This window comes from Ambystoma mexicanum, chromosome 1q, assembly GCF_040938575.1.
Source record: "Ambystoma mexicanum isolate Mex_15411 chromosome 1q, UKY_AmexF1_1, whole genome shotgun sequence".
NCBI lineage: Eukaryota > Metazoa > Chordata > Amphibia > Caudata > Ambystomatidae > Ambystoma > Ambystoma mexicanum.
Genome location: NC_090922.1, coordinates 1,036,373,526 through 1,036,517,704, shown reverse-complemented (window position 1 = coordinate 1,036,517,704; position 144,179 = coordinate 1,036,373,526). Strand labels below are relative to the sequence as shown.

The 144,179-nt window shown below is 44.4% G+C and overlaps 1 protein-coding gene across 1 annotated transcript; it reads right to left on the bottom strand.

The window, feature by feature from the left end:
* Positions 1 to 24,089: 24,089 nt before the first annotated feature.
* LOC138540915 (vitellogenin-A2-like) lies at positions 24,090 to 99,042 on the bottom strand. Its single transcript, XM_069641717.1, has 35 exons — positions 98,964 to 99,042; positions 98,820 to 98,840; positions 95,267 to 95,418; positions 84,471 to 84,722; positions 84,165 to 84,326; positions 83,931 to 84,079; positions 81,436 to 81,589; positions 81,154 to 81,311; positions 80,900 to 81,065; positions 78,296 to 78,421; positions 75,743 to 75,961; positions 73,970 to 74,193; positions 73,630 to 73,727; positions 64,399 to 64,523; positions 62,682 to 62,783; positions 61,581 to 61,700; positions 61,299 to 61,488; positions 61,110 to 61,203; positions 55,214 to 55,399; positions 52,806 to 52,953; positions 50,682 to 50,907; positions 48,772 to 48,929; positions 44,329 to 45,186; positions 43,381 to 43,428; positions 35,854 to 35,949; positions 33,558 to 33,770; positions 33,272 to 33,414; positions 30,813 to 30,951; positions 29,924 to 30,059; positions 29,628 to 29,814; positions 27,475 to 27,563; positions 26,753 to 26,850; positions 26,506 to 26,665; positions 25,480 to 25,641; positions 24,090 to 24,413 (listed from the first exon to the last, which is right to left on the bottom strand). Exons 1-35 carry the CDS (start codon positions 99,001 to 99,003, stop codon positions 24,298 to 24,300), a joined length of 5,715 nt encoding a protein of 1,904 aa, XP_069497818.1. The 5' UTR covers positions 99,004 to 99,042; the 3' UTR covers positions 24,090 to 24,297.
* Positions 99,043 to 144,179: the final 45,137 nt, after the last annotated feature.

Genomic DNA, 144,179 nt, shown 5'->3' with positions numbered 1-144,179 from the left:
GAGGCCTTTTGGTTAGACTGTTGAGCTGATGGGGAGGCATGTATGATAATGGGTTGCTCCCCGGAGGATTATGAGGCACAAGGAGAGACCTTGTGCAAGGTACATAGGATTTGGATGCCAAATGGAAAAAGCGGAGAGATTTTGGCACCGGAATGTGTAGATTGATAAATTGATTGAAGGGGGGGAATGTTGTAAGGTCCAGGTTCAATGCTGCCTAGGGGACATCATTGAACATGGCACAGAATGTATAGGGTAACCTAGAAGCAAGCAGGGTGTGAGAAGTCACACAGGGTTCACAACAAGGGGTGGGTGGTGTGTTGTGGTAAATGGATGTGACGCCTAGTATGGTCATACTATGGGGGTGCAAGGTACCTTGGGGGGAAATGCCTTAGGGGGGCTTTTGAAAAACATATGAAAAACAGAGAAGCCATTTTCGTGTAGTCTTGTAATCAAAGAGCTGTAGTGATAGTGTTTTTTGGATATTCAGCAGAAACAGTGTGCAGAAATGTTGCAAGCCGGATTTTTCCAGGAGACCGCCGTCTCATCAAAGCCATGCTAAGAGATGCTTCTGAGGCAATTGAGCTAGGCACCCGGGTGCTGGGAAAAACCAAAGGGTGTTTCACTTACTAGTCCCCAGGAATCTCTCTCTCAGGCAGCCAGGGCACAGCCATTGCCTTTGGTTAGCACCATGGGGGTGGTCCAGTGCTGGAAGATCGCCTGGGTTGGGGATCCCCGGGGAGTGGGGCTGAGACAACCGATGGTGAGACACAGTATTCTGCCCTTTCCCGTACTCATACCCAATCCTGTTTCTTAGAATTCTCCAATGTCCCACCTGCCCCCCCTTGCTACACAAATACTGGGCTGAGGAAAAGGGCAACTGATGGTAAAGAGGCTAACACTTACATATCTCATTGGACATGTCCTGCTAATCAGGTCAGGCAAAGTCAGGCACTCGACATACATCTGATACCCATTAGCTCCCCCCACACGGATAAAAGGTGGAACATTGGGAAACACTCTGAGCAAGGTGGAACACGAGAATGAGTAGGTCTTCCCGGGTGAAGGCAAACCCACTGGAGCAGAACAACCGATTGAGGGACAAGAGCAAAGGGTAGGGAAAGTCGTGAATGATATGAGGAGAAGGCCAAATCCCAGAAAAGAAGACTGCATTGTGTTTCAAGTTCCATTGAAAACTAGAAAGAGCAAACCCTGTAAACATGTGAATACCTGGTTCTCTCCTCACCTGAAAGCTATTGGCAAGAGAAACACCAATGTGAAAAAATCTGGAGGCTAGATCCATCAGAGACTAAAAAGAATAACCTGAGTAAATTAGCCTCCCTCTACAAAAAAGAAATCATCCTAGCCAAACAAACTTCCTACAACCTCCGAATTTCTCAAGACAAGTCAAACACCAAAGTTTTTTTTTAGCAATTCTGAAAGAGGTTGAAACCTCCATCCAAATCCCAGACTCCTGCCTCAAGGACAAAAGCTGGTGTACAGCCATACAAAATGCTCTGGCCAATAAAATCACAACCTTGCAGACTAAGATAAATAACAAAAACGACTCTCTCCTCACTACTTCCAAATCTAGCAACACCAATGCGCCAGTGCCGCAAACTATCTTGACTCCACCACATACGCCTATTCCCCACTTTAACTTTCGCAAAGTATCTGCCAAAGAGGTTGAAAAAGTCATCCTCACTCTCAAACCTTCGAACTGCCACAGTGACTTATGCCCAGCACAACTCATAAAAGATGCAGCTTGTGAACTTTCCCCTTTTATCACCAAACTAATAAATGCATCCTTTACCTCAGGCATAATACCCAACAACCTGAAACAATCCTGGGTCCTCCCACTCCTTAAAAAACAAAATCTAGATTTTTCCATCCCAACTAATTACCGCCCCATCACCACAGTGCCATTCCTACTTAAAATCCTGGACAAAATAGCATACTTACAAATTCAACACCACCTTGAATATAACCACCTTCTAGGAGTCCGACAGTCAGGCTTCAGACCCCAACATGGAACTGAGACTGCGCTCATAGACCTTAAGGCACAAATAGATGAGCTGAGAGACGAGGGTAAGATAGCAATACTGTTGCTCCTTGATCTCTCAGCAGCATTCGATCAGGTTGACCATAAGATCCTTTGCAACCACTTAGAGTCTGCAGCCCATTTCTCACAAGAGGCAATTGACTGGATTCAGTCCTTACTGAATAACAGAACATTGTAAGTCTTCTCCCCTCTAGCAGCTGCTGACCCTACACCCATCACTCGTGGTGTGCCCCAGGGCTCCTGTGTTTCTCCCATGCTGTACAACATCTTCACAAAGCCCCTTTTCGATGATCTTGATGGTCTGGGTATCACCTACACAAACTAAGCTGATGATACTCAGATCCTCATCCTGCTGACGGGGGATTATGACAAGGATTTGGCCTTTGTAAATTGAGTGTACCTCATCGTCCAGGCATGGATGGCCTCACACGGTCTACACTTGAATGATGACAAAACGGAACATCTCATTCTAGGCACTACATCTAATCTTAACAAACTAGGCCAGAGCTATTCATCGTTCGTAATCGATAATAACATCATTGCTGTGGCCAAGGAGGTTAAAACTCTTGGTTTTTATCTAGACTCCACAATAACCTTAACAAACAAGTAAATGCTATGGCCTCCGCTACCTCCTACACCTGCAAACTAATCAGAGCAGCCAAACCTTTCCACTCACCCAACAACTGTATTACTTTAGCTAGAGCACTGATCCTGTCCAAGCTGGACTATTGTAATGCTCTCTACGTAGGTAGCAATAAATACATTATGAACAAGATTCAAATCTTGCAAAATAATGCCTTAAGAGCAGCCTTGAGTCTCCCAAAAAAGCCCACATTTCAGATACCAGAAGATCTGTTAACTGGCTCTCTACGAAAGACAAGATCTTCCTCAAAACTGTCTCCCTAACTCACAAATATCTCCACCAATCTGCCCCTCAATACCTCGCAGTGAGATTCACCAGACAAGTATCTTGCTGCCCATCTAGAAAGGCTAACTCCAACCTTCTACTGGTGCCAAGATTTAAACGCACTATGACTGGGGGAGCAGCTTTCCTGTCAAAGCAGCACAACACTGGAACTCCCTACCGCCCTCACTAAGGGAAAACCTTCCCTACCTGCAATTTAGATCTAAACTTAGGCTTTGGATTAAGGAACATGACAACTAATCTATGTACCACCAATCTCACATGCTTCCCTGTATACTTTTGACTTTAGTATGAAACTTGTAAATCCTGAATATTGTATGTAAATATGACTTATTGTATTTTGTGTGATGTTGATGATGTGTCCAGCACTGTAACCACAGCTGTACTTTATCTGCAATGCCTTATGTAACCTAAACTATACAATCCTCTTGTTGCTCTTGCGCCCTGCTACCTCTGGGTTAGGTGTGCATTACAAATAATAAAACAAATAAACAAAACAAACAAACAAACAATGACACCAGGGACCTTCCCGGGTGAACGACAGAGCTGCAGAGGCGAGGTCAAGCCTTTGGTATCGGTCTTGACTCGTAAATGAAAGCCACAAGGAATGCACACAGCCGGTGAGTTAGTGGTAGACATGAAAGGCTGGTGTGTGTCAAGGAAAAATGGAAGCCACAACAGTGTATCTTACAATTGAAGGTTGGGCATAAACTGAGGTGACACGAAAGAATGCAAATCAGTAACAAACTTTAAGTTACTGATAACTTTGAAGCCAATGATACAGAATAGAGGAGTGGTCTGCTGAAAAGAAGTAGCCCACTTGAAAGTCTCTTTAACATGGAAGGCCAGGTGGGCCTCGAGCCACGTTTTGAACTGCCCCTGTGGAAAGAACCTGAGCCAGAGTGTGTCATCCTGCCTACAGGGACCACCTTACTCTGTGCTGTCTAACATGGGGTGGAGAGCTGACTCAGCCACCTTTATTCTTTATATTTGAACACTGATTTTCCTTTGCATACATATTCTCCTTTACACACTTTCTGTACAAGAGATAGGGCAGGCTTTAGGTTTTGTTAGTATAGGACATTTTGATTTGACAGACTCAACTAGGACTGTTTTATTTATTATTTGATGGTAGAGACTACTACCATCCTAGCTATAGGACAAATTAGGAGTTTCTCCAACCCCATTGAAAGGTTTTACAAATTGTACCTTTTGTGTCAGTGTCATACTTGTGATATCACACTTCCTTACACTAGGGTGCAATAAAGGGTGCAATAAAGCCCTTGCAGGATAAGGCTGCAGTGTTGTGCAATGCAGGACTGCAGGAGATGCTACCCATCACTACGTAGCACATTGCGCTACGTCCATGATTCCGAACATTTAAGTGCTGAGGATCGGACACTCTGCTGTAAAGCGCTCCCAGGACACGGCTGCGTGTTGTGCGATGCGGGACCTCAGGAGATGCTGCCCGTTGATATGTAGCACGTTGTGTTACATCCATGCTTGCAAACCTTTAAGAGCTGAGGATTGGACCCTCTGTGGCAAAGCCCTCGCAGGACAAGGCAGCAGTGTTGTGCGATGCAGGTGTTTGGTGACAAAGGGGTCGGTAACACAGATTGTAAGCATGCAGCGCAGTCGTTGACCAGCAGCGACAGCAAGGTAATACAGGTGCGGGCGGGGGGGCCAGCCATTACTGTGCCCTGCTAAACTGCCCTACCTTGTGCTTACTTCCATTTCAATGCGAAGCTCACCCTGCACTGTCCCTAGGTATCCATTAGGCTGCCCCTCTACCGGGTAGCTGTACTTTGTTTTCTGTGTCTCTGCAACTGTTTCTCTGCATTTCTCTTGCAACCTCTGCATTTTTTCCATCAAGGTGATTGTTTCTGGCTTCCATCACTGTTTCTCTGCATTCTCCTGCATTTATCTGAATGCATTCCTGCTATGTGAATGTATTGGCCTCTATCACTCTACTTTACAATTCTCCTGCATTCCCTGCATTCCTCCTCTAGGCAAGTGTTCCTGGGTGTGCTTGTACATGGCTTGCTGTGTCCATTAGGCCTTTCTCCTCTTCTCTAGGCTCCCTCTTAATCAGCGATCACTACTGTTGCCCACCAGGCCTTTTTCCTCTCTAGGTTGAGTTGAGCCTGGTTGACTCCCACCAATGTCTCCACTTACCGCTTGTTGCCCTTGATACTTGTCTCTGCCTGCGCTCTGTTGTTGCCTTTTCCACCTCTTTTTACACCCTCCTTTTCCATATCCCCTCCTTGTGCAACCTGTGTGACGTAGCTCTGTGCAGTGATTCCTTCTCTTCTACTCCTCTCGCCTGCCCTTTCTCTTTCCTCTATCACTCCCACTTTGGTACTCTCAATTTCCTCCATCTTCTCAAGCTACTTTTCTATCTCCTATCCTACTTTTCTCACTAAGACTGGAAGGAAGAAGCTCGAGAAGGACACCTTGGTGTCTAATCCAGGCCTTCACATCGCTGATATGTAGGTCAGTGCTTCCTCCAGACAGACTCTCACTGACATCCTCTTTGTCGTTCCTTATCCTGACCTATGGACCCTTCAGATGGTTGCAAATCTCTCTCTCCTTCCTCCTCTTCTCCCATTAATGGTGGGGCCCATTGGGACACCGTCCAGTCCCCCAGAGTCATCATCAATGTCTATCTAATTGGCACTGTCATGGTCCAGAACCCTCAATCTCCTACTATTTGATAGGTGCCTCCCTTGCCTCATTAACTTCCTTCCTTCTCCTGCGTTTCCTTCAACTACTTCTCGGGCTCCTCTGCCACCTCCTTCTTCTACTGCTCTGGCTCCCATGCCATCTACTACCTCTCTGGCTCCTCGGCCACCTCTGCCCTCCACCTCTATGGCTCCCTTGCCATCCACTACCTCTCTGGTTCCTCTGTTGCCTCCTTCTTCCACGTCTTAGACTACTCGGCCACTTCCGATGGGTACTCGTATGCCCTGTACCCCTCCCCAGAAGTCTTTCAAAAGTTACAACCTGCTCCACGTGGCTACTCTCAACTCTCGCTCTGCTGTCAAACATTCCTCTGACATCTGCCATCTTCATGAACTCCTGGACCTGGATGCTCTCTCTCTAACCAAGATATAGTTTAAGGCCAGATCTGTCACCAGTCTTAACACACTCTTCCCTGAGGGCTACAAGATCATCTCAGAGCCCAGGCCCAGTCTCTCCTTTCCTCTACCTCCCAGCTTCTCCTCCTTGGGCATCTCAACATCCACTGGACCCCGCAGACTCCTCTGGGCTTTTCCTCAACATGTGCGACTCTCTTTCCCTCTCCATTCTACCCTCTGGTCCGACTCGCTCTGCCAGCCACAACTTGGATGCTCTCATCTCTTCAGACATTCCCTCTCTAATCCTCTCACTACTCCTCTCTCCTGCACTGACCACTTCCATCTTTCTTCTCACTTGAAACTTCCTGTCCTCTTGGCAAAGGTCAATCCAGCACTGCTACCTTCCTTCACAGTCATTCGACCTATTAGGCGAGTGACAGTGGCTGCCTTTGCCTCCACATTCTCTCCCCCACCTACTCCTGCAGCTGACTTCCATCCTGACCCAGTCCTTTCCAACCTTCACCTTTCCATCTCTAACACTCTGGATATCCTTACCCCTGTCATGAGGATCTGCCTGAAGCCTGCTACCAAGTGCAACTCTTGGTACGACTCTGATCTGTTATCCATTACTTCGGAATCCTCACTCGAGCAAGCCCTCGTACACTGTATCCTTGCTACTCCACTGGGGGTTTGAACATTACGTTGCCATGCAGCTACCATCAAATATTGGCCCTTCACTTCCAGACTAGAGTCTGCCCTGGGGGCACAAGTGCATTTACTGTTCCTGATCAACAGTTCCATACTTGTTCAAGACTCTGCCACTTGCTACTGACAACTAGATGTACTCTGGCTGCTTTACTCCCAGTTGAGTATACAACACTGCTGGATCGCTTTCAGGACTCTGCTGACCCAACACTTCTCGACTAGACTGATCTGTCACCCTGCCTTTCTCTCCCTCCGGACCCAAGTTCAAGAGAGACACAATCCTGAGGCTCAGAAGAAGGCACCACATCTGGAAGCCGAAACATCCTAGGACCAAGCTTTACCTTTGCTTGTCCTGCATACATTCTTGGGAAGTCCATGTTCCCGACGTAGACCGAGGATTGGTCACCAACAGATCACAGACAACCCTATAATATATGGGGCTTTTTGCACTATAGAAGGGCAAGTGTTTTCTTCATCCCCCCTACTGTATGCTATTGCACCATTAACTAGTGCCTACTACATTTGCTTGAATTATGTTGCAGCTTACCTCTTTGTTCTATTCTTCAAATTGTTGGATATTAAGTTACCTTTTTCTTTTCATTTTCTTTTTTATTTGAAACACATGCTCTATCTTTATTTCCCCATTTGCAAATGTACTGGTATGTTGTACCTTTATTGTTGCATATCCGGTACAATAAAGGTTTATGAAATAAAACAAAATTAAAAAAAACTCCCTTACAAACAAGACTATGAATAAATGTACAATTAATTTACACTTAGTCTTGACACCCAAGGGATCCTAAGATTAGACCATAAGGATGGACCACTGGTGATTTATAGAACACCACCAATATCATGTTTCAAATAGTAGCATACAGAAACGGTAGTATGTTCTAACTCTGTTTGGCGGCTACTCCCCTTGTGATACATTGAATGACTCTGATCTGGCCGCTCTGAAATGCAAGTGCTGAGTAGCTGAACTGAAGTGGGGAGCTTCGGACGCACCCTCTGACAAACTGGCCTGCCGCCTTCTCCAAAGGCAATACAGACTCTCCATTTTCTCTAAGAAGAGGGTCCATTTTCTAAACCGCATCTCTGCGGCCTCTAACAACACGGCCGAACATTTCAAAATCTGCAAGGAGATGGCCAATCCTACTGCAGTATCTACCTCTTCTACATCTACCCAGGCCCTCTGCACAGCTCTGGCTTTTCATTTTACCACTAAAACCCGGGACATCCTGTCTGCACTCTCCTCCTCTTCTCTTTTCTCTCCCTCTACTTCTCTCTGGCCCTCCTTAGCCACTACATCTCCTCTCCTCTTCTTCTCTCTCTCTCCTGTAACACCTGATGATGTTTCCAGAAATGTTCAGTCTAAGAAAGTGTTGTCCAAGCAGGTGGCCTCCTGCTCCTCCAGATCCATTAAGGACAACATTGGTTCTCTCGCTCAAGCCTTAGCCAATTTCTGCAATCACTCCTTTGCCACAGGAACTACTTCCCCCTCTCTTCTCAAGCACTCCCTTGTGCACCTCCTACTAAAAACACCTTCTGCCAACCCCTCCATTCTGGTGAACTATCGCCCAATCTCTATAACTCCGTTCCTGGGCAAACTCCTGGAGAAGTTGGTTATCTCCCAGCTAACCCTCCACACTGAATCTGAGCAGCCAAAGGCACGGAAACTGCACTCCTGAACACCTGTGAAGATCTGCTCTCTAATCTTGACTCTAGCTCTCCCTCTGTTCTCATTCTCCTCAACCTTTCCTCTGCCTTTGACACGGTCAACCACAACATTTTGATTAGTCGTCTCTGCGGGACCATGGGCATCACAGATCTGACTCTGGCGTGGCTGACCTCCTTCCTCCTGAACCGACCATTCCAGGTTCAGCTTGGGTCTTTTCTCTCTACCACCTCTCTCTCCACATGTGGTGTGCCCCAAGACTCTATCCTCGCCACCTAGCTCTGCAATGTCTATCTGGCCATGATGGCTCTCCTGATCTCTACCTTTTCATCTAACCTTCAGTGTTATGCAGATAACATTCAGCTCTCTTTCAGACTACCCTCTGCCCCCTGCGCATCCTCACTCATCCCTGGCTGTCTATCCGCTATTCAGGCATGGTGTGCCTCTAATGATCTCTGCTTAATGCCAATAAGTCTGAGATACTTCTCATTGGGACCCCTCCCCCTGCTTTCCCTCTCCCACACTGGCCGCCCTCCTTGGATCCTCTGCCCTCACCTTTTTGTGAGGCAAAAAACGTTGGGGTCATCTTCAACATCACTCTCTTCTTCTTTCCACACACCACGGACCTTGCCAAGAAGGACCATTTCCAGCTGTTCAAAATCAGAGGTATTCTCCCAGTTCTCACCTTCTACCAGAAGCTCACTGTTGCCAGAGCCCTTGTTCTTTGTCTGCAACAGTCTACTCTTCCCCCTCTTCAACTCATCGACACTTATCCTTGGCCTCAATCCCAGGGGCTGCATCTCTACAGCCATGCAATCCCTCCACTAGCCCCCTGTGGCTGCAAGGATCAAGTTTAAGTCCCTCTGCATCATCCATAAGGCTTTCTGGGGACGTGGCCCTTGATGCCATCAACTCTCTCTTCCTAGGTACCTTCTTCTAGAGCCCTCTGCTCGTCTACTTTTGATTCTCAGCCGGTGAGTAGCTTCTCCAAGCAGAGAAGGGTGGGTAGATCTCTCTACTCTGCAGGTGCCTCCCTCTGGAATGGCCTCCCTGCCTCTCTCTGCCTTGAGCTGGATCACCTTAAGTTCCGGAAGCTCCTCAAGATATTCCTTTTCTCCGCCTCTTTCTTGCTCCCTCTTGCCTGCTAACCCTCCCTTGCTCCTGCTCCATCTGCTGATTGGATGCTCGGTGTCCTCTGAATCTTAGAGGGCACCATGCACCGCACCCCCCCCACCCCATGACCAGTCCCCCTGCACTTGCCACCTGGCCCACCTTGCACTGACACCTGGCTAACCTTCCACTATCGGGCTGGGATTGCCCCCTGTAGTCTCAGCCTTCCTTACACTTGACTCAGGGCCTTGCTGCACTGGGTTCACTTCGCCCTGTACCCTCTCTCCTGCACTTCTTGTTGTGCACTTGCACAATCTAAATGACACTGGGCCTAGTAAGATCGTTTGTATTGTCCTCCTTTTGTTCCCCCTTCCTTGCCTGGTTGCGCCTTCAAAACACTTGTGTATAGGCGCATACTAAATAACGAATCAATCAATCAATACTGTTAAGTGTCCCGGCTGATGTCTCCAGGGCACATCATTGGTCAAACCTAGTGTGAATGTCTTGCTCCGGCAATCTCAAGATGTTGTGTTCAATCACCATGCAGCAGTTTATCCGTTTGCAACTTAGACAATTGTGAGGCGGTGTGGGAAGGTTTGTGACACAGGGTTAATGTGATTTTGACCAAAAAGAAGTTTTAGCCAATTAGGGTCACTTGTGACATACAGTCCCATAGGATATTGATGTTGTTCCACCAATCAGCTTTTTGTGACCTGCCCTAAAAATTTCACTAAAATGTTTTATGGCAATTTTGGAATTTGCATACAAAAGGTGTGGTCACAGTGGGCGACGTTGAGCTCATTTCATTCTGTTCAGTTCCACTGAGCTGTCTCAACTGTACTTCCCAGCTTTGTAGGTCCAATAAATGTGCGTTACTTCTTGCTTGGTGCACGTTGCGTTTCTGGGTTACTTTTACTTTACTGGGATTACTTTTTGTCAGAGGTCCTCTGGTACACATGTCTACACAAGCCATACACATTTTGGAATGGTCACAGAATATCTGTTTTTTACTAACAACCCCAAGACACGAATCAGCATGTTGTCATCCACATCTTTTCCACAGTATAAACCAAAGACTATTGTGATAACCATGTCTGTTGCAACATGCCATGTGATGGCCCATTCTGCAGTGTTGAGCATTCCCCCAGAAGCTCACTGTCTCCAGAGCCCTGGTTCTCTCTAGGCTGGACAATTGTAACAGCCTCTATCTAAATATGCCTGCCTCTACTCTCCGCCCTCTTCAACTTATCCAGAACAGGACTGCGAGACCATGGATCGTATCTCTCCAGGACTGAAATCTCTGCACTGGCTCCCAGTGGCTGTGAGGATTATGTTCAAAACCCTCTACATTGTCCACAAGGCCTTCTGGGGCATGGGGCCGCGATACCTTCAACTCTCTCTTCCCAAATATCTTCCTTCTCGAGCTCTTTGCTCATCCGCCTCCAACTCCCTCAGGGTCAGTCGCTTCTCCAAGCAACAAGTTGGTGGTAGATCTCTCTCTTCGGCAGGGTCCTCCCTCTATAACAGCCTTTCAGCCTCCCTGAGACTTGAGGAGAACCATGTCTGGTTCCGGAAGCACCTCAAAACCTTCCTCTTTGCTTCTGCCTTCTCTCCCCTTTTGAATTCCTGGCTGAAACTGCACTGGTTACCTGGCCACCCTTTCTGATCTCAGGCCCAGCCCCGCCAATTGCACACCTGCACTGCCCCCTGCCCTTTGGCAACCCCTGCACCTGGGGACTGTTATTCTGTATCCCTACAGCCCCCCTACCAGCACTTATGTCTGCTCTTACCTTGCACTTGCCACCATCTGGCCGTTTTACTTATCTTATTATTCTACTATCCCATGTACTACACTTTCCCCCCTCCCTTCCCCCACGCACTTTTCCCTTTCCCCCTTCCCATGCACTTGTGCGATCTGAATGACACCTGGTCTAGTAAGATCGTTGTCTGTCTTCCCCCTGTTCCCCCTCACTTGCCTCGTCGCGCCTCGAAACACGTGTGTATAGGCGTGTTATAAATGCCATATCATATCATATCACTTGCATGTCACTACACCAGCTGCCCCACGCATAGTTTCACATCACACAGTGAGTGAAAGAAGGGGCAAAACCCTTCATTCTACATAGCTCAGTATTTAACACTGGATGTGGGAGAATTGAGGAGTGGGATTTAATAAGTGACTGGTAGTAATCGTGCAGTGTCGATGAGTGCAGGTGTGAAGGGCCACATTTCTGAGTGTCTACATTAGTCTCAGGTAAATGTTCAGTTTAGTGATACATAAGCCAGCATCCCTCGTACATTATGTGTGGGACAGGGCATTGTCTGCGGAATAGGAAGGGGGCATAATGCAGGCACGTGGCTGCAAGGACCATCTTTGTAGAATCAGAATGTCTGTAAACTGAATTTATTGGTGAGGGAGAAAGGTAGAGTACCCATTTGCCGTCATGTGACCAGACTGCAAGGATAAGAACAACTCTCTGCTCCCAGGTCTAACGTAAGAGTAATATCAAAGATCCCACTGTTTTTGTCATAATTTTTCACAACATGTAGCCACTGCCTGTAGATGCAACACATACTAATAATAAATAATAATAATAATACTGATGGTTTCAATGTTGTTGTAAGTGTTGGAAACCAGGGGTGTGTGGCCCAACCCACAATGGAAAACCAGTGCATGCTGACCAGATAATAAACATGTACCACAATTGCACACTTGAAAGGTGTCACAATTCAACAATACCACCAGGAATCAACTCCTGCATTGAAGGGATATAATGCATAGTTTCATTGGTGATCAAATTAGTCACACCGTCAGTGCAGGGTGTGTTGACTGCTGATCATCTAGACGGAAGGTCAACTTCCTTCCTGTGATACCCGACAACCCTGTGAAAGGCACCATGGCATCAAAAAGTCAGCACAGGGAGGCAGCTCACCACCATGCATGGGCTGAATGAACAGCCTATGTGGCTACCTGCAACAATACAGCATGACATTGTTTGGGACACCCACCATCACTTTGCTGTGAAAAGCTCACAGAACTGCTAGGGCCACATCCCAGATAAAGTATATATACATGGACTAACCAATCGGCATGGATTTGCAGGAATACTTCTGCATCACTCTACGAAGGAACTAGCCGGGGTATGCTTGACCCACAGAAGATCCTGATACAGGTTCCGAGGACAAACAGAGAGATGCATCTGTAACTTCAGCATCGCCCTCAGCTGGCTCTGCCTACACCGCAACAGCACTTGTGGTTATGTGGATCACTGATGTATGAGACAGATCACAGTGCAAAAAGGAAAACAACTCTCTTCCAGGCAGGAACACAGCACCAAAAACATTGGCACAGCAATCTCCCACCATTGACCCACCAGCTGCAGCAGCCACTGCTCGCCCCGTGTTGAGTGAGGTTATCAGCCTCCTTAATCTGGGTGAGACCATCCCCGTACAAAGCAAGGAGGAAAATATTTAAGACACTGTTGTATGAGACAAGGATGATCTCCACTTAATCACCATCAGTATGAGCTCACTGATGATGAGGCGTAGGATAATGCAGATCTCCCAGGCACCTGCTGCCCCTGACATATGGTACCCTGAAGGGCGACCATACCAAGGAGAATGGAATGTGGCTTTGACCCTATGGCAAGCCGTGCTCTTGCGCTAGCTTGGATCTGTGAAGTGGAGAGAAGCCAGGGTGAAAAAGGAGACAAGAGCAGAACAATAGGTGGAGTTGGCTATTATGCGGTAGACACACCACAGGATGGGGTATAAGGTCGGATTGCAAAGCTGGCTGTCTTCTGGTGGTCCTTTAAGAAGAGGGGCTACTGATGCCCTTGATCCAAGGTTTTGGCCTGCTCTCAGGAATCCTGGAGAAGTTGGAGCAGCAGGTGGCATTGCACCAGATAAAGCAATAGGGTCATTCTTTGGTTCTATGTACTATTTCCACAGATTGAAGACCGAACACAAAAAGTACTCATTATTTCGGCCGATTTTGTGCTGCCTTAATTGCGTAAATATGAGATATCTTTGGTGGTTTTCAGTCCCATTGCTCCCAATTGAAGATGAGCCCTTACCCCGCCCCAACCAGTGCTTGCGGGATCATTTTGAGCCCCTGAGCCCCCTTCCAATACCCGCTGCCTCCCTTCCTCACCCAAAACATTCTCCTCCACAGACCCACAAACATGCAAACACACACACATTTACCTGAGCCTCCACCTCCTCCCTTCACCACCACAAACATTCTTCCTCCTCCCTCACTCAAACATACATGTACACACAAATACAGACACAAACACACACACACACAGCACTTACTTCGGCACCCACGACTTCCTTCTTCTGCTGTGACATGCCCGTCAGTCCTTGCATGCCCTCATTTGCGTCCAGGGGCCTGACATCTTGACTCAGAAAGAGCACTTGGAGCGTCTCCGAGTGGTCTTTCTAAATCGATTTTATTTTGTTTCGGAAACAATAAGTCAATTTGTTCACTCCACACCCATTCTTCAGCATCTACCACAAACAACACCCTAGATACTTATGTGTCACAGAGCCAATGGTTGAGGTCTGCGTGGGCTACCAAGATAATCCTCCATCTCCCAGGGGCTAGGCCAAGAGGAGACAGAAAGTGAAACAGTCAAAGGCATCACCAGGGGGTGTTGTCTGCAAGAGATGGACTATGGTGGTGATAGGTCCAGGGAGGGGTTATCATCAGCCATTAGAGAAGGGGAGTGTGACATTGAAATGTGAGTTTGGCAGATGTCTGCAACATTTGGATGTGCATATGATTTGCACTGCTCCCATCTGTACCAATCTGCATAGTCAATGGTTAGGGTTCCATGTCATTTCGTCGACAGTAATTACTTCATGGTCATTTACTACGAAGTAATTACTTCGAAATGTTACTTCACATTTTGTGTTTGTTTTATTTTGATGGGCCCTCATGCGCCTCCTTGCCCTTCGTTACTACCCCTTCCCAAAACCCTCCCCACACCCTTTTTACCCATGAACTATTAAATGCCCATATTTGTGGAAGTAATTTTGAAGTAGTTACTTTGTAGTAAATTATCACAAAGTAATTACCATCGATGAATCAACGGGATACCATGGTAAGGGACCATGGAAGTTTTAGCCAAAACAATCTTGGGAGCTTCAGGTCGCAGACCGCTGGGTTAGGAAGTGGGTATGACCAGCCATTAGGGCAGGGGGTGTGACATTGGAAGTTGGATGTGCAGGGATAAGATCAGCCATTAGGGCAGGGGGGTGTGACTTTGGAAGTTGGGTAGGAAGGGATAAGATCAGCCATTAGGGCAGGGGGGGTGACATTGGAAGTTGGGAATGCAGGGATAAGATCAGACATTAGGGCAGGGGGGTGTGACATTGGAAGTTGGGTAGGAAGGGATAAGATCAGCCATTAGGGCAGGGGGGTGTGACATTGGAAGTTGGGTATGCAGGGATAAGATCAGCCATTCGGGCCGGGGGTGAAACGTTGGGAGTTGGGCATTGGAGGCGATAGTGTCAGCCATTAGGGTTGGAGTGCATTACACTGGGAGTTGGGCTCTGGAGGGGTAGGATTTGTCATTTGGTCCAGGGGTTTGTGACTGAGGAGGGGCTAGGATCATCCATTAGGACAAGGACGTGTGATTCTGGGAATTGGTTGGTCTACAGAGACCATTTGGGAAGGAGTGTTTGACATTGGGAGTTGGGCGAGGAAGTGGGTAGGGTTAGCCTTTGGGGCAGACGTGTATGCCTTTGGCGTTGGCCTAGGGAGGGGCACTGATGGTGTTGATGGACTACATCGGTTTGTTACATTTTCACTATGGTCTGTGTTCATTCCTTCATTTCAGTTCAACATTCAGGTGAAACATATGAGTGTGTACTATGTTGAATGCCATGTGTTGTCTATGAGCACCTGGAGTCCCTGAACATGGCAGTGGTGTGCTATACAAGTCTCAATAACATAACATAACATAACATATTACTGTAGTTGACCTGGGAAAATAGGTTGATGTACCTCTTGCAGGTAACGTATCCTAGGCCTCCATCATGCAGGACACACTCTTGAAGAACATCATCCATGCTGTACTGTTGTTTGCTCTCTTCCTGGTATTGCAGTAGAACCATTAGTGCTGTTGTTTAGCATAGAGTGGACCATGATGTCTTGTTCTCAGGACAGCACGTGTACCCTCTCCCTTTTTAAGAGCTTGTGGATCTTGCCTTCAGGAAGTCAATGTCCCTATGGATTAGTCCACACATCGTGGCATGCGCCTAACTATGCTGATGTTCCCGTTGCCTCTTGGTGTCATGGGTGGGGGTGAATCAGAAGGGCATTAGTGGATATTGTGAGTTACCTACATGGGGCATGGGCACATGGGAGAATTCTGCTCAGCATGAGCAAGCACGTGCATTAATTCCCTTGGCACCGTGTAACACTGCGCTTGCACAGTGAGCTGTCCCCCTATTTCAGAATACACTGCCCAAGGGTCACCCACTGCAGGCGCCAGAGGGGTTTTGGTTGTTGTCTGATGATGCCGCCTTGTCACCAGGAACAGCCAAACACAGACCTGCTCCTCGCCTGCAGGTGAGTTTCAGTTTAATTCATTGTATTACTTTGAAGTGATACTACACTAGAACTCCCAACAATCTTGTGAGGGGCAACTCTAAGATCAGTACTTGTGTCCCTTGTGACATGGAGTAGTATGGCCACTTATATGGCGGGTGACATGGATGTTATGTGGCAACCAGGTGACAGGATATGTTTATGTACTCAAGGAACACCATGTGCTGGAGAGTAAGCCTTGTCCTTCTGCCCATATGTGTCTCCATGTCCTTACAAAGCTAGTGGTCACTGAGGGTCCAGCGTTAGCTGGGGGACCTCATGCTACCCTCCCCCTCGGCGCCCTCTCAGTTGGCATGCATCCTCTGGTGCTGTTCCGACTGCTGGATGGCCTCTTTGACCTGCACATGGGTTGGTTCAGCTGTGGTGTACCTCCATGTCCTGTGGCACCTTTGGCGTTAAGTGCAGGGGTTGTGCTGCACCTGGAGCTGTTTAGGCTGCATGCTGCTCAGGTGCCATTAATCTTCCTCCTGCTGTCCTATGGAATCTACTCATTCAAGTAATTACAGTTTCGTGGACATCTGTGCAAGGTTTATTTTGTATTGGTACGATGGGGGCTGCCTTCTTATTTTGTGGTTACTTCTTTCAAGTGTATTGCATGTTTTGAGAGAAGGGGTGAATGCACTGCAAATCCAGCCCGTTTTGTGTTTTTTGTTGGCCATACCTGTCAATAGCAGCTCATTTTGGCTGAAGGTATTTTTTGGGGACTTTCAGCTTGATGCTAGCCAGCTGTTCAGCTTGTACTATGGCAGTATGTTGTAATGGTGGCATTTTAGAAATACTGCTGTCCTGGCAAGAGTGCTTATGGCGTTATCCGACACGTTTGTACAGTGATTACTTTGATGAAATTACTTTGTGGCAATTATTTCGTTTTGTTTTTATAATGTGGGGTCCCCCCATACTTGCCCTATCCCCCACATGCTCACCTCCTCACTCTTCTCCCCTTATAACCATTACCCCAAAACATACCTATATATATGTATATATTACTTTGCCACAAAATGATGTCATCAAAGGTGATTGCCAGGAAGTAATTCAATTGGATGAAACAAAGATACACTTATTTTAGAACTGGTTACACCGATATCCGCTAGTATCTGTGTCGTAGCTTAAGCCTTCAAACTCAGCCACGTAGGTGAGTCAAAGGCTCATTCAAAAAGAGCTGATGTCTTTTTGTCTGCAAACTCGTACAAAGGAGTAACTGGGAGCTTGGCTGGGGTGTGTACACAAGAGGCTCCAAACTGAAGCCCCCTCTCACCAAGGGGGTTTCCTATAGATCTATTGCAGTAGGGCTTGAGTGGGGAGCAGTTGTTGCAGTCTGTGCCGTGGCTAGGCACTTTGCTATTCTATCTGCCCGGTAAAGCCCCTCCACCCACGCCCTCCATTGTCCATTGTCTCTGCAACTCGCTACATTCCTCCGTCTCCGTGTTGAGCTTTGAGGACACTGCGAGTGTCTGCCGTCTTTCAGTCTGTTCTCGCATGGCACAACTGCAAGCAATATTGGATATCTGCATCGTTTTGTTTACTTCGATTCTCCCCCTTGGAGGGGCTTTTTCGGAGCGGCGCAGTGACTGCTGGCTTTGGCCTTTGAGCCGTGCGCTCCGTATTGTTCTTTGGACTCATTCACTTATTTATATTTCTTTTTTCTTGGGGTGTATCGCGGTGACTGTTGGCCTCCGGCCGTTGAACCGCCTTTCCACCTTTTTTTCTTTTGTTTGTTTAAGACTCGTTTTTGTGCACTATGGTTGCCCTGAGGAGTGGCTTCGGGCCAGTAATTGTGAGCTGGATCCCGAACAACTACTAAATCGGGGGGCTATGTCAGTCTCCAATGAGGAATTATCACGGGGCCCTCTGCCTATGCCCTCATCTGAGGCAAGTAACAGCTTACTGTGCAGAGATGCTGCAATGAAGGGGACAGATGACAAGTCATTAAGCATAACAACTGCCTTAATTAACCCTATGCCGCCTGGTCTGGCCTCATGTGTCCTTCCTTTGAATCTTTCACCTTCACATAGAGGGGTTATGGATATTTTGGCAAGTCCGCCATCGGGCGAAGGGCTGTTGGAACTAACTGATGCAGAATGTTTCCAAGAAGCTGAAGTGTTGTCAGTTCCTCCGCCTATGAGGAAAATAGTTAGGTTCCATGCCTCTACTCTGCAGCCTAACGTGATCCTTAGGAAATTTGGCAAAGCAGGCGGTTTTTCAAGCTGCAAAAAGATGCATGAGGTCGGCGGGTTGGGGGGTTCCTTTGCCGATTCGGATGCTTCTAAAGCAAACTCTACATCAGATCTCTCTAATGTCTTTATCTTTGGAAAATCTAATGAGGGAGGGACATCTAGTAATGAGCATCGATGCCTGCCGGAAAGTACCGGTGGTCATTTGAACCAACAGGGCCCTCTCTGAGGGAGCAATTTTTCTGTTGCTCTAGAGACTGATCATCAAGAACGGACTCAGGAAAGCTGTCTGGAGGATTCATTCCACATGGTTGCTAACGCCACTAGGGATTTGTTAATGGACACTATTGATCTGGACCCTGCCCTAACTGCACCTAATCATGGGAATGGTTTGCCAAAAATGTCGACAGCAATCAATCCTCCTACTGTTCCCAGTACTCTCAATCTGGGGGTGGGCTCTGAAATTCGGCCGTGTTTGCGGAATCCTAAGGGGACGTCTGAGATGGGGTTCTGTGAGCTAATTTCCCCCCTTTTGTCCAACCTACACATTAGTTTAAATTTGGCGCTAAAAAACCTTATGCGATACACAGGATAATTTGGGGGGATTCTGGCGGGTCAGCAAAGGGCTTTCAATTATCTCTTTGTACGTATGTCTGGTTTTGAGAATCTACTTGGTAATGCGAACCTTGCCAGCAGAAATGTACCTATGAGAATGTGTACCCAAGATGATTACAATTGTAGACTGACAATATTGGATGAGAAAGTGTCTGCTATATTGGAGGCTCTGTCAGCTAGACCCAACGTGGACCTGGAAGACTGTGGGTGCCACTGTGGGATCCTCGGCCATCCCAAGAAGACTGGTCGGGAAACGTCACTGATAAATCAGGTTGAAAGTGCCCCGGACAGTCCCTCGCCTTTGGTAGAGGCCATGGGTCTCATGTATGACAAAGCTGTTGAACAGGAAGTAATAGTAGTGTCTGACTCAAATCCCTCTACTAACGAAAATGAATTCGATGCAGAGTCAGCAACAAACAATCCAACAAGGGGAAAAAAGCATAGGAAGAAGGCCAAACACACTAAAAAAACAAAAAACATGCCCCCTATGAAAATCAGGGGGAGTAACTCTAATCTCAAAGCCATACGCCAATTACATCAGCATGATACGCGTAGGCACAACAACAGTGGTTGTGATGAGCCGGCTAATGGGGATCCAGAGGAAGGGTGTACGATTCCTCGCCCAGGCTTGGTCAGAGGTACAGGTGCACCTGGTGAGGTGAACACAGCGAGCCTTGGTATCTCAATGGGAGTGAACAGGGAAGCGGAAGGTTAAAGCCTGCTGGAGCATCCTCAAACAAAGCAGACAAAGATGACAGCCTTTGGCAAAGTTATTAGCACAATGCATGCCCGCACCTGCTCTGGTCCACTGCAGCCTATTGCTGCTACCCTCGCTCCAGTGACTAGTTTGCCTGTGGTGACTAGTTTGCCTGTGGTGATTCCGGAGAACAGCTCGGAGGAATTATCCAGGAGCTGTATGTCTACTCCTAATGCAGCTGTGGGGCAGACTAGCTCTTTGATAGTTGGGGCTGGCGGGGCTGCTCAGGTGCAACAGGTCCGCAGTATGGCTAATTGTGAAGTCTTGAGAGGGGTTACATTCCAGAGCTCTGGGGCCAGTTTGGGCCAACAGATACACATGGGGGCAAATGTGCCGGTGGCAGGAGAAGTCGCACGTCCCAGCAGTAAAATCATAGGTTGGGTACCTAATGTGAAATGTGTGAAAGGGACTAAACTTAACAGAACAGGGTTACTGGCTATCTTGAGGTCGGTTCCGCTTCTTAGAACAATAACTACTGATGATATAGATGGTATATCCCTTCCTAGAGTTGATAATGGTTGAATGGTCAGTGCTTTTCACTCGCTCATGGCTGCAACCATGGTATGGGACCAACAGTTCGAGCCCTTGGGATTTGATCTTGTGGAATTATAAAACACTGCCAAAGCCAATACATTTCTTTCTTTTAAGGAACCTGTACCATTTACCTCAGCTGTAGCGGTAAGGTCCCCTCCTCTACCGCCGGGTGACTCTGGCACTGTGCTGTCTCTTATTTCTAACCTCCTGGGCAATGGCCAGGATTGGTCTTGGATTCTTGAGGCAAGGTCCGGGTCATGCATGACAGAATTGATATTGAAGTCATATCTTGAAATACCTGCGGTAGCTCTAATTTGTATAAATTCATGCTTAATCCCGCTGGTATCAGATTTCCAAGAATCTATACTATGTCCTGTCCTGCTGTTAGGGGCAAGGAGGGGCGCCTGAGAGGATGCCTTACTATCACTATAGACTGTAATTTGGGTCTTTCATGGGAAGTCATATGTAGTACTGAGTGGCTTTTGGCCATTGGGTTAAAATTGGGGCTTGGCTTCACACCTATATTGATACTCAATCTCTATTGTAATCCCATCAGAGTTACTTTTGAAACAATTGAGGATGGTTTGGGAGAAATTATGTATGAGTGGATTCAGAGGGGATGTGGTTATCAGGTGATTTTGGGAGGTGATTTTAATTCCTTCTGTGCAACTGGCGCATGGTGGAATTCTGAGGGGGCTCTGCCCTCCTTGCAGCATGCTAATATTAGACGAGTTATTTGGTGGGATCTTTTTCTGGAGTTTACCTCCCAAATTGACTTTTTCTACATCTCTAATGCTATTAGGAACCACTGTAGTCATCTGAGCCACCTTCAGTTTGACTTGGGCGACCATCTGCCCCTATCTTTTTTCCTGTCCATCTCTATGCCTATCCCTTGTATCACACCTGACTTGGTGGGTCTGGAGTCTAACAATAGGGTAACTAAAGTGTTGTGGAACAGGAAAACTGTTTATAAATTTAACCAACTATTGCTTGTGTCTCTGAAGGAGTCTGTTATTGCTACCCCTGGCTGTGAGCTAGGGTTAGGTTGTGGGGCTTCCGCATATAATACCATTCTTGCTTGTACCCGACAAATTAGAGATCAACACAGCTCGCTGAGCCTTAGCAAGAGATTTTATGTGAGGGATGATAAAATCCTACAATCTCAGTCTTGCAAGAGAAAGGAACTTGCGGAGCTGAGAAGATCGGGGCTGCTGGCATGCGAAAACTCCTCCTGAGACTCAAGAACTATGTAAAATCTCTCAGGATGGATGCCTATCTTCTGTGTCATCAACACATGCTGGAGTATTTGTGTAAGGATAAAGATGGGCAGTTTTGGTCCTCTGTTAACAGGTTACTGGGGAATGCTAAAGGGAGCATGGACTGCCCTATAGACTCTGCCAACTGGGTGTCCTTCTATACTAGCAAATATGTCCTGCCCGAGGACTTTAAGGTTTCCGGTGGTTTGGACATGGGCTCTCCTGTGAAGAGCTTCTGTAATTGGAACAGGGAAGACATAGTGTGGGCTATTGGTCGGCTCAAGCCGTCCAGGGTCCCGGGTCCGGACGGTATACCCCGTTTGTTCCTATAGAGGACCCGGGTTTATGGGCCGAGCTTTTAAAACCTATGTTTGACCATATTTTTCTGTCACATACCGTGCCTGCTTCCTGGGTCAAGTCTATCATCGTACCAATTCATAAATGGAGGTACAAACTAGACTTGTCTAATTATCGACCTATAGCACTGATTGATGCCACTAGTAAGGTGTTTTCCATTTTCCTTCTAAGGGATCTCAATAGGGCTATTAGGGAACTCAACCGTCTCAGTCAGTTTCAGGTGGGGTTTCGTGAAGAGCTGGGTACCTCACTCAACGCGTCCATTCTGTCCCACCTGAGACATTATGTCCATTACTCTCAGGTGGGTGAAGTTTATCTAGCTTCACTAGATGCGACTAGCGCCTTTGATGGTGTTATAAGATCCAGGCTTTGGCACAAAATGCTTTCTCTGAACATCCCTTGTAAATTGGTCCAGTTGATTTCCCTATTACATTCTAATACTGTGTTTGCTTGTCTGAGGATGGTGTTCTCTCCTCAGAAATATTCACCTTTATGGAGGTGAAACATGGGTGCACCCTGGCACCTACACACTTCATCATCTACGTGTGCGATGTTGAGGGACTGTGTCAGGATCCCTCCATCGCACCAGCAAGGTTGGGAGTGTTAGGCTAGAGTGGATGGCCTTCGTGGACGATTTCATACTGTTCGACAGAATCCGGTGAGGTCTTAGAGCAAAGATGCAGCTTTTCTTTAAATTCGCCCAGGACAATAATCGTTTGCCCAACGCATCCAAGTCTAAGGTCTTGGTTTTTTCTCATAGAACTAAGGTCAGGCATTATGCCTGGACCAAGGGACCCGATAGTGTTGAGCACGTCAAGACGGTCATCTATGTGGGATATCGTTTGGCAAACAGGGTCACTATTGAATACTGGAAAACCATCTTGAATGATAAAGCTAAAAAACTTGCTGTTCAAATGAATTTTTTAAAGCAGAAACTTTGTACATTTTCCTCGTTGCCCTTGAGGCGCTACTACGTAGCCGAATTCGAAGCTATTATCCTGTACGGTCTTGACCTATTCTCCCACAATATGGGCAATATTCTAAACATTCTTCAGGGAAGGCTCTGGAAGGACATTCTCGGCCTTTCCATGGCTATTCTTAATGCGATCATCAGACACGAGCTGTGTCTTGTGTCCCTGAAGGCCAGGTATGTCTGGAGACAGCTCTCCTTCTTTAGACGAATGATTGATCCTCCCAAGAATTCCCTTTACGAGAACTTAAAGGCAGCTATGCTCGCCAGCCACTGTTCTTTCCATAAGAGAGTTTAGAGATCGGATGATTTCTGTGCTGGCTTGCATTAATGCTTCCCAAGATGATCTGGTTCTAAGACCGGGGCATTTTAAAAAGATTTTGTTTAGGTCAGACTGGGCTGAGACAGTGGATTGTATCTCCTCTTATCCCAGCTTTGAGGAATATTCCCAGTTTGTTCATGCAAGGGAATGTCTACCGCTGTACCTTCAGACATTCCCCTGCCCCAATATACATATGAATTATATGCGTTTCAGGTTAAATCAATTGCCTGTCATTGCGAAAATTAGGCATTGGAGCATCCTGAATATCTCGGTTGATTTGCATGCACCTGAGAGTAAATGCAGGTTTTGTGGCGTAACTGATTGTTCTGAAACCTTGAAACGCTTCGTTGTTGTTTGCACGTATTTTGATAAGGAACATACCAAGCTATTCAAGGACAATATCACTGGTAGTTCAGAGGTGTCCAGGAACCTGTTTTGGTGTTGTTGCATGCGGGGCAGTGCTATTTCTTTGGTCCTAGCTCTGAATCTCTTTCTTACTTTTCTCAGTTCTGAATTGGATAAGAAAAACCTAGAACTGAGTACTTTAAATTGATTCTATTCTGTTGAACAAACTGTATTGAATGGATTGTATTCTAACTATTGTAACATAATATGTGATTTCTGCAATTTGTTACTTTTCATACTTTTATGGAAATATCTTTTCTGTTTTTATGGAAAATAGTATTTTTCCTTTTGTTTCTTTTAAAAATTTCTTTTTTTTCCTTCTTTTTTCTTCTCTGCTTTTCCTTTAATGAATTTATGTTGTGTAAGGTTTCTTGTAAACTACATATGCAACAATTTAAAAAAAAACAAATAGATCTATTTCTTGACAGTTTTCTCGATATATAGGACTAGTATTACAATAAATATGTCCAGGTGCTGCCTGGAGCTGATGTGCTATATTCAATATGCAGTATAAATGATTTTTTTCAACTCATATTTTTTGAATGCAAAGGTTTATTAGTAGTTCATATATGTACACAAGTGCATAGTTCTATTTCCGTAGTTTAGAACATAAACTACGTTTGAAATATGAATCTCCACATTTCGATTATATAAATAGTTGGAGACATTTAAATTAGCATGCCACTTATTAACACTAGTCTTCTGCCAAGAAGAGCAGCCTCTTCCTGTCTGGAGGTGCTTCACGCTGTGCACTGCTGAGCTTCACAGGAGCACGCGGTGTGCGCCTCGATGGTGTCCACGAGGTCCTCAGACTTGTCCATCTTGAGCTGTCCCTCAGCCAAGTCGAGAGTCGAGTCTGCAAAACAGAATCATGGGATTGTCACCAGGGAGGGGGCACAATTCGCATCTTGGATTGAATCATGAAGCTGGCACTACGAGGACTCACATTTCTCATCACATATGTCCCTTTGCTATTTTGCTTAAAAAGAAAGAGAGTGTCATTGGGTTGGTGGCTTTGTATCCTTGGCCACAAGCGCATTTCAGTGGAAGAGGATTGGCCACGGCCTGTGCGAGGTGGGACTTTACTTGTGCCCAATCCCTTACTTGGCAGTGACAAAATTGGGACAGTAAAGTGGAAGTTACATTCCAGAGAGTATGCAGTTATTGGGAATGCTGCTGGGAGTGTATTAACACTGGCCATTTATTGACAATTCTGTGCCTCATCACATTACCATCGGATCTTCTGGAAGATAATTTGCGGGCACAGAGTTTATTTACAAAGGTGCCCTGCTCATTTCTCAGAGGAAGTGTGCATTATTTCTGGATTTGTGCCCCTATACTATTATAGGATCCCGGCACCCTGATGGGTCTTGGGTGCACATTTCTCCTTGATGGTCGCTTCATGGTAAAATAAAACATGTCTGTTCTTTTGTTTGAGGAAAAGGAATGCAACTGGCACAGCAGTGGTTTAGGGCATAGTAATGCAACTGGGGCAGCAGCATGCCCTCATTTATAAAAAATGCACCAAAGGGTCTGAAAGTATCCTTCTTTGCATTGCACATCCCCCTGCCTTTTCCTAACAGGTGAATGCAGATGCCAGCTTTTTCATGCATTCATTCCACAGTGCATCCCACATGTGACTAGGGCCGGGCTTCTGAAACATGTGATAATGCCTGTTCAATCTCTGATTTAAATAACATCACACCAGAGTAAGCATTACAAATGTAGGATGCACACAGTTACAGGCCTTTGGTGAATCAGGCACATCTTTTGTTAGCACAAGTTAAGTTGATGTTCCAGTGCATCCCCTCCCGAAACCTTTCACTCGCCACCAAAAAGAAAAGTACAATTCTCAGGGGGGGGAGGGGAGCACCACACATGAAATCGTCTCAGGCTTCTATGCATACTCGCTGCTATCTTACCAGCTGGCAGGCAGTGGAAGCCAATGGCCACTGGGGTAGTTCTGGTGGCCGAGCATCCTTTCACACAGCGCAAAACTGGAGTGCGTGAGTAGCATTTCGACTCCTCTCCGTCAATGCGAATGGGTTTCTCAAGTTTCACATGAGTGCGTTGAAGTTTACATGCTGCAACAACACAAAGCACAAGTTTGCAAGCATTTCTAAGTCAGGATGGTCTTAAAGGGCAGGCTTCAATGTGCTGTTATATTGCTCAATTCTTCTGCCATTCCAACCAGGGCACACACCATACTATATGCAAGTAATGTAACTGTTTAGGGTAAATGTATATGTAAATTCTCCTTGACGCACAAAGCCCTCAATAACGCTGCTCCCAGTTATCTGATGGACAAAATAAAAATAGAAATCTCTAGCAGGCCTACAAGAACTCCCAATTCCAACTGTTTGGTAATTCCAAGATTTAAACTTGCTAAAATTGGTGGCACAAGCTTCCCTGTGCTAGCCGCTAAATGGTGGAATGCTCTGCCACATAACTTGAGATCAGACCTACCTTTCCCATACTTTAGAACAAATCTTATCAATCACCTCATTGACAACAACTTGTAAGGTATTGAAAGACATTTAATTTGTGTTATGTTATTTATCTGAATGTATATATGTATCATCAAAGATATATCACTACTGTAAATTCTTGCATATAACCGACCGACTCGCTCCTTATCATTTCCTCAACCGTCCTTAGACGCGCGACTAAATCTGTATAATCTGTAACATTGTAATCTTATGTAACATTGTAATTCGTTGTAACACTGTAATTCTATGTAACATTGTAAGCCTCGTATATTCTTTTCACTGCGCCCCGTTACCTTTGGGTCTGACGCGCAATACAAATAAATAAACAAACAAACAGCAAATTAACTTGTAACCATATTCTTAAGCGAAGCACCCAGATGCCCCAGGGCTTGGTGCGCTATACAAGTGTACTCATAAATAAATAAATAAAATAAAATAAATATGAATGCCTAGTATTACCTCCAGAGCAAGACTCTCCTGGAAGAATCCAGGAGTGGCCAAAGCTCTCCTTATCTTTAGCCACAAGTCCATCGGGCATCTGGTATTCCTGCTCTCTCTCATCGTCGTGATGGCCGCAAATTCCACAATTCTTGCCCTTCATCCAAAAGGCTTGTTCAACCTTGTTGAGACAATGTTACAGTCATTTATGCGGCACAGGTGCAATATCATTCATGCAAAACAAGTCTGGCAAGGAGGGAAAGAATACCTGGCAGGTGATTCCATCAAAGTAGAGGTTCGCGATGCCGAAGTCTTGTGCAGTCAGGGACAGCCCGTTTCCTTGCTTTTCAATTGTTACAAATGGTTCTGTGAGGAGGGATTCAAAGTATGTGTCTTTCAATAGTAGAGGTAGACAACAAACAGATTCCTTTCTATCGATTTTACATATAGTGCTTCATGCTGGTTTATTTATGCCCTTAAGCGCTTTAATTAATATATTATTCTCTGATTTTATGGTGCTCAATTCATTCACCTTGGAAGGATCAGATCCTGAATCAGCTCTGCGGGGATTCATTCATGTGACTCCATAATGCACACATATCTCTGAAGTGAGCACATAACTCACCAAGCTATCGTGCCCAGTTAGACTATTTAAGAAAATCCAGTGCTAGACTGGGTCAGCATCCACTACATAAAAGATAAAGCCCCACTACCCAAACCTCAACCACAAAACTATATGTACATTCATGAGGAGGTCCATTAAGAATGAAGTCTTGATATGATATATGATATGATATGGCATTTGTAACACGCCTATACACAAGTGTTTCAAGGCGCGTGATTACCTGATTGCCAAATTGTGAATATTTAGGTGTGCCATCACACCTTCCATATATTAATGTTAGATCCTGATTCCCACATCTTCCCTGCAGTTTTATTTCACTTGATATGGACAGACTTCAAAGTTACAATGCTGTTTAATGTTCTTACCCGAGTGGGACTTATAGGGAAGACTGTCCACTTGAATGCCATTGATGTCCAGTATGGTGAGTCCATTGGAAGGGTGCATGTCAATGTCACTATAAGGAAACAACACAACTGTTCAGGAGTCCATTTTGTCTTGACGTTGAGTTACATATTAGCTAGTCCTGTTGCCAGACTGCTTATAATACGAAGGAAATTAAATGCAATGCAAGACACTGTTTGCTATTACAATGATATGATATGTTATTTATAATGCACTGAATACCCAGAGGTTTCTAGGTGCGGACCCTGGTATCGAACCTGCGTTGCTCTGTGTCGTCTTGCTTACAAGGCGAGCACGTTGCCCCTGAGCTTTCCTCCCGAGACTATGCATTTTCTAATCCAAGAGCTGGTTGATCTCTGTTGCCAATGCCCTGAGATACACACTGCGACTTCACAATAGAGCGAATTCTTGACAAACATGTCTTCCTGTGCATTTCCAAAACAATTAGACTAAGACTGTTGTCGAATGTAAAATAGAACTTGCCATGGTCTGTGGTGTGCCTTGAATAGAGTAGATGCCAGCTTTTGAGAAGGGGCTTTAGGGTCACCAGTGCAGCTAGCTCACAACTCCCCCACTACCTCTACTGGCCACCAAGCCCCGCCCCTTTGGAACATGGAATATGAACAATCTTCAGATAGCATCACACGCGCTCAAGAAGGGGGGGTTGATGTCTTCCCTACTTAATCAGATTCAAGCCAATTCATGATGTCTTTCGTTGTGACTGCCATTCTCTTCTGCCAGTCTAGAGTGGTGATGCGATAAAAAAGGGATGCGTTTGTCCACTCCCTATACATCCAATAGCAGAAACATTGGAATAATAGCTATAAGTGACCCTTACTTTAGATATCTCTTTCATTGAAACCATTGACAGGATTCTGGTCGTGACTCCCCAAAAGATGTATCCAATGAAATATATTTCAAACGGAATTTGAACCCGCATTACAGTGCCACGATGGCTAAGGGCTGATGTGCGCTTTATAAATGCTAATAAATACATAAATACGCATGCCCGTGTTTGACTCCTCAATGCAACTTTAAAAGGTTGATAATGTAATACTGTAACCGTCGTATTTCCTTTTCGCCACTACCAGCATATTTTAAATGAAATATGAATTGCTTGAGTGCTAATGTGGCTCCTTTGCCAGTCAATTTAAATCTTACACACCGGAGTTAGGAGAGAAGCAGGCCCACAACAAAGCATGCTGTTCTCGCTCCTCACAAGACCCCCAGCACTGTAAGGTTTAAGCGGGTATTGAATATGTATGCCTGCATGGCAGAACCACCGGCTGCTACACATTGTACCACTATTGGCGCCATGCAATAAAGAGGTATATTGGCCATCAAATATGTGTTTGCGGGTATTTTGAGTAATGTCGTCATTGTCACTAAGACATTGAATACTTGCAATTGCTGAGGTGTATTTTGGAGGTTTGTTTATTTGTGTAAAGTGTTGAAGGCTATGGGGGTCATTAAGACTGCGGCGCAAAGGGATACCGGGCACCGGTAATGACACCGGTGCCGGTAATCTCTTTGCGCCCTATTCCGAGGTCCCTTTGCGGGTCCTTCCCTTAACACCTGGTTTTAGCAGCTGTTAAGGACGGGACCCGCAAAGGAATGCCGGGGTCAATAACGGTACTGCAATTGGCGGTACTGTTATTGCCGCCTTCCCCCTTCCCATAGAGCCCTATGGGGGCTCAAATGGGAATGGGGAATGGCTTTTAAAATGGGGCTTACCGGTCCCGCAAAGCTCGGAATGGACCGGTAAGTCCCCATACTGCCATGTCGGTGGCGGTACCGGTATTGGTGCTAGTCATGCGCTAATTGCGCCATGACTATCACCAACCTCGGAATGAGGGCCTATGACATAGTATTTATATGATTATATCATTATTGTCAGCTCTCTCTGTTGGGCATGTTTACCATGGTAAATGGTGTTCAACCTATACACCCACATTTTCCTCCAAAGTATCTACCTAAAACCTGACCCAACTGAAACACTACTACTTAGAAGTAAGTGCATTGTTAGAGCATGGGCTTGCAAAGGACTACACAACTCTGCCCTGCTAGGTGTGGATGTGCTGATATAGGAGCCAGTGATGGGATGAGAGCTACTCACTAGCTGCCGAGTTTAATGTTGATGGCTTTATGATCAGGTGACTCTTCCGCTGTCTTCATCATCACCAGAAACTTCAGCTCAGGGCTGCAGTCTTGGGCCAGGACGTGGTAGCAGTTTCCAGGCATCGAGTAGTTAAATTTGACATCATTGAAGGTGGTGATTCTATTATGCGCAGCAGTGCAGCGACCTAACAGAAAATAATATTTAGCACATGAAAAATAACTGCAAAACTGCCTGCTTGTATCAAGTCCCTAAAAGGATTATTTTTCCATTGGGATACATTTTTGATTCTTCACCTTTGAGAGAGTCCATGAGCATTGCTGGTGCTTCAGAAAAGATGTTCCATCCGGGAGCCTGAACGTCTGAGCTCTGCACAGGTCGACCAGCTGGGATCGCAAATGGGAGCTGCGTGGAACTGCAGTATAGCGTGAGCTGCAAAAGACACCGCACAGCCATGTTAGATGGAACGGAAACATCACGCTCTTCTTGATCTAGCTCAATTACATTCCACAGTGACAAGTGCACTCAATGACCCCCTTCTCTTATCCATGTCCCCATATGCATTTCTACCACCAAAGGTCCAGGTCTAGTTATCATGGACATGGGCCCAATGTAGACAAGTCTCAGTGCTGCAAGACCATTGCAGTTGCATTTGGCACAGCACAAATAGCTATTGACGTAGACAAATCTTGGAGTCAGGACACTAGTATGCAGCATCATGTAAAGAGCACATATACGGAATCTCCCACCCCATTCACAGCCCGCAGATACGCCTACATCTAGGTACTTCCAACTCTCATAGTGGCACTTGGAATGGACTCTGTTGGACTAGTTTCGTCTGCTCCACAATTAGGGATGTGAGGAACCCAATTCCAGAGTTTCGAACGCCATTGCACTGGTTATAGCATCCACTACTCCCCTACCAACCTACCTAGGCACAATGTTGCCTCAGTGACAACCGTACAGCAGCAGTCAGAGCACCCCTCCAGCCCCGTCCTTTAGCCTCCTAGCCAAGACGTACAGGCAGTACCCCCCACAAGATCAGTCATCCAGAAATAAGACTCTGATCTGTAGGATACCCCAGCTATAAAGCATCTGCGTCATTTTTGGACAAGCATTTTGGACAGCTGTAAAGTCATTTCACTTTTTGATAAGACATCCAATCCTATGCCTCGTGTAATTTACCTCGGGTATTTGGAGAACTGTGTCAAATGTTCTGGAGGAGCTCAGAGAAAGAATGATCTTGGCCTGCCGGGAAGGATTCTTTTGATGTTTTTCATTAAATCCCATTACGTATGCCGCTCCAGGAATAAACTGAGACACCCTGAAAACAAGAGAAAACATGAAACAATTAAACAATTACTGCAGACATTTACCAAGTCCTAGGTAACAGCAAAAAACAATTAAATGGAGAACAACTACTTCAAACATGAATCAACTGGAAGGGATCAGAACACATGAAGCAAAAGGAAATCAACAGCAAACACAGAGAAGAACTAGAAAACAACAGCAATCATGACCAATGGGAAGACAATGAATTACATGAATTAGCTGGAAAATAATGGACAACATGAAAGAACCCGGAAACAACAGCAGAACTGAAACAAAGAATCAACTAAAAGACACCACCAGTCAAGAGTCAACCAAGGAACAATCTCAAATATAAATCATACAATTCCCTTTCGATGACATGTTGACTGAGATCTATACATGATTTGCTAAGAAATGATATTGTGTCAAACGCTGTGTGTGATTGATTGTGATAAGCTCTTATTCATTCCTTTTGTATGTTCTTTGGATTACCCATATTATAAAATCCCCTGATACACCCAGTTAGTGAAATTCTGTAATGCACTGTTTCCTGTGGTAATCACAATCTTTTTATTTGAGGTTAGCGAGCCATTTATTGATTCAATTTATAATTGCTGCCTGCAGGAACGTATACAAATCAAGAGTGGCCTTAGGAAAACTAGAGCCACCAATGGATATTTCCTGCAAACCAAAACCTCTGGGTGTACATGCTACATGTTTCCTTCGATGCAACATTGGGGTGGGAAGTGATCTAGTCAGTTTATTCACATTGTAATCCATGCTTCCAGGAAATTAGGGTTTAGATGAATCAGTGAGAAATTAATCTGACTGCAACATTGGATTGTGGATCCAAATAAAAGCTGATCACTCCAGCCATCTGAACAAGATGTAGAAAGATGACTTTCTCCACTGTGAAGGACAGTGAAGACACATGGCACCAGATATCACTGTGTAAACTCCAACTACATATCTAAAAGTACAATTTTCCTATATTTACTTACATTTTCTAACTTAACTACTGATATTACATATATACTTATCTTATTCTGTGTTAAGGGTTCATTTGCTGTAGCGACATAGGACACCAGTGACACTGCCAAGGTGATTCTGTCCCGCAATGCATACGAGTGCGCATCATCTGCCCAGAGTAATTATTGCCAGATGGGAGGGTTGAGAGAAGGGCCACCATCCTTAAGACCCATGGATCAGAAATTCCAGACTTAGAATCCGTAAGGAAAACCCAATCTAAGGTAGAGGACAATGTGCTATGTGCTTTCTCCTGTGGGAAGCGAAGTGGTCTTCTATTCCAGCTGTGGAAGGTATCAGGGAACACCACAGGGTTGGCCGTAAAACACATGTCCCCTGCCTCCAGTCTCTACCCTTTTAAAATAAGGTACTTTCTTGAAGTGTGTGAGTGGATCTCAATTTGCCAGCAGGGATATATCGCTTGAATAGCTGCTTAACAGAGAAAGGATTCTTCTCCAACATAGAGTTGTTCATAGCACGAACAGTCTTAAATTCACTAATTGGAAAATCATACAAAGCTGTAGAGATGCGTCCAGTGCACCTTATCCCCATTTTCAGCCCTTCTGTTCTGCTTTGGATCTATTTGAACAAAGCAGTGAGCTTCTGAGGCATCTCGATGTAGCGGTCATTTCAATACTTTAAGCAAAGACATTACACGCTAGTGATCCTGGGGATCCCAATGCAAGCGGTAACCGGCCACTCAGAAGCAGCACCGGTGGTCCCTTTGACAATCACTTGGGCAAAGCTGGATTTTGCGGGTGCAGGAATCAAACTTCCACCTAAGAAGGAGTAATTTCCAGTAAGTCCCAAGACCATCTGTCAACAATGAAGGAATCTTCCGTAAAGTGTGCGATGGAGACACATATACAGGAGGAACACGTCACTACCTATTATTATCAGTAATATGTATTTTTCTATTTGGTGTTACATTGGAAATTAAAGTTTAAAAGTTGGTGGACAAAAAGTAAGAGAAGTTGAGAAATAGTTTGGAAAAGCATTGGCTCCTTGGTCTTGCCTTGGCACCTGGTGTGGAGACTGACTTGTTTGCCGCACTGGCGAGCCTTTTGCCTTTAAAATCCTACAAAGAGGGGTGTTGTGCCAATCAGATGAATTATCATTCTGCTGAAGCTGTAATATTTTGTATCGGCCACAACTAGTCATTAATTTTACCTAACTGAGGAAATTGTTCCATGCCATTTTTTGAGAGGTTTTTCAACTGATCACCCCACGGACATTCCTTTTCATTCTCTATAGCCACAAGGCAATGTGAACAAAGGTCAGTTATAAATACATAAATAATATCTCACCACTTCTCTGCAGCTCTGAGTTTAGACGGGATTCTTGGCCACTCCAACTTTACCCTCAATGCTGGTTGTGTGCCAAAGTGGCCAATTTCAGCCTTTGCTGTTACTTTGTAATCCTGGCAATTGCGCCCCCATTTCAGAGATGCCTGAAACAGATAGAAATGGTTGACACAAAAAGTATTATGGACATTATAATTTAGTTGAAAATGACTGCACTGACACTATGATGTTTCAAATGAAAGGGGAGCTCAATGTGCTCCTCATTTGTTGCGATTTCTTTCTGCCTCACCTGAGCCTCATGAGAGTTGACGACGACAGCATTAGCGCAGGCTCGCCACCTACTGGCACCAGTGACTTCCACCAGGTAGGCCTGGATCTGGGGTTTGGAGGCGTGGTAGTCAGTGTATACGATCACCTGGTACCCTTGCTTCTTATTGTCATTTCTCACAGCTTGGGCAGTAATTGCCAACACTGGGGGCTTGTTGTCTCCCAAAAAGTTTGGCTGGAGTAAGTAAAAAAAAAGAAATATAAAAAAACATGAATTATGTCATCATAAACAGAAAGAAAACAAATCTGGTATAATTTGAAATCAGCGATATATGCCCCATTCGGCTTTGTCAAGGTGGTGGGTTCCATTTACTGCTGGAGCGATATGCTCAGGTGAGAAAGACTAATGAATGTAATCTTCCTCTGCAGGTGGTTTACCACTCTAGTATTCGAGTACCACCAACAAACCTGAGGAGTGCAGGAGGCTAGGCCCCATCTGATGAATGACAACTGCAGGAGGTTGCTTAAGTCACATTCGTTATAGGGTTGAGGCTGCATACATTCATGACCCCTCCTGGCTGGCAATACTCTGACTGTCTGATGGATGGAAGCAGTGCCTCTGTCCCCCTGCCTACGGAAGTGGAGACAGCAGCGTATAACCACATGCAGCTGGTACTCGGAGGACTCATCACTGGCATCAGCAAGCTTTACTAAGAGCATATAGCGGAAGGTAAATCCTTCCCTTTACCACAGCGGAATTAATGCTCACAGTAAAGCCATCACATTTCAATGGACTCCTATGGACCCCAAAAATGAAAATGAACACCGCTTTATCACCGCTGGTAATGTGGCAGTAAATCCACCATACCAAGTGGCAGTAACAGGAGGTTTCCTCACAGGCACTGAAGTATCATTTTTATAAAAGAGTGTTTAGAAGAATACACAAATCTCTGCAGCCATTCTTAAGTTGTTGTATATGTACATACTGGGCGTGTAGACAGCTGAGCTTCATTGAGTTTAAGTGCCACGTGTGAACACCATGAAGGTCTGCATGGATGTATCTTGCGAAGGTATGCCCTTGTTTAAAGATATGCTCTCAGTCAATTGTTCTTACAGAAATACATCTTTTTATACCACCATAAGGACCAAACGTAACAGAACATTGTATAATTTCAAGACATTTTAATATTATAGTTAAACATTTTATGTTAAGAAAAATGTCAATTGATGACTGCAGAGAGACATACAAAAAGGTATACAAAAGGAATGCAACCAAATCACATTAAGTCCAATGTAATTCATATCACATTCACTCTACCTAATCAATTACTTTTTCTGATTTCAACTTGTGTCAATTGTTCACAAATATTTATTAACTTTACATTGTATCAGGTATGTTTTGAGTTATTTGTTATTCTAACAACTGATAGAACTGCACGTTTCGCCCTCTTCAATGCCCAATTTCTTTCTTTAGCATACATGTCTTCCTAAGGACTAGACAAAACAACTCTAAAAATTAATTATGATGTTTCGTCCTTTGATTCATTTTCTATTTCATGCAGTGTTCTCCATGTTTCAATATTCAATGAGCAAATCACAGTCGCTTTTGAAGTTTCATATCAATTCCTCCATTTCTAGATGTTCGATTACATGCTAGCCATAATGATCTACTCCTAATCATACGTTTTATAGCAATACTTAGTGAACATTCCTTCATTGTGTTCTTTAACATGCTTAAATGTAATCAATGAGTAGGCTTTCCACACCGCTTGTAATACTTACAACTCTGATCTCCAATTTTTCTTTTATATCCAAAAGAGACTTTTCTCCTCATATGAATGGAAGATGACTTTTGTTATGGGTGTAATGTGTGCTGATTCTATATCCTGTATATCTCTCTGTGGCCGCCAATTGATATTTTTCTTAACAATGCATTTTGTACTATAATATTAAAATGTCTTAAAACTATGCAATGTTCCATTTAGCTTTTTCCTTGTGGTGCTATATATGCATTTATTTGCGTAAGGACAATTGACTGAGAGCACACGTTTGTATAAAATATAGTTGATTCCCCAGCTATTGTCGATTAGTGAAAACACACTATTGTATAAACATTGTTTAAAGATGTAGTGTAGTGTAGCACAACATTGTTGTCATGTTAGGAACTCAAAAACAGGATTGCCCAAAAAAGGCATATGAGGAGATGTGTGTTGATAAGAAGCAACGAACATGTTATGTCACCATCTGTAAACTCATTAGTTGCTCCACACTTAGTAACACTTGGTCTCTCAATCATGCAGCATAAATGGCATGCCTACCTTTTGTGGTGATCTGCGCACTGCCGAACCACTGCTGCTGCTGGAGGAGCTGGATTTGGAGGAGGAGCTGCTGCTGGAAGCTCTCCTGTCGGGATTCTGTAACATTTAAAGCATGTCAATAAACGTAGACCAGAGGGAAGTACCACATACAGAAATAACAGTAGTACTGAGGCCTGGCCTCCTTTGTGACCCTCCTTATGAGTATTGCAGAAATGGTCAAACACGTGGGATTTCAAATACTTGTTTTTAGAATGCTGACTACAGTAATTATCAGTTGGGATTGCATGCGATATTTACTGCATGGGTTCATTATAGGTTATTCACCCTATACAATCATCATGCCTTATTCGTACAGTGACCTCTGCTTCCAGTAGCAGAGGGCATGGTAAGCTAGCATGGATGTGCTCATCGTAATGTGGCTCACGCCAATGTATTACTTCCAATCCATTTTGGGCAAGTGGAAGATAATTCCTGTTGACTTTTGTTGAACAATGCACTCAATTCACGTGATAGAATATGACGGTCCACATATGAACAGGAATAGCATTTGTATGCAAGAAACCCTAAAAGGCCTGTGGGATAGTAATCAATTGTATTTTAAAACGACTGAGGCTTTCACTTCCTCATTGATACAGTAAACAAATATAATACAGTTACGACAATCAGAACTAGACATGCTGCTTCTTTATTTATTTATTGTTCGCTTGTTAGGTGCTTATGCAGCAAGTCAATTCTGTTTCAAAGCGCCCACAGGGTAACAGGAAGGGGAAATGGAAATGAGACACATTGAAATACATAAAAAATATGAAATACAGTGGAGTGGAAAAAAGGACAAACCTACTATGCCTTGTGGGTATTCAGAACGTGCAAGTGCAGAAAGGAGAGGGGAAGTGTTGGTAGGTGCTGGGGTCCCCATGCTCGTGGGTGAGCAACAGATAAAGTGCAAGGTATGGTAAGTGCGAGCCTCCGCGACGGAGGGTGTGCCAAGGCAAGTGCTGAGGATAGACAGAAGCTGGGGCGGTTCAGTGTGGGAGGTCAGGGCCCTAAGGATGCATAAGGGCCCTGGACAGCAATCAAAGCAACTGTGAAATTAGCAGAGGAGAAAAGGGGTATGAGGCGGTAAAGAGGAAAGTCTTGAGGAGCTTCCGGAATTTAAGAAAATCCTGCTCAAGACACAGAGGGAGGGGGAGGCTGTTCCATAGAAGGGAGCCAGCTGAGGAAAGCAATCGACCTCCTGTCCTCTGTTTAGAGAAACACTTTACACACAAAGAGTTGGTGCCAGAGGAATGTGAGGTCTGGAGGGAGAATATTTAGTAAAAGAGAGCTGCAGATAGTGTGATCCAGCCCCAGGCAGCCTTGTGGACGATACAGAGGGATTTGAATTGAATCCGTGAAGCGACTGAGCACTGCTTATTATTACCCACAGTGTATGGTGCTCATTTATCGACCTCAGAAGGAGGAAAGGCTGAGTTTGGCACTGCCTGGATTCAAACCTGCATTAGCAGACTCTGTACAGATGTCAAAGCGAGCACTCTACTCGATGTGCTATCAGACATTGGAAGTGCACCAGACCTGGATAGCAGATAGGCAGTCAGGGATGATGGAGGGTGCAAGGGGGTCAGCAGGACGTTTTAAAAAGAGTTGTATGCTGTCTGCATAACACTGAAAGTTGGGGGAGAAAGAGGAAATGAGGAGTGCCAGCTAAGTAAGGTAGATGTTAAAGAGCCAAGGTGAGAGTGTAGAACCCTGGGGGACACCACAGCTGGAAAAGGAAGTAGGAGAGGAGAAGGTGCCCAGGTTGAGTTTGGAAGAGCAGTCAGTTATCTTATATATACTGATTTGCTCAATTACAATACAAAATGGCATTTTGGGAGATAGTGTATGTTGCAGTGCACAAGTGACCAGGGCGTTTGAATTACTCATATGGACACTGGATGTGCCTGCAACATTTCTGTTGTAAAATAGATGTTATCTTCTTCTGATGTAACCCAGACCACTGCCAACACTGCGCCAACAGGGCATGCTGGTTTATTGTACACGATTCTCGTAAAGTCTACTCATTTGCAGCCAGTCTCCACCCTCCTGTTACCTTCCTTGACTGACAAGAAGACTGGTCTCACCTCCATGTCACTTCTTGTCTGTTTCCGGGCACAGGAAGTGATCTCCCTTTACAGGGAGACAGACTTCTCTGAATGTCTGTGTATTTGCGGCATGTGCATCTCCCGCCCCACATCAATGTTTCATTTACAATCTTTTAATGGATTTATAAAAAGCAGAACTTGATTCAGACTTTTTAAGTGAATGAATGATCACACGTTGCTTTCTAGAGATTCTAATGAGCCGTGAGACAAAAATAGATTTGTCATCACTAATCCTTGATGGATGGATTATTATTCTTGTAAGGGTATTGATTGAGTGCCAAGCAAGCTTCGGGAAGCAACATAGTGCATTGCAATCATGGGGAAAGGAACACAGTGGAGGAATCAGAGAAAGAGGAAGCAGGGATGGATGAGGTTTCTGGTTTCAAACTGGTACATAGTTTCCTTGTTTTGCGTATTTTCGTTTAAAAACAATGCCAATTTCTAGAAGTACTCAATGACTCTCCACCTTGATAGATGCTGTTTATTCCTATCGTTACTCGAGTGCAACAGACCAAGGGAACCATGATGGAGATGTTTTTGATCACTGGGGCTCACCATATTGTGTCCAGAGCTGGTTGGATAGGCTTCCTTAATGTTATGTTCTGCATTGGACCCTGCGTCTCCACTTGTCCCCCTTGACCTCACTTTGTGGGTGCTTCCTCTTTGGGAGGCACTTGGACACAAAGAAGAATGGACGCTTTCATTTCCTGTGCTATGAGGATTTAGTTGAAGTAATAACCCTTTTCAATGGGCCAAGGCGACTGTAGGCTGCTAACTGCAAAGTATATGTAACTCTACTTCCGGGCAGAAAACATACTTGTCTGTGGGCCCCATGTCATTGCTAGCTAAATCTCGCTTTTCTTCTAGCAACCCTTTGCATTCTGGGGCAGGGAGAATTCTTTTACTAAACGGGTGCATTTGCAACTCCCATTTTACATTATAATTAAAACAGTACTTGGTGAAAGGAGAATCTCAAGTCATTCTGGAAGATTTGCACATACAAATAATGAACCGTAGGAGGAAACACGATAAATCGATTTGAAAATCATGCACTTTTCAGTTCCACAAACAGTTCAATGATAATCGCCGACATTTCCTTCCAATACAAACAATCCATCCTTATGTCCAAAACAGCCATGTACAACGAGAGAATCTCCAAAGCTGCCTCCAGTTCCCATGAACTCTTCTCCCTCCTCAAAGAACTAGAGACCACCATCTCACCCCCTCTCTCTTTCCCCAAAGACAATGCCTGGTGCAGTAGCATCCAAGACACCGTCACAGGCAAAATTGCACAGCTACAAGGTCAAAAAGTTGGCCCTCCCAGCCCCCTCACCGACATCGCCCCCTACCTACAACCATCCCTCCATCACTTCCTTCCACTTCCACTTCCCACCGGTCAGCACCATCTACCTTGCCAACATCATCAAAGGCCTCAAGCCTTCCCGTTGCAAGGGAGACGCCTGCACAGCCCCACTGGTTACGGAATGTGCAGAGCCTCTCCCCCTCATTGCTACCATTATCAACACCTTCTTCACCTCCTGCATGGTCCCAGTCTTGCTCAAAGAATCTTGGATCACCCCTCTACTAAAAAAAACTCACTTGATACAGCAACCCCACCAACTATCGCTCAATCACCACGGCCCTCTTACTCTTAAAAATCATGGGCAGTGTTGCTTACCTACAGATTGAAGCATTCCTGGAACACCACCATGTCCGAGGCATCCGACAATCTGGCTTCCGCCCCAAACACGGAACGGAAACAGCCCTCCTCAACCGCAAGAACCAGCTAGATGCAGCCAATGACCAAGGCTCCCTCTCACTCCACTTACTGATCGATCTCTCAGCCACATTCAACCTCGTGGACCACGAAATCCTATGCCAAGCACTATCCACTTCAGCCCACTTCTCCCTGGACACAACTAAGTGGATCTCCTCCTTCCTAGCCAACAGATCCTCCTAGTCTTTGCTGGGGAGGCTCCCGCCACCCCCACACAATCCTCTTGCAGTGTACCTCAAGGATCCTGCGTTTCACCCATCCTTTAAAACGTGCACGTCAAACCCTTATTCAACCACCTTGATATCCTCTGCATTTCCAACACCAATTACGCCGATGATACACAAATACTTATCCCCCTTACTGGTGATCACCCCACGGACTCCCTCCTTATAAACACCATCTATGAAACCATCCAGTCCTGGATGGCCGCACAAAGCCTCTGCCTAAACAATGACAAAACCAAGCTCCTCATCACTGGCCCCCTGCCTGCTTGGCCAAACTCCACAAGGCATATACAATCTTCACCATTGACAGCCACAAGACACCGGTTGCCTTCTCTGTCAAACCCTTGAGTTATACCTGAACTCCTCACTTACCATGACCCACCAGGTTAACCATATCACCTCCTCCTCCGGGTATGCCACTAAACCTATCAATGCCAGCAAACATTTCCTCTCCTCACAGAAACGCCTTGAAATCGGCTGTGCCCTAATAGGATCCAAACTGGATTATTGGGACTCCCTACTTCGGGGCACTTCTGAAAACACTTTCACAAGCTTGAATCAATCCAAAACAATGCCCTCCGGCCTGCACTGGTCATTGGCAGACATGCTCACATATCAGATGCTAGAAAGTCTGTTCACTGGCTTCCGATCAAGGACAGAATTAAATTCAAACCATTATCAATCATACAAACATGCATTGCCAATGAGGCCCCCCAGTACCTCACCAACACCATCAAAAACTGTCTTTGACTAGATCAGTCAGAACAGCCTACAAACACTGTCTTGTCACACCAAGATTCAACAGGAAAAGAGTGGGAGGGGCAAGCTTCTTAGCTCGTGCACCGGCCCTCGGGGGCAAGCCCACTCCCCGCACCTGCGAGATGAACCTTCTTCCTACCACACTTTCAGGAAACATATTAAAACATTTCTCTTCAACTGACACCTTCTCTTCTCTCCTGTGCCCCTCCCGCTTTCCTTCTTCCTCTCTCATATTTCTGTAACTAGCGCCTAGATGCCCTTGGGTTATGTGCGTTTCTTATGAATATACAAATAAATAAATAAAATGATTTTCGTTTACTGCTTGTATTCATATCTCAGCAATTGTTTCCAGGCAGCTTCAATAGGAATGGGATCAGCAATTTACCAGATGAAATTAGAATTCACAATTTGTTATTACATTTCTTAATTGGAGCCTTTTGTTCGTAGAATTATTCACTTCCTGAAGGATGCCAATTAGAGGGGAAAGGCATGAGTCATTCTGTGAGCCACCGCCCCTGCTAGCCTGTATTTTAGCTCATGGAAAGAAAGTCTTACTTTACAGTGCCCTAAGTTTATATTATCTCTCTTTACGCAGACGACGTACTATTGTACGTCAGAGACCCACAGAACAACGTGCCCACGATGTTAGATGTCTTGGACAACTTTGCAAGGTTTTCTGGTATACAATTTAGTAGGGCGAAGTCCTGCCTGTTCCCTCTGGCAGGCCTCAGGGGGAAAGACATAGCAGAACTTCCTGCGGTAGGAATACACTGGGAGCTGACCTCATTTAAGTATTTAGGTATACACATAAGGCATTCCCCTACATTAATGCATGAGCACAATACGAAGACTGCGATCCCAGCCCTAAGAAAATCTATGCAATTTTGGGCGAAACTCCCCCTATCCATGATGGGAAGAGCTGCCATAATTAAAATGATTGTCCTTCCCAGATTCTTGTACGGGTTCCAGAATATACATTTTTACATTAATGCGCCTTTTTTCCGCCTGCTAGAACGGATAACCCGGGACTTCTTGTGGGGGTCAGGGAGACGCAAAATAGCATTTTCCACCCTGATGCTACCGTACACCCAAGGGGGAATCCAACTCCCGAACTTTGAAAAGTACTACCTGGCAGCACAGCTTAGTTTTGTCACCAAATGGCTAGCAGATGAAGCCACATCCGAGACCCCCCTGCTGCAGACCCTAGTATCCCCGTTGCATATGAAAGAACTCTTCTGGGCCCCCTCCCACCTGATGCGAAATGCCCCTTTCATGGCCATCCTGGGACAAAAAGTATGGCGCAGGACAGTAACCCACTACTCCCCGGACATACCACTACTCTCGGACCTATGTGGCTCTGTCGCAGATTTGCACCACCTCAGACACTGGGAAAGAAATGGGATATACTCATGGGGGTACCTGTTTGTGGATGGGGCTTTTAAAGACTTTGAAACACTTCAGGAAGTAGATGGAATCCATGCGGGCCAGTTCCTGTGGTATCAGAGGATGAGAACCACAGCAAGAACCAAATGGACGTCATGGCCGGAAGAACCGGAATCAAACCCCCTGATTACACTACTTTATGCTCCGGGCGAAGGCTGGAAGCCGGTGTCCCAGATCTATGCCCACCTAAGTGACGTCCCCAACCCACGGGGTGCCGTTTTGAGGGGCAAATGGGAAGCGGACATGGGCCGGGAACTGTCAGATGGAGAATGGGAAAGGGCCTTGACATTCCCCAAGTCTGTCTCCAGGAATCACAGATTCAGACAAATACAACTCAACCTGCTACACCGAACATACTTAACCCCATCCAGGCTGGCAAAAATCAATAATATGTCGCCCTCTAATTGCACATGGTGTGGACAGAGCAATGTGGACTTGATCCACGTGTTCTGGAAGTGCATTAGGACACAATCCCTGTGGACTGCCATACAGCAGACAAGCGATAATCTGGGAGTGACTAGATACAAATGGACCCCGGAGGAATGCCTACTCGGCACATACACTAGACCGGCCAAACTCAAGCACCTCACCAGACTAATGGACATTATGTGTATACTGGCAAAGAGGACTATGGCAATGTCTTGGAAGAAAACGACTGGGCCCCAACAGAAAAGCTGGCACTCTGAGCTGAAACGCTGGGTACGAGCAGAAACAACGGCTTGGGAGGACAGTGTAGCCAGATCCACAGATGACTCTAGTATGACCCTTGAGGCCTGGAAAGAACTCACAGACTCCCTGTTTTACCCCTCAGATGACAAGCCCCCATGAACTGTTATGAATCCACCGAAACAGAACCATGAACTGAGTTGGCAAGACCTGTGACCATTACGCTGCCACCTCACTGGGCTCTCACAGGCATGGGCCCCTCCTTTTTTCCCCCCTCCTCCAGACCATCAGGATCCCCCCCCCCGCTCCACCAAGCAACATCACCTTAACAGGAAAACACTGGGAGATAGTTAAATGTTGTAATGTTAATTTGTTAAATGTTTTATTCTGAAATGCTCATTATCCTCGAAATACGGACACGCTTGGTGTCCTGTAAATGTACTAAATAATAAATGCCAATAAACAAATTTGAAAATAAATAAATACAGTGCCCTAAGGTTTGGAGTGGGAAACTTACTGATCGTCTGTTGGCTGCTTTAAAACGATATTGGAAGATCTCGGGCTTCTGTTTAGAAAAAAAGAGAAGTACACATTAATGAGTTGTAAAAATATAAAAATTGTCAAAGGAGATGGAATCTTAGAAAGCCTGTCAATGTGCATTGGGCCGTGTCCTAAACTGAAATGCTATACACTCTAATTATAATTCATTTTTTTTTATAACACATTTAATACCGAAGAGGTTTCTAAGCATAGACACAGGATTTGAACCTGTGTTGCTCTGCGTCGTCTTGCTTTCAAGACGGAGGCGTTGCCACTGAGCTATACTAACCATGCCCGTATATTACTTGCATACACATAGGTTAATTTAACGTGAAGAGGACGTCAGGTTACTATTTGTAGGTTTGGTGACAGTACATCTTAGACCCAGGCATTCTCAGAACTTACAAATGACACATTGCCTTGCTGAGCTATCCTAGCATATATGACAATGGCCTTTTCGAGAATGTGCTTTGGAGTCAAACATGTCATTGATCAATATTATATTGATTCATTCCGCACTGCCTAGGTAGCACATGTCACAAGGCGACCCGATTCTAGTGTGTGGAAAACTGAGCTCCTGGACACTTTCTAATAACAGCGAAGATTAATCAGAATGATGGACTAATCATGACCGAACCATACAATGAATTCCTACAGGTAGAAGCAGAAACCCACGTTGACTGTAAGAGCTACACATCCATGATGGTAAAGATTCAGTATAGGTCAGCAGTGTTTGAGGACAGGGGCACACTGCATATTATTAAATACCGTATTCAATGACTTTATATTTATGCTATGTGTTTCTGTTAATATTCTGCACAACTATAAACATTATGGCCTTGTAGTAGTGTTGAGGGGTAGAAATAATAATCATGTTGTCAGCAATTTAGCTCTCTATACAAAACTGGATAGATAACATAGTCACCTGCTGTCTGGAATTCTGGCTGCTGCTGCTGCTGCTGCTGCTCTTGTTGTTTCTATGAGTCTCTTTCTGGTGCTGGTTCTGAGCCTTTTCCCGCTGATGTTTATTAGTATGGTGGCCTTTTTGCTGGCTGCTGCTGCTGGAACTGCTGCTGCTGGAGCTGGAGCTGCTTTTGCTGGAGCTGCTGCTGCTGCTCTGCCTCTGTCTATGACCGGAAGGTTGATGCTGGTGCGCCTTCTCATGCTGATGTTTCTTGCCATGCTGGACACTGCTGCTGCTGCTACTGCTGGAGCTGTTTTCGCTGGAGCTGCTGCTGCTACTGTGTCTATGTCCATGTCCGGAAGTTTGATGCTTGTGCTCCTTATCATGCTGATGTTTCTTGGCATGCTGGTTACTGCTGCTGCTGCTGCTGCTGCTACTGCTGGAGCTGCTGCTCTGCTTCTGGTGCCTGTGTTTGTGGGCTGCGTCCTTTTTGTCTTCATCTCGGTTGTGACGTTTGTGGCCGTGCGCATTCTGAGCAGAGGACGAGGACGATGATGAGCTGTCTTTGGGAGGGCGTTTCTTGTGGTCATGTGCCTTCTCGGCAGATGATGAGGAAGAAGAAGAACTACTCTTGGCCTTGTGTTTATGAGCATGCGCCCTCTGAGGAGATTTCAAGCTGTTTTTCTTAGGATTCTTTCCATTCAGAGCTTCGACCACTTTCCCCCGGTCTTGGTTGGAGCTGCTGCTGCTCTTGGAAGAGCTAGAGCTGGAGCTGGACCTAGAGCTGGAGCTTGAATTGGAGCTGGACTTGGAGCGGTGTAGTTGGGAGGAGCTGGAACTGGAGCTGGAGTTGGAGTCCTCATCCCGGCGTGAACGTAACTTCAATGCAAAACAAAACAAAAGGAACCACACTTTTCAATTAGACTTGTTCTTATGCTTAGCAAAATAATGACAGGTCCCCTATTTGAAAAGGACAACATTTGACAAAAGTTGTAATTGTATGTAAAATAAATTAGGGTCTGCACATTTGTATTTGTATTTGTTTGATTCATAAGGCACATTCACCAAAGCGCTATAGATACAAAGTTAAAACGGTACAAACAATAGATGCACCAAAAAATTACAACCAAAAGCAGGGAAAATGAGGACATAGTGGAGAGGAGATGGCTTTGAGGGTAGTGCAAAAGAGAGAGTTAGAAGAAATGGACCGAATATGTAGTGGTAGAGTGTTCCAGAACGTGGGCACAAGAAAACCAAAAGAACGGAAACGAGACTGAGCGCAAGGGGGCTTAGTAGGGGCAGATAGAAGGAACTGGGATTATGAGTGGGGCTTAGTAGGGGCAGATAGAAGGAACTGGGATTATGAGTGGAGAGGTTGGGGGATATACTTAGAGACCAAGGAGCACAGGTAGCCCGGTGCATGTCCATGGACATTTGTAAAAGTGATAAGGAGGAAATGGATTTGAAGATGAGCTTCGAAGGATAACCGACAAAGAGAGAGACACGAAGGGGAGATGGAAGAAAGAGGGGGAATACAGCACAGGATGCAAACAGCAGAGTTCAAGATAGAGCGTCGGAGGGGGGGATAGATGTGAATACTATTGTTCTAGTCTACTTCTTGGTGATCTCGCTTCTCATCTGGAAGACCACAAGAAGACAAGAACAATAGTCCAGGCGGGAGAAAACAAGGGTAGTGATCAACAGCTTAGTAGCATGGAGGGTGAGGAAAGAGCAAGCTTTTCTAATGCTAAGGAGTTAAAAGCGACAGGATCGTGCAGTCTTTGAGATATGGAGAGGAATCCAAAACAACGCCAACGTTGCGGGCGGAAGAAGAGAAAGCAAGAAAAACAGGTGGAAAACTGATAAGATGGCGGAAAAAAGGATGGACAGTAGAAGCAGGAAAAAAGAGAATTTCTGTGTTAGAGTCATTCAGGCGGCGGAGGGAAATAGGATGATAGTTAGAAGGTTCAAAGGTGTCCAGAGAGATTTTTTTTTTCAAGAATGGGAGAATGATGGCTACTTTTAAGTCGGCAGGAAACGTAACAGAGGAGATTGATTAATGAAGTTAGATAAGCTAGTAGAAGCGGAAAAAGCTTACTGATAAGAGTGGATGGACTAGGATCAAGAGGAGAGGCAGTCGGAAGAGCACATGCAAGATAGCGGGCAGTGTCAGATTCAGATGTAAGTGAAAATGAGGAGAAAGAGGATGGTGGACATGAGACAGTTATCAAACATTGGTTATACGTAGATGAGGAAGAGGGGCGCGTGTCCTGCACATGATTTACTTTGGTCAAAATACAGAATTCTACTTTATTTGAAAAACCACTGAACAGCAGGCAACTCTGCTACCAACAAGCACATTGAAACACCAAAGTGAAATGGCGGATATGCATGATCAGGGCAGGTGACTGTGGGGCCTTGATTTTATTCCATTGTTTCATATTCCTTCAGTCCACCATTGGTTTAAGAATTTCACTGTTTTATATTTTCCTTTTCTGTAGGGTCAGCAACTCTTACCTGCAGCATGAACATTTAACAATAACATGTTTTGAGCTCATGAATAATATTATGAGACTACTGCATTAGGGTTGTCATCTCGTTGTGTGCCGCCGACTCTTCCATCCCTCTGCAATGTCAGTTCCCTTCACTTACATGCATGGGAACCGGCGGAGGAGGGTCCCTTTTCTTTGTGTAATGTTTATCCTATCAGGAGCGGTGGACACCCCCGTACACCCCAATTCCATGTAGTGAACAAGGGTTTGGGGCAAACATCTGCTCCCCTTGTTCACTATAATGGCACCGAATATTTTTGTTTGAAATTTTCGGCTGTGTGAAATTTTCGTACAGCCGAAATTTGATCAAATATACCATTGTTTTTTTTCTCCATTAAACCATTTCCACGGATACCCTGATAAACCACGTAGCATTCTGGCTGTGTTGACATGTGCCAGGGTGCACACATACCATCACCCTCAGGTTTGCTTTGCTCATTATGCCAATATTCCAATGGTAAGAAAACATGTCCATGCTGTCAGTACCAACTGGTGCAAGTATTGACATGGTAATGTTTCCCTTTTACCCCATAGCGAGTAATGCCGTTTGAAGTTAATATCTCCATCCTGGCTGTGTCAATAATTGTCAGTATCCCTATGTTAACAATAAATTCATGTTTTCTTTGCCTCTATAGCTAGTAATGTCAATGCAAGTAATTATCTCCATGTTGGATGTGCTAATATGGGCTAGTTTTTCCACATGGCATCCACATGTTTTATTTGCTAAAATACCATTAATCCAATGGTATATTCCAGTGTCCCCAGACAATAAATACAGTTTCAAGGTTGCTTTGCCTGTATGGTCAGTAATGATATTGCAAGTAAACATCTCCATGCTGGCTGTGCCATTATGTGCCAGTATTTTGCCTTCACTGCTGGCATCAGCAGCACTCATCAAGCATTCACCCTCTTGCATTCATTCACTTTTGCATTCACTCCCATTTATTCAATCTCATTGTCACTGGATCTCCTCCCCCAGTCCTCATACACTCTAAGCGAGCACCCACAAACATATACACATAGCAGTTACAAACGCAACACATGCAGTAGCATGTGTACACTTCTACACAACACACCTAACCCTTCACATGCACATACATAAACACACAATCACAAAGTATTTATTTGAATGATTATTTCCTTATCTGTTCATGACTTCAGCTCCGGTCTCCCACCCATGCTGCTGCTGCTCCCAGCAGCAAACCGTGGGCACGCTTCAGGAACCGGGACCCAGAGGAGGTGTGAGTCAAACACTCTCCCTGAGTCCTGGTTTCTAGCAGTCAAGGCAGAGACGCAGGGACTCGCCCTGCCAGTGGGCCAGATAAAATGCCCCCTCTTGCATGGTTCATTGGGTGTGTGCAGCTGGTGTATTCTGGCTAACGGGAGACCTTCTCCCCACATCAGATCTTGCAGTTGTGCGCGTCTTCAACTGCATAACAGAGCTGTAGGAGTGCTTAAGTTGTCACCCGTCTTGCTTTGGCTTGTCCATAGTGGGTGATGGGTCAGTGCTCAGTTGCCCATTATGGACGAGCCGCCACTGGGTAGCGCTCTTTGAAATAGGTTGAAGTGAAATCTAACAAAATGTGAAAACATTTAGGGATGTGGCACTCTGTAATAGAAGTGTGTACGTGTTGTGTAGCATTCATATTGTGTAATCTGAAAGTTTACTTTTGGAATGGGGGAGTTTTCATAGTGTTTGCTGTCATGTTCTAATTTGCCTCTTCACATCAACCATTTAGGAAATGGAATCTCTGAATCATGGCGGAATGGTGTCAGTCCCCAACGACAGATCTCCATCATATTTGTACACCCAACATGGTAAATCCACAAGTCTGCTCTTTCCATTGTTGACAGTGGGTGTATATTCCGACATGCTCAAAGTTCTTCTAGTGAAATTGCTTTCGACCCTTACCCAATCTATTCCCAGGATCTTCTTCAGTTTCGCCTGCACCACAGAATCCTCATGTTCCATGTTTTCCTCCAGAGCGACCAGGGTGATGATCTTTGATGCTGCCTTCGGCCCAGCCTGGATCTCAAGGAGCAGCTTGTCAATGGCAGCATCCGTGTGCGCTGCAGACACAAGGGCAGATATGAGCAGAGGCCAGGAGAATGCTTGACGCATGAATGCTGAGTCACATGATTAGTGTGACGCCCCAAAAACATTATAATGCAGATTGGAGGTCAATGTGCATGTCCTTCTAGCTATGCATGAGTGCAAGAATTATTTTCATATGGTGGCCTGTCAGTCACCCTGAAATCCGAAGGATCTACAGTTTTGGGTACGCAGAGCACCACAATTTAACAAAGGGGTGCAAGATATTTCAGACTGTCTGTGGGATTGGAACTCAGGAGGCCACTATTAAAATCCCAAACCAGAGGGTTCAAAAGGTCTACAGCGGGCCCTGCACATAGTATTTCTTTAACATAATTATAGATTTGGCAGCATTATACGTCCACTGCAGTGAGCACCACGAGTTGTGCGAGGTGCTTCTGAGCATCCCAAACTGTACACATTTATCATGGTACAAAGGTATTGTGGAAATCAGTTGGAGGTATGTGGTACACGTTCCTGATATTTACTCATCCAATGTGCACTGTTGAAAGGCACGTGAGAATCATGTGATTGCTTTCCCTTCATGGCTGTGACTGATCTCTAGGACCTTGGGTTCTAGGACCTTGGGTTAGTCGGCTGTCTGTCCATAATGCAGTCCAGTGACCTGAAGACCTTGGCTCTCCAGAGTTCTTTGGTCTGCAGTTCCCCTCAATCCGAGCCAGCATAGCCAGAGATAAAGGATCATGGATCTCGTAGTCCAAAGCATCTGGAGAGCCACAGGTTGCAGACCCCTGCTAGAGTGTTTCAGAGGCTCAGCACTCTGGTTTACTAAATGTGAGTAAAATCCATTTGGGAAGCACATGCTTTCATTGGCCTGTCCCAGGTGAATCATCTAATAGGGAGAAAAGCTCACAAAATTATAAAAGCTCATGCTTTACCAGAACCCAATCAAATATATGGTCCTCAGTTACCTTTGGGGTGGACACTTGCATACTCACACCAGAATCTTCAGAAATTCATTCAATAAAATGTCCCACAATATAATTCTGAACCCCTAATACTGACCCTGCGCCTATAAATAAAAGTGTAAAATAAAGTATCAATATTGTGAACCTTTGGTGTTGGGGAATGTGCTGGCTCTCGAATGTGGCATGATCCCATGACAGTGCGGATGTCCTGCACAGGTAAACCTATACATGGTTTATAATATTATGATGCAAATGGGGTTGGATGAATCGTTGTTAGGGAAAACGTGGGTGGTGCGTGGCGTGGAAAAGAGAACTCTGCACCCAAACTGTTTTCAGCACAGATTGGGCTTTATGAAGCTGGGCAATAATGCCTGAGCTACTATCCCGGGAGGGTACACTGCACAAAAAGTCAAGGTATTACCAGTCTGGAAACCAAGGACTTAAGGAAAGACAAAAACAGAAAGCAACTCTTCTCCTACGGTGCACCCAAAATTTGGAACAACCTCTCAACTTCCATCTGACACGTCCTCCACGCTTAATGAAGGAATTGAAACTCTACTCATCTAGACACACTCTATCGAATGCTGGTGACCTCCAAGCCCCATGCCCCACTTCAATGGCCCAATGCCATGAAATGACTTAACCATCCCCAATGACCCTACCTCTCCCTCCCGCATGCACTCATCCCCCTCTCCTGTGCAGCACTTCGTTGCTTGTTGGCAAGGTTAGCACTATGTAAACCGAGATGCATAAATGCATACCCTAGTCACTCGCCCACATCGTACATAGCAGTGCACATACCTGGTTTAATCACTACTTTAACTTCATGTTCTCCAATCACTTTGTAAAGCGCTGAGTTTTTCACAAATTCTGCACTTTGTGACTGAGTGTCAAGACACAGTTGGAAACCAAAATTTGTTGATTTGGCACATGCACGATATGCAGACTGGCTTCCTGCCGCAGCACGGTGGTCACGCTGCTCTTCAGAATATGCATATTTCTTGGACACCAGTTCAGATGAAACTTCCTGTGGAAAGAAAAGCAAGAACATCCAAGGTTATTCATTTTCTTTACTACTAGAGCTCTGTTGATTAATGGAAAAATACTGGGATCGTTTTATGGTCTATCAATACAATGAAGGCTAGGTATAACAAATGGCATGCGCGATTGCAACCAAACTCTGTTTGTATCCAAAGATTCTCTCTCAACATGTCAGGAAGATGCTTTCAAAGTTTGATTTCAATACATCTGATACCCACTAAATCCTTGTGTCTGGTTGCTTTCCCTCCTGCTCGCACAAGAGCAGAGTACTTGTACAACACTTGAAACGCCCCTTGCTCTAGGGCAGAGACCTGCTCGCTATGGTTCATGAGATATTTTGTACTATTAGACCAAGGATCCTTTTCCATTGATATGTTGGCTAGGGCTTATGGGAGTTGTAATCCAAGACATTGCTCCATCACAAAGGCTGTAGGAATGGATTGATTATTGCGGACAAGTTTAGGATTTTCTATTATTGTAAAATTAATGTAGGATGCATCCCATCTAGTGCCTCTACCTTTGGGATCTTGAAGTTGGCAAATGTCAGATCCTCTATCTTGAGTAAATGACTGTGTACTAACCTCTATTTTAATCCGCCTCCTTCAGCTGGGTCAGCTGTCACCCTTTAGTGTTAATACAAATGTATTGGTACAACAAATCTGCATTTTGCTCCTGTTTTTTTCATAATTCTCCCCATTCCCCTCATCTCCCAATCCTGAAATTCCTGTTCCCACTCCCGTGCATTAAACATATTTGGTATCCATGCTCCTGTTTATCTTCTGCCTTTTGTGTCTGCTTTCCATGTGTTGATGCACTTTTCTGATTGTATTCTCTGCCCACGTAGTGCTGTGGAACCTTTCTATCTTGGGATGTATGTACCTGATGCATTTCCCTAGAGACCCGAGCTACTCCTCACTAATGATGCCTAAAGAGGCAGAAACATGTCTCGGGATGCTCGTGGTCTCATGAAGAAGGGATGTGACCTAGCAGTTCACGCTGGACTGTGACTTTTTGGGGTGGGACCACGACTGATTTGTCTATGCTGTAATAGCTTGGCAGACTGAAAAGCGATGGTATGGAGTGATGCCCAGAGCTGTGCCAGTGGTTATGATTCATTCAAAACCTTCCAGCCATCACCTTTTGGTTTTGCGTTTACCCATTTAGACACCTCTCTTGGAGTCCAAACTGTCTACTTGTACATGCTTTGTTTTCTTTAATGAAGTACACACATTGGTGGTAAATAAGCAGCATGTTTTCCTTGACATTTATGTATGTTGCAGTGTTACAATTGCCTCATTCTAACTAGGATGTACTGTAACTTTTGCACCAAAAACAGTTGCACTTTGTTTCACATACATACATTTAATAACTGCACATGCCTCCCCTAGTAGGTTTACTATCAAAGCTAAAAAGACTCAACACGTATTTTACCAAAAGTAAAACAGTTGTTGCAATGCACCACTGTTGAAGGTGCCTTGGAATAAGTCCATTGGGTGGTCTCCCTCAGCTGCAGCACTGCTGATCCCAGGAGTGGCCCCATCTATTGAGACCTTTCTAAGTGAAATGTCAAGAGGTAGAAAGTGAACATTGAGATGTAAGTAAGTGTGAATATATTTTGAATGGTTGTCACTCTGGGCATGCATTGATGCTAGCATTTCTTGGTGGTGCTGTTTGTGGTGCGATAAGTGGTATGACTGGAAAACGCAGGACAGAATCATCCAGGCTGGCGTTACTTATGTGATTGCTCTGTCATCAACAATGCATTGTGGGTATAGTTACGGTTTCATGACCACCTTAAATTCCACATTTAAAAAATGATCTGAGATTTAAGTAAGGTACAATGAAATACATCTATGCAAAGCTTAAGCTATGCCATCAGGTTACCATCACGCTAGCAGCTTCTGTTGACGTCTTTCCTGCTGTCTCAAAATGCTTCTTTAGAATATTCGACACGGCACCGCGGGGCAGAACTGGGGTCTTTTTCGCCGCCTCCAGTTCTTCTATATTTCTTGAAACAGCAAACACCTGCGCTCTGATGAACAACACAAAAAGTGATTAGAAAATATGTCCTCCCGCCATGTATGTTATGCTATAGATTTTTGTTAAAGATTAAGCAAATGTTTCTAGAACACAGCATGCATGTCCCAAAAGCCATTTATATGAGCATATCTGTATTACTATAATAATGTCGCCAGCAATATTATTAAGATGTTAACATGATGAAGATCGGTTTAGGAAACAGCCAAAAAAGTCAACTTCCCTACTCACACTCACACTTTGACCAACATGAATTATCGATGACCTACAATTTACTCTCACACCAAATTTAAGACCTTCACTGCCACTCACACATCTCTGATGAATTTAAGTTAAGGCTATGATAAACCAAAAGAGGCTCTCATTGGGCCTCATTGCGAGTATGGAGGTAGCCATGCCGCTTTTAGCAGCATGGCTACCCCCATATTGGGTACCGGGTCCGGGTTCCTGGAATGGGGACATACCGGGTGATTCCGACCTTGGAGTGCCCGGTATTTCCCCATTCCAGGAACCCGGACCCGGTACATCCCCCTTCCCATTTGAGCCCCCATATGGCTCAATGGGAATGGGGAGGATGCTAACAACAGGCCTGTTAGTGACTGGCCCGTTGTTAGAATCCTGGTCTGCTAGCGGGTCCCGCTAAGGACGCCTAGTTTTACCAGACGTCCTTAGCAGGATCCACGAGCAGACCTCGTGATGAGGCGGTAGAGGGATAACGGTGCCGGCAGCTCTACCGGCGCTCTTAACCCTCTACCGCCTGGGTCATAATGAGGCCCATTCTCTTAACATTTCCACAACCACAGGTTAAATGCAGACCAATACTTAAAATCCAGAAGACATACAAGTTAATCGGCATGGCTGTGCATATGACCACCTGTTCCTAAATTTCAAAATATGCTCCAATTGCAGATCTGCCTTAAATCTCACTCGCTAATGCTTTTCACATTTCTTAAAACTCATGGAATACCTAATCTACGTGAATAGCCTTTGATTCAGATGAACAAATGAACCAGTTCTTGGTTGGCCCATTTGAGCTTTAGGGGTGCGCAAGAAATTGATAACCAAAATGTTGTAATAACAATTCACTCCTACATCGAGACTGTGTCATAAGTATGCTGGCCCAACCATAGTGAGAGGATGATGGGCATGGCCGAAGAAGGAATCTGAATAAAGGTTGCCGGCAAAGCCCCACGCAAGGAACTGATCTTAATCCTCAATTCTAACAGAAGCAGTGGCTGGTACTACAATGCCACCAATGTGTCCTACTGCTTAATTGCAAGGGCAGGTGGATTTCCTTCAGCTTTATTTTGAGAACATTTCACCGGAGACAACAGGGAGGAGTGGGTCCATGTAAGCTGGCCCATTCCCTGCCTTCAATCCATCAAGCAGGCCCTTCATATATATAATGGAAACCTACTGTAGGAGGCAGCTGTTAAAAGGATTGCCTGGTTACGGTCCGTACAATCCCTACTGATTCTGGCATGCTGATTGACGCTTGCCCGAATCTCCTTTTTGTAATGTTGGGAGCGGATTGCACATTTTGGCAAAGATTACAGGCAGTTTATTTTTTTTTTCTACTACATATGTCCCAAACTAATCTTACCTATGCAGTTGAAGTGGGGAGGCTGCATGATACACAGAGACCAGTAGACAGGGCAATATTTCATTTTAATGAAATCAATGTAGAGGAGAGGGCAGCAGGATCTCTTCCGCTCAGTGAATCGTGACATACAAGCAATTGACTCTGTCCTCCCCCACTAAGTTGTGTATTTTATGCTGATGAATATGGACCACAATATGAAGAATACCTTGTTATTGTGAACATTGAAAGCATTTGCATATGTGAGCGGTCCCAAGGATTATCCATTATCAGTCAAAATCGCAGAGGACCCCTGATATGTAAATATAGATGAAGATGTACGGTGGAGCATGCCCTACCTTGTGTTATCTTTCACTGCACGGGGTTCTCCAGAATCATGAACAGCAAGAGGCGAGTACATTTGCGCCCTCCTTGCAGAAACTAATGATATCTGCTTACTTCGATGGGAAGTGCCCATTGGACAAAAGAAAGATGCACTGACACAGGGTAAAGCACCATGTTTGTTTGGGCCAAGGCCTAATGGAGTGTCAGCTGTGCCATGGGATCAAACTCCAGTAGTTTAACCTGCAGCCACATGTCAATTGTAGTAGCCCACAGCCCCTATTTGTGCTATGCGAGTATTCCAAATCAATGTCCTAAGCGTAAGGATAGGTACCTGGCAACAATGAGTTCAGTCTCCTGCTGGCATGGAGTTGTTTCAATCTTGATGTTGTTGAGCTTCATATCGATCTTGGCTGTCAACTTTATTGGGGCGTTGACGCGAAGCTTAGCGTGGAACTCGATGCCGGACTGGATGAGGTGGGTGTTTATTCCCATCACTGCCACTGTGTGCATGGTCAGGCTGAAAGAGAAATCACGTGTCAGCAGTTCTTCTTGCAGAGGAGGCAAGTAATAGTTCAATGCGCACAGTTCAGAAAAGACATTCAGAATCACAGGCCGATGCTCTAGGTTACTTGGAAAATGTGCCTTTTTCTAAAGTCCTTCTTTGGTTTTTAAGGCACAGGGAGACTCCCTCTGAAGAAGATGGCTACCATGCTTTCCAAATCTTGACTTGACAGACCATGATACATTTCACATCATGTTTGTGTAGAATGAATTTAGAAATGTACCTGAAGATGTGTACATTTGCCACAAATATCTCCTCACCATATCCCTACCTCACTCTAATCAACATTCCTGTCGGTAACCTGAGATATAAATGGCGCTCAAAGTGCCTCATCCCAAGCGCCCAGGCTGGTGTCGGCAGGGCCCTTCTGGGACACACTCCTTGGTTTGCAGTCTAAGATAGATAGTCAGACACTCAGGATGCATGAGGAGAAGCCACCAGTCTTGGTGACCGCAGCTTGTTGGTTCTAACAGAGCAGCCAATAGAGTCATAAAACAGGTGGTATTAAGGTTCCTTGTAATATTTACATGATTACTTTCCTGGTCTAATATTTATCCACTTGCGGTGCCCACATCATCCATTAAAAGAAAAATGGAAGCAATGGGGGCATATCAGCAGTGGAAAGGAGAGACTAGTGTTTGAAGTTTGCAAACAGGAGGGTGGCTTTAACGATCTAGAATTGGGAGGCTGTTTATTTAATTTATTTATTTTATTTAGTTCATTTGCATAGCGCCCAGAGGTTTTCTACAGACAGTTCCCAAGGGACCATAAATAAGCTCCTTTTCTCCCCCCTTCTTCATCATGCCACTGGGTGCACCACACTGGAGAACACCCATTATTGGTGGAAAGCTCCCTAGCATTATAAGCACTTTTGCTTATCACAGCTCCTTTTCAGTTTAAGGGTTGTGAAGTTTGTGGCCGGCTTCCTGGCACCATGTTTGCCAATGGAATATTAATATTCATGGGTACCTGGTTGATGCCTTGCTCTGCCCAGGCGGGTATTATCATATGAAGAACACAGATGAACAAGTCATGTGAGTCTCACTGCTGACAGAATAATAACAAACTCCTGAATTTGTCACAACTTGGTGTGGTGGACACAGAATCATACACACACATTTTTGAAAGGCAAATTCTGTATACTGCAGTTCAGATTTAATTTGTTTGCAGTGGATGTTTCGGATACACTTGAATTTCTAGAGCATAGGATATTTCAACATTTATACGGCTTACGTTCCAGGAGAGATGGTTGGCGGCGGTTGCGTTGCTTTTTCTAGACGCACCGTGAGCCATTCTAGAAAAGGCAACGCGACCGCCGCCAACCTTTGCACGGCGGTCCTGCTCGCTTTGAACCAGCACGCGAGTGATGACTCCAACGGTCTCTCCTGGAACCTAAGCCATATTGATTACACCGCCTGCTACTAGAACTTCCTCCTATCAGCAGGCTCTCAATAGGAATGGCCGCTCTACGGATAATGAAACCTCCTCGGTGTACATAGAAACTTAGATGCATTGAGCCACTGTGCTCTCCAGATTTGACCTCATAGGATACTTCTCCCACACGAATATCTCATCCTGATGAAGGCCTACACCACCAAAGCTCATTTAGCTTACCCTTTGGCCGAAACACTGTCGTGTTGACTTGTTTCTGTTGTCGTTGTTGTTCAACCCTACATTGTGTTCCACGCAATTACGCTGATGACCATGCTATTACTTCACTAAATTCTCTAGTTTCCTTCCCAAGGAATACATAGAGAATGCAAAAGCAATCGAACATTGTCTTGCTAATGTTCAACATTTGATCCATGTGACTTAGGTACTATACCTTATAAATGTATAGATGTTAAAATATCCTATGCTCTAGAAATTCAAGTGTATCCGAAACAACCACTGCAAACAACTTAAATCCTAACTGCAGTATACAGAATTTGCCTTTCAAAAATGTGTGTGTATGATTCTGTGTCCACCACACCAAATGGTGACAATTCAGGAAGTTGTTCTTCTGTCAGCAGTGAGACTCACATGACCTTGCTCATGTTTGCCAATGGGGCAGAACAAGAAGGTAATGAGTGCCAACAACACTGGCAAAGCCCAATCACCGGGAATTAGCTGAACACCCTTTCGTGGAAGGCAAGTGCAAAGGAGGTTATTGTGATTGATACTTCAGTGGCCATACTACAGAAATAAATAAATAAAGCACATATGGTAAGGCATTGAGTAACAAAAAGGGAAATCGCTTCAAGTCACGCTGTACTGTATACCTTTGAAATGTGCTAAATGAGTAAAGTACCTCTTGCCAGGGTTATACTAAATCTAATCCCGGACACCTCATTCAGTGCTTGTTTTATATGAAGAAACAACACATATGCTGTAGCATTTTGCATATACAGTTGTTATAATTCTTGTACACATCGAGTTACATACAAGGCAAAAACAAAATGATATATTGGCAAAAATTAGACAATGTATTACTAAATGACCCTTCAACCTTATTTTGAAAAGAGGGAAAAAGGGAAGTGCTAGTTAAAAGTGGACATAAACCCAGTGTTAAGGGAGAAACGGTAAGTGTCTCTAGGTGCAGAAAAAAGAGTTGATAATCTTTTTTAAGTAAAGTTGAAGAGAAGTTCTAAACAATATCAGAATGATTCGGCAATTTGTAAAAACAATTATAGTCTTGATCCAATACACTGGAAAGTTGTTATGTACACTCAAAATCCAATATATGTACATAAATACAGCCTTTAGTCTTAACTCAGGGCTAGACCACATTGTACCAGTGTAATATGAGATCAAGACTTTCTTTCAATTGATCAGACATTCATTTCTGTAGCTTCTGCCAGTGTATTTTTGTTAAGGAATCCATATTTCTTATGTTGAGGGATTCTAAACAATATAGTTTGTGACAGAGGCTTTTGTCCCGTCTATTAGTCTGCTGGTAAGCTAGATCCTGATTTTTCAGGGTCCAATTAATGGATTGCATAAAAAGCCCTCATTGGGTCTGCCTACATAAATAAATAAATAAAGCACATATGGTAAGGCATTGGCAACCATACAAAAAAAAAGGCTGTGACTCTGAATCATCGAATTATTTGCGTGTAAAACGGGGATTTGCGTGCCATTCTGCTCGCAAATCCTCATTCGTCAAACGGATTTGCGGGCAGAATGGCATGCAAATCACCGTTTTACACGCAAATAATTCGATGAATTAGGGTATTCATGCAAATAATTCCATGAATCAAACGCCTCAGGTGGATTCAGTGACCCTAGTTTGGCTGAGAGCAGAGTATAATAATTCTTGCAGGTCATAGAAAACTGACGGGATTCCATCAAATCTTAATTCTTTTTACTGGGTAGACACGTCATTCTGTAACCAACAGCACTAGTCCCTCTATTACTTCCGGTTGTTTTCGGCTGCACAAGGGTATCTTAAAACACAAGAAATAAATAAATATTGATGATGGTTACTTGTTTATGCCTCCGTCTCCTGTCTCATCGGTTCTCCCAATAGGGCAGGCGTTGTCATTTTCACTTAAAACAGTAAATCCCTTATTCAAATGCAATTTAGAGCACTGTAATAACACTGAGCTATTATTTATGGTTATTATTGGCCATGAAACTATTGCAAGTTAGACTTAAAAAAAAATGATTATGCCTATTGTAGATCAGTCATTTTCCTACACTGCCCACCGTGTGATGCACATCATTGTATATACATACACCAATACAAATAACGGGGCGATGGAAAGCATATGCTCATTTTAGGGGGCATCATTTAACAAAACAGGAATTTGTAAGAAATGGGCTTATTACCATTGAACGGTACACCTTTTCTTAAAAAGAAAAATGGATGTGATTGAATTGGAAAGACAGAGGAGATGGGGCTGTGACTGAGGATTAAGGGGGGGCGAGCAGTGCAGTTTGAGGGAGAGAAGAGATTGTGACAAAAGTCACCTGGGCATCTTCTACAGAAATGTATACCCTCAACATATGTATCATGTATGCTGCACGCAATCCTTTTGTGATTCCTGTTAATCCAGCTCTCATGGTGCAGAGTACTGGGTGGGATTCAGAAGAGGGTCTCAAGAGAAGGCTCTAGCAACATTTTATGTCATTGGTTAATGTATGCCACCCATATGCTTGTTTACAATGGGAAGAATTAAGGAAGTCATCTTGTGGCTACAACTATGTCTGGCTAATGAGGTCCTGCCTTCACAGCTAGCCACTTGATATCTGCATTATGAAAAACATCACTCTGTTGTGTATTGTCAGGCGGTGACAAACGGTCCTTTCCAGTCAAGCCATCAATTGACATGGACACACTTTGCAACATCAGAGCTTCCATTGATATCATTGAAACTGTAAAAATCAACCTTGAATGACAATTTATTTTCCTTTTGTATTTATACTGCATATTGGTACAACAATCAGCATGTCTGCATTGACTGCCTGTGCGTGTGGATATTTGTCTGTGCTATGAGGAACACAAATGGTTCACTGATTCACTCTGAAACTTAATACTTGCAAAAAAATAAAAATAAAAAGAAAAGATTGTATACATAATATATCCACATGCAGCCACTTTTTCGGGAGCGTGATCGCAACCGATTCTGGTCCCCAAGCCCATAACATTATCCTTATGGGATGTTTGGGCGCTTTACAAAGCATGCTCTCTCAACAGTATTGCTCCGCTGTGGGGTACCATTGCAGGAAGAGGGAGAGTGTGTGTCATAAGTGCAAGTTATAACCCTTAAAATGTTGATACAGAATTCTCATCGGACAATCTCCAGGCTTCATGAGCCAGTCTAGCCTGAGGATTTTTTAGAATGCCACAGTCTGAGCCTAATGGCAGTGGAGAACCCTGAGCCATTTCCGTGCGACTTCCCAGGCAGATGTCTTATATTATCAACAGACCAGTGTATGTATAGCAGCACCCAATTCCCCACGACTGCCTAGGCGGATTTATATACTTATAATTCAATAGTCCCCTTAATCCATCGCCCCGTTATTTGTATTGGTGTATGTATATACAATGATGTGCATCACACGGTGGGCAGTGTATGAAAATGCTTGATATACAATAGGTATAATCATTTTTTTAAAGTCTAACTTTCAATAGTTTCATGGCCAATAATACCCAAAGATGATAATAATATTCCTGAATGGTTCACGTCTTCTCATTAGAAAATGATATCTGAGTGCTATTACAGTGCTCTTAATTGCATTTCAATAAGGGATTCACCATGTTAATGTAAGTACCAAAGGTGGAGTGGGTATCACTCCCAGGAAATATAAGATGCATGTTATATAGGTATATAAAGGCACTACTTGCATCCACCAATTATTCCCTTTTTACTCCCCTCAGAGGGGGTAGTAATAGCTTTACGGGTTCCACTCTCAGGTCGTACTGGGCATTATCAGCCTGTAAACCTTGTTAAACGCCCTCAATATGCTGGGGCATTTAACCCTTTAGGGCCCAGAATGCCTGGTACATCTAAAGGGCAGCGCCTATAAAGCTTAACAATATCATGATTAGGGCCAATATTTGAATAGAAGCATTTTAGAACGATGTCTGTAGGTTGTAGATTCGAAAGAAAGTATATGTTGTTTGCTGTCATGGAAATGTAATTAAATAGAAACTGGAGCAAAAAAAAGAACGCAGCAATACCTTGGTGCTATATCTGCGTGAAGTTGAATATTCGATTCAAGTAACTGTGCAGCACTAAAAGCGGAAGTCGGGGACGGCGTCACTTTCACATCGCCTGTTGACGAAAGAATAACATTAAGATAGAGCGTGAATGTGCTGCACGGGGCGGGTAGGGGGGTTACAACTTGGGGAATACATATGCACACGTACTGTTGATGGCAGCATTTGCCACGCCGGTGGAATAGAGGCTGAATTCGATGGGTAGACCAACACAGGTGGGAAGAATTTGCCGAACTTCCGCCACCAACATTGGTTGGGCAAATTGTCCAGTGATGCCGTTGAGAAGCTTCTGTATCCCGCTCTTCACCCAACTGTGTCTTTCAGCCGGTTCATTTAGAGCCTATGATTTGTGAGAATGAGAGATAAGTTGTGACAGGACACAAAACCCTGGAATAAAATCACTGGATGCGGTTCCTTTTTTCTTTGTATTACCTTGACGGCACTTTGGATGACTTCCTTGTTGATTTCCGCAAAGTTCAGCTCCTGGCCAAACATCTTGATGTTGGCTGAGATCAGAGGGACCTCCGAAGGCAGTGCCTTATAGCCCATCAACTGTGGACACATTTCAGCAGATAAAACAATCAATATTATTTACTAGCATGACTAAAATTGTCTGCTACGTATATTAAGTTTTTAATTCATCAATATTCTTTTGAGATGTAAACCATTCTCCTTTGGGTCAATGTTTTGGGTTTAAAGTGCTCTCTGCATCCTAACTGGATAAAAGCACTGATGGAGTTGGTTGGCCTGCCCTCTCCTCCTGCATATAATGTGGGTCTGATTGGTATTTATTACTGTCACCGCTTTGGTGCAGAAAGAAAAAAAAAAGAATAAGGTTCCCTCTGGCAAGGAATATGCTAACCATGTACCATTTGCTCTTTAAGTGATTCTTCTTTGCAAACTCCCTGCAATAGGGCGATGGGGGGAGGGGTGGAAAATGACTTTAGGGTTTGAACATGTCTTAATCTTTCTCTAAGTCTTATTTCATTGGTGTTGTTTGCGGAAAACTTCATAAAAATAAAGTTTTTAAAAAAATTGGACAAAAGCCAAACTCAGCTTGCACTATTCACAATCATTAGACAGAATCTTGATGTGATTGCTATGCAGACCTAATGTTCTGAACAGATATAGCACTGTAAATGTAACTGTGTAATGGATTTGAGGTACTCCTCCCGTTACAAATGCCTCCAGTTTATTTTCTTATAATGCATCCTTTCTTTGCTGTGGCTCACCAGATTTTTTGGGCTACAACGTCTCTGATCCCTTACAATTGACTATGCATACTGGGACTTACAGGAACCAAAACACTTGGCGGGCCATAGTTGGCATATCCAGGGCTCATTTTTATTTGTCCTCGTACACGCTACTTTCATATATAGGCCAGTGGATTTTCCATAGGAAGTGATTCACTTCTGGGAATAATTGAGTCACCTGCATGCATATTCTTTGCTATGTAAATGAGCCTGAACCTATAAGTGAGCTGTATCTACAAATTATCTTTTTACATCAATGACAATGTTTTAAAAACATTACCGTTTTCGCAATCTGTGTAATCTTTTTGCGCATTGGATACTCAGCAAATGGGATGTTTTGTTTCCTCAGCACCTCCTCCAGACCTTCAGCTCTGACAGTAAACTACAAAAAACATTTAAAGGTTTTGAGCATCTTTCTAGTAAATAATGATATTCCAATTAATATGTTTCATGTATGCAGCACTTTTTATTAATAACTTGTATGCTTATATTCTAGGAAACGTTTTGTAAAGATCATGAAAGAATCAAGTACAAATGTGTTTAATGGCCACAGGTATTATATTTTGTGTCTTGGATGCAAGTGCTGTATAATTAAAAACATACCATTTAAAAAAAAAAACGTTTGAAAAAATACCATGCACCAGGCAGGCATCATAGGTGAGAATGATGTGCGTGTTAGAACAATCTTGCAAACAACAGGCTGTCAGAGGAGTAGCATCATAGACAAATCATGGTCGGATAGGGCAGCAGAGAGTAGAAATAAATAGTTAATGGTCATATGAGATACTACTGAGAAAGATTAGATTAGATGAAAATTGGGAATGGCTAGGACTGGAAAGGCTAGAGTTTGGTAGAGCGAAAATGAGCAGGGGAGTGTCTCATTTTCAGTCACGCATCTGTGCAGGAATGGGTAGTGTGCAATCAGGTAATATAGGAAGGGCAGAATCAAACAAGGAACCTTCAGCTAGGATTGGATCTTGTAAGGTTTGTATCACATGGATAGAATTGTATAGGTCAGTCCAATCTGAAGTTAGCTGGAATTGCTGTAGGAGCAGGTAGTGTGTAATTAAGTACAACAAGATTCCACAGGTAGGTTAGGGTGGTGAAGGATGATTTAGGGTGAGGTAATGTGCAGTGGAAGTATGCGGCGTAGGATCCAATATAATCTAACATTGTGGATGCTGTAACCAGGTATGATATGGATGGTTAGGGTTGAATTGGATCTGTAGGGTACCATTTATTTGGATGCAGTACAGTAGTGTAGATTAGCAAAAAGTAGAGCATGGTTGGCAAATGCTTGTTGGAAGAAATTGGATTGGGTGGAATAAAAGTAGGATCAGATCAAGTAAGGCTATATATATGGGAAATAAATGGGGTGCGAGTGAGTAGAACAGAATTAGCAAGAGGTTAATCTGGTGGAATAGGATCAGCTAGAGAGGGGTTGCGTAGTGTCAGGGCTCATGGGATGACGTCCTTTGAAGTAGGATTTGGTAGACTAGAGTTAGCTTTCAATCAGATCAGATCAATCAGATCGACATAAGTGTGTAAAATGGCATTGGGAAAGGTGGGAAATGGTAGCGTAGGATCAAGAAGGGATCCTATAGGAAGTGCTTGGGAACTGTAGTGCTGACAAAGGTGGAATCTGCTATGAAAAGCCTGGATTGGCAAGAGAAGGGTTTGGTAGATTGCAACATAGGTTCATGATCAGATCGGGTATGATTTGGTATTGTGTTGTTCGGTAGGATGATAGGATAGGAAACATTAATGAGGGAATAGGTAGAACCTAATTTAGCAGGTTAAGAATGGATAAAGTATAAATGAGAGAAAGGGCTAATCTTGTAGGTGATTGGGATGGGTGGCATTGGCAGCGGAGCCTTGGTGATAGTGGTGTTGTAGGAGGGTGATATATTTAGTGTAAATAGGAAAGATCAGGTCGAAAAGTATCACACAGGGGAGGACGTTTGCAGGGCCTTAGTGTATTTTGATATTTGTCATACCTCGAGAATGTCAGCTTCTGCACCAGTAAAGTATCCTCGGACCTTTGAGACCATGAACACCGGGAAGAATGTGTTCGGACTGTTCACAACGAAGGCACTGACACCGGCTCCTGCCATCAGAGGATCTGAAGGAAAAAAGTGCAAAGGCTACTTAAGATTGCCACTCCAATGCTCCCATAGTATAATGGCCTACGTTGCATTCAGAGCACAAGGTGGAACCTTGCCAAGAAGGCCCACTTTCAACTGCACCTCCTCAGAGGCATTCTCCCTTTCCTCACCTTCTCTAGGCTGGACTACTGCAACAGCCTCTTTCTCAATCTGCCTAAATCCTTCCTGCGACCCCCTTCAACTAATCCAGAATAGAACTGCAAAACCTATCCTTGGCCGCATGTCTCTATCCTTAAAATCTCTCCACTGCCTCCTGGCCTCTTGCGAAGACCAAGTTCAAGACCCTCTGCATCACCCACATGGCTTTCTGGGGATTGGGACCCGCTACATCCAACTCCCTCTCCCTAAATACCTCCCTTCTAGAGCCCTTCAGTCTTGTAGCTGCTACTCTCTGAAAATGATACGCTTTTCCAAGCAGAGACTGGGGTTAGATTTTTCTCTTCCGCAGGAGCCACCCTCTGGAATGGCCTCCTTGCCCCTCTCAGGCTTGAGCCGGATCTCCTTAAGTTCCGTAAGCGTCTCAAGACCCTCCTTCTCTTCTTTCTTCTCTCTCCCCTGCCCTTCTAATGTCCTCCCTCTGCCACATTTTGACTGGCTACCTGGTTCCTTCTGATTCATACAGGGCGCCAGGCCCTCCCCGCCCAGTCTAACCCAGCATCTTGGTCTCCCCTGCCCCCCAATCTGCACTTGCCCTACCGGGCTTCCTCCCCTTGTACTAGCCTGGCGGGTCCTGCACCCCTGGTGAGCTCATCAAGCCCCATCCTCAAACTTAGCATGTGGACCTTCATTCCCTGCACTCCCTGCGTTCCCATTGCACTTGTCCATTTGGCCTCCCTGTAGCACTCAAATAGCCCAGGGGCCTCCTACCCCGCTCCCCCCCAGCACTTGCACGCTCTTAACTCCAACGTTCACTTCCTTTCTCTCCTTAGCATCAGTGCATTCCACTATGCCCGGAACTTTACCCCACGTTCCTACCCCCTGCATGTGCACAATCCGAATGTCACAGGGCCTATTACGACCTTTTTCTGTTATTGTTCATCCCTATTCCTCCTCCCCTCTTTTGTCTTGTTGTGCCTTGAAAAACCATTTTCTGCATAGGCCCATTATAAATACCCATTAAATAAATAAATAAATAAATAAGTAAATAAATATAATGAAGAGAGTATGTAGGCTCCCATAGATCTCCAGACAACCTATCCGTTTATCACAATCTTGTACCATCAAAATGTATCACTAGTGGGAACACTTTGGAACAAGTTGAGGCGACCTGGGTTTCCCAATATGGAGAAATGTCTCAGCCTTGTCAAGGGGGTCCTGGTGGCTCTGCTCGCATTCTTCCCTGGGATACACATTGTTATCGCTCTTTAATGTGCAACCCTTCTGGTATAAAGAGACTTGATTATTAAACCACTTGCCCTTTGATGGCTTTAATGTTATTTCTCGATTATTGGCCTTGTCTTGATGGGGACCTCCTAAAGGTGGTCTATGCATTGGCGCTAATTTGCATCTTACTACAAGAGAGTTTTCTTAGGGGGGCATGCACAATAACTTACATTTTATTCTGGTAGACAATTATCCGGTACTCGGCACTAATACCCTGGAAACAACCTTATATGGCCCAACTGAGGTGGATTTTACTGAAGAGTTGCAGGCAGGTGTCGCTGACATTTTGGATGAATTGAGATTGCAATCGCCTTGAGGCTGAATAGTGGTAACATGTGATTTCAATGCACACTGTGAGCAATGGAACAAAGGCGCTAGTATGTATGATTCTTGTGGTGTTACTTCAACTAATAAGGATGCGAGTGGGACTGTGTATGACAAGTTAATTGAATTTGGTCTGATTCTTAATATTAAGGCAGCCTCGACCCAATCTTTGGCTACTTGAAGTAACAGAAAGACTTGTTCTTGCCTGGTGCCTGGACTAGCTTTTTGTTAATATACCCCTACGTTCTCGTATCTTAGAATCTGTAACCACTTTTACATCCCTGCGTGATCTTGCCATGCTCTCTGTGGCGATACTGTCCAACAGACCGTCTGTAAAGGGCACACCTACTGTGAAAGGGTCCATAAATGTGCATGGTAAAAAAATCATCAGGCGTGTAAATCAGTCGTTGGCCACCTGTGGTTACTCGTCTGAAGATTTATTATATTATAATCAATGGGATTTAAAGTTGATGCTGAATGACTTTTTGCCCCATCAACATAGGAACCTGGTAGCTTTTCAATCTACCAAGTCTCATTTTCCCCTATTTGACTTTAACATACACTGGGAGAAAATAATGCTGCATACCGTTGTATGGAAGCTCAACCGGGACAAGCCCACCATGGAGTTGGACAGAAGTAAACGCATCTCTGCTCTACTCACTCATTATAAAAACTGGGTGTGTGGACAAAGGTATAGTTTCAACTGTTCTAACCGGAAAATGATATATGGGCTACTGAAGACGCACAATACCAGGAAATTCTGATATTTATTACGTACATTTATGGCTGATGAGTCTCCCAGAGAGGTTTGTGGTGTCTCAGAGGAGACGTTGGGCTCTCATATCGAGAATACCTACTGGGATGAGCAACTGATACCCATTGAGCCTTGAATGTCTTTCATGCCTAAGGCTAATGAGCATTTCATATGTGATCTGGAAGACATCCTTTATACTATTAGCAAGATCTAAGCGTCCAGAGACCCTGACCCGGATGGCATAGCAAATGCAGTAATTAAAAGTAACCCTGTTTTTTGGGTCCCCCCCTCCTGTATGTACTATTTGTACACATTATTGAAACTGGTGAGATCACGAAGTGTTGGAATGAATCCACACTCATCTCGGTGCACAAAAGGAGGTTGCGTTCTGATCCGAATAACGTTCAACTGCTGCCTATGCTGGACTCCAGTGGAAAGATCTTTGCCACCATATTGTTCAACCAGCTGAACAAATGGGCGGAGTCTGCAAATTTAATTAAACGCCAGCAGACCGGATTCAGAAAAGGTCATAGTACGATCCACAGTATTTGGGTCCTACACCTTTTAATGTTGGACGCCCTTGACCGGGCAGACTGTCATTTGTATCTCTGCTTTGTGGATTACAAGGCAGCGTTTGACAGCGTATCCCGTCCGAGACTCTGGGACAAGCTGGAGCGTTGGGGGATAGATCCCCTCTTATTATATTTCGTCAAACCATTAGGTTGTCTCAAGAAGGCCACACATCCAAATTATTTGCCATTAACATCGGCCTTAAACAAGGATCTATGTTAGCGCCCTCCTATTTCATGTAAATGTTGCTGATATGGATGACGCACTGTAGACTGCCCATATTTTTCTGTCAATGTCAGCAACGAGAGTACCTTATGGCTCTCGTATGTCGATGATACAGTGTTCCTCGATCAAGCACGCATTGGTCTGCAGTGCTCCATATAAACTATTTATCTATATGCGACAGTTAATAAGTTGAGGATAGAACTGAGCAAAACAAAAATTATGTTAAACAGTAAAATCCCATTTTCTTGGCATCAGGGCAGAGAACTTCTTGAGGCGGTTGATACTTACCGCAGTTCTTCTTGCAGAAGAACTGCGGTTCTAAGTGTCTACTGCAAGTTCTTCTTGCAGTAGACACTTATTTGTGTCTACCAGTGAAGAATAGTCCCCCTCTCTCTTTTTACAAGGAGGTGCTACCATCCAAGACAATCAGGAAGTGGCTGTTAAGGGTTTTTATGTATAAGCGAGGGGGGTAGTCCATTGAGGGACTGCTTGAGGTCTACAAAATGTGTGTTATTCCCGGCATCTTACACGGCCTTGAGACCCTGCCTGCTCGTCATATTATTTTGCTCGACAAAGTGGAAGGGAAACTGCTGCGCTACTTGTTGGGACTACCTGTGGCGGTCCCAGTGGAAGCAGTGAGGCTGGCGCTTGAATTATTTTTCTTGCTCTGGAAAATTATGAGATGCAAGTTGCTGGTCAAAATCAACCAGCCTGTCAGTTCAGATCAATCGTTACTGAGCCTTACTGTCGGACATACCCGCCTTAGGCCTGGAAACAAGCTTTCTGGAACTTAATAAGCCCAGTGAAAAGGCATTTTGGGGAAGCACGCTTGGCCCTACCTGATGGGAATGGAGTTTCCATCTTCTTAACTCAACTGAAAGAAAATACTTTTAAATGGGTCTCGCTCTCTGTCCCTGTGAGGAATTTGACCATCCGCACAGGGGGCGTGGACTTTTTGGATTTTTGGGATTTTTTTGTTAAATGAATGATGGGAGATAAAGCTCCAAGAAATGAGTGTGGCCATTCACCCCCATATCATCTGCTTCCGCAACAAACACATAGTCACCTGTACTCTGGGAAGACACAGCCTACAGGCGCTGTCTTCTGTTGTCATATTCACATCGAATGTGACAGCCCTGGATACATCAAAACATTCCAAGAAGGGGGAAGGCACTTGAAGAACAACAATTACCTGAACCGCAGTTCGCTATAAGAAGGAGAAAGAATCTTAGAGACTCACTGGTGCAGACCTATAAAGAAACATCCTTCTCCACCAATACGGATAAACTCTGGAACACACCCAAACCCCAGGGCCATACACCATGTGGAGCCTGCACTGTGTGTAAATACACACAACGCACTACAGCCATAGACATAGGCTGGAAGTACCCTTGGGAACAGAGGAGTCTGACAAATTGCAATACGACAAATGTAGTCTACCTTATACAGTGCCCCTGCAATAAGAAATATATTGGCATGACGACAAGAGCCATAAAGACACGCATAGGGGAGCACCGATCTAACATCAGGACTCAAAAAAGAACTGCCCCTTTGGTAGAACACTTCATTGAGAAACAACATACTGAAAATGACCTAACATGGACCATAATAGAGAAAGTCAGAGTACCTAAAAGAGGTGGTAACATCACAGCCCTCTTATTGAAAAGAGAACAACAGTGGATATACAGGACCCGTAGCTACCTGGTAGGCCTTAATGAGGAGATTTGTTGGCAAACCCTGGCGGTCCTGTAAAGTTTGCTTTCTTAACAGCAATACAGCTTAGAGGTATATCCTGCTATACTTCAATTATGGGCTCCATAATTATAAATGACCGGAAGGGGTTAACCAACTCTGATAGGACAAGCACTATCTAACCCCAAAACCTTGTCTTTGTGGTCCTAGATTTTTATAAAAAGATGTGTACCACATGGCCAAGTTTGCATTTCCCCAGGTGACTTGTAGCTACACTTATATTCTGCACACGATCGTGCATTACATGATCAGCTATACACGATACGGCCATTGATAAAACACACGGCTCCGGGTCGTCAACTACAACTCCCAGGTAACCTTTAAACCAGAGTTGTAGCTCGCACGCGATCACGTGCTCGTGACGCAGCGATAAATGTAAACACTGCACAAGATGGCGCGGTACCGGATCGCACGACTAGAGGTGGCCAGAATCGGGAAATAGAGGTAAGCGTCCGTGATGGCGTTTCGATTTACTAGCATACGATTCCTGTTACTGACGCACTCTGACGGCTTTGCAGAGCTCGAGCCCGCAGCTACATGTAATATTATTTTTCGATCGAACAGGAGGAAATTAACCCTATGCTTGCGAGATTACTACACAGAGGGAAATACTACTAACCTCGGCTGCACTGCCCACTTGCACACTCTATAACTGAGAGACAAATGAAACATAGGAAACATCCTGACTAGCGGATGGATGTCTTTTCATACACATGGGAAGCATAGGCAAATTCTTTTAAACTGTGCTGAATCACATCAAGTGCAAATTTATCGACCAGCTGAATGTAGACATTTAAGAATGTCCATAGGAGTAAGCACACCATGTCCGTTTATTCTTGTCCCCATCACGGTGTATAATTCAGGAGAGAAGAGAGAGCTATACATCTCCCTCGCACAGAATTGAACATTGAAGGCAACACTGTAGATGTAGCTGAGGCTAACAGACCTGCAGCATACAGCGGACTACACAATCTAGGACTTTGCCAAATAGAGGTAAGGAGAACTCTATCTCGACAAGGTAGAACCATTAGAAACACAAGAATTCCCATTCAATATGTTTTAATAGTACTTGAGACTGACAACAGTCCCACCTGTCTTTCTTGTCTTTGTCCATATAGGATCAGGAATTTGTTCCACTATATCCAGTCTGGTCCATGGAAGACACCCTCTAAGACTTCATAACATTGAAGATATTTTGAGAATACCAGAATTGAAAATAGTATTCGTCCTGAAGAAAGCGGCCACTCAAGAATCCCGCTGAAACCGGTTGACTTTTTAAGAGTTCTGGCTGATAACCCAGACTCCAATTCCCTCATAAATAAATAAGAGGGCATGCTAAAAGAAATTGAATTAGTTATCATCACAGATTCTCTCCCCATTATATTATAGTGGTGAAAGAAAAATTGTTTTAGAATAATTCTATTGACCATAGGTCATAGAATCATTTTGTTGTTTTAATGATAAGACACACGCCGTGGGGGCGGAAAGATTAAACACAAAATACCGACCTCCATGCTGTGTGCACTTGTAGATACTAGGAAAGTGTTTTAGAGAGGACAGGGTCAGGATCTCGACATCTTTTGTAGTCGGCCCAGCAGCACCCACTAGGGCCAACAACCAATCGATACGAGATTATTCACAGATAGGGTCATTTAACTTTGCGCTAGGGACTCAGCAATAGGAATAACTTTGTAATTATTTATCCTTCTGTTTTCTAAGTGTTATAATACTGAGGCACAAACGGGAGGCATCTGCCTTTCAACTCCACTTTGTGGTTACTACACCTTCCTCCAGCCATGAGCAGCCTAATTAAAATATCAAAGGCTCCTTGGATCTGCATTCCTTTGTTCTCCGGCTGGTGGCAGTTTATACTAATGAGAGATAATTGAGGCAAGCCTGCCTAGTGGGCTTGGTTGCCGGAGAGATGACAGGAAGGCAGGTCTAACCCTACTTTGGTGTGCAATGTGTCAACTTGAAGCTACTTCCCACTCCTCTGTATGGAAGGCAGTGAAATACATGTCTGGGTCCAAAATTTACCATAGGCAACCCCATGCAGAGCGGACCCCTTTCAGAGGGGAGAAGTATGTGGTTTGGGGGAGACAGGAAGTCAGCTCCCAGAACATACTTCAAGGGAAAACCTGCACTTTAATCAAGAGTCACAGAGGGCTCAGTTAACCAGAGAGACACTCTGATCTACAACAGACAGGAACAAGGGTGGGACTTAGGTATATGTTGTCACCCCCTTGTCTGTCCTGTTGAAGTGCACTCTGGTCCTGATCTCATGCATAGCAGAAGATTTTTGGTGGGGACCCAGGATTGGTTCATCAACGTAGGCTTAGCCTACACGAAACACTGGAGCCATTTGACTTTAAAAGAGTGTTGAACCCCTCACTTAGAAGATCATCTGAAGACTTTGCAAGGAGTAAGAAGAAGGACTCATTTTGACGAACTGAAGGTACAGTCTACTTTACATCTTCTGCCAGTGAAGGAAGGCCAGGAGTTCCAAGAGGGAAGCAAGATCCCTCCCCTAAACATCTCCTAGGGAACAGAGGGAGATACCGGACCCATCAAGCAGCTCCAGAACCGGTATCCAGCCAGCACAAAGCTTGCCCTGCTGGGTTCTGACAGCAAGCTTCCTATGTGGGAAGTGCCGGAGAGTCTGTGGACAAAGGACAAGGCTGTTGCCTGCTAACACCCTCTTGAGTGTTGCGCCATCCACCTTGAAAGTCCACAAGCCCTGTGAAGAAGCTATGAGGAGTGCCACACAAGCATCATCCAGCATCCATCTTTTTAAGGACAATTTCGAGACAGTTGAGTCCTCGAACCGCATCCGGCTACACTGCTGGCTGTTGTCACGCTTCAGTCAGCAGAGCCGTCCGAGACGGATCCTGTTAAAAACCCTGAGAGGTTAAGGAGAACCAGCATCCAGCACTTGCAGGTTTGCTGTCTCAGTGCACCATCCAGTGTGGGAAGCAGACTGATAAGGAGCCAGAAGTAGGGGGTCATTGAAATTGCTGAAATACTCTCGGCAGAGCAATTTGTGAATCCTGGCCAAAATTCACCAGTTTTGTCATTCTCCGTAGTGTGGCAAAATTTGCCATTTTGGGAACGTTTTTGTTATAAAGTTCGGTTTTTGGGTGTGGTTTGCCAGAATTCGTGGCCTATTGGTGCTACAGAAGGGCTGTGAAATATTTCTGCCACCTTATTGCCTGAGATTTTGAGTGAAACCACCCAGAAAATGAAATCTCGGGCGGGAAAATGATATTTGAACAAAAAGTGGCAGATTTGAAAAAAAATCTTCAGCGATTGCGTAGCAAAAAGGGATGCGAATTTCACCAATTTATCTACCCCAGCAGCAATTTCACTCACTCCTAGCTAGAGGTGAACATCCGACACAAACCTGATCAGATGCCTAGTGAGGACGCCTTCGTCTTTCATGTCTATAAAGGCAAGGAGATGATGGGGCGCCAGTGAGACAGACAGATGGGGAACAGAGTTGCTTTCTTGATCAGAGCAGTGATATATTTGAGTTGTTTTGAATTGTGTCCCATGTTCAAGAAGCCATATGTTTGCATGTTCAGACGGATGGTATGTGCTCATTACGCACACACGCACAAATTTGCGTAAAGCTTATACGATTTAGCAAAAATCTATATATCACTGCGGCTTGCAGCACTTACATTCAAAGAAAGTACCTACATGCCCTGTATAACATCTACTACGCGTTCAGCACAAAGAATGCCTACTCGTTAAGCAGAAATACTGACACCCCTGCGTTCACGAAATTGAGGATCAGGAAATTGGGTAATAAAAACCCCTTTCACTACAGTGCTTAGAACCAGACTGAATCTGTCAATATCACAGAATGCAGATTATTATTATTGTTATAGTTACATCCAGTCTCATATGTACAAGCTGTGGCTATCCAATGTACTACAGGTACTATTAACAACTGTGGTACGGGCATTCGTATTGACTAGAGCTCAAACATCTGCACTAATCCCATACATGCTCATCAAGAAATACATACATGAATAGAGATTGTTTTTACTTACATTTGAAAATGTCAGCATACAAAGCTTTGCTGTACCGGTAGCCCATTCTGTCAAGGGCGGGGTTCAGAATCTTAATGGCAACACTGCATGCAGCCCCCCTGAGTCAAAGGAATATCAACACAGTCACTAGACAGGCATATGATGCATCCATTGCTGACAATTAGATCACAAATAGCGAGTTTGTAGCAGAGGATGACCTCCAAACTACTGAGCTGCAGCGGTTTGCTCGCCTGATCTTTTAGACTACAACTCACATTAAGGCTTAGCCAGCATAATCAATGTTGAGGGTTCATGGGAGCTGTAGTCTAAAACATCTGGAGAGATACAGGTGAAAACTTACAGTTGATGGAGCTCAGGCACGCGGCTTTTGGATAAGGCCTTCATGTGGGAATAAGTGAAACTTGCGAGCTGCAGGTTGACTTTGCTCTCCTTCAGGACAATGTTAGCAATGGTTGATACTAAGGCGGGACCAGGCTTCGTTTCAAACAGAACCACGCAGGCCACCATCCGGACTTCAGAACGAACCCTACGGTCCATGAAGAGTTGGAGCAGGATGTCCTGAACCTTCAAAATATCGAAAGAAGGGGGTTAGATTAAGAGAAACGTCCCGGACACTGAAGGCGCAGACACCTCCAAAGTCCCGAATCTATCTATGCAGAATGGAAGCGTTTATCAAGAACAAAACCAAGCATGTATGGCAGGGGGCGCTCTAGCAACCATAGAGTAGCACTCATTGAGAGATTCCCAGTAAAAGTTCTTTTGTGCACTACTCATAACACTACAGTCCTATCCTGTATGGATCCGGACCGTGCTTAGTTCAACCCGCCACACAGCTCGGCCCTGTTTGGGGTGATTGTATCCAGTGCAGCAGTGCAAAGCTCCTGTCTCTAAGCACCCTGCTCACCAAACCCAGAAGAGAGCAACAGAAGAAAAGAGAAGGCCAGACATGATCGGATATCGCGTGGTTAGGATCATTTTAAAATGCTTTACAAGGGCCCAGCTGAGGAGCCTAAAATGAAATCTATGTTGCATACCAGAGACACGTGTGGCACTTGGGATATCAATGGAGGTTTGTTGGCCTGAAAATGGAAGTCAATATAGTCCGCCCCCCCCCAACACCTGCGTGAGGAGAACGTGGTATGGCCTGAACACATTTACAGGGGCAAACACTGGTTTAAAGGCAGCACGTGATTGAACAGGAGGTGGGAGTGACATTGATTGCTGTGCCCCTTTTACCTGGGAGAAGGCCCCGCTCGGCGGAGAAACCCCGTACACATGGAAGAGAGGCTCGCTCTTTCTGATGGAAACCAAGCAATGAGGCTTGGTATAGGCAAGTCCAGGAGGGAAGGTGGCACCTTAGACGCCTCTGCCTCTGCATGCCTCCTGAAGTGATAGTGCCCTCCATATTTGGAAGCTGTGTGGATTTTGCAATACAAACCCAAAGTACTTCTGCAGACTGCAACACCAGACGTGCAAGGGCTATCGAATTCTGAAGCCTGTTATTCCGGAAACTGACACCGTTCGCGATTTGGCTGGAAAGCAGTGGCTGCCGGATGTCCTGCTTGCTGCCAGGGTGCTAAACTGCCACCAAATGGCCCAGGAGTTACATTGCGATGTTCAGTGTTCACAAGCCCTTGCTTGCTGCCCCTATATTACCCTGAGCACCTCTGAGGGTTTAACATCCTTTAGGAGCAGAAACTGTCCACTGGAAAATGTCAATTGCACTGCATAGTCAAATGACTCATTTCTCTGTGACTGAGTTTAGAGCGATGTCAGTAAATGAGCGATGTCAGTGAATGATGTATGCGCAGCGTTGCTCAAATATAGGATTATGGTAATGTATTTGCGCAGTGCTCATGGGTGTTTAAGAGCATGCTCAGAATCGCCCATACGGAGGAGAGGTACTAAAAAAGAAGGGTCTCGATATATTTATAAATTCATATATATAGAGCCTGGGGACCAATTCCATTGGTGACGGTGTGCTATATAAGTACCTTTAACATAACATAACATTATCACCAGCATTGTTTGCTTGCAGTAAAGCGAGAAGCCTTCAGCATGCTCTGCTCCTAGGCAAGCTATGTACAGCATCAAACGCTTGCACTATCCTTACCCTCCTGGGGTCCTCTTGGGCAATGTTCCTCAGGGCCATCACTGCATCCGTCTGAATCCTGACGGGCAGCTGGAAAGCGCTGGCAGAGAATCCGGGCAGGAACTTCTGGATGCGCTTGATGCTGGCGGGCTGACCTGCATTCCCAAGAGCCTTCAGGGCCAGTGCCATGTCCTCCTCGTGGGCTGCGTTGGCCGCCTCGACCGCCAGATTGTGCAAGGGCTGGAACAGGATAGGTCATGCAATCAGTAATTGTTTATGGAAAGTTTGCTAGATCATGATGTTACATGTGTGTATAACTACTGAAGTCTCCAAAGCTAGTTAAACAAAGAGGGAACAGTATAGAAGCACCAAGGCGTGTGTTGCCTGGTTGGCAGACTTTCATAGCCAATGCATTTTCAAACAGGATTTTGAATTAAGTTTGGACGTTCCACTGTAAACTGCTCAGCTAAAAAATTCCATTAAATATAATCTAAACATTGCTATTAGTAATTGCCTTAGTTATGAAAGTAGCGTCTAGACCAAATTTGGAATTCAATTAGGTAAATCTATGCTATGACATGGCTATGTCTTCCAGTCTCAAAACCAAATGTGATGCCAACCCGCTTGTCACATCCGTAATGGTGCAGAAGCACTTCAAGAAACTCCATGGCATTTTTACAAATATGTTTATAAATGAGGCACTACATTGTGCAAATGCTCAACTTGGAAGACTGCATAAATCTTTAATTTGAGCTTAATATTGTTTTGTCGCTAAAGTCGCTACCTAGTGAAGGCATCTGCTTAAGCAGTAAATGATTTTGGTTTTCTGGATGCTGAATAAATATCCAGTACTGGTTAATGATGTGTATTTTTAATTTGCAGCATCATTAATTTAATACGTTTATTCGGATGAAAACATTCATTAAACAGCGCAAAAATACAAATTCATAACAATTTAAAATGTCCACACTGGCCCATAACAAAAGACACCATTATAAAACATTACACGGCACCTCATTCCAGTAAAAATAAGCAGAGCCCTAAAAATACAATTTACAGGGCGGCCGTGGCACCCTTTCTGAGATGCAAAGCTCCCTTTCAAAAAGGATAACAATGCCCAGACAACATATGAATGACCAGCGGATAAAAGGAAGGATCATGCAGATCGATGTTGCCTCAGCAACAGGAAGAATAGTGGCCTGCCTACAGTTCATATAGGCAGAAGGAAACAAAGTAAAATGCTGTGAATCTTCTACAACAGCTCCACACACTGGACAGCTCTCTAAATCTGAAACGCCCTCCCCGCTGGCAGTGTTTCCCCTCAACAACAGGCTGTTGAACCGGGCACGGGTATTCAGCCAACAGTCGGTACCAAGTGATTTTACCAAAAATAAAATAACGAATGAAATGTTACAGGCACAATATCGAAGAAATTAATATATAAGGAGTGAGGGTTAAGGGTTAAAAGGTGTGGGGGTGGTTCAGGTTGGGGTTACAAGCATGGGGAAACAGGGAGTTTCAGGGAGACACCCACCCTCCCCAATAAAAGAAAATCGATAATTGTTTTTTCTGTAACATTTAATTCGTTAAAATTCAACCCTCAACACCCTTTTTCGAGCTCGGAAGAAGGTATGGCTAAATGAAGCCACCCTACTGATGGCTGCTATAGCTCTGTTCCATGGAAAAGCAGAATCAAGAGCAGGTGATGGGTGAGAAGGTGCCTGAGCTGTTTCAGAAAAGGGTGACTGTTGCCCTGGTGACTCTAGCTTTGCTTCTAGGGTAACACACCCAGCACAGAATGGCACCGGGTCAGAATCCCACCCCTCACAAACATCCAGGGGCATTTCACAAGCAGGGTATCCAAACATATCCTGTGTTTGCAATAATAATAATAATAATTCTTTAATGTGGTACAGAATGAAAATAAATTCAAACTTTACACATACAATTTTTTACACATTTCAAATCACAAAACATTATACTCAATTCAAGAATATACACAAATATACACATAAAATCATGAATTAATATCAATATAAAAACTACAACTGAGAAGAACCATTGCATAAACTACATAGCTAACTAATTTCCGTCTCCACTGAGGTACTCTATATATTCCCTTGTACTCCTCAATCTTGGGATAATTCCAACCCACCCTTCAGTCCAAGTTCCACTTGTTGCCAGATGTTATAAAGTGCAAATAAAAGTGCATGTTGCTGGTATTGGTGCAATAGCACCAAAAAGACATATCATGTATTGTTGCACAATCATGTACAAAGTCTCCCAAATGGTGTAAAATTGTGTCTCTCAGTGTCTGGCATTCAGTGAGAAGGTGTCTAGCTGTCTCTAGACAATCTGGGGATTTACAGAGACGACATATGCGCTTATCCACCGGGATTTTCTCCCAAGCAATAATACCGTAGATGGCCAATCTCTCACTGGCACATATTTCATAATACTATTTGGGAGATGCGCGTGTGGCCCTTGGGTTTCCGCGTCATTTCATGCTTTGCAATTTCCTAATAATAGATATGTTTTAATGGACTCTTCCACCTCAGGCCATAACTCACTCACCTCAAGGGCTGTGTCAGAACATGTTGATCGGGTAGCACAGTACTTATTGACCATGGAACCGTATCCCAGGATGGCGGCCTTGTAAAGTGCTGGGGATTTCTTGACTCTTGTATCAGTTATCAAATCCTGCAGAAGAAAAAGGGGTGATGTTTAAGAGAATAGCAGAAGCTGACATGATATGATATGGCATTTATAACGCGCCTATACACAAGTCTCCCAATGGAAGGCACTGTTTGAACATGGAGTACAATGAGTATACAAAAGTATATCACAAATAGCCAGTTTGCAGCAGCTTGAGGTGACACATGGCATAATGGCTCCGGCATATGTGGGGCCATATGTCCAGTCTTCACAACATGGGGGAGGGGCACTACAGGCCCATCAGGGGATCCAGTAGCTATCTGGTGTGGGGGGAATTACTCTACCCCTCACCTGAAGGATGAATCCACATCACAAGTAAATAGAGATACCACGTAGAGGAAGAAAGACTCATACAGGAGGCTTAAAAATGTTGTTAGAGCTAATATGTGTTGGGCAAAGGTATGTAGAAGAATATGGCTTTGATTCCCTGCCAGACGGGCAGACATGGCCTTTAACGTCACACCGGCCTGAGCAAAGGCAGGCCCGAGCTAAGCAAAGGCCTCAGCTTGGGCTGTGAGCCGTTAATGTTTGCCCGACTGGCAGGGCATGAAAGCCATTTGCATCCCGGGGCTTGTCCCAGGTGCGAATGGATTTCACAGTTTTTAATCAGTAGATCCTCGCTGCTATCGCAGTCGATATCCCGATGAAAAACGGATAAAGAAATGGGGAAAAAAGATGGCCGCCGCATGTCTATGATGGCCAGGCGGCATGAGCTCCGGGGCAGCAGCACAATGGTCAGGTCTCGCAGGTAAGGGGAGGGGATCGGGTGGCAACAGAAGAGGCTTTCTGTTGCCTTCCCAATGAAAAAAAGGGGAAAGGCCTTGGGTGGCTGGGACAGCAGACAGGGATTGTGTATTTATTTATTTATTGGCTATTTATAATGCGCCTATATATAATGTGTTTCAAGGCACAACAAGACAAGGTGGGGGGGGGGCACAGGGCTGACAAAACAAAACTGTTCTACTAGGCCTTGTGACATTTGGATCGTGCAAGTGCAGTAAACTGAAGTGCGGGGGGAGTTACCATGGGTTAAGCAAGTGCCAGGGGAGGCCAGGTAGACATAGCTTGGGGAAAGAAGAGAGTGCAGGGGCAGGAAGTCCAAGTGCTAAGTGCGAGGAACAGGGCTAGAAGGGCACCAGTGGTGCAAGCCCAGCCAAGCTAGTGCAGTCGAGGAAGCCCCAAAGGGCAGGTGCAGGTTTTGAGTGGGGTCAGAGGAGACCAAGTTCAGGGGGTAGACTGGTGGAGGAGGGCCTGGTGCCCTGTGAGAATCTGAAGGCACCCAGCAGCCAGTTATGAGGAAGAGGAGATATTACCAGGGCAGGGGGGGAGAGGGAAGGAGGAAGAGAAAAGGAGTGTCTTGAGAAACTTCTGGAACATAAGGAGATGCGGCTCAGGTCTGAGAGGGGCAGCAAGGCCATTCTACAGGGAGGCACCAGCGGAGGAGAAAGACCTACCCCCCACTCTCTGCTTGGAGAAGCATCTGATCTGCAGAGAGTTTGAGCTAGGTCACCTAAGTGCTCTAGCAGGGATGTATTTAGGGAGAGACAGTTGCATGTACTGGGGTATTCTCACCTGCTGTTCTTGCCACCTGATTGGCTGAGCGCCCTTCCCCGGCTGCAAAGGTTGGTATGATATATAGCTAGCAACTGATCTTGTAGGCCAATGGCCATGCCCCATATTCCTCTATTGGATTGTACTTAATTACACAGATTTAACATTTTAAGCATATATTAATTATTTCCATATACGATTTGGATATCTTTGGACTTTACACTCCATTATATAAATGGTGGCGTCTTGCCAGTGGCATCAGGGCGGGCTACTGTTCCCAAAACCCAATTGCTTAATGTGCAAAGGAGGACTGAAAGGTACATGTCTAGACTTCCCTCCACATAGGTGGTCACTGCATATTGCAACATGACCAAAAAAGTAATATCTGCGCATGGGCCCCCACTGGGAATGGGGTACAGCTGGTATAGGCCTTGGTGGGTAGTATTCCTAGTAGCATAACTGAGGGGCATGCTTATGGGGACGGGGAAGCAGGACTCAAGTGCCCATAATACTTCCCCTATCAGCGGTGAGGCATAACTTGTAAATCAGCCCCTCAGGGGCCTAACTGGGCAGCATTAGAACATGCTGTTATTTTCTGTCACGGTCTCCTCGTTGCATATTTGGATATGCACTTTGATTGCAAAGGGACTGCATCTGAGCTGGTTCAGGTTATTGCAGCATGCTGCACATTAGATAGAAGGCAAGGCAGCTCAGTCGCTTTATTATCTACTTCTGAACTCAATGCATGTCGACTTTCGTAATTCAACCACAGTGTCCTCAACAATTAGACAACATACCTAATAGCTTAAAAATAACATTCTCTTAAATAATAAGGCTACCTTCATACACAGCGCAGTGGGCATTGTGCGGAAACAGCAATCCTAGGATGGAGTCGCAAACCAAAGTACTCACAGCAGCAATCTGCAAGGTGTGGCGGTCGGCCTGGGTGAATTGCATCGCCATCACAACAGCTTGCACGCCTTGGGAGTGGCTCATGTCCTCGTTGTGGATGCAATGACTGATGAACTTCAGGGAATCGGCTGTTCCCGCCACCGGGATTGCATTCAGCAGCCATCGCCTGGACAGAAGAGAGGGATTTGCCTAGTTATGGATCGAAATCCTACCAACTGCTAACCAGCTCGAACACCATCAATTCCAATGATTACCTGTACTGAGGCTTTTGTGCAATTTGTTTCCAAAGCGCTTGAATGCTTTCAGTGCTTGCTCTACGCACAATCTGGACCAGCTGCAGAAACCTGGCTGGAGCATCAGCGTGGACCTGTTGTTGGTTATTCTGCACTAATTGCTGCAGCGTCTCCACCATCTGCAATGAATACCAACAGAGTGAACACCGTGCCATTTAGTTGTGAGCATTGACCATGAATACTAGCATTGCTGTAGAACTGTGAGATGTGCTATCGTGAAGGACCCCAAGTGGCTGTTTCTACCTGGGCTTCGGAGCTTCGGCTTTTAGTTAAGTGGACGGGCATCTGGAGTAATTCCGAAGCGAAATTGTATTGAAGACTACCACGACTCTGCAGCTGGGCCTGTGGGCCATTATTCACATTATTGCTTTTGCTCTCAACCAAGGTAAGCACTTGCCTGGGAAGAAAAGGGAAAAAAAGACTGAAATTGAGCACTAATTCAGACATTGTTTGTGCATTTTGTTTACAATGTTTTGTACTGGGAATTCTGCAACTATCTGTAGGTACTAACACAATGAACTAGGGCTTAGGAAAAGGATCCAATTAAGTTTATAAGTGCTTATCTGCATGTGACCCAGACAGGGGAGCCAATTTATGGCATTCCTGGGGGATGCCGGCTGCCCTGATTTTAGGCAGTGACATTGAAAGGGTATTAACATTGTTAGAGATTAATTTTCCCAGGGTGGGGGGTGCTGATCCCTGGTGCACCCATGCAGCCAACTGCCCTGCATCCATAAAGCCCCTGAATTCCGATATCTAAACAAATTGGAAACCTCAGTCTTGAGAAAGCTCTTGAGGGAGAGCGAAACGTGTGTGCTGTGCCCTGTAAATGGGTGTTTGCAGAAGGCATCACAACTTTGTTCATTTTTGTTATCCGCTGCAGGCACACTGGATACAAAATGAAATGCCATTTTACGCGTGCCTATTTCTGTTCCCTAAGGTAGTACAATTTGCATGCAAAGGAAAATGGCCGCCTAAAGTACTTTGTGTCAGCTGAAGCACCCGAGAAAGCACATCCATCATCAGAGGAAACGAGACGAGACCTGGAGTCTCCAGAATTTGTGCACAGCAGAAAACACCATGACTGGCAGCTCAGAGAACTGTCCAGGGGCAACGCTATCCACCACCGTCTCCTGCTTGCACGGGCATCATCCTGGGGTGTGTGCTGGTGTTGCTCTCACTGCTCTGTACACATGCCTCTTCAGGGCTGTGTTTGCCAACGATGTAATAATTTGCCTGCCTCCCGGGATCTCAAGAGTTTCGACAACATATCCTACGAAGGCCTGGTGGATGGAAGGAAGGATTAAGAGCGTCCTTGCCCTTTAGCTATTGAGAGCTCACTGCGCGATTTACCATTGCATTTCCAGATTCTTTGCGCAACGGTATACGTTTCAGCTCGCAAATTGCCCCCCCCCTTCGCTTCCCCCTGTTGTCAGCTCCCTCCTCTCTGCTTCTCTCACTGAATCCTTCACCCTATGATTTGTAAAGTGATCCTTCGCTTTCGCTTCCCGAAGCTTGGTCTGCACTCAATAAATAGCCTAATAATAATAATAATAAAAATAATAAAAGTCACACACAGACATAACCAAATGACGCTTGGGTATCAACCCAAAGAAAGGCAGAAAAAGACTGTGCTGTTCTTATCTTGCCTAAGAAGTCTTTTAGGACTAAAAAAAAGGTAGCCTGTAATTGTAACGAACAATGTTTTAACGAGGTAAGTTATACTGAAACCAAAAAACCGAAAAAAAAGTTTAAATACATGTATATATAGCGGGTCAAAACAGGTGGGGGGGGCGGTATGGGTTAAAAAATGGAGAAACGGTGGTTGGGGGGGGGGCTTGTGGGTGCGAGTCCCCCTAAATAACGAAATTCAGTATTTTTTCAGTATTATGGTTTCGGTAAAAATTACCTCGATAAAACATTTTTCGTTAAAATCACATACAACCTAAAAAAGTCCTGACTATATCATCGTGCAATGGTAGCATACGGGGCACTATGGCAATCGTGACCAATTTGGCCACACATGAGCTGCCCGTGGAGGGCCATTCGTGTCTGCCAATAGATATTGCTTTTCTGTTTTAGTCTGAGTGTGAAAGTGATGTATGTGGCGCCTGTTATATGGGTGATTGGATCAAATATTGATTTGCCCTGTTCTTTTCTGTTTTGGTTACCTAACGATGGGATTTATTTTATATGCATATATATTTATATATATATATATATATATATATATATATATATATATATATATATATATATGTATTTATATTATGGTGCTGATTAAACTTTCGAAATCATTTTATGATTTATTTTATTGCCTTTGACAGAAAGAGTGCATGTGGACTTAGATACTTGTGGAAAGTATATTAAGGCAGGAGCACTGCTTCTTTCTTATCATTGCCAATAAATCTCACCACACTGACACCAGTGCAGGAGCACGCAGTGGACATATCAAGTTAAACCAATACATCTACCGTTAACAAACAAACGGACATGATGAATTGCTTTTCATTCTCAGTTTGGTGGACATGGAAACATCTCCTTCTTGAGCAATTTACCTGAAAACATTGATTAATTTGGTTTAGTTACAGCAATGGTTCTATTTAGATTGTATAACAATCCTCTCCACGTCGAACTGCACCACGCGTCATTGCCCCTTTACGACTGCCCGCCATGGATCATCAGATGAGAAGGATGGCAAAACGAGAATTTGATTCAGCTGATCTGCTGACACCTACCTGGCTTTCATCACTCCGGCGCCATAGAGCTCATAGAACGGGGAGAAGTGATACACCTGCTCAGCTGTAGCTTCAGTGATCAGAGCGCCAACATCTTTATTCTTCATCTTGTACGTGAAGGTGACGGTTCCCCGCAGGTTCTTTCCTCGCTATTGATGAGAGCAAGAAGAAAGTTGTGATCATTCAGAAGAAATGTTCTTAATATCATTAATTAGATGTTGAGCTCAAGGTTACCTGTTGGCAGGTCCTGCAGGTCTCCATGTAGGCCATGCCGATGTTCTTCTCCACTTTTTGCTGGCAGTTGTTGAGGTCCCGGGATTTGATAACAATGATTTGATTGGCCTTTTTGTCTTCCTGGATTACATACCGTGTGTGGCAGACACCGGTTACTCCAGTCTGCAAGAAGCGGCGCAAAACAGTGACACTTCTCGGTTAAAATTAATTTGCACAATTGCACAAAAAATACATGTGAATTCAGCCTACTTGAGAAATATCATCCAAATGAAATGTCAGTATAATTAGAAAACGGTAGAAGCCAACCTCCTGTAAATCATAAACGTTCTGCGTCTTCTTCATGGTGAGTTGAAGCATGTTGATAATCCCTCTGTAGATATTAACAGCAGTTTCAGAAACATCTTCCATGGCGTAGATGGTTCCGACGCGTCCATTGCTGTACTCGAACTTGATCGGTCTGGTGAGCTGAGCGGCAAGCACCTGGGTCAGCTTCGAAGAGCGTGTGAATGGATCCTTGGGCCAGATGCCATTGTACTCCTTGATTTCCGGCGCTATGATCTGAAAATGAAAAAGGCACCACCAATCAGCCACTGTGTAAAGATGAATGACTGTAAACATACATGATGGTCCAGTTTAGACATGTGCAATGCCCCCACAATAAATAAGCTTAGTTAGTTCATGTAACACCTCGCACAATAACCACTTGCCCTGGTGTTGGTGATGTTCTGGCATTTTGATTTTGGACATGGGTGTTATATTTGAGGTAAGATTGTGGTTATCGGTATCACAATGTAACACAAGCTTTCAAATGCACTGTCACCACACCTTTGCTTGCCCCAACACTTGACATTTTTAGATGGCGGTCTTCTGCTAGAAAGGATCTCCATTAACGGTCTTATTCATCAGGCGTCATTGGCCATGAAGTGGGTGCAGGACCAGTGCTGCTCCTCAGCCAGTCGGCGACTGAGAAAGCTACCAGACAGTGATATGAATTTCTGTATTCTATTTGCATAGAACTAGGCTTTGTAGTTCAGAATCAATTCATGTGTTTTGTGACTCAAAGCATGAAGACGCGTGGTCACACTAGTGAGACAATGGTGCAAGGTAGCTCTGGTTTCTGTAGAGCACTGGCCAAATCAAATACCTTCTTATTGAAATGCGGCACAATGGGTCTGATTCACAAAGCGGTTTTCATTGGAAACATTCCATTGAAGGAGGCTTCCTAAATCAGGTCCCAATGCCTCTTAATACAACCAGTTCTGGAAGCAAAGACATGTTTTAACCTGTGTTGCTCTGTCATCCTGCTTCCAAGAAAACGCACTGGTCGGGTCAATAGGTCTTCTAGCGTCTTCCAATCCAGCCCTGGGTAACCAGTCACGGTGCCGTAACGTCTGACTGTGATGACTGAGCTGATCAGAAAAGTATTAGCCCAAATGAAAAAGGAAAGCCGCTCGGGGGTCTGCACCCTACACCACTACAGAAGCTTTGGACTGCGACTCCCAAAATCCATCATCATGGACTATGCTGCTCTGGGCTGGTGGTGGCAAGTATAGTCCAAAACATCTGGCGAGCCAAAGGTTGCAGATGCATACACGAGACTCCTCTCAGCAGTTATGCAAATGACCTATCGTCACCCGCCTTCAAGCTGTAGCTCATCTAAATTAACTCCTCCTCTTCCCACCAGTCAAATTGGATCCTGATCCCTATTCTAACACTGGCTCTGTGGTTAATTTTTTCAACCTAGATCCCTTTTCTTCTACGAGCTTGTGTTTATTCTTCAATCCACACTGGTATTTATTCATGTTGTGTCTTTTTGTACAGAATTGGGTGGAAGTGGCAGAAAGGCAAGACATGTGGCACAATGGGAACACAAATCACACAAATGAATACTTATTTTTCCAATTTCCCTTGCCACTTGCACTAGTAATGGCTGTTACAGTAGCAGGGCACCTTCTCTCATGTTGACATCTTTTTACACTTGATCTCTCCTGTAATTCCTGTTTTCGGCCTCTCTGCAGGTGGCAAGCATGGAGCAATGGTTGATAATTCCTTGTGATGAAATAACCTCTGCTCTGCAGGTGTATAAGAATGAGTAGTAGCTCTACCTCTACAAACCAACTAGCTTCTACAAACCAACAGTGATGCTAATCAGAAAGGTAAAGCAGACACCGTTAAGTTCTTTCCCTGTTGTGGTCACACGGGCCGAGGTACGGCTGTACTCTCATGAGGGGTGTGAAGGCGATTCATTAGCAACCCAAACAGTAAAGTATAATAGTTCAAAATAAACGGACAGTCCAATCAAGGAGCGATCTAAATAGATATGCTTTACTTAAACACACCATCTACAGGAATAACAGGGGGAGTGCACCTATTAAGGCTACAGGGCTGAGTAGGCAAGTTGTTAAATGGGAAGCCCTGGATAAAGAATTGTTTTTCCCAAGCCCCTATGAAGAAATACTGCCACTATTAGACACTATTTTAGATGAACATGCTCCTGATAATGTAAGAATTGTCAAACTTCGTGAAGAAATAATGTCTAGAATGGCACGCTTTTTTTCGTTAACCAAAGTCAATCAGAACTATAAAAAGGACGGGAAGCGAAACAACAGCTTTTTGCATGTCTTAAAGCGGGGGAAGGAAGGCCAGAGATGCCATCCGAATGGATTAAAGATCCTAAAAAGAGATGTTTGGTAAAAAGGAGAGGGAGTACTCTGAGTCACAGTGGCAAAAACTGCCCACAGCCATAAAACAGAAAGCACAGTTTTGGAACCTCATAAGGTCCGGGTGGAAGATCAAACACTTATTCAAGGTAATATACCAGAGCCACTTTAGTATGAGACTTTAGGAGCCTATATGCCGAAATACGATCATGTGATCAGCAGGTGGGGGATGGTGAGCTCTTGGGTGACTTATCCTCCAAGCACTTGGTCTATACGATTAATGAGGTTAAATTGGCCGTAGAGGCTCAGAAAAATAATAAGGCACCGGGTCCAGATAGTATCACGGCTGTCATTTATAAGACAATGCCACGGCTCGCTCCCTTCGCTCCCGTTCCCGCCACTTGGGGGCATGTTTTGGGGTTTCTTCCCTACTGGACATTTCCTCCAAACCTTATGCTACAGTGTCCTGATGAATTGGGAGCGCTAAAACCTTATTTCCCAAATTACTTCCCTTCCGGGTCCATTCCAGGTTTTTGGCAGCCAGCATGCTACTGCTACTTTAATCAAATGACTATGCTTCCCAGAATGCCTGGCTCACTGCCTCACCTCCTCCCTTGCAGGACAAGGCTGGGTGGAGGATAGGCAACACCTGTGGCTGCAGGTGCAGCAGGCGACACGCCTGAGGGGTGTGCTCGTTAAGCAGCTTTAAAAGCCTCAGTTTGCTTCAGTCCAGCGCTGGTCATTGTTGCAGCGTTCCTGTCGTGAATGGTCCCTTGTTCCTGGTTCCTAGTTTTTGTGCCCAGTTTCTAGTTAGTGTTTCCTGTTCCTTGTCCTGGAATTCGTATTTGTATGCCTAATTGATTTCTGCCTTTTGAAAAATCCTTTCTCCCTTTGTCTGCAGGCAGCCTTTCTCTGAGCTTTCCTTTTGCTGTAGCCCAATTGCCTGTGTTCACTGTTTCCTAGAAATTGTCCTTTGCTACTGAAAGACTTGTTGCATTAATCTTTCCTTTACAGGTTTAGTTTCCTGCCTTCTCACCTTGGATGGGTGGGAAAGTTTCCCTTTTGATATCGTTTTCACTGCTCCTGATCCTTGCCTTCTATTGGGATCCATGCCATGTTTTCCTTTACACTTTTACATTTATTTCCTATTTTATTATTAGGTGTGGGAAGCTGTTGTAACTAGCTCCTGTGTGATTATCTTTTGTTTTCCACACTGTACTATTCCTTCTTGCCTCTTGACTTGGGTTTAGGTATTTAGTCATCCTCACTCTTTGCCTTTAGTGCCTTCTGGGTTCTTGTTTGATTTACAGGGTTGTGGGTTAGTACTGACTTTTGAGTGGTCTTTCCGGTCCTCGTGAATACGGACATCCAAGTGGTCTTTCCGGTCTTCGTGAGTACTGGCATTCATGTGGTCATTCCGGTCCTTGTGAGTACTGTTTCCAAATTCTTTATTCAGTACCGTCTAGAGTGTCAGTTTACAGATTCTGTCCCTGCTTGCCCTCTACGTGGGCTTAGCGCTGTCAGTATCTGTAATAGCATAGTGGGTAAGGAGTTTGCCGACTTTCCTTTCAGTCATAAGGATATTCTAAGTGCTTACCCTACATTCCTTTTCATATAGTGGAATACACGAGTCTTGGGTATTGAATGCACGTTGTTATATTCAAGGTTGTTTACTGTGTATTTTGTGCACATTTCCCCTGCCATATCCATCGCCTTCTTCCTTTCCTAACAGAATGACCAGCCGTTGTTCCCGTTTGAACATGGCCAGATTACGAAGGAAAGGCAGCAAGGCCTCTAACAAGCTTATACAGAAAGCTTCCCTTACTATTACCCGTGAAAATCGAATCTCTGCTCCTGACTTAAATGAACTCCTTGACACGAATGGGTATTTACGTGCAAAGTATTTTACCCACTGGGTGGCCCATCCTACATTGCCTGATCCTAGCTCTGTCTTTAATTTTGATCCAGAGTCTATGTCCGCACAAGCCTTAGCAGTGGAAAACAACACACTGCTAGAATTTATACACACAAGTACCTCTGTTATTGAACCCCATGACTCCGGTTGTGCTTTACCTCAGATTGAACAGTTTCATGATTTAAGCATGAAGAATGGAGGGGTTCCTTGCATATCTTCTGTTTTCTGCCCTCAGTCTACAGCTTACTCCTCTGCACAGGTTCTTACTGTGGTCTCTAATGCCAAGGGGTCTGATGCCAATAGTCTGCTTAAAAGAAACACAGACCACGTCGGTAAGAGAGAGTATAGATCACAAGACCTGCATGCAGTAGATGACAATATACAATCAGTGCACTTCCAGATGGCTAGGGCAGGATCCAGCCCTGATGCCACCATGCCTTCCCCTGTGCCTACTGATAGGGATGTACAGTTAATGCGGGACATGCTAAAAGCAGAACTTGAGGAGTTAAAACAAGAATACATTTCCTTAAAAGAGGAGAATAAGATGTTACAGTCTTTTCTGAATACACCTCCAACTTTATCCGTTGATGAAGTGAATACTGTTCAGTCCCTGAGTGCAGAGACTTTTGTAAATCATGATACTTGTCAATATGTAAGATCTATTGGGAGTGAAAGTCTTTTTTCAAGCACAGTGCTTATTCAGGGCACAGGTTCTGACAACTGTCCTACCGTTTGTCAGGAATTGCTGTTAGCTGAAGATTCACAAGCCACTCCTTTACCTGAGGCTTCCTGTGTAGCAGTTTGTCATAACTCTGAGCTTGAACACATACATGCTTCTGATTTCCAAACACAATCCACAATGGTGGCATACACAGAATCAGTCACAACTGTAGGCTTAGGTTCTGCCCTTGATCTAGCTGCTGAGACTGAAGTAGACATTCAAGCTGATGTGGAAAACGATGCTACCTCTGTGTTCGCTCTTCCTTCTGCCAATTTCGGTCACTACGAGCAGTCAAAGACAGTGCAGAATTCATGTTTTGATGGACTCATTCCACAGATTACTGAACCAAAAACCCGGCAGGCGATCCCTGAACTGTTGATTGTTAATCAGCCACTTTCAGAAGCTAAGACAGAGGAATGGTCAATTGACGAAATCCTGATTAACAGAGACTTTACTATGGTGATTCCTCTGGTTGATTTTGACTTCTACAAAGGAAGAGACTCTGTGTCATCCACTAAGGAGAGGGACGGCAGGGGTACAGCTCAGACTTTGGTTACTGGTGCCAAGGGGTCAACTGCCTTAAAGGGGCTTTCCATTCCTGAACCACAAGTGTGTCTGTCGACTTCTGGGACTTCAGACTGTCCTCCTACTACCATTGACTCTTCAATAATCCTGTCCACAGCTCTGCAGTCATCGTTGGCACACGTATCTTCGATCAATAAAAAAGTGCTATGTCTGCCAGTCACCCAAGAGCCTTCACCATGTACGCAGTCAGAGCCAAAGACCTTGACAAGTTTGTCTTCAGCTAACAAGACGGCTCCAGCCTGCATGCCCTCAGCCTCAGAATTTCCTCTGGCATGTCTGTCTTTGGCTACAGTGACTCATCCAGCAGATTATCCTTCAGCCATGGAGCCTCCGGTAGTACATTCTAAGTGCATGTCTTCGGTCCCAGAGCCTACTGCTAGTTTGGCTTCAGTTCATGAGAGACCTGTATCCTGCTCAGCCTCGCTGCCAATATCGGAGGTGTACCTGTCTACACTGTCAGATCCTGCTGCATATTCTTCTGCTCCAGAGATTCCTCCTGAATCCCAACCATTTACTGATGAACGTCCATCTTGCCCTTCTTATGCTTCAGGGGGATCACCAGAATGTCTGCCTTCTACACAAAACAATTCTCCCAACTACTTGACTGTAGCATCAGCGCCTCCCGAATATGCAACATCTGAGCCTGAGACTTCTGCCAGCTCTCTCTTCAAAAACATCAAGCCGGCTCACGACTCGGGAGGGCCTTACATGCGAGGCCGCTGGACTTGCCTGGAGTATTACGAGAGAGAAACGGATGCCATCCGCCACGGCCCAGTCACCGAACGAGTAGCCGACCAGGATAGCGGGCTGGACGGTCCGCGTTTGGAGTCCGGTTTGGATCAACCGCTTGACAACCCTTTTGTTGCCGGATCCCACATGAACCTGAGGGAAGGGACGGGCACGGCCTTCCAGCTGCAGCGCCAGTTGGGTGCTAGTAGCCAAAGGAGGGGAATGTCTGCTGCAGTTCAAGATGTGCCTGTTTTTGCTCCCGCTGCTAGTATGCCTGATGTTCCGAGTACTGTGTCTAACACTCCTATCAGTATGCCAAACGTTCCTGCGGTTGTATCCCACGTGCAACAAGGTGGCTACTTGACTGGCTACATGACTGTCAACGGGAGTGCCAGCCTCGTACAACCCATTGGATCTCCAGACCTCCAAGGCATGGAACTTATGCAGGCGAATCTTTGTCACTTTCAACCACAAACCTTTACCCAGATGGATGACAGAGTATCCGAACCTCTACCTCAGCCGCCACCTTCCTCTTCCGAACATAAACATTTCCTGAAACCTGCTGTTTCCTCACCTCCTGTGTGTCCACTCTCGGCAGTGAGGCTAACAGAACTTCTACCGTTGTCTAAGGCATGTAGCACCAGCCTGCCTCTCTCCTCAAAGATGCATGCATATCCTCTTCCAGTGACTAAGCTTCCTGGACCTTCCAACTCTGCTTCGGGTCCTGCAAGTCCTTCATGCCTTTCTTCGACCCATGAGTCTCTTCCTCACCGAAAACCCGCCTATGGCTCTTATAGACTGCGGCCTGATTCTATTCATTCCAGTCCTTCTGCTTCTGCCCGTGGGTCATCGTTTCCGTCAGTGCCACTTCTGAAGACAAAGCGCTCCTGTCATGGAAAGAAGATGTTTTGTGCGAGTAACGGCCGCCTGGAGTCGGCCGTGGGAGGGGGTATAGTGTCACGGCTCGCTCCCTTCGCTCCCGTTCCCGCCACTTGGGGGCATGTTTTGGGGTTTCTTCCCTACTGGACATTTCCTCCGAACCTTATGCTACAGTGTCCTGATGAATTGGGAGCGCTAAAACCTTATTTCCCAAATTACTTCCCTTCCGGATCCATTCCAGGTTTTTGGCAGCCAGCATGCTACTGCTACTTTAATCAAATGACTATGCTTCCCAGAATGCCTGGCTCACTGCCTCACCTCCTCCCTTGCAGGACAAGGCTGGGTGGAGGATAGGCAACACCTGTGGCTGCAGGTGCAGCAGGCGACACGCCTGAGGGGTGTGCTCGTTAAGCAGCTTTAAAAGCCTCAGTTTGCTTCAGTCCAGCGCTGGTCATTGTTGCAGCGTTCCTGTCGTGACTGGTCCCTTGTTCCTGGTTCCTAGTTTTTGTGCCCAGTTTCTAGTTAGTGTTTCCTGTTCCTTGTCCTGGAATTCGTATTTGTATGCCTAATTGATTTCTGCCTTTTGGAAAACCCTTTCTCCCTTTCTCTGTCTGCAGGCAGCCTTTCTCTGAGCTTTCCTTTTGCTGTAGCCCAATTGCCTGTGTTCACTGTTTCCTAGAAATTGTCCTTTGCTACTGAAAGACTTGTTGCATTAATCTTTCCTTTACAGGTTTAGTTTCCTGCCTTCTCACCTTGGATGGGTGGGAAAGTTTCCCTTTTGATATCGTTTTCACTGCTCCTGATCCTTGCCTTCTATTGGGATCCATGCCATGTTTTCCTTTACACTTTTACATTTATTTCCTATTTTATTATTAGGTGTGGGAAGCTGTTGTAACTAGCTCCTGTGTGATTATCTTTTGTTTTCCACACTGTACTATTCCTTCTTGCCTCTTGACTTGGGTTTAGGTATTTAGTCATCCTCACTCTTTGCCTTTAGTGCCTTCTGGGTTCTTGTTTGATTTACAGGGTTGTGGGTTAGTACTGACTTTTGAGTGGTCTTTCCGGTCCTCGTGAATACGGACATCCAAGTGGTCTTTCCGGTCTTCGTGAGTACTGGCATTCATGTGGTCATTCCGGTCCTTGTGAGTACTGTTTCCAAATTCTTTATTCAGTACCGTCTAGAGTGTCAGCTTACAGATTCTGTCCCTGCTTGCCCTCTACGTGGGCTTAGCGCTGTCAGTATCTGTAATAGCATAGTGGGTAAGGAGTTTGCCGACTTTCCTTTCAGTCATAAGGATATTCTAAGTGCTTACCCTACATTCCTTTTCATATAGTGGTATACACGAGTCTTGGGTATTGAATGCACGTTGTTATATTCAAGGTTGTTTACTGTGTATTTTGTGCACATTTCCCCTGCCATATCCATCGCCTTCTTCCTTTCCTAACAGACAAGACCTTTAATGTGGATGCCTTATTTAAGCTGACTATTTAATGTGCTAAGTGCAAGTAGAACACCACCCGCAACATGGACACATGCAGAAATCATCCCCATTTATAAAAAGGGAGGAAGAGAGGGGCACTCACTTTATCGACCAGTATCTTTAATGGATGCAGGAGGCAGGATTCATGCACAAGCACTGCTGGTCCACCTAGAAGAGTGGGTGCAGGAAACATGGCAGATCAACCACCTACCAGCATGATACCAAACAGTGATGAGCACAGTGGATCAGTCCTTTTGCTTGCAGCTGCTGGTCGACAAATATATATGTCTCAGAAAATTATACCTGTACGTCGTGTCCGTCAACTTGCAGACTGCTTTCGTGATGTCTTGGATACCCAGACCCTCAAAGTTCTGGGTATTCAATCGACATTACTCTCGGCATTGTTAATATTGTATTCAAGTTATGAAGCCTCGGTAAGATGGAATACAAATGGGGAGTTAGCCAGACCCTTTCTGATCCAAAAAGGAGTCCCCCAGAGCTGCGTCCTGGCCCCAAAATTGCTCTGTGCATTAATTAATGGAGTAATAAATCAAATGCTGGCAATGCCAACTGATGCCCATACCATGGGTAAACAAGATATCCAATCCTACTATTTGCGGATGACGTAGTATTAATCTCCCTGTCACCCATGGGCTGAAAGAAGCAATTTGCCCTCTTTGATACATTTTGAGTAGAGAATGGACTGAAGATAAATATAAAAATAACTAAAACAATGGTATTTGGCGGGAACATAAAAAAGATTCTGAGGCTACACAGCGGTCAAACTGTTGAGCTAAATGAGCAAGTAAAATCTTATGATTAGTTGGGACTAACAATGACCGAAAAAGGGAACTGGGGGAGCCAGATTGACATGGCAGGGGGGAGTGCTGTCAAGATCCAGTAACGTGATTGCAGGGTCTGAGTGAAACAACGCTGATGGGGCAGCGAGTTTAAGAACAGACGTTTACAGGTTACAAGCACGTCACGCAGTCCTACATGGGTCTGAATTATGGGGATTCATAAATTCCACTGCGTTATATCCCATGGAGACCAGGTTCCAAAAGAGTATTCCTGGCCTGCCCGCATTGACTTCCACAGCACCCTTACATATGGAAGTGGGGTTGCAGGAGACAGAGTATGTAACACAATAGAACTCACTCCTACATTGGGTTTCATTCTGGAGCTCACCTACAGGGAGGCCTGGAACGACCTTCTATCTCAGGAAGGCGGTCAAACAGGAAGATGGTGCCATTATATTAAAACAGCACTGTGCCGCGTGCTATGTGTGAGGATCTCTGGTATAGATCGAAACCATGAACAACACCTCCAAGGGCTTAGTGAAGAGAATGCCCAAGCTAACCGAGGAAGAGAGTACTAAGGCCAGGCTTATGAATCCGCAAACTCTACATTTCTATTGGACCAGGACATCTACATGTGGTGCTGAATGGTACGTACGCACACTTAGAAACCACTGGAACTGTAGTATGTCTAATGTGAGCCACTGCGATAATGTAACAGCTGAGAATGTTGATACTTTCTTTTACCTTGTGGATCTTATTCAAACTTAAGAACGTTGTGCTTGAAGCAGATATTTCTGAAGTATGGAATTAGATCTTGTATTAGATCTTGCATTCTGCTATCTAACAGACCAAGAATTTACAGTATTTGCTTTGATGAAATGTATTTATAGAGCCTGGCCAATAAGGCAGAGAGTGCTGCCCTTAGCCGCGTGACACACTTAATTAGGACTGCTATAGATAAAGAAATGATTGTCTAGACCTGTAAAGATATGTTTATGTTAACCCATTATTAGTACGTGGTGCATATTCAGCTACAATCAAGTTTTTAAGAAAATATTTTTGTATGTTTCCTTATATATGATGCTGTTTTCTGTCAAGTAAGCACTGTGGTGTTGCGCAGCTATGTCCGCACTATATATAACCCAGCACATACACACAGCACCAACAAGTAAGAATAAGGTATTTAAAACAGTAGAGCATCTAGAAACCTCACACCAGTCTGCCACACAGTTTTACAAGTTTTAAAACATAAAAGTTGTCTTTTTTCGAAGTTTGAACTGCTTGATGCTTTTACAGCCAGTTGATGCAAGCTATAGAATGTGCCTCCCTTACCTTGAGAAGATATGACTTTTGGGCAAACCCACTGATCTCCACCTTGCAGTTCACCTTCACTCCAGATTTGGCCAAACCATTTTCGGGCAGTCCATTCAGAATCACGGCCTCGTAGTTGTATACGTAAGTCTTGCTTTCACTGAAGGCAGGTTCTAGAACAAGAAAGGCTCCATTGGTTGCTTCGAAACAGATGGATGGAGCCGGTGCACGTTTACCCCAGTCACACTTCTTGAAGCAGAACCCCTTTGTTAACCTAGCACACAAAGAATCATGCTTTCTCTGTTGGAACAACTCTTTATGGCAGGGGGCTTCCTTGAGGGTTCATTTAGAACCTTAAAAGGCTTTCTGATTGGGAACAAGGGCAAACTTAATGGTATTTCAACCATTTGGACGTCTACCAAAATGGAAATTGGTGAGTCAATGGGTGGAAAACTCTGACTATTTTCAAAGAGGCTTTACACATTTTTGTAAGTACAATGTGACATTGTCTAACTGGACCTCTAATCTGCCTTTATGTGCAAGTTCATCGGGACGTATTTAGAAAGAGCAAGATCCAGACACTGTCCAGATCAGCAGGACTTAACACTTAGGCTTTGAGATATCATATAAGCTGCAGCAGAACTGAACCCTGAGTAGTTGTCAGATGTTTTGAGCGTCTCAAGGATTTCATCCCTTGCCAAGCCAAACAATCACCGCTCTTTATCTCCTTTGTGTCATCAGCATGCAATAGTACATACTCCCAGGTAACACCAACACTTCTACTTCTTTGCACTGACAATCTTAAAGAATCCATGTCTCTTTCCTTAGAGAGAACCTACTCTAGGATGAATAACTGCGAGCTCAGGGGCGGTACTGAACAAAGTCAGCATGCCATCTTTTGCATCAATGGATGGCCGGTTCAAAAACATGCAAACTGCCAGGACTCTTGGACTTTGATGTTTAGAACCATCAACGCTCCACAAAGCAGGCACCAGCAGTGGTCAAGCATGGGTCTGCATTAGTTACTTCCTGCCGAAGGAGTTTGAAAATGGATTGCCTGAGAGGCCACCCATGTCTACTGCAGTTGAGACACAATAGTTCAACACAACACCAAGTGTGAACTCCAACCACTCCAAGTCGTGTGCGCAAGACTTTATATTTGTGACCAGAAAATGCAAACAGATGTGGTACACCAGCTCACTGTATTTGAGCCCAAATCTAGGATCGATCTGCAGATGACATGTTGAATATGCAGTCAGGCTTGCTCAGCATTTCAATCTTACTGAGTCAGTGAATGACACCAGTTAGTCATTAAATGTCAGCCACATGTTATTTTGTTTAGCTTCATCACTGGAGAATCATACGTGTCTTTTTCATCTATGTAACCCAGGACAACAACTAACAGTTAATATTTGAGCGAAATTCAAGTTAAATGTCTGAACGTGGCCACATTTTCCCTCCTGAAGAGTCAGGATATCACCACCACAGGTGTGCCACATCACCCACTTCCTTGCCGCTTCTCCAGCACAAGGGTTTTACGCCGGGAGCTTATTACTTGAAAGACTAAGGTTTAGACACCACTTCTACAAGTCCTTCATGCACCTTCGGTAATCGTGGCACATTGCGAGGACCTAACCACTCTTTAGTGAATATGTTGGCAGCAATCCTCTGGGAGGGCACTTGTAAGTCAATTTTCTGATCTGTCCACATATTTCATTGTGGTTCCAACTGTGCCCCCTTAGGATATTTGCTACGGAGTGGAAATATGTTTTTTTTCTTAATCACATCCTCTAATAGATTTCCCTGTGAAGAAGGCTTTTCAAAACTTTCTATTAATTATCCACTTTGCCAGCTGGGCATAGTGGAAGTGTTCTTTAGTATTTAGCCAGTAACTCTCTTTTCCTTGTCCCGGCATAATAAACCGTGCTTCTTCTAGAATGTTTCCAACCCTCGTGAATCTTCCTCTAGCTCATTTGGAAATGGCTGTGGGGGAAAAAGGGTGGAGTGAACTACTGGTTCCAGAAAGCCAGGGTCAAAGGAGCCTTGAAGGCTATAATCGCAAATAACCTGTTTGCTCTAACAAGGTTCCTCAACCTGCGGCTGTCCAGGTGTTTTGGACTACGACTCCCACAACCCCTGGCCATTTACTGTACTGGCTAGGGCTGATGGTCGTTGCAGTCCAAAATTACCTGCAGACTCCTGTAACTGCCTAACTTAGTCGGGATGGTTTTAGTTGGTTCTAAGCATTCTCCTTCTGTCTGCCATTTACAGCAAACTGGTTTAAAGCTGAAGGATAGTGGTAGCACGCAATATACAACAAGTTGTCATTTTTACTATTATTAATATCTTATTAATATTACAAACGACTATTCATATTATATATTGCACATCACTTGCTAGATTGGTTCACTCTATAGCACGAAAGGCACAGCTGGGTGAGGCGAGCGTACCAGCTAAGCAGAAAGCAAAGCCGACCATAGCACGCCATATTCATGGACTCTTAGGCCACAATGATGCCTTTGGCTGTGGACAGGAGAGCCTTGTCCTAGGGTGCCCTGTTCCACCACCTGCTACTGAGCTTCATGATCTCCTGCTAGTGCATTGACATTCGCTGAGGACCCCTCTTTTCTCTTTTTCTTCTTTTTCTGGCTCACTTCATTCAACTGTCCTGAAATGACTTTCTGCTATACATCTCTGGAGGTTTTCACACATCCCCCATCTCAACCTCTCAAAAACCCGAGCTCCTCATTTTCCCCCACTGCCACCATTCCACCACCCATTCCATTCCTCCTCCTTTTTCCAAAGTCGTCTGAAACTCACCTTCTTTCTACCCTCTTTAATAACTGAATGCACCATCTACTTCCCTCCTTTTGCTTCTCTGAATTCATTCTCATGGGACCAAGCACAGGATACTGTTTTTAATTAACTTGCTCAGGGCTTTGGTGAAAGCGCTCTAAAGCTCCCAATAAGTACATATAGACTAAACCCAGTCATGCGTTCAGAATTTCCACAAGGAAGGCTAGTGTAAGACAAGTACATCTGACCTAGATACCATTGGTGTTTTCATTAGTGCTGGTCACTAACAAGTATCCTTCTTCCAATGCAAGAGATTTCACCAGCACCCAACATCTCAAGCTATTCTTCCATTAAATCAAAGTACATTCAGTTACTCTTTACCTTCCCCATTGGGGAGAATAGGTTTCGAGCTCAAGATGTTGGAATTTGTAACTGTAATTGGTTATTTATAACGCGCTTAATACTCGGAGGTTCCTAAGTGCCGACCCAGGGATCGAATCTGTGTTGCTCCGGGTCGTCTTGCTTCCAAGGTGAGCACATTGCCCCTGAGCTATCCTCCCAAGACAAGAGTATTCAGAACAGCTGGGCCAGGCAAGCTCTCATGGACCGAAGGCTATACCAAAGGGGTAAGCCCACCTCACCCTCTCCACCCCTCACCCACAGAGTTCTGAATCTCCTCGTTACTCACCAAGCCCTGCCACTTCTCTAATTAGACCTAATAGCCCCACAATTCTTCAGTGCGAATTCCCTGACCAAAGCACAAGGAAAGAAGACTTACCATGGTTAAGCTGCTCACTGCCTGTGGGACATAAACGAAAAGCATGTGTGAGAGACAGCACTGCACCCCAATGCTGAACATTCCCCATTCAGTCATTCCTTGCCGAAGAGGGGGACCCAAGTAAAGAAAGGTGAGCACACTTACCCACGAGGGTGAGCAGAAGCGCTAGGATGATTCCCTTCATGATGGTGGTAACTGGTGATCAGAGGAAAACCGGTGGCTTTTATAGTGGGCGTTCACGCAATAGGTGGTCAGGAGCCAAGCTCCTTTCCCGCAAATGATTAACTTTAGGTTCTATTAGTTAAATATTATATCAACACACGCCTCCCTCTGAGCTCCCCCCTGACCCCTTGCTGCAGCCACATGTTTGTTTTAGTGCACTGACGTGTCGGGATGCAATCCAGAGATTGGAGGCATCGATTGCTTTTCTTTGCTGAGACGGGTCCTGTGATTGCTATATCAATCAGTTCATATATTGATCTATACATATAGTGAAAACACTGCAGTTTGGAGCAATGCTAAGTTTAAAGGATACATGAAAAGTAACTGCTTCACCAGAATGTTTCCTATGGTAACTTTGACTAACTCTTGACTTAATCCTGGAGAGAGGACATTCGATTGGCAAAGGAGATGCAGTGTACAGCCAAAGCCTGCACACTCTGCTGCTCCCCAGCCAGGTTTGCATCTCCAAGACACACATGCACGTAATTACCTGACTTACTCCTGACTTTCTCCTGGGAAGTTACCACCGATACATATTTGTGAATCTAATAGTCTGTTCCCAGATGTAACACAGAGTTGCTCCTGGTAACTTATGCTCAGAGCTCTGCATGTTAGAATCTACATGCTTGAAGCCTGTGGTTCTACTGTTGTCCATATGTGTTTATGTTTATGTTTGACATTTATATAGCGCACCAGGTACCCGAGGGCTTAAGGGCGCTTCAAAAAGAAACACTCACAAAACAAAAGAGACGGACAGTAGAGACAAACCCAGTTAGACACAAAAAAGGTTCATAAGTGGGGCGAGCAATCAGGAAGCGAATCCGACCTATGAGAAAAGCACAGTTTTAAGCCTTTTTTTAAAGATTTCTACGGAGGTGGTATTCCTCAATGTAACAGACAGTAAATTCCAATTAAGGGGAGCTGCTGAGAAGAAGGCTGAATCTCTGGATTTTTTGGTTTTCACCCGTGGGCTGGCCAACATGTTTGTTTCATCAGAACCAAGGGTACGGATGTTGTTTTTTACTGAAACTAGTTCTTTTAGATATAGTGGCATAACTCCATGTATGCATTTCTGGGTGATACGAAGCAATCTAAACATAATTCTGGTCTTGACCGGCAACCAGTGGAGGCTGCGACGGGCCTCCGACACATGGTCTCTTCTTGCTAGGCCTTTCACTACCCTAACTGCTCCATTCTGAATGACTTGCAACTGGTGGATGTCAGATACCGGCAGCCCTATGAGAAGGCTGCAGCAGTAGTCGATCTTAGAGCTGATTATGGCCCTAGCCAATGTTTCTGCGTTGGCTTCCGATATGAAAGGTCTCAAACATCGAAACAATTTGAGAAAATAGGAAGTGGAGGAGACCAAGTTATTCACTTGGGCGTTCATGCTAAGGTTTTTGTCTAAATAAATGCCTAAGGTTTTCACCTTGCTCATGACCTCAATGCGGCAGTCATCAATAATGAGCGATTTATAGCTAGGCCCTAGTTTGTCTAGTTTGGCCTCTGAGCCAATGAGTAGAAGCTCGGTCTTTGCGCTATTCAAAGCTAGGCCATTGAGTACCATCCAGTCCTGAATTTTCTTATAAATATTGTTAATTCTTGCCTCATCTTCAACAAGGGAGCCAGATATGGGGATGACACATTGGGTGTCATCCGCATAATTTGCAAATACAATCCCCTCGTTCTGGAGCATCTGGAAAAAGGGAATCATAAATATATTATAGAAGCAAGGCGACACGCAAGCACCTTGAGGAACCCCATACATAAGTATGTTCGGTTCTGCTTCTGCAATGTCGCTGGTCACTCTATTTAGCCTATTCTTCAAAAAAGATATGACCCAATTAACTGCTTCATCAGAGAAAAGAGCATTCTGTCATTTCCACTGATAAAACATTACGGTCATATGAGATTTCATTGCTGGGAAAAAAGATTGAGGGGTACTCGATATTTTTGTAACCCTCTAAACACCCATCCCAACATATTTTAGGACTGTAGGACTGCTGCATTTATAGAAGCAAACTGGGGGAAGTGCTGGATAGTGGATTAAAAAATAATATATTGAGTGCCCCTCGATGTTTTTTCTAATGAGGAAATAACTGGGCACCAAAATTACTTTTCCATGCAACATAATAACAGTCTCGTGGTGCAGTTAAAAGTATCCTGAAAGCAAAGTTCATTAGATCGGCGGGGGTCGGGAGGGTGTGGGGTGGGGTGGTGTTTTTTGGAGAAGGACGGAAATTGTTCATTGGGCACAGACTTTAACGGAAAACCCTAGTCTATGAAGAGGCCTCCACCGTTTCCAGTGGTCGAAGTGAGCGGGAACGGTCCGGAACAGTGTTCCACTACTTTTATTTTTTACTGCTAACAGCTTCTCTACTTTTTGCAACCATTTTCACAATTCCAGAAGTATTCTTTGTGAAGTTAAAGCACACTTCTCCAATTTATCATCGGCTATCAGTTACAGCTAAAGTTAAATCTGTTTCAACTCAATTGGCTGTCAGTCAGCAAGACTGCAATTCTTGAAAAATGTGGTCCCCGTTGCTCCCTTCCTTCCCACTCTGTCCGCTGCCAGAACCACAGTTCCACTACTTTTTTGGTACACTTCTTCCACTGACCGTTTCCTGGTAGAATATACACACTTATGCTCCATTAGTTTAGCAACTTTGAGAATCGCATGGCAAGGGGCTATCTTGCCACTCAAGAAATCCCCAGTGGCCCAAGGGCATGGCCTGTGGCTATGGCCATTCTGCCTGGAAATAGCCTTTCGACATGCTCAGGGCAACCCCACAGCGCTACAAATGGCTCCTTGGCCTGGACTCTGCCCAGAGACGGACCTTTGGCCATGCACAGAACAGCACCAACCCACCTGCTGTGGACAGTGGTTATTGCATTGGCCAAGGCATGGGCTTCAGTCATATTATATCATGTTATTTAATTTTTGTAGACTGCAGCCCAACCACATGGTGGGGCACGTTGGTGCTGTTCTGCACCGAAAGAGAGGGACACATGACATTGCAAAGAGCAGTGTTTCCAGGGTATACTGAAATAAAGATGTTTGCCTTCCTTCCTAAAGATGGGTGGGAGGGACGGGGCTGCTTGTAAAGAGAAGGAGCAGTTACTCCCTGCTCTCTATTATTTGAATTTGGGACGAAAATGATATTTAAGGGAGTGCAAAATGAATTCTTAGTTCCAATGAGGGTATTTTTCATGTCAGTAAAGATGCATTTTGAATCAGGTATCTTTTTGTAGTTTTACCTTAAAGGGGTAGTTAGCTCAGCAATGGTGTTGGGCCAATCAATGGGGCATGTATTTTAGAGCATACATTGATCATTCTTAAAATAATGTCCAATGCAACCCACCCGAGTTTTTCTCACTTTAACACACGTGAAAGCGCTGGGTCTGGTACTGCTATCTTGTGCTAATCTTATCTGTTGATCTATAGCCCTAAGTTCAAGTGCCCACGCAGCACTAATTCAGATCACCCGCCCCTAATGCTGACATCACTAGATGCTCATGCTCCATTTCACGACCCCAATGCAAGTCTCATGTCAACGTTCTCTGTGCGCAATCCATTGACATGTCTCCATGAAGCCATGATGCTTCATTCCCGACAAGTGTAAACAAACCCTTTCTAATCACACAACATTGGAGTTTCTTTTTCCTTCATGTTAGTATATTTCATTTCTAGCTTCCCTTCCCTTTCTGCTCTGTTCACCCTACTTCTGAGTACGACACACTGAGAACCGGTACTTATACCGCCTAAAATGAATTAACTCAGTAGTTGCTTCTCATTTCTTATAGACAAATGTCTTCACCAAACCATATTTAAACATGTGTCCTTGCAAACTTTTAAAGTTTGAGCATATGAATCTTATCGTCTCACAATGTGATTTTGTAACATGGCTGTTTCTTCGCTTGTCTTTCTTTAACATTCAGTGTTAACGGGAAACCTCTTTTCTTTACTGTATATAAACAAAAATGTTTTTATTTACCTCACTGTTGATTCTTTGCTTCTTCAATATTCAGCAACTATGGCAACGATTCAGCCCTACCTGTACAAGCCCGAATATTCAGAAGAGGAAATCCTTGAAAGAGAAAAAACTTGAGACGATCTGCAATCAGATGAAAGTCATGATAATCAATCACCGGAGCATGAAACCAGTGGCATGGAACACATTTCCACCTGGCGTACCTGCCATTGTTGTGAGCTTATGCCTAATCGGGTTGAAAACTGCTGTTGCAGAGAAAACTCTAGCTGCTTGGCCTAGATTGATGAAGAAGACACACCACTGCTATGCGTTCCTGAGCTGAATGACTTCAGAGTCGACTGCCTTACAAGATCTGTGTTGCAAATGATGATGGTTCTTATGCATGAATTGTGAGTTACAGTTTGCCGTCATAATCCAAGTAATTAATAAGTTCACTCTATATATGTTGTGTGTTTCATGACAGAGACAGCTAACATAATATGTTCTTCCCCTACATCAATATAACTTTGATGGATCACTGATGAAAGAATTTTTCTGTAAATTGAAAAAATTACTCATTCTAATCTGAAACCAAAGTGTTCATCTTTAGATTCATTATCAGATCAATTATATTTCTTTCCCTTGGACGTGTCTCCCAAACAGTTTTTGCTGGAATGTGCGTTCCCATTTCTAACTGATCGCTACTTTAAATCACAAGTACTGTCAGTATTTTGCATGAAAAGGTACTTTTTAAAGCATAACAATGCCTTACATTTGACAAGGAAGCGCACACCAAAAAAATGCAATTGCTGGGTTCATTCAAGTAAACTATTTCTGTATCTCATAGACAGGTGGTAGAGACTTGTTGCATATCGTGACTTTACATGGTGAATTCATGGAAGACTCGTATTTCGCGTTCAACATAATACCTGCCTGTCTGTGTGGTTGAAACCTTTACATGATGAATTCCCCAGTGACCACAGATAATTCTGTGAATTTATACAGACAATACCTCGACCGCAGCAGTATAATTTGTAGTGTCATTGCCATCCACTATATCAAACTAAATAAAAAAAATTAAAAATGAGTTAATCTGAACAGTTGTTACAGATTTTTTGTAAGTCCACAACACGACCAAACATCTAAGAGCATTGTAAAAGATTGGTGTGCTTTAACAAGTTTACTGGCCTATCGCGCTCCCCTCATTTGCATCCATTCCCCCTCTGCTATCAATAGCTGTTCACACCTGCTGAATACCATTTACACCACAAAGGGTTCATTCCGATGGCCACCCCAGACCCAGTGTCTCCAGACTCTCCTTTGAAGATGTTGTCCCTGCAATCAACATATGTCTGTGTCCTTTGACTGTGTTCCAGGCCTATTGCACTCGCTCCATCCTCATCCATCTCCCTCCCCTATCAATGAGAGTTTGCACCCGTGGGCGTGTGCTCCCAAGGGGGCTGGGAGGATGGGATCGCACAAGTTGCTGAATACCATTTATACCACAAAGTGTTCTTTCGCATGGGCATCCTAATCCACAAGGCCACCCCAGACCCAGTGTCTTTAGACTCCCATTTGAAGACCCCGTCCCTGCAATCAACATATGTATGTGTTCTTTGACTGTGTTCCGGGACTATTGCGCTCGCCTTACCCACATCCATCCCCCTCCGCTATCAATGACAGTTCACAACTATGGGCATGCCATTGCAAGGGGACTGCACTGGCAGAATTGAGGAGGTCAAACATTGTCACAGAGGCCTGATGGGTGTGAACGAACATGTCAGACATTCACATACACACCCACTTCTGTAATCCTTTATAAACACTGTTGGAGTTAACAAGAAAACATCTGTGAGATAGACAACGAATATCGCCAGCTCTACATTTTTTACCTTGCCTGCTGAATCGTCTCATCTGTTCTTCTAGGTGCCAGTTAGTCAACTTTTACTATTGTTTTCTGTGGTGTCAACGTTCTCTTCTAAGCCACTTTCTATTGCTTTATACTCAATGTACACTCTATTCTCAATTTATTTTATTCAAAGTGTCTACAGCATTATCAACCATCCTATGCATTTTTATTTCTGTAATTAGCAAATGAGTTTCAAAAGTTATTGAGCAAATGAGTTCCTCTTTTTTAGTTAAGGGGCTGCGGTGATTGAGGAAGTAAACATGCATACTAAAGCAACAGTTTCACCACCAGCTACCTACCATCCCAACACAAAGGATATAGGTTACCTACTCCCTGGGTGATAATAAATTCTCACCTCGTTGCGTGTATTACCACATACTCAATGTCAAAAAACATATTTGAATAAGTATGTAACAGCACATGGAAACATTATCAAAATACAGTCTAATAAAAGAACCACATTTAGACACTCTTGTCAAAAGGCGTTATTGAAGAAGAAAAGACCACATAGAAATATTGCTGTGGACAAGACCCGATATGGCAAACAAGGTGTGCCTTTGCACATTCAGGAGTGTGTGATGTTAGTAACACAAGTGATCATTGGCAGCCATATATACATTTGTATAAAACATGGAACATGTACACTTAACCGTGTTTCTGGGAGCGGAAAAACACTCAGATGGACTGACTCTTGATGGTGTTTTAACGACACCCGTCTTCAGGACGCAGATAACTATCGATACTAAGGTAGATTGGGCTATATGAACGGGGCTCTGTGCATCGCCTTTTCAACCTCATTGGAACTAAGAATTCATTTTGCACTCCCTTAAATATCATTTCAATAAGAGAAAACATTTTAAACTCTAAAACCCATACGGTGTTTGTAAAAGTGGTTTTATGTAACACACACTGGGGAAGTAGTAATACTACTAACCTGGATTCAATTTCTTTCGGATGTGGGAGGTAGTATAATTCTGGAATTAATGAAGAACAATACTTGTTAATCGGCATCAGAGTGAATCCATTACTAGAGGTCAAAAGTCATAAATAAATATGTTTTAGGCTACAGCGCTTATCTTCGTATCCGGGAATCATGGCATTCGATGATTGGTGTCTTTATACTTGCATCTTGGCAATGTCACATTCACTATTAGTCGTCACTTCTTGAAGTAGTCTGGCAGTGTGTGTGTTAGAACTACATGGTCCAGGGTGCATCAGTATCTAATCTGTGGATAAGGGGCAACGGAAACGTCCCTTTCAGTACGTTATACTATTAAACAAATAACAGCACTGTATGTTGCACCCAAACATCTCAATATCACTCACTCAAAACATTGGGTATCCTCGCAGTGAGTGCGGCTACCAAATAGGGTCTTATAGCCTGCCGCCGAGTGTGTTGGCTTTGTTCCGTATGGCGTTTCCTAACCGCAGGATGTGTAAGTCTCCAAGGGGCGCTGTGTGGATATAGAGTGGTCCGTTAATAACCATCTCTATGTCGAACAAAATGTTAACTTGCATTCTGATCTATTGATATGCTCAGTTACTTGCAAGAGCTTGCAGTCTCCTATGTCCCGGACAGTATCAGGCTTCTCGGAACTGTAGGTAGTGGCGGCAGACCATGTTGAATAATGTATCAACTGGAGGCTAGTCATGTTACTACGTTTTCGTGTGTATTTATTCGGCCGCCATCTTGGGTGAGTGAAAATTCACAGGTACTCATAGGAGTTGTTTAATTGCTGGCTGCCGGACAGTTAGCGGACAGTAAACCCCACAACTATAGGTTACACCAAGAGCCACTGGATGTGATCAATTACGGCCTCACTGTCATGACCCACATCCAAAAACCCCTCTGGCAAGCCCATGGGACAGGAGAGGTCTTGGCTCGGGTCTCCAATAAATCTAGGCATCCACTGCCTAGGCCCTCTTGGAAAAGTCCTGGCGCCTATGGCGTCAGGCTCATACACAGTAAAGACATGTGTTTGGGGAACTACTTTATTTTGAAGCTGCCAGCTAACTGTAACGCTCACCTGATTCCCGTAGAGGCGCCGGTCTTGACTGGGCGTATACCGTATCTTCAAAGGTGATGTGTAACACACGGCTGGCTCTTTGGGCTGGACCTCTGTGCACTGTATGTCTGACTCGAAGGGTAAGATGTCTGCAGATAGAAAATATGGGATTAATGAACTGGGTTATTGAATGTCTCTCTCTTCTTCCCTTTCTCTTCTCCTGTAGAACCCCAAAGGTTAACGCTCTCACCTTAGGTAAGTGAACGCCGTGCTCTCCATCTGCCTCAGGGCAGAGTGCTGTAACCAGTTTCTTCACTGGATAAGGGGAGCAGGCCTCTTGACTTCAGAGGACTGCTGTCCGTCGTTTACTGCACGAACAGTAAGTTTCGAGTAATTCTAATGTCTTTAAAAGTCTTTAGTAATGATGTCTCTTGTTTTGCAGGGTTCCGGCGATGGCGGATGACGGGCTGAAGTGAGTTGAAGATGGAGCCCGTGTGATGAATAGAAGCGCCTGGAAGCACGTAAGTAAGCGCTTGTTGCCTGCTTCACGATGCGCTCTAACTGTCTTTTTATTTTGCAGGTACAAGTTCGGAGCGGCTGCAGGGTGCCGGAATACCCACTGGGTTAGATGTGGAAAGGAGTAATGGCACGTGAGTATTAAAGTTCCCCAATGTCTTTAAACGCACCTTGTTTTGTCTTTCAGATGCGGGATGCAGCGCCGAAGGCCTCCGGAGCGTGCGAAGAGTTGGTAAGCTTTTGTCTTTCAGATGCCGGAATGCAGTGCGAAGACCTCCGGAGCGCACGAAGAGTAGGTAAGCCTTTGTCTTTCAGATGCCGGAATGCAGCGCGAGGCGTTGGTGACAGCCGATGGACCAGGTAAGTGAAGCGCTGTCACTGAAGACCGTAATGCTAACCTGTTCTTTCTTGTCTTTATAGGTGTTGCTGAAGACTGGATTCAGGATGGTAAGCCTTTTTCCTTAGGCCCAGGATCAGATGCAGAAGACACGATGAGCGTTCTGCTGCAGAGGATGCAGAATAACGCAAAGCAAGATTCATCCATCGGGTGTGGTTTAAATAGCCTCCTGTAGTGCTTAGGTGTCTCCTTCCACAGCCACGCCTAGGTAAGAAAAGAGTTCCTGCTTTCCAGAAGAGTTCCAGTGTTCTGAACCTAGGGAGTGGCTCCTGCCCCACCCAACAGGAAAAGTAGTTCCAAACAGAAGAGGATCAGAGGCTCAACTGGCAGGCAAGTAAGCAGCATGGTCTGCTGCAGGTAAGTCCACCCAAGCATTATGAGCCCGGCGCTTTCAGCGCTGGGACTTGGCATATTAATGAGCCTGGTGCCACTGGCGCCAGGACTGGGTCCAAAAGGTCCCAATTGGGACTGGTTGGATCTCGGAACCTGGGTTATGGATCTGCTTCCAAGGGAGTTGGGAAAACCCTGACCTTTTGGAAGCAGAGATCATGACAGTTCCTCCCCTCAAGGCCCCTCCCAAACCAGGCTTCTCCGGGGGTTTTGGCTTGTCAGGAAATGTTCGGTGAAATCTTTTGATTAGGCGAGGAGCGTGGACATATTCAGCAGGTTCCCAGAATCTCTCTTGGGGGCCGTAGCCTTTCCAGTCAATTAGGTAAAATAGTTTAGATTTGGAGATCTTGGAGTCCAGAATGCTTTTGACTTCAAACTCGAGCTCTCCATCAACTAGGATGGGTTTTGGAGATTTAGTTAGTCGGGTTTGAGGTTGCACGGGTTTTAATAGAGAGACGTGGAAGACCGGATGTATCTTCATGTGCGGGGGCAAGTCCAACTTGACCGCTACTGGGTTTACTATGGTAGTGATGGAATAGGGACCAAGGTATCTTGGGTTGAATGTGCGTGGCCCTTTTAGAGGTAGATATTTGGTGGATAACCAGACTTGATCCCCTACTTGATATTGAGGGGCTTCCTTCCGATGTTGATCTGCTCCTTTCTTGTATTGTTCTTTAGCCCTTTGAAGGTGAGAAACAGCTTCTTTAAAGGCTTGGGTGATTGTAGAATGCAGGTAGTCTACTGCTGGTGTTTCAAGATCTTGGAGGGGATCCAACTCCGAGGTTCGAGGGTGACTGCCGTATAAAAGAAAAAACAGGGTTTTCCCAGTTCCCGAATGGACAGAGTTATTGTAGGCATATTCGGCTATCCAAAGGATGTCTTTCCAAGTTTTTTCAGTTTGTTGCAGCATGCAGCGTAAATACTGTTCCAGAGTTTGATTGGTCCTCTCGGTTTGTCCGTCGGTCTGAGGGTGGTGACTGGTCGATAGTCTCACATCAATTTGAGCCGACCGACAGCAACTTCGCCAAAAATGAGAAATAAATTGACTACCTCGATCCGAAATTAGAACCGAAGGAAAACCGTGCAGTCGGACGATGTTTTCGAGAAATTCTCGGGCCAGAGTTGCTGCTGTTGGCAAGCCTTTGAGCGGAATGAAATGCGCCATCTTGGAGAATAAGTCCACGATTACTAGAATCGTATTGTATCCGGAGCATGGAGGTAGATCGGTGATGAAGTCCATAGAAAGCGTATGCCAAGGGGGAGGTGGGATGTCAATAGGGCGTAAGAGGCCTGCTGGTCTTTCCTTTTGACTCTTGTTTTGGGCGCATACTCCACAGGACATTATAAAGTCTCTGATATCTTTTTTCCAAGACGGCCACCAGAAGTAGCGCTTGATCTTTTCTGAGGTCTTGGCCATACCGGGATGTCCTTCCATTAAAGAATCGTGATAACAAGAGATTACTTTTTTCTGTAAATCTGTGCTGGGCAGGTATAATCGTTCTTGGAAATACAATAAGTTGTCCTTTACTGCAAAGTCCTTCCCCTGCAGATGCCAATTCTGTATGTCTGCTGGAGTTACAAGTTGCCTGGCTTTATCCTTAACTTCCTCTATGGATTGTGTGGCGATTACACCCAGAATTCTTTGTTCGGGAATGATTGGTACAGGTTTAGGGTTGATCAAGTGTTCTTCCACTCCCATCCGAGAAAGGGCATCAGCTTTACCGTTTTTTGTACCAGGTCGATAGGTAATTATGAAGTCAAACTCGGCAAAGAATAATGCCCAACGGAGTTGTCTAGAGGATTGGGCTTTTGCGGTTTTCAAATATTGCAGGTTTCGGTGATCCGTAATCACAGTAACGGTGTGTCGGGCCCCCAGCAGATAATGCCGCCAAGCCTTAAAGGCAGACTTGATAGCCAGAAGTTCCTTGTCAGTAATCGTGTAATTGATTTCAGGAGGCGAGAATTTGCGGGACCAAAATGCCACGGGATGCAACTGATTGGTTACCGGGTCCTTTTGTGATAGAACTGCCCCCATGGCAAGGCTTGAAGCATCAGTTTCCACGATGTAGGGGAGTTCGGGGCGAGGGTGTTTTAAGATTGGTGCAGAGATAAATTTAGTCTTCAAATCCTGGAAAGCTTGTTCCGCCTCGGTAGACCATTCAAAACGTTTGTTTTTCTTTAACAAGGCAGTGATGGGCTGGACTATTCGAGAAAATTCGGGGATAAACCTGCGGTAAAAGTTAGCGAAGCCTAACATGCTTTGCACACCTTTTACGGAGGATGGTGATGGCCATTTGAGAACTGCATCGACCTTCTTTGAATCCATACGCACTCCGCTAGGTGATAATATGAATCCCAAGAATTCAACTTCAGTCACGTTGAAAACACATTTTTCCAACTTAGCGAAAAGTTTGTGTTGACGCAATCTTTCGAGGACCATTTTCACGTCTTTCCGATGTTCAGATTCCGATGAAGAATAAACGAGGATGTCGTCAATGTAAACAACAACACACACATCTATGAGCTCTCTGAGGACATCGTTCATAAAATATTGAAAGGCGGCCGGGGCATTGCAAAGTCCGAAGGGCATGACCTGATATTCAAATAGCCCATATTTGGTGCGGAAGGCCGTCTTCCATTCATCGCCCTCTTTTACTCGTACCAAGTGGTAGGCTCCTCTAAGATCCAGCTTTGTATATATGCACGCTTTTCTGACTTGGTCCAGGAGTTCAGGGATCAAAGGTAACGGATATCTATTCTTGACGGTGATCTGGTTCAGGGAGCGATAATCTATACAAGTTCTAAGGTCTCCTTCCTTTTTTGGAACGAAGAACAAAGCTGAAGAAGCAGGGGACTTGGAAGGACGAATAAACCCATTTGCCAAGTATTGATCCAGGTATTGTCGAAGGTGAAGGTTCTCAGGCTCGGTGAGGGCATAAATTCTACTACAAGGAGGAGTAGATCCAGGTATCAGGTCTATCTGGCAGTCATAAGACCTATGAGGAGGTAGAGAGTTAGCCTGATCCTTCCAGAAAACATCTTGGTATTCTAGGTATTCGGGAGGTAACTGGGGAGTCTCTGAAGAAATTGCTGCCAGTGCAACACCAGGTGGAGGGTGACAAGTAGAGACACATTCTGGAAACTGGACCGTTCTTGCTCGCCAATCGATCAGAGGATTGTGTTTCTCTAACCAAGGTATTCCTAGAATAATCTGAAACTGAGGAGCCTTGATCACATCGAACACGATCTTCTCATGGTGTCCATCTTGACTTACTAGCGTCACTTCTTGAGTGGTATGCGTTACTGGTCCGGAGGCTATCTCCGTTCCATCCACCGTAGTAATGACGTCCTTTACAGCCTTGGGACAAAGAGTTAGATTCATCCTCAAAACCATTTCATGATCCACATAATTGCCGATGGCACCGCTGTCGACGTAAGCTTCAATTGCATGTAATCGATCCGGATTATCAGGGCTAATGAGGACCATAGGTATCATGAAATGCGAGGTCACGGAACTGGTTTTCACGCTCGGCAAGAGGACCTCTATTCTTGTCGGGCGAGGTTGTTTCCCTGCTCAGAGTTTGTAACTTTGGTAACTGCAGCTCCTACTGCCTTCTTGGCAGGTTTCACCGGACAGTCTCGAAGAAAGTGCCCTGAGTTTCCGCAATAGAGGCATAATTGCAACTGTTTTCTTCTTTCCCGCTCCTTTTGTGTTAGAGGACCTTTCAGGCCCTCTATTTGCATGGGTTCCCCGAAGTCTACTCCTTTGGAAGGAGTTGGCGGTTTGGAAAATACTCGAGCATCAAACTTGGCCTTCCTGTTCTGCAGTCTGTGATCTATTTGAACGACTAAGTCTATATAGTCCGAACAATCTTGTGGGGGATTCACTACTTGGGCTAACACATCTTTGAGCTCTCCACATAGACCTCTATAAAACAGCCTAATCCTTTTGTCCTCAGGCCATTGAGTTTCCACTATCAGTCTGTTGAAAGACGCAATATAAGCCAAAGGGTCTTGATTACCTTGTCGCAACGAAAGAAGCTCATTGTCCAAGGCCTGCCCCTGTGAATGTCTTGCAAACAGTTTTTCCATACTGAGCTGAAAAGCTTGAAAATCATGGAGGACGTGATCATCTTGATTTACTAGAGGGATCGACCAGTCTGCCGCATTGCCACTAAGGTACGAAAGCACGAAAGCTACTTTAGCTTGATCAGTTGGAAAGGCTGCTGGCCGGCATAAGAAATGCAACCGGCACTGATTGATAAATACTGCAAACCTCTTTGGGTCACCAGAAAATCGTTTGGGCGGAGCCAGAGGTACATTCCCAGGTAGGTTGATCTGCACTGGATTCATAGAGGATGTAGAAGGAAGATTTCCCCCAGATGCGGGTAACGGGGTCTGTCCGGCTTGTGACTGTAGCAATTGTCTAGCGAGATCATCTGTTCGCTCCTTGGAAATAATCAGTTCCGAGCGTTCGTTTCCTGACGGGCTGCATGCACTTCTGCCCTTAGTTCCCCAAGTAACTGGGCTAGCTGGTCGGTATCCGAGGTTTCCATAGCGCCTGGACGGGAGTTTTGCGGTAGGCTTTGCGTTCTGTAACGCTCACCTGATTCCCGTAGAGGCGCCGGTCTTGACTGGGCGTATACCGTATCTTCAAAGGTGATGTGTAACACACGGCTGGCTCTTTGGGCTTGACCTCTGTGCACAGTATGTCTGACTCGAAGGGTAAGATGTCTGCAGATAGAAAATATGGGATTAATGAACTGGGTTATTGAATGTCTCTCTCTTCTTCCCTTTCTCTTCTCCTGTAGAACCCCAAAGGTTAACGCTCTCACCTTAGGTAAGTGAACGCCGTGCTCTCCATCTGCCTCGGGGCAGGGTGCTGTAACCAGTTTCTTCACTGGATAAGGGGAGCAGGCCTCTTGACTTCAGAGGACTGCTGTCCGTCGTTTACTGCACGAACGGTAAGTTTCGAGTAATTCTAATGTCTTTAAAAGTCTTTAGTAATGATGTCTCTTGTTTTGCAGGGTTAGAAGCCTAGGTAGAAGAGGAGCATAAAGACTGAGACAACTACACAAACTAATAATGTCGCTTGCCAAACCTTTGTCACTTGGGAGCAGCTACATTTTGAGACTCAGCATGGTCCTCGCAAGATCCATTGTCGTGTTGCAGATGTCCAATGGCCGAAATTTGAATTGAATGTCAGCAGTGACCCATGGAAAGTAACCCTGGATCATTGTCACTGCACAAAATGTCACCCAGAAGAAACAGACAACACAGAAGATATTTAATAATTGCTTGCAGAACCGCTCACACAATCCACATCCTCTAAAAAAATGCTATCTAAGAAACAGACAATGTTCCCTGTTTCCAAAATACATGTGGACAAATCGGAAATATCACATACAGAAACAAGCAAATCACCTTTGCTACTAATTGATGATTGTGCTCGTGATGTGGACTTCACTCTTCCTAGTGTTGAGGACGTATCCACGACCATGGAATCACAAACCAGTAAACCTCTGGACAATTGACTATTAAATATTCCCTGCACTTGTGTGATCTGAAGGACACAAGGACTAGTAAGATCATTAGTTTGTCCTGCCTTGTTTCTCCCTCCTTGTCTTGTCGTGCCTAGAAGCACTTGTGTACAGGCGCATTATAAATGCCACATAATATCATATCAAAGGGCTGTTGCCAGATCGAGATTATCAAAATGATTATATGTGATAATAAATTCTTGTCAAAGGCACCAACCTGAAGATCAAGGGTAGCTGTGTACACCACACCATGACTCATTTTCATGGCATGCTCAACCTATACTTGGAAAAGTGCCTGCTTGAAATGTACTTTGTTCATCTTCTTTGTTGTTTAGTGGATCAACGTACAGTACAATTCCAAGTTTTTCTAACTTTGTGGGACTCGAGTTCCTTTAAAAAATCCAGTACTGCAAATATCAGAAGGATTTCTTGTTCTGCGCTATTAGCCAGACATGGGCACTTGAACATATGTAAATGGACAATGCTCTCGCTGGCAAAAGGTGCTGGCATGCTGGTGATGCACAGTGTGACAGTCCAGGTGTTTCTAATAAATACTGCACTTACCACTTCTAAGACATTGAAACCGAAAAGATTGTGAGTTCAGCTATTGTGCAAGTATCTGAATGTACATCTTCTGTTGCCATGGAAAAATATGGTTTCATTAAATCCATTCATCTTCTGCAATCCAGAGGAATGCAAATAGACCTGATAGCCACAGACAGGCATGCTCCAATAGCCAAGGCTATGCACGAGCAGTTTCCAGACATAAAGCATCAATATGATGTATGGCACGTTGCAAAATCAATTTCAAAAAGAATTACAGCTGGGAAAAAAAGGCTACAGAAAACATATTAAATTGGTCACAGTCTATCAGAAACTGTCTTTGGTGGAGCTGAAAAACATGTGATGGATCTGTAGATATTCTGCTTGAAAAACGGCTTTCATTGATGCACCATTGTTCTAATGTACACTAGTGGAAAGAAAACAAACATTTCCACTAATGTGGATATGGATCATTGAGCAAGGAGCAGGAGTGTTAATAAAGTAAAGGCCTAAAGGTTGCATTTTGGCATAGACAGTATGGGGACCAGAACAAGACTGGCTGTACTTGCACACGAGAAGGTTGGATGGGAACAAGCAAAAACTGCAGGAATCTTCAGGATGCCTTGTTACAACAAGGAGTTTACCAAAAGAAGCAAACAGTGGGTGGCAAAGCCAATCTTCCAGCAGATGGATTTTGAATTTGTGAAAGATCTGACATTGAATATACTGGCCATGCACACACATGGAATTAATCCACATTTTGTTTCCAGGGTCCAATCTATGCCATGGAACATTGCAAAAGAGGTTTGCCCTCCAAACTTGAACTTGTTGAAAGGTTGACTTCAAGATTCAAATGATGTGTGGCTCTCTTCACAATGTTTAACAAAGCCAGTTTCAAGCTTTTGCACAGTGTATGGAAACTGTTTCTTTGTACAATACATGGAATAGTATTTCACTTGAGATGTAATTATTAAATAATATATTTTAAATGAATTTCTGTTTGTGAAGTAATGTCACTAGAGAGGCATTTTGGTATTTATTATCATCAATATAATTGATTTATATTACAACAATATATATCAGTCTGATTATTTCAAGTATGTGACTCAAACCAAATCAAATATAGAAGAGACAGGCAAGCTTAAAACAAACAGTTACCAGGAGCTACCTTTGGCTCCCCAGGCCAACTAATGTAATGCTATAAACTAGCTCCTTGTTCCCTAATGGTAGCTGCTGGTGACCTGTCACTGCTGCAAACTCAGGCACTGCTTGTAATTCCTGTTTATCCAATCCTAATTTTGAGCCCTGTTTGGAATGAACTCACAATAGTTGAAGAATCTAAGCAGAAAATTGGAGCAGCAGACATACAGAAACTCAATCTCTCCAGAGCTCTGGTCCTCTCCAGGTTGGACTACTGCAACAGCCTCACCTCAATCTGCCTAAAGCCTTCCTTTGCCCCCTTCAACTGATCCAGAATAGGACTACTAGACTTATCCTTGGCATCAAGTCCAGAAACCGCATATCTCAAGCCCAAAATATCTCCACTGGCCCCCAGTGGCTGCGAGCATCAAGTTCAAGACCCTCTACATCATCCACAAGGCTTTCTGGGACCAGGAACCCCACAACATATGACTATTTACCTAAACATCTCCCTCTTAGAGACCTTTGGATATCTAGCTGCAATTATCTGCAGACCAGACGCTATTCCAGGCAGAGAGTCTGGGTCGATCTCTTTCGTCAGCAGGTGTATCCCTCTGTAATGGCCTCCCTCCACCTCTCAGGCTTCTGCCTGATCTCCTTAAGTTCTGGAAGATTCTCAAGACTCAACATTTCTCTTCTTCATCCCCCCCTTGCTAATGCCTCCTTCTGTTGCATTGACTGGTTGCCTGGTCCCTTCCTAGCTCCACTGGGCACCAGGCGCCCCCACAAACTGAACTTACCCTTCTGGGCCCCTTTACCCCGACAAGTCTGGTGGGGTGTGCATACCGGCCGAGCCTGGTCCACCCCCGACCTCGCGCTTTGCATGTGGTCCTCACCCCCTGCTTCCCCTGGCACATGCACACCTGGCCTCCCCATAGAACTTGCCTAGCCTCATTGTCCCACTTCTTCCCCTCCTCCTCCCCCCTGAACTTGTATACATCCTCTTGCCCTGCACCTCCCTCTATCTCTAGCATTTTCCCTTATGCCCAACCTACACCTCCCCCACCTATGTAGCCCCTCTCCCCTGCACTTTATGGTACTGCTCTTGCATGATCCAAATGACACAAGGCCTAGACCATTATTGTTTTTTTTTACCCTGCCCCACTTCCTTTTTTGTCTTGTGGCACCTTGAAACACAATTTTTTGTATAGACGCTTTACAAATAACCAATAAATAAATACAATAAATGAAGTCTAACCTTGCTGGAAAGTAGGAATCATGATAAGTGACTGCAGATAGCAATAGACAAAAGGTTTATTTGTCACAGTGTTAGCTAACATTGAAATAATGAGTGAAGGAATATGTCTTGGTAATGTGGATTATGAACATGCGCCTGTGGCCTTTGCACATTTACATCATACTATGGAGGCTCACAAACTCGCATGCTTCAATGCAGAAATCAATATGATTGCTCGAATAGATATTCACAGAAGCCAGTAAGCCTTTCAAAACTGCACTGATTCGAGGCATGCTGGAATTTTAGTGATGTAAACTTTTTTTTTCTTTTTATTGTTGTTCATTGCACGTGTTGCCCTGGCTGCAACAGTCCACCAAGCTTGGTGTGAAATCGTCCCTTTGCCATCCCTCCCGGTCTCTATATATGAAACCACCGCTTTTGTATTCAAATTCAGTTTATTTCAGAAAAGAAGTGGCACACTTTGGCCTAAAAAAATGGCCCACACTTTTTTCAGGCATTGGCCTATTGAAGTATAGGGAAATATGAGCCTGTCTGCACCTTGCTTGGGGTCATCTTTGAAAGAATACGTAAATGTTGTGGGACCAGGCGCATTGATACCATTGAAATGAAAGTATACATTTTCATATGTGGAATATTTGAAATATTTCATTGTTTTTCATTGCACAGCTTGCCATTAATATTGTTAATTTTTGTGGAATGAGTTCCCAAAATTAAACTCTCCCTGACACGCTGTGAACGCTGGATGAAGGGCCACATTGTTATCTGTCCTTGAGTCCACCGCACTAACAATTTGAAGGCCAAAATCTGACGAATATCCACTAAGAAGTGATAAGATTCAATATATTGAAATATTGCATAGGAAAGTTAAGTTTCTATTAGTGAGATCTGTCTTTTGAAGAGGTTGATCATCCATCACATAGGGAGAATGGAAACACAAAATACAATGTAAGCAAAGTTTAAAAAAATATTTATGCAAGTGAGGATGGCAAGTATGCTGTATGCTACATGATTAACGTTGTGACGTCTGAATGTTCAATTTGATGCAAATAATAGACATTGTTTGTGTTAATTATAACTTAAATTGAAAGTTAGCATAAATATGTACTTTGTTTATACAATTATAAATTGGGTACTGAGATATATTTTTGCCTTCTCAATTTTACATAGTTATATTATATCGATGTGCGCCTGTCTTGGGTACTGGTTACCGGTCGACAGCTTCTTCAACCGTAATTGGACAATATACCAGTGATAACCATTATCAGGGATGATCACCAGACACCAATCTGTCCTTTTGTGGTTTCAGATATTAGGAGCAAAATGGCAGCCTATAGGTTCTGAAAACATGCGGATGTCAAAGTGTTGTATTTGAAATTTAAACCACTAATTTCTTCTCTGTAATGGAACACCATGTGTGTCGATCAGAAATCAGTGATGGAAGAGAATACATTTATGTGAAAAATGCAAAGACTGGGATTAATCGATCGATGAACGGAATCAGCAGTATTACATCAATGTTCACAGTTAAACACAAACTGAGAAACCTGCATGGTTTGCTAGCTATAACCTCTATTGGAAAAAGTAAAAAATTCAGCATTCCGTCAAAATTAAAAGTGGTTGTTATGCCCCTGACTATTGCTGTTTTCTTCAAAATAAACAGTTGTTATCGTTTTTGTGAGAAAAAAAAACAAAGCTTTTGCGTCTGTTGTCGATGTTTGTGTTTATGTTCCTTGTTCTGCATTAGATAACGTTATCACATTGGTGATGACAGGGTACGTTTGGCTACGCCGCCCACCAGCATGATCAAAATAGGTGGAGCTCATCGTGAGCATCTAGTGATGTCAGCGTTAGGGGCGGGTGAACTTAATTAGTGCCGTGAGGGCACTTGAAATTATGGCGATGGATCAACAAGTAAGATTAGCACAAGATGGCGGTACTCAACCAATTGTTTTTGTATGTGTTAAAGTGAGAACAACTCGGGTAACTTGCACTGGAATATTTTTTAAGAACTATCAATGTATGCTCCAAAATACATGCCCGATCGATTGACCAATAACATTTCAGACTAAAATACCCCTTTAAACGTACTCTTCAGATCAGGTAGTAATAATATTAGATCTCCACCCTCTGTTAGTATCACTGATTCAAACACCCTATACAGTTGCATGGCTGGTAGCAATGGACTTCTTCCACTGCGTCTGTTTTTTCAAATTTCTTGGGAGTACTTTTATTCCATATCTTTATGTTGGCAGTTTTTGACTGTTTGTGGGGAGCAAAAGGGTCTGGTAAGCTGCTTATGTGTAGGGCTGGTTGGAAAGAAGGAGAGTAGACCAAGTCAGCATATGCTGAATGAAAATTTCTGTTTCTGCCTTGTCTGTGGTGAGGAAACAACTTGATAAAATGAACGTTTCTAAATATAAAAAATACTCATGTATCTTTCAAATAGTCTTGAATGCAATTTGTTTCAGTATCAGTAGACAGCATGGTTGTTGGAGAACTGGCCCTGTCCCTAGCTCCCCCATCACACCCTGTGTGACCATTGGACATATGCAATGGCCGTGCCCTGGGCAACTCCAAACTTGTGGGTATGGCCATGGCTCACATTACTTTTCCCAAGGTATGGCAACATTCCAATGTCCAGGCACTCCTAAAAGCTATACTCAGTTGGCCACAGACAGCGGCTACTATGCATGGCCTATGGATATAGCTGGTGCCACTCTGCCTGGGACATGGCTTTCAAACCACCTGCCCATGGCATCCACAAGCCACCAGCTGTGCCCAGTTTGCTTGGTTTACAGCAATGTCATGTGGCCACTTTCCATGGCTCTAAAGTATCAGGGGCAGGGCTGGAGGAATTCTTTGGGATGTGGCGCTACAAGCCATGACTGCATACCAAGGAGAATGACAAATATAGGTAAGAAAGGGTCAGTGTGGGGGCCTGGTGTATGGCTGAAGGCAGATAGGCAAAGAGAACACTTTCTATGGCCTATTCTCACTTTTGGTAATAAGTGGCCAGTTGCCACTTAGGGTAGCTTAGGGCATGTGGCTCATTGATCCATGCCCATAGCCGTAGGATATGTACATCAGCCACTTTGGGGGGCAAGGTGAGCAAGTGACCACTGGCCATGGCCAGAGAACGTGGCTAGAACCTAGTGCTGGTTGCTTCAATGGGTCATGGGCAAAAAAGCCATGCTGTTGGCAAAACAACTACTGGCCATAGCAGCACATCATAGAGTACTCAATATGGGTGGGCGGGGGAAGTCTGATGCCAATGCCATTGCCCATTATGGTTTGCTTGGGGCATGAAAGAAGGACTTTGCCACTTACCATACCCAGACGCTTATATGGGTGGCTTGGTGGCCATTTCGGGGGTTAAGGGGTGCATTGGGCATGGTACCAGTCCATGGCCATTGACCACTGGTGCTCTCTATCTCTCCTATCTTTTCTAACTGCTTTTCCATTGACTATCCTGCTCTCCTCACTAAATCTGGTAGGAAAAAGTTTAAAAAGGACATCCTGGTCTCCAACCCAGGCCTCCCTATCGCCGACACCTACACTAGTGCCTCCTCCAAGGAAACTCTCACTGACATCCACTTTTTCGTGCCTTCACCTGACCTATGGACCCTTCATATGGTCTCTGTGCTCTCTCCTTTCTCCTCTTCTCCCATTAATGATGGCACCCGTTGGGATGTCCTCTTGGCCCCCTTCCACTCCTCTAAGGCCATCATTAATGTCTATGCTAATGGAACTGTCTTGGTCCAAGGCCCTCAGGCCAACCTTCACCTCTTCGATAGACGCTTCCCGTGCCTCATCAACTTCCTTTCTTCTCCTGCTGTCCCCCCTCCTCTATCCTCGGCTACCTTGCTGCTGTCAAACATTCCTCTGATATCTACCGCCTTCTTGAGGAGCTGGACCTTGACGTGCTCGGTCTCACTGAGACATGGTTCACGGCCAGCTCTGTCACCAGCTTTGACACACTCTTACCTGACGGTTACAAGATCCTCTCCACGGCCAGGCCCAACCGTGTTGGTGGGGGTGTGGCCCTTACCTTCCGTGAGTGGATTCCTGCCACTATTACTCCCACGCAGATCTACTCCTCTTTTGAATGTCTTGTCTGCCGACTCTCTCTCTCTCTCTCCTAGCCATTCCCTTACCGTGGCTACTATCTGTCGACCACCTGGTCAAATCTCCTCCTTCCTCTCTGAGTGGGCGGACCTCTCCTCCTCACTCCTGTCCTCAACCACTGAACTCCTCCTTCTTGGAGACTTCAATATCCATCTGGATGCCTCCTGTCCCCCCTGTGGACTCTTTCGCGACCTCTGCGACTCTCTCTCACTCTCCATCCTCCCATCTGGGCCGACTCATTCTGCAGGGCACACTCGTGATGCTCTGATCTCCTCTGACCTTCCCCTCTCTGTCCCTCTCTCCACTCCTCTCTCTTGGAGTGATCACTTTCTCCTATCCTCCCACCTCACCCTCCCACCCCACAGGCAAAGTCACAATCTTCACTGCCACCTACCTTCTCGGTCATCCGACCCATGAAGCGCGTGTCAGTTGAGGCTTTTGCTGCCGCCTTCTCATCCCCTCGACTCCCACCCTGACACAGCCCTCTCCACTCTCCACTCTGCTATATCTGATACTCTTGATATCCTTGCCCCTGTCATGAGAATCCGCCTGAAGCCCAAAGCCAAATGTAACTCCTGCTATGACTCGGATCTCGTCATCCTTAAACGCAAGTGCAGGGTGGCATAGAGGAAATGGCGTGCTTCATGTTCATCCTCTGACAAACTGGCCTGTCGCCTGCTCCAAAGGCAATACCGGCTCTCCGTTCTCTCCAAGAAGAGAGCCCTCATCCAAGCCCGCATCTCTGCGGCATCTAACGATTCGGCCGAACTCTTTAAAATCTGCAAGGAGCTGGCCAACCCTGCTGCAGTTTCTACTTCCCCTGTCCCCTCCCAGGCCCTCTGCACAGCAGTGGCTTCTCACTTCATTTCTAAAACGCAGGACATCCTGTCCTCACTCTCCTCCTATCACCTCCCCCCCTCTATTCCCTGCTCTCCCTCTGGCCCTTCTGCAGCCACCCCCCCTCTCCCCTTCTATGCCTTTCCCCTTTTTTCTGCTGACGAGGTTTCGCGACAAGTCCGAGCTATGAAAGTCTCGTCAAAACAGGTCCACCCCTGCTCCTCCAAAACTATCAAGGACCACATTGACTCCTTGGCCCCTGCCCTTGCTGATTTCTGCAATCACTCTTTCGCCTCTGGAGTCTTCCCATCCCCTCTCAAGCACTCCCTTGTGCACCCCTTCTTAAGAAACCCTCTTCCGACCCCTCCTGCCCAGCTAACTATCGCTCAATCTCTATCACTCCCTTCCTGGGCAAGCTCCTGGAGAAAATGGCCATCTCCCAGCTTAATCTCCATTCTGAATCTGTTGGCAGTCTTCATGACCATCAGTCTGGCTTCAGAGCTGCCAGAAGCACGGAAACTGATCTCCTGAACATCCGCAAGGACCTGCTTCTAACATTCCATGTCTTCTCATTTTGCTTGATCTCTCTTCTGCCTTTGATACTGTCAACCATACCATCCTGCTCAACCGTCTCCGTGATAACCCGGGTATCACTGGTCAGGCTCTGGCGTGGCTGACCTCTTTCCTCTCCAATCAACCCTCCCAGGTCCAACTGGGGTCCTTCCTTTCTGACATCTTTTTCTCTACCTGTGGTGTCCCCCAGGGATCTAACCTCTCCCCCTGGCTTTTCAACCAGTATCTGGCACTTCTCGCCCACCGCATCGCCGCTATCTGCCCCAACTTTCAGTGCTATGCGGATGATACCCAGCTAATTTTCAAGCTACCCTCAGCCTCCTCTTCTCCTTCCCTCATCTCTGACTGTCTTTCCGCTATCCAGGACTGGTGTGCCGCCAATGACCTCTGCCTTAATGCCAGTAAGACTGAGATTCTACTCATGGGCACACCCACTCCCTCCTTCCCTGCAGCTCTCTGGCTGGCCTCTCTTGGCCCTCTTCCTGCTCCTACCTGCAAGGCAAAGAACCTTGGGGTCATCTTCTACTCCACACTCTCCTTCTCTCCTCACATATCCGACATCTCTAAGAAGTCACACTACCAGCTATACCTCCTCAGAGGTTTACTTCCTTTCCTCTCCTTCCCCCAGAAGCTCACTGTCTCTAGAGCCCTGGTTCTCTCGAAGCTGGACTACTGTAACAGCCTCTATCTAAATCTGCCTACCTCTACTCTCCGCCATTTGCAACTCATCCAGAACAGGACTGCAAGACTTGTCCTTGGCCTCAAGCCCAGGGACCGTATCTCTCCAGGACTGAAATCACTACACTACTGGCTCCCAGTGATTGCGAGGATTGCGAGGATCAAGTTCAAACCCCTCTGCATTGTCTGCATTGTCCACAAGGCCTTCTGGGGCCTTGGGCCAAAATACCTTCCTAAATGTCTTCCTTCCGAGCTCTTCGCTCATCCGCCTCCAACTCCCTCAGGGTCAGTCGTTTCTCCAAACAACGAGTTGGTGGCAGATCTCTCTCCTCTGCAGGGGCCTCCCTCTGGAACAGCCTTCCTGCCTCCCTGAAACTTGAGAAGAACCATCTCCGGTGCCGGAAGCACCTCAAAACCTTCCTCTTCGCCTCCGCTTTCTCTCCCCCTCTCCCCTGCTAAAGTTACTGAACCTGCACTGAATCTGCAACTGGGCCACTCACTGTTCTCGGTCCTTGGCCCAGCCACTCTCCCCTGCACTGCCTCCCTGGCACCCCCTGCACTACGGGACTGTGTCTGTGTCCCTACAGCCCCCCTTCCCAGCACTTGTCTGCACTTACTCGCACTTGCCACTAGGTGGCCCTTGTTATTTTTTCCTGTATGCTATTAACCCTGTACTGCACTTTCCCCGCTCCCTTTCCCCCTTGCACTTCTCCCTTTCCCCTCTACCCTTGCACTTGCGCGATCTGAATGACACCTGGCCTAGTAGGATTGTTGTCTGTCTCCCCTTGTTCCCCCCTGCCTTGTCGCGCCTTGAAACACGTGTGTATAGGCGCGTTACAAATGCCATATCATATCATATCATATCATACCATATCATATCACTAGAAGATAGTTTGGCCATGCATTGTTCAAAGTGAGACCTGGCCATGGCCAATGACCCTTTTACATGGCTTAGGGATGCACCAGGCAAAAGGGACCACTGGCCATGGCCAAATGGTGTGGGCAGTGCCCACTATGGGTGGGCTTGTGGGGGCTTGGACATAGTTGAAGGCCATGTACCAACCTGATGATCATTGACCATGGCCAGTGCTCACATTTGGTCAGTTGGAAGGCAAAGTGATCACATGCCATTGACAGACCATGGCCAGTTCCCTCTGCAAGTCGATTGAGGGCCTAGGCAGTTGGCTAAAAGCTATGCCACTGGCAAATTGACCACTGACCAGAGCAGCACACCATGGTCATTGTGCAATATGTATTGGAAGGGTGGCCTGGGGTTTGACCTAAGGTCATTTCCAGGAGAACTGACCACTCACTATTATCCCAGGCCATATTCAATGCTGACTTGGGGTGGCATGGGAAGGACCTGTTACATGACTGAAGGCCAAGGCCATGGCCAGTTTACAGTATTAGGACGTTTTGGGGACCAGAGGTTATAGGCAGTGCCCACTGCATATTGCTTGGAGGTCGCTGGACATGACAGAAGCTCATGTATTGGACCAGTTGACCACACCAAATGGTCACAGGCCACGGACAGTGCCCTAAGGGTTGTTTGGGTGGGGCTGGGGCATGGCTAAAGGTCATACCTTAGGAAAAGTGACTTGGAGCGGACTGGGGCATGGCCAAAGACTATGCCTGGCTTATCTGACCACTGACACGGCTGGAGAACATGTATGGGCTGAAATATGATTGCCTGAAGACAGACTAACATTTTTTTTCCTGAAGCCAACTTTGGATCTGTGGATGCAGAGCTGGAATATTGACTTTTGTACTGAAAAATCTTTTACACGTGGAATTTGAAAACCCAGTGACAACATGCTCTCTTCCAGAAGAAATTGACAAATTGTGCCAGACGGTTAATGCCTCTGGGTGCAGATACGGACCCCAGAGGGCAGAGCGATCACATTTTCGCATCTCCTGCCAGAGTAAGAGCGATATTGGACCAACGGAACTGGCAATGTTGTGAAATATGTCAATTTTGAAGAATACCTTTTTTTCCATCAAGCTTCATGCTGCTCCATGCAGAATCTTCCCACAATTCCAGGAAATGCACATACTTGAGGTACGACTGACTGGAAACAAATGCTTCAACATTATTGTGTCTCCTCTCCATGCAGAAGCTGACTGCAGTTTCTATTGCGTAAATACTACTACAGAGGTAAAATTCTAACCTCCACCATCCCTACTGGATAAAGGGGGTGGATAGCAATAGCCAAGGTCATTGTGACCCAATGGAGACTCTAAGATTGCAAGATTTCAGCAAATAGTATTTTTGAAATCAGTATCCTTCACCCAAGGTCTTGTCCCTTATTGAATTTATTTGTATAATCAAGATGAAACAATAGGGATTTTTTAGTGAAATAAATGCTTTGGCTCACATGTACTTGTAACCATCATATTTGGACAGAATTCCTTAACAATTGTTAGTAAATCCTTTTCTTGTTCATCCAAGATAGTATTTGGGCTATGATGCCCTACCTTATAATGCTCTTTGGTAACAGTGACTGAGAAAAGACACTGGCATATAGCAAGTTAGTCTCTCTATTTTCTTTTAAATAAGCATCACAGTGATGGACTGTATATGTAGATACCCCAAAAAAGGAAAATGCACCCTGACCAAACCCCAATGTAAATAAACATGCAAACATTTTTTATAAATGCAGGCATAGGAATGTATCACTATTTGAAGACCTGAGGGAATGTATCACTCCATTGAAGGAACCTTTGCATCAAGTTCACAAATAAATAAGCAAGTCACCAAACTATCGATCTTTGTGTTGTCAATTTCAGAAATCTGCCACATACCCAACTGTAAAAAAAACTCTAGCTGGGGCAGCAACCGTGCTCCACAATTTATTTATTCCAAACAGTTATTTTATAATAGATAAACCCTCATTTGCTGCAACACCTTGATTTTTTCTTTCTGGGAACAATACATACATTACGAGATGTTAGTGAAGAGGTGCTCATAGTCTGTCACCATTTCATTGGGTATATTCACGGCCCCTCTGACACACCTGTCTTGATGATTCAGTAAAATGTACCACATTCTCACTAGATCAGTGTGAAGAGAGAAAACAGATAAACTTCAGAACTTGGAATCCCTAGGTAGATGTCCCTGAAAAGGTACTAAATTTCCCTTCCAAGGTAGTTTACTCACCATAGGAAGCAGTGATGGGCCGCCTATCTAGGGAAAGCATAGGAAGAGAACTCTCCCGTTCTTGTGTACTATGCTTTGAAAACAACCCACTCAGAAATTACTTTAAAATTGTGTTTGAAACTAGCCTTAGAATACTTTATTAGTGCCTGTCCAAACATCAACAACCTAAAAAAGGAGGAGGGAATATTCCTCCAAAAAGAGGTAAAACTGCTGAATTATACTAATCCACAGCGTCTAACAACTATGTACCCCACGCTTCTTTTCAAGAATCAACACAAGAACTGCCAAGAGAAAAAAGTGAGAAAAGCCTACACTTTAAGCTAAGGTAAAGCTAATTGTTGTTGTTGACCACCATATAAAATACTTATTTGAGGCGAATGGTTTTGGGGTCAAAGGTTTCCCTTAACAAACAAATAATGGTGATTATTTTTGTGGAAATTGATTGGGTTGAGTTAATTGTAACAAAACCATCTGTTGTGCATACCCTGTATTACCTTTCTTGGTACACTAAGAATCTAAAATAAATGTATTTTAAATGTTCTCATCATTATTAAAGTTGACGGTCACTCTTCAATCTGTTTGAATCTAATTGCTAAACAGGGGGACAGCACTTTCCACCAACACATTGACCTTTTCATTGATGGGATACTTGCATTCATGTTATTACTATTACAACTATAATCCTCTGACATATTTTACAGTTAAAAATATAATTGGGCTGCATATGCCATTTTGAAATAATCTCTTTTGAATGATTTTCATATTTAAATATGGCACTACCCACCCTAAAAGTATAGTCCTTTTTGTGTCATGTTCAAATATATAAATTCACCCATTGGTAAGAATAAGACAACTGATCAAAAAGAATTGATGCTAATTTTAGAGCCATCAGGATACAGGATCAAACATACCCTCTAGCTAGCCTTTGGAAACAATAACATGCGAAAATAATGTTGATGCATTCTGCTTTTCTGGACTAGATGAGATCAGAACTTTGTAGTGATGAGGAAATAGAGATATTTTCTTAAGACAACAGGATGTCAGGAACATCTTTCATTTATGAACAACAATATGTGGACTAAATAAGGAACTTTAACTGAATTGTTGTTGTACTTGTAAAGCTTACTGACATTTACAATGTAGTTGACATGCTACCTTATTGAGGACAGCCCCACAAAATACATAATTGATGTGAATGGTTTTTGGGTCAAAAGATTCCCTCAGTGAACAAATAACGGTAAATATCTTAGTGGAAATTGAGTGGGTTGAATTGATTGTAACAACGTTATCTGCAGAGTAGTGCATAACCTGTACATTTCTTGTACACTAAGAATGTATTTTCTCAACAGTATGAACGTTGAAGGTCACCCTTCAGTCTGTTTGATTCCAATTGCTAAACAGGGTGACAGCACTTGCCACTAACACATATACTTTTTGGGTAATGGACAAGCTTAAATTCATGTTATTACTATTACAATTATGATCTTGTGACATATTTGTACTATTAGAAATATAATTAGGCTACATGCCAATTTGAAATATTCTCTTTGAATGGTTTTCATATTTAAACATGGCACTGACTACACCAACAGGATTAGTCCTTTTTTGTGTCAGGTTCAAATATATAGATGCACCCATAACGGTGATCGCCAGCTAAGAAACACCAAGAAACACACAACTATCAAACTGTTCTCCTTGATCAGCCATTTTTTGAACCTAGAAAAGTGGAATACCTTGCCCCATCCACATTTAACCCAACTATGGAAAGATTAACCAGCCCCCTATTTGTACTTTGAATGTAATGCTATTTTATATTTATTATTTGTTAACAAGAAAACCAATGCTTAAGGAGACATCCAGACTCTTAAGGCCTTAAAAAGAAAAATTTTACAAACCTCAGAAAAATATCACATGCAAGCAATTATTTGATTGAATGTAATGCTTCCACTTAAAGACTGTGAACTGAACATGGCTTTACAATGAAATATCATGCAATTAATAATATAATACTTCCACATGTTTTAATGAAGAAAAAAATCAGATAAGACAAATGAGCTGCTGTTTATGTCACCACATAAAAAGGGAATATCATAAACTAAACTTTCATTTTCGTATTCTACAAGTAAAAGATTAATCGAAAGAATGGCAAATCACGTGAGAGGTTTAGTATATTTATTAAATGAAGCATTTATTATTTAAGTTTTATAAAGATAATGAAAGGGGCCCCTAGGGTTCCTTCGTGCTATGGAAACAAGGCAATGACCATACACAAAAAGATGCGCCAGACACGAGGTTTCAAATTCCCAATGCTAGGGTTTCCTAGACCTCGAGTGACGCAAGAGAGCGAATTACGTACATCAGTTACATATATACAAAATGCATATCATACAATCAGCAAAGTCATGTTCAACACCCCTCTTTACTAAGTTCCTTTGAACTCGGGATGACGATGGACATATCCGACGAGTATGACGATTATAAGGCTTTCGATGTCTATTCTAGTAACAATGTGCAATTTAGAAAGTGCGGAGGCATCTTTTAGAACACAGTGGTTGTGTTCTTGGAAGCAAGCTGTACACGGGGGAAGAGCCACATTCCAAGCTTTGCTACCTATGAGGTACTATTTGTGTCCTGGGAGCCGAGACGTTCTAAAGGGTTTTGCGAAGGGGGGCCCTAAGAAAAGCATAATTGAAGCCTTTAACTGTATTATTCTAACATATTCTACCATCGTTTGAGACTGGCTGGCAGCTGTGAAGTGATTAAATGCCCTGCAGCTTCCTCCCAAGGCTACAGAGAGGGAGCGTGGGCATTCCTCTCTGGGCTACTCATGAGGAGTTTCAGCAAACTCTTCAGTCCCGCGACCTTGTCCTTTCATATTCAGACAACAATGTTAACAGTTGAGCAGAGTAAGCAGAATCCGCAAGAATTGCAAGCTGCAACGCAGTTTTTAGACAGAAAGCAATGAGCAATGGTTAACAAGCAAAATGGCGATTCTTGCTACATTTTAAAATGGCCGCTCGTCGGTCAAGCATAGCGGATTATATTTCTATAATTCGGTGCATAAGACGGTTGGCCCACGGCCATCAAGTTACGTCTATCATTCAAATGAAGGGTATTCATTTTTCCAGATTGACAAACCCTCCTTTTGGCCGTGTGCCAAACGTCTTATTTATTCATTGTGTCCTCCTCTTCTGAGGAGGAGTCTGGGGTATCTACATCTGAATCATCTCCATCATTAATGTCTATCGCCATGAATTGTTTTACTATTTTTGTTTTCTCAGTGTCTCTGTTATTCCGGCCATGTGTTTGTTTTCCTCTCAACACCATCTACATACATCCCTTAGTACATCCATCAGTTATTTCAGTGCATATTATTGGTAAGCATTGTATGCAACAGCAGCATGTTATGAATATCCCGAGTACCATCATTAGTATCGAAATTAACTTCCATCCCCAAGACCGCAATAATCCCCATAACCAGGATCCTATCCCCCAACCCCCTGCTTCAGTAGAGAGTGTGGAACCTATGACATGTAATTTCCAGATTGCTTTAAATATCGTAGGGGAGTAGTCATCTATATACACACAGCATGCAGTTTTTACGAGCTTGCAAACTCCCCCACGATCAACTAATATTATATCGAGAGCCATCCTGTTTTGAAGTGCCATCAGTCTTATTCCTTTTTCTTCTAACGTCATATTCAATAAAATATCCATTGTGGAATCTATTGTTTTTTGTAATATTCCAGACAGTTTTCTTATATTGTAATAGTTTTCTATTTGGGACAAGAACAGTATAAATGATTTGGCTATATCCATTGCTATCATTCCATCCTCACTACTCCTTTGAGTTCTACCTTTTGTTCGTCTGGCTACTTCTGCTGTCTCCAAGAGGAACACTCCTGGAAACAGTAGACCTAGGTAGCATGTACCTCCCCAGTTCCTAGGTAACCATGGATATGCTTTTTCTCCACATATAAAATAAACAGGGTTTCCACGTACACGGGTTCTATTTCACGTTTTAAAACCACTGTGTTCAGGCATTTACTAAATGTTCCTACTTTATAGGAACCCTTTTTCTGTAGACATAGGGGAGAAGTTTTGGGGCTGTGATCCACTGTATAGGCAGGGGGCACAGCATCTTTATTCCATTCATCCCTCATCCGTAAATTACTGATGTTCTTTCTGCTGGCGGGGTTGGTCTATTCTGCCTATGTAATCTATCTAGTCTTGTTATTTTCCATGTATTCTTTCTCATGGGTTCTAGTGCAAACACGCAAGCTTTTTGGAACATGGAACAACCCACAGGTCTCATGATTACTTCCTCAAATTCATTCATATTGGTCTCATCTAGCTGACCCGTATTACTCTTGTTCCATTTCCCAAAGAACATTGCACTTAACGTTACTTCACAGGAATAAATCAATGGCAACGGTTGTGCATACCAGCCTATCCCTTTCCCACCGTGCTGTGGCAAATGGGCGCAAACCCAGCAATCTTTTTTCTTTAACACTGCATGGGTCATGTTCATGATGAGCAACAATGTATTGTTGCCGCATCCTTCTCTATGTCTCTCTTCCATTGGGGGCAAAGTACTAGTGATTACATGAACCGGGCTTTCAGTATCTGCTTTTGGCAAAAGTGTTTCTAATGGGTGTACATATTCCAGGAACCATAGTGTAATAGCTGTTATTGTTGGTACTATCATACTTAAAAAACATAGGACCAATGTCTAAATCAGTACCTTAGTCCTTTTACCATGCTTTTTCCTTAAATTTACAGTCTCTAAATCTATTATCTTTTCAGCGGGGGTGCAGGAGGAGGCTGAAACCGGTCTTGACTTGTTCTTAATCGTCCTTCTTCTTGCTGGCAAAGTTCGTTGTGAATGTCTCTCGTTCTTGATGCCAGAAAAGTTCAACGAAAAATGTCACAGTTCAATTCTGCCAGCCTTTTCACACCCTGGATCATTTATCCACTCACGAGCAAGATTAGTTGTTCTTTCTCCCACTGCTCAGACGATTTCTGAACAGTTCTTTATTGATAGAGTACCATGTGCATCCAGCTTGTCCCACTCTGGCTTAGGACACATGTACTCTATCAGCCTTAGTACTTATGTGCGTCCAGCTTGTCCTGCTCTAGCTCCTGACACATGTACTTTATAAGCGCACCGAGGAGCCGTGAGTCTTGAATTGTCCGACTTGCACAATTCTCACACTTCTCTCCTCTATGCCCCTGGTTCCTACTCCGTCCGTGAGTAGAACCAAAGGCCAAAAAGAAAAGAACCAAAGATCTGTGGATCACTTTGCCTGTCGAGGCCACAGATTATATCGATTCACTCCTGGTATTGTATGATCCGTGAATAGTGCTGTTGCATTTCCAGTATCAGGCTCAGTGTCAGCCTGTGGCACAATGATCCGGGTGTCCCCTCCAGGCAGCGATGAGCGTTGTGGCAATGATGTAGTTTCTTTCTCTGGCTTTGGTGCATTTGCGAGAACTGGTGGGCGCCAAAGGGGTACACGCGTTGTTTCTGCTCGTGTTTGCAATGCAGGGTTTGTGTCGCTCGGCAGTGATGTTGTTTCCGCTAAGCAACGTTGAGGCACTTTTCGCCCTTCCCCCTTACTGGCAGCCTACTCAGGGTCTGTTTCGAATTTCACTTCTCGTTTGCGCTTTGGTTCAACTTTCACTTCTCGCTCAGGCTGATGCTGTGGCACTGGACTGGCAACAGTTTCTTTAGTTTCCGAGACCGTTTCCTTTCTCTGGTCATCGGAAGTTGTCAGCAGTCCTGGGAATCTTTTGGCATGTGTCGCATGGATCCATGCCTTCCGTCCGTCCACTCGGATGGCCGTCTGTGTTGCCAAAAGTACTTGATAGGGGCCGCGCCACCTGGGTGCTAATGCTGTCTTCCGTTAAAAGTTTTTGATTAACACCCAGCTCCGAGGCTTCAGTGAGTGCCCTGGTCCTGTATATCGCATCAGCAACGCCTCCTGCACCTGCTGATGAATCAAACTTTTGTATTAAAAGTCCACAGTAAGTGCTTAACATAGGATGCTCGACCTCACATAATCTTTTGGGCTGCGGGGCGCACCATACATTTGCTGGTCTCCCCATTATAATCTCAAAGGGGGAGAGCCCAGTGTTCGCCTGCACAGACGTGCGCATACACAACAGCGCTAGGGATAATGCATCCACCCAACTCAACTTGCTCCCAGCGCAAATTTTCGCTATCTTAGACTTCAGGATTCCGTTGTGTCTCTCCACAAGCCCGGCAGAACTGGGTTGCCTGGAACTGTGGAATCGCTTCTCTATTTGCAGACCTGCACAGATCTGTAGCACTACTGCGCCCACAAAGTGGGGGCCGTTGTCTGACCACAGGACACGGGGCAACCCAAACCGGGAGAAATACTCCTTCAGCATTACTTTTGCTGTGGACATGGCAGTACAGTCTTTTAAAGGATATGCCTCCACTCACTTGCTGAATGCACAGATTACCACTAACATGTACTTGTAGTTCTGGCACCTTTCCATTTCCATGAAATCAAAATGGACCACCTCAAACGGCATAGAGGGTGGGCCGAAACTACCTGCTGGAGTCACGGTTCCCTTCCCTACATTGTGTTGCAGGCACGTGATACAATTCTGCACTAGCCTTTCTGCATTCTTTTTTTATGTGCTCATTCTTCCATGCTGTGGATAAATGCTGTACCATTTTCTTTGCGCAAATGTGGGTAGGGCTATGCGCCATTATAACCATTGCAGTTACGTAACAATTTGGCAACATCCAGTTCTTTGTTTCCTTGTCCACCCAACATCCTTCCAAATCTAACTCAGCAGAGCCCTCAGCCCACCCCTGAATCTCTTTGGTCGTGGCCTCAGCCTGCATTTCTTTGACTGTGGCAACTCCATTCTCTATCATACAAGGTACTCCCTCAGTCTGTACTGTCATCATGTTATTCCCCAAATCTGTGGCTGTTTGCTTCTCAATCCTGTCTGCAAATGCGTTTCCCTCTCCCACTCTACATGTTACTTTCTTATGCGCCTCGCACTTCACTATAGCTAGGCGCTTTGGAAACGTGAGCGCAGACAACAATCGCACAATCAAAGGGCCATGCTGTATCCTGGCTCCATGTGATGTCAAGAAACCCCTCTCAGCCCAAAGTCGGCCACAGTTGTGAACCACGCCAAAGGCGTACTGGCTGTCAGTATAAATATTTACGTTCAGATTCTCAGAGAGTTCACATGCTCGGGTCAGTGCTATTATTTCTGCGGCTTGTGCCGAATTGTAGGGGATCCTTCTGCTTTCTACAACTCTCTTTTGGGTAGTAATTGCATATGCAGCCGTTGATGTGCCATCAGGTAATTTGAAACAAGAGCCATCGCAAAATAACTCCCCATCTGGCTCTTTTTGTGGGATATCGCTCAAATCAATCCTTCCCTTTGTTTCTTCTTCAGTGATCATTAAACAATCATGGGGTGGTGATTCGTTGTCACCAATTTCTGCTATGGGCAGTGGCATTAATTCTGCAGGATTCAATGCGCTACACCTCATAATTTGGATGTGGGGTGCAAACAAGATGAGCTCATATCTTGTCAGTCTAGCTGAGGTGAGGTGTTGCGTCTGCGTTCTATTCAATAGGACGTCTATAGCATGTGGCACCATCAGAATTAAAGTGTGCCCCAATACCATTCCTTCCGTTTGTTTCACTGACGCATCAGCCGCTGCGACGGATCGCAAACATCGTGGTAGTGCGCGCGCTACAGGGTCCAACGCGCAAGAAAAATAGCCGCACGGCCTATTTCTTCCACCTTGTTCCTGTGTCAAAACCGCCAATGCACATCCTTCACTCTCGCTCACAAATAGTCTGAAGATCTTTTTATAGTTGGGAGTGCCTAAAACTGGCGCAGCACACAATGCAACTTTCAATTGTTCAAACGCTTTCTGACATTCCTCATCCCACTGTAAAGGCATCTCTGCATCCTTTTTAGTCAACTTTATCATCGGCTTCACAATCAACGCAAAATTACTGATCCACTGCCGACAATAAGAGGCCATGCCTATTACAGCTCTCACTCCTTTTGAGTTTTTGGAATAGGCATACTAGAAATACTTTCTATGCGTTCTGGTGTTAATCTTCTCCCTTCTTTCGAAAGTAGGTATCCCAAATAAGACACCTCCTTTTGATTATACTGGAATTTCTTCAAACTTCAAAAATGTGTCAAGAGTATTATAGTACTTTCTTTGCAGATCTCTTTCGTGTCAGCAGCTAATAACAAGTCATCTATGTACTGCAAGAGTACGCAACCTTCGGTTAGTTCTAGCATGTCTAGCTGCTCTTTTAGCGCTCTGCTGTAAATGCTCGGGCTTTCTGTGTATCCTTGTGGAATGCGTGTGAATGTGATTGATTGACCTCCTAGAGTGAACCCGAACAGATATCTACTGCTTTTATCCACTGGGATGCTAAAGAATGCGTTCTTCAAATCGACTACACTAAAGTATTCTGCAGTGGCCGGTATCATTGTCAGTATTGTTGTGACATCTGGGACCAAAGGTAATTGTGGGTCTACCACTTTGTTTAATGCGCGCAGAACAATTATGAAATGATAGGGTACTTCATTGCCTCCTTTCTTGTAAACTGGAAGAATCGGGCTATTGCACGTGCTACCTGCAATTTCCTCAACCACCCCCAATCTCACCAGGTCAGTAACAATGCTTTTCAATCCCTTCTCACCTTCAACAGGAATTTTATACTGGGGAATTCGTGGTAGTGTTACACCTTCTTTCAGAGTTATTTTTGCTGGTTCTATTTTTAAGCATCCTACATCATTATCATGCATTGCCCCCAGACAGGTTGGTACTCTAATTAACTCTTCTGGCAACTCTTTTGACATAAATTCCGTCACCGGTGCATCGTGAAACCACATCGTGAGGAACACCCCGTCTGTCGTACAATGTATGACTGCCCCCAATTTTCTCAACAAATTCAATCCTAGTAAGTTCTCTCCACAATTTTCTATCAAAAGAAATGGACACTGCTCCGTAAATGGTCCTATTGCAATTGGGACAGCTTCGGACATGGGGTTAATTACTGGTGTACCTGCGAACCCTACAGAAACATTCTTCTGCCCCGACAGTGGTATCTCCGGAACCAAGTGGTGGTCTATCGAGCACTTCTGTGCCCCTGTATCTACAAGGAAACGGTGCTCCTTATTCCCGACTCTCATTTCTACGTAGGGTCCTCTCTGATTCACGGGAATAGACACTGGTTCCGACCCCTGTCGTGGGCTGTCCTATCGCGAAAATAACACATCGTCCGATGTGTAGTCACCGCTACTGCTATAATACGTGTTTGGTTGTGTATAAAAAATATTCCCATTTCCCCCTCGATGTCCTCCACTCTGATCATTTCTCTGCCCGCCCTGATTTTGGTTCGAAACACTTTGGTTCAATGTCTGGTTCTGTTGTGCTTGGTTTTGGCCATATTTTGGGTTTGAGTACCTCCATTTGTATATCCCTGCTGCTGCTGCATGTTACTTCTGCTTGCGCCGTTTGACCCCTGATGTCCTCTATGAGGCCTTCTCTGACCAAACCCACCTCTATTCTGTAGGTGCGGGCATTGCGCTCGCCAGTGTCCTTCCTCCTTACAGTACACACATTGATTTAATCCCAATGACACCCCATGCATATTATTCAAATTTCCCCGGCCTTGTGCATTACCTCTACCTCTATTGTATCCAATGACCTGCTGCAGTAACACCCCTACTATCGTTTGCATTGCTTCCTTTCTCATCTCCAATGGGTACCCATTACATATCTCACATACTTCTTTTACTGACATTTATTTGTTCGACATCCATCGCATTGTTTCCCCTACCCATACCTGCAATCTTTGTTTATCGCATATCTGTCCCGGTACCGGCAAATGCTTTGTACCACCTGGAAAAACTCTCGGCCCTGATTTTTTCAAACTCAACCTTGACGCCTCCTTCCTAACTTTCTTAATAAACTCTCTACTATACTAAGGTGTAGCAAACATTTCAGCATATCTGTCTTCCATTTCATTTTTTACTTCAATCAGTTTGTGCACATGTTTTCTTACATCCTCATCTCTTTGCTCACTGCGTGCTAACTTATTCAAATCTAACAATCGGTCAAGCATAGCGGATTATATTTCTATAATTCGGTGCATAAGACGGTTGGCCCACGGCCATCAAGTTACGTCTATCATTCAAATGAAGGGTATTCATTTTTACAGATTGACAATAAGGTAAAAAGCACAATTGTATTACCTGCCAAAGAATATCTCATTTAACTTTTATGTACTGTAAACATAAGCTGTGAACTTGGTTTCACCTAAGCAGAATGTTTATGTAGTTCGTATCTTTCTAAAAAACAGGACCCATTATCTATCACTGCGACTGAGGCATTAACCACGTCCCGGGAGGATAGCTCAGCGGCAGCGTGCGCGTCTTGGAAGCAAGACGACACGAAGCAACAACAGGATCGATCCCCGGGTCCGCGCTTAGAAACCTCTGGGTGTTTAAGCGCGTTATAAATACGTAACTAAGACAAAAAAAAACACAATTACGCAACTAAGAAAAACAAACAATTCCTGTAACAGCGCCTCGATGCCTGCGGGCTGTGTGAGTGCTTTATAAATGTAAAAATAATAAAATAATAAATAATTAAAAATGCTACTGTCACAGCTGCGCGTCTTCAGGATAAATGTATGTGAGTAAAATATGAATAGATAAGTTAGAATGCATTAGAAACTCAGGATTATTTAGCTGGAAGGCCATCCAAGTAAGAAAGAGATTGATAGATGCACACACCTCTCGCTTGTCTTTCAAAGGCTTAGGATAAGCAGGGACATAAACAGGCTCCCAGCATCACCACCAGATAGTCTCTTTTCTTCAGTCAGTGCACCGGCTCTACCTCAACCTTTCTCCTGTCAGGAAACCTCTCTTCCTTTCTGTTTTCCCAAAACTCTCCACTCGTCCTATGTGTTTGAGATTAAATACAACAAAACCATGCTGTATCATTTGATGGGGCAATTTTGTGTTGAACAGAGACTGTGATAGGTTCATTCAATTATGCTCACTGTATTTCCAGCCAATTTTGGAAGTTTGAAGTTAAAACATTACCATTCCTCACCTCCTAGCAACATTCATAATACGTCTTTACATTTTTTTCACATTTTATCGCCGTTGTTACAAATGTGTGACAACATCGCGGATGCTCACGAATGTCAAGACATTACCACACCAGTGTGACATGATGATGTGTCTGTGACCACTACCCGTGCTACGTGGACATTTTAAAACTGCATTTTCGGCCAATCTAGAAGTTTGAAGTTGAAAGTATACCCTTCCACACCCACTAGTGCCATTCTTAGTTGAGCTCTCAACATTTAACAATTTTCCAAGTACTATTTTAAACTTCTGAGTCTGCGGACAAGCGAAAGGTCCACGGGCGGTAGCTCTGAAGGGATGCACCCATTATATTTAGTCGTTCGTGATCTGGCAGAGATCCTGAGTGCCCCTTGTTTTGGAGAGCTGCAAGAGAGACATCTTTGTGGAAATGGCATCTGTTATGGCCATCCCTCCTCTTCAGGGGACATGATCACCACCACCACCTGGAGGACTTGGATAGCACAACAGGGGCACTGGAGCAGAGGAGGAAGTGGAAGACAAAGATGAGGTAGAAACGGTTCCTACCCCGAGCACTCACAAGGGATCATGAATGTGGCCTTTTCTTACCACCGTAGAATGGGTGCCAAAGGCTCGGGCTGCCCATGTGAAATGCCCTGAGGTGAAGTGCCACCGGGAAATTACAAGTCTAGGCACCCGAGGATGTCAGGCCATGGGAAGTGTAAGTCCCCATTTCAGGGGAGTCCAATAGGACTCCACGGGAATGGGGACACGGAAGCATCAGCATCGTTGCTAGCAGTGCCAGTGCCAGTGCTTCCGTGAAAACCATGCCTGCAGGGGCCGGTCGGGAGCAATGACCCTTGCAGGCATAGTTGTAGTCTGGCATAAGTTGCTGCTGGCAACCTAATTTTAGGACGACCAGACTTAGGATGAGGCTCTTGGTGCACAAGTACTAAGGAATCTATGTGAGACATTAAAGACTTGGGGAAGGGATCCCAGAGACTTGACAGGTCTATATGTGTTGTCTTGGGATCAGAGTCTCAAGACCCCCTTTTGTTTGGATTGTGTTATTTGAAACTTGGTGAAGTGAACCCCAGGATTGGTTCTGAACTATATTTCCTTGAACTGGCAAAAGGTAAACCTCAAGGCTCTTTTTCATGGAACTTTCTTGTGCTTGGGGAAGGGGAGCAGAGGGATAAATGTGAGCTGGAATAAGCTCATTACTTTGAGTTAAACACTGTTTCTTTTTACTTGACATCCCTACACATGAGTTTGTTCTAGTTGTGAGGGCAAGAATAGGTTCTGGACACAGACAGACTATTACGTTGAACACTTTGACTCAGATGTTCCTAAGTAGGGAAATCCTACCTTAGCACAAGGAAGGTCTGGCTTTCACTCATCCTGACATTTGATTAATACATATTTATTGTTTGAACTTTGAGTCTGTTGTCTGTGTCTTGCTTTATGATGCCTTCATAGTTTACCAAATATTAGTAATGTTGGTTTATGTATATGTTATTGTTATTAGAAGGGTACAAAATATTGTGTTGTCCCCTATGCTTTTGGGTAATTTTGATGTGTCAGGCAGGTCTGCAGACTTATATACTGTACACAGATGGTAGAGCTTATGCATTGGCGGCAAGTGTGATTTTTAGGCGTAACCATTGAAATTAGATATAAGGAACTTCTAGGAAATTAGGGTGCACTGGTAAAAGCTATGGTTAAGTTGCAGTAATAAAAACCTATCAAATTCAGTGAAGATAGTTGTTAAAGGGACATATTGTTAAGTTACACTTATAAAATCCTATGAAATTCAGTGAAAAAACTTGGTAAAAGGGATGTTAGGGTTACAAGTAAAATCGAAAAACCAAAGAAATGTGACATTTATAGTAAGCTATGCAAACATAACTTGCACCACTGCTATGCACCCTTAAAATTAACACCCATGACATCAAAGATGACATCATTGATGACATCACTGATGACATCCCATATCTGGAACAGGTATGTTAGTTCTGTAACAGTGCAAATTTTAAGCAAAGTACATGATCTGGTCACACTGCATTCAAAACATGATACACCTAATCTAAAGGTGTGATATATGTAGACCTTAACCTTGTGCTCTGTTGTAAAGGTACTTTCCTTACAGTCTTTATGTATGTGTCATAAGGGTGTGTGTGGTAGGAGCCTGTGTTGTAGGTGCATGTGTCATAGGCCCACGCTCTGTGTATAGTTTGTATGAACATTTTTAATTTATTCCATCACCATTATGCTTACATCAAAGTCAACTCATACCGTCAGTGGGCAGTTCTACCACACACAGTCCTACCACACACACTCCTACTACACACACTCTAACAATAGATATTTTTACGACGCAATCCTATGAAATGGGATCATACTACACATGGTCCTACAATGTATTGTAAAACTCACTATAGACCGGTCATATTGAAAGAGTACATTTATTCCATCACCTTAAAACTGACATCTATGTCAGCTGTGACTTGCCTTTTATGTGAATATTTAGATGTTAATCGTGTAATGTATGTACTGTAAAGCTCTTACACTGTGTGTACAGTTCGTATGAAAAACGCACATTCATTCTGCACATGTTTTATATATAGATTGTGTATCATAAGGGTGTATGTGGTATGAGCATCTGTTGCACAAGCATGTGTTGTAGGAGCATGTGGTATAGGTGCAGGTGCATTAGCTGTGCACAATTCATATGAAAAGTGTACATTTACTGACATCAAAGTGTACTCACGCTCTGTGGACAGTTTGTATTGAAAGTGAACATTTATTCAATCACCTTAAAACACACATTAAAGTTAGTTGAGACTTGTCTTTAATGTGAGTTTTATGGGATATTAATTGTGCAATGTATGTATTATAAAACACATTGGCCCTCATTACAAGTTATGCCGGTAGCCATGACGCAATTTGCGGCATGGCTGCCGGCAAAACCGCATCCGTGTCCGTGTCCTCGGAATGAGGACTTACCGGACCATTCCGAGTCTGGATGGCCCGGTAATTCCTCACTCGAGGACACGGACACGGTTCATCCCCATTCTCATTTCAGCCCCCATAGGGCTGAATGGGAATGGGAGAGGCCTTTTACGGCGCCGTTTAACCCGTTCCGCCAGGGTCGTAATCAGGCCCATACTCTCTGTGGACAGTTGGTATTGAAAGTGTACATTTATTCCATCAACTTAAAATTGACATCATTGTGAGCTTTGACTTGCCTTTGATGTGAGTTTTTATCAGCTGGTTCTTTTGTAATGTACCAACTGTAAAACTCATACACTGTGCATACATGATTGCAGCACATTTTGTAGCTGCCTCTCTAGTAGAAGTATGTTTTATAGGAGTATGGGTCGTAGGACCATTTGTTGCATGAAGGCATGTAATAGGTTTGCATCGTAAGAGTGTCTGTTGTAGGAGTATGTGTGGTAGTTGCATGTATGGTAGGAGCAAGTATAGTAGTAACATATGTCGTAGGTCCATGTGCCACGGGTGCATTTGTTGTAGGTGCACCTGAAAGCATGCACAATACGTCCACATGCTTCGTGCAGTAGGGACATGTGTAGAAGGTGTGAGTGGTATGGGAACATGTATGATAGGAGTGTGTGTTGAAGGAGCGCTTGTCATAGCAGCATGCGTCACAAGAGCACGTGTCTTAGGAGCACGTGTTATAGGAGTATGTGTCTTTAGAGTGTGTGTTGTGAGAGTGTGCAGTACATTTGTGTCGGAAGGGTATTTGTGGTAGAAGCGTGTGTCATAGAAGCATGTCCAAAATCTCCAAAGTGTCCTCTTTTCCAATGCAACCTTTCGGAACAGCATGGTGTGTACCTCAGAAGCAAAAGAATGAATACCAGAATGTCAATATCTAAACTGTGCACACATTAACATCTCCATTCACCCCATTAGAATATATTGGAATTGTTGAAACTCCTACCAGCATAAACAAAAACCAAAAAGCAAGGTAAATAATAGGTAGGAAATAACTCCTCTCCATGCCATTAATAGAATCCTGCATCTCTGTGGTAAATTACAAGAAATCAATAACTTTCAATGGCATGGCATGTGGGCTTACTATTATGCACTTGCACATTCACAGCAGATTAAAGACCAACAATAAAGCATGTATAATTTTTCTTTCTGGAAAATGTATTGAGATTCTGGCTATTATATCATTGGACTTACCTAAAAATGGTCCCAGCAGAGCCCCAGACCAAAACACCTTAGATGCCACAGTACCTCCTGCAGGATGGCCACCAAATATGGAAGCTTGGGATATGATCCACATGCCCTACTTGGCCAGAATAGAGTAAGAAACTAGGTGAAAAGGTCTAAAAAGGAAATTAAGAATTGATTGGTTGACAGTCTGTAAGATATCTAACCACAGAAATCTTTGGAAACTCCAGAAAACAAGTAACTCCAATAATCCAAGTGCCTGTCTTTGACTAGTATGGGCTCACTGATAGGTCCAATGCTCTGGGCTACACCAGCCTTCAGATGGACAACAGACACATAGCGCTGTCAATTTGTCAGGAAGAACCCAAAGCAACAGGCCCTCATGAGCTAGCCACTCCCTGAACATAGATAACATAGTTCACATTACAGGGACTAGTGTACCTAGAAGTGGGAGGATGGTTAATTGTGATGTCTTTGAGAAGCCTTCAAACCAGTGATTGTTCCCTCATAGGCAACCTGTTTACCACTAAATGCCTATAAGAAATACACAGCAGGTCTTTCTGTATTTCAGAATGGAGGATAGCACAGGGGAACGTGTTGGTCTTGGAAGCAACAATACACAGAGCAACAGAGGTTCCAATCCCGGATCCACGCTTAGAAACCAAACTCAGATATGGTATTAAGGTGCGTTATAAAATAAACAAATAAATAAAAATGAATAAATATTGGAAACACGTCCTGCATTCTTTGCAAAAGGTTTACCATCTGACTAAATCCAGTTCTAAAGAGATTCGATTTTCTTTGCATGCACCAGGACCAGCACATCCAGGCCATCCATACAGAATCTTAGTCTATGATCATGCTAGGCCCAAGACTGACATATGAATTTAGAAGCCTGTGCTAAAAGCACACAGGTGACAATCTGCCACCGAGATCACTCATGACATACGCTGCAGGGAACCTTCCATAACTATGGCATGTTGAAGAAGAAACTGGTCTAACAGCAAGCATATGAAAACTGGAATGGTACTGCATGGTCATGTACAGTGCACAGGGATGCAAAGCTTGTGCTGGTCAAAAGGGTGTAATCAGTACCATTGTTATGCCCTGCAACTGAGCATGTGAAGACTGCCTGCAATCAAAATAAATGGAGGGAATGCATTATGGGCTTCTGTCCCTGAACTGGGGGAAAATGCATTCACTGCTTTGGCAAAGGGATATAACCTTCAACTGAAAAAAGGTGGAAGATGTGTGGTCAGACATGATGCAAATATATCTGAGTGGAACTCTATAGCTCTGAAGTTTCTGAAATAGAGATTTGTGAATCCTCCAGCTGATTGGGGCTGACATTGATATGAATACCAGGTTTAACATACTCTGTAAGTATTCCATCTGGGCCTTTGTGCAATAATGTATGGAACATCCCCAAAATATTTTGTTCAGATATGCTGGTGATCAGCAATGAGTCCCTCTTATAGTATTGGTGTACCAGATGGCCATCTTTATGTCCATCAGAAATCTAAACACACAATGGGAGAATCAGTTTGTGAAGTACCTGATCACAAAGGTTCCTGCCTGCATTTCCAAACAGTTTATATGCAATTGTGAGTCCTGATCGACCTTATCACCCCTTCACGATTTCCCCACATGTGGTACCCCACCCATAGAGACATGCATCTTATTCTAATTGAAGAATGGGGAATGAAGGGAAGATAATCATATCATTCCATGCCTCTTTTTGAAGGATCCATCAACGCAAGTTTTTGCTTGCTTCTGTGGAAAGAGGCATCCTGCATGAATAACCAAACACTTGATGCAGATCTTTGATATTTAGCCTTTGGAAGGGCCTGCAGTGAAAAGGCCCCAGCAATTTTCCTGAATGGAAGGAGAGAGAATACCTATCATTCTGGCCAATAGTCTGAAGGATATCCATGAAAGATAAAAGCCCTTGTTAGCACTTTCCTGATGGATAGTAATTTCTTTTTGTGGAAGGCAGTGGGAGGAGGACTTATACTTTATCAGAAACCCCAGAAATTGCATGTTCTGCTTTGGCACCAGATCGGACTTCTGGCAGTTTATTACAAACTCCAATGAGTGATGGTCAGCTGAGCATGGATCTGAACCTCCTGAACTGACCAGGCAATGATGAGTTTTACATCCAGGTAAATCATCATTCTTAGGCCCCTTGGCCTAAGATAAGCTGCCACTCTTCTCAGGATCTTGATGAATCACCAAGTGGCTGAGGACAGTCCGAAATATATTACTGTAAATTTAGAAATATTCTCCTCCCACATGAATGGGAGAAATTGTCTTTGTGGTTGGAAGATTGAAACTGTGAGATAGGCAAACTTGATATCCAACCTCACTAACCAATCTCCTGGCCTTAATATGTTTCTCAGTGTGGCAATTGCCTCCATCGTGAAGTGACATTGAACCCCATATTTGTTTCACTCCTGACAATTAATAATGATGATGAACTAAGACACTTTTTTGCCTGCATCTTGACAGGAATGGTTACAAACTCAAATAGGAACCCCTGAACTGTATTGAGTACCCAATGTTCCAATGCAATTATATACCATTTGTTTACACAATTAGGCAACCTTCAACTCAATATGCTTTTCTAAAGGAACCTGATGATCAGTACTCACACTGATTAAATCCGGCTGAGCTACCTGATCACCTAAAATCCCTGACTCTAGAGTTTTAGAATCTCTAGGGGATAAAGATGGTCTAGAGTGCTGAGAGGATTG

Coding starts and splice junctions, on each gene's coding strand:
- LOC138540915 (XM_069641717.1), bottom strand. CDS start 99,003: ATGAAGGGAATCATCCTAGCGCTTCTGCTCACCCTCGTGG. Junction 81,066..81,153: donor GCACAAAAGCCTCAGTACAG/GTAATCATTGGA, acceptor TCTTCTGTCCAG/GCGATGGCTGCTGAATGCAA. Junction 26,851..27,474: donor TCCCTATAAGTCCCACTCGG/GTAAGAACATTA, acceptor CCCTCCTCACAG/AACCATTTGTAACAATTGAA.